The following is a 144,179-nucleotide window of genomic DNA, read 5'->3' as shown; positions in this document are numbered from 1 at the left end:
GACATCATTGAGGGCTGCCAGAAAATCAGAACAGAGAGTTCTTACTTTAACATGGAAGTTGTGCGTCAGAATAAAAAAGATGTCTAAGTAGTAAGAACTACTCCATCCAGCTAGCAACAGTTATCCAGACAGGTCTCTTGACCATCATTTCAGTATCAGTTTGGCCGCCTTTGAGGCTCAGTAGTTAGCCTGCCTTCAAAATCTGCATTGTGGTTTATGTATCACTGGTGCTACGCATCTCCTTTCTCATAAATATGACAAGTTTCTGTTGCTTATTTTTCATCTTTCGTACAGCAGACTTTTGCTAGCAGATAAGATTTCTTTTTCTGTAGTATGTAGCTTAAAAAAAAATCCATTGCTTTGCAAAGAAAAAGAGATACCGCCTTTTGGATTGCTGTCAAAATGGCACATACACATTTCCTATGCTCTTTGGTAGTGAAACAAGTAATTTCTCCAGTGCTCTTGGCTCAGTGTTGTTGACAATATTTGTGTGGAGAATGCCTGCATGTTTTCTCAACAAACTTAAAAACATAAAAAATGCAACAGAATTTCTAAGTTGCCAGAAGGAAAACCAGCCCAACTTTTTGTCCTAAAGCTATCAGATATGTTCGTGAGGGGAAACATTTGTGAAATACATTGATACATAAATGTAAAGTAGAAGAGCAGCTCCACAGTTTCTCACAGTGTGGCAGTACAGCTGGCACGGAATAGCTATTGCAGGCTATTCCTCAAGCCTGGCTTTACTCCTGGGCAAAGCAGGCAGGTGCCTAGGACAGCAGATAATGAGTGAGGGTCAAATCACAGGGGGTAAAACAAGAAACACAGGCTTTCTTCCCCAGTGGGTCAGAGCCCTGACATCAGGATAACCCCCAAGCAACTGTAAAGGGTACAGTGTCCATGCTCAGCTGTGATTGGCACTTGCTGTCATCCTTCCTCTTCCTCCTTGGAAGGAAAGGACAATTCCAGCAGTAGTGGTGAGAGGAAAGGTAGGAGTTACTGCATGATGTCATCATGGCCATGTGCATGCATTACAAATATTTTGTTCTTGAGATAAGAAAATTCAAATTTACTTGCACTGCCACAGCTGAACGGTGCTCTTGCTCCACAGAGATATATCCTACAAGGTTTTTACTGCAGAAAGTAGCTGTTAACCAGAAGCATTTGGTGATTGCACTAGGTATGTATTTGTCCCTGAGCAATGAGCTATGTTTGGAAGCCAGCTGTCCTCATTGCATGGGATTGCTTCACTGAGGGACTTGTGTCTCTAGCTTTAGGTGCTGGCTGGAATTGAACACTACTGTGTCTGGAGACTCCACTGCTCTTGTAAAAATGGTAATTTCATTTGGCCAATCATTTTTAGTTAGTGTTGTGGCTTAACCCCAGTTGGCAACTAAGCACCACACAGCCGCTTGCTCACCCTCCCCCCACCCTGGTGGGATGGGGGAGAGAATTGGAAGAGCAGAAGTAAGAAAACGTGTGGGTTGAGGTAAGAACAGTTTAATACTTGAAATAAAATAATAGTAACAACAACAATAAATCATAATGAAGAGGGGGGTGAGGAGGGGAGAGAGAAAGAGAGAAAGGGAGGGAGAGAGGGAGGGGAGGGGGAATGAGAGAGGAGGAGGGAGGGGGAATGAGAGAGGAGGAGGGAGGGAGAGAGGGGGAGGGAGGAACAAAACCCAGGAAAAACAAGTGATGCAACAACTCACCACCCGCTGAGTGACCTGAGCGGTGATCACTGCCCCCTGGCCAACTGCCCCCAGCTTATATATTGAACAGGATGTCATATGGTATGGAATACCCCTTTGGCCAGTTTGGGTCAGCTGTCCTCGCTGACCCTCCCAGCTTCTCGTGCACCTGGAAGAATTTGGGAAGCTGAAAAGTCCTTGAATATGTAAACACTACTTAGCAACAACTAAAACATCAGTGTGTTATCAACATTATTCTCATACTAAATCCAAACCACAGCACTATACCAGCTGCTAGGAAGAAAATTAACTCTATCCCAGCCGAAACTAGGACAGCTGGCTTCAGCGTTCTTCATGTTAGGAGTTGTCAGAGATGAAAACAGGGGAAGGGGCCTTTTCTGTTCTTTTGCCTTGGTCAGAGACTTGCTGCACAAGATTAGATAACTTGCTTTCACCTGCCAAATGTGGCTAACAGGGAAACTAAGGCTTTAAAATATTTCTGTTCGGTGGTATTGTCTAATGCTATATATCCTGAAAACGCTTGTGATTCTTTGATGGAAAGTTTTCTCGGAATGTATTTTCTTGAAGATAAGATCACCTCTAGTTCTATCCCATTGCACCAAGCTTTTGTAGACCTTCAGAATTTTGTAACTCTCAGCCATAACCCCACCCCTCAGAGACCAACCTTACTGTCACCCAACCTTCCCTTTGATAAAGGTCTCCCATGAGGCTGTGCAACTTTTCACACAGCTTTAACCACCTGTGCATCATTTAATTGAACATCTATCAAGATAATACTGACACTCTGCTTTAAACTCAAGGCATAAGCAACAAGGCATGGCTTCCGCAGCAACTGCAAAGACTAAGGATTTGCCCAGGCCCCTGGTTAGGCCCCTGGTATGGCGTGCCACTGGACAAAGCAGCAGTAAGAGATTCGATGCTGAATCTGGGCAGAACAGGAAAAACTCTTCTCACACATGACAGGAAGAGCAAGTTTTCCCATGGGATCTGCTAATGGAGTCTCGGTATCAGGTAACTGCAGCTTGATTTCGGCCACCCACCCCCACCATGGGTTGCTTAATGAGGCCCTGTAATATAGCATTTCTCAGAGCTGAGTCTCACAGCTGGAAGGAGCGCAGCCAGCAGCACCGTTTCGGCCCGCACGTCCAGCCGGCACCGACCCCAGAGATCACTCCCTGAAGCAGGGACCCCCGGGGTGCAAGGACAGGCACCGCCAGACCTCCCCCAACACAAAACAGTGAGGGCCCAGTGCGGCGGCCGGCGTGGCCAGGAGAAGGAGGAGCCGGCCCTCCCCGCCGCAGCACCTGCCTACCCGCCATCTTGGCTGGGCAGAAAGGCCTCGCACACCTCCATCCACCCCACCTCACCCCACTGCACCCCACCCCACGCCAAGGAGGTGGAAGATGCGTCTCCCGCTCTACAGGCCAGCACCAGAGGCGCTGATGCTGCAAACAGCACACCGGTGGGACAAAAACGAGGTGGGAGATGGCCCTTCACCCATTTCCACCCATGTGGCCAATTTGCACGTCGTCTGCAAGGAGGCCTTAGAAGGAGGATGACAAAATTCAGGCCAAGAGAGGAGGGGGAAAAACCCCACAAGGGAAAGGGCAGAGGCAAAAAAGGGTGTCTGCGGGTGGTCTCCCATCCCAGCAGTAACCGGGGCCACCCCTGCTTAGCTCCCCACACGAGGCCCCCCAGGAGCAGTGTGATGCCACACTGACCCCCACCAGCACTTCTGCCAGCGCTGCCCTTAGCCCTCCTGCCCCACCCCGCCCCGCCCCGCCCTGCTTGCCCCACCACCCACTTGCCCCCACGGCGGCTCCCTGCACAGCCTCCATGGACACCGCTGCCCCGGGCCACCAACGTGCAAAAAACAATACTATTCTATTATTGTTGTTGTTATCATTGTTACTGTTACTGTTCTACTTTGTTTTATTTGCATTATTAAACTGTTTTTATCTCAACTGGCGAATTTTCCTACTTGTGCCCTCCTGATTCTCTCCAGCGCGGTGGCTGCGTGGTGTTTAGGTTGTGGCTGGGGTCAAACCACGACAGTACTTCAAACGTGGATTCTGCTTTGCTTACCATCTTTTTTCAACTCTGCATTTCACACTAAGACATGAATAAAAAAAATTTGAACAAATGTTGTTATAAAGTAAATTAAAGGACTTGGAAATACCACTTAATATTTAACTAAACACTGTTTGCTAACTCAAATACAAACTTGTGACATGAAAGATGTCTTAAGCGGTTATGTACACTGCTCCTAATGTCATTATAAACATCAGTGATAAGAATCACGCTCATTTTCTAATCCCTTAATTTTGGATATAGAAAAAATGTGAATTTGCTATCTTGTATCAGTATTTTCCAACAAAGGTAGTAAGTATTGTACTGTGGAAACTTTTACTTTAGTTGGCTTTTGTATTAAAGAATAGGATATATCACCTTGTTTTTTCCTATGAAATAGTGTTAAGATTGTTTTCACATGGTGGAAGACTTCAGTGGAGTGCATCTAATAAAAATGTCTGAATGGAAATTCTGATGACACTTTCTCCTTCAGGAAGACCCATTTTTTTGGAGTGTGGTTAATGGTTTTAAATGTTTGGAAAAAACATTAGTGGAATATCAAGCATTTTTCAAAAATCTAACTACTTTTTACCTCAGAAAAGACTGAGCTTTTGGGGAAGAAGTTGAAGAAATATAAACTGTAACTTATCTTATATTCTAACCTCCCCCTTAGGCAAGACTTTGACTTTTTTGGAAAACAAAGGTGTGCAATAAGTTAGCATCCTCACATCTAGATGCAAAATGTGATGTGATATAGTACTCTTTGTGTATGTGATACATGGTGTGCGTATTGTTCTAATCAAGCCTGTGCCTCCAAATCAGAAGACAGTTTATGAAACTGATTGGTTAAAAGAAACTGTATAGATTTCAGTCCACAGGGCCTTGAAGCATTTTACAAACTAAGCGAAATAATTTTCAGATGCATCACTTCATTAATGACAAGATTTTCAGTAAATGGCAGCTGTCCATTCTAACAACATAGCTGCAATAAGTAAACAACTTTAAAATAGAAAGTGAATTTGATTGACAATGAATACTGCCAGGAGAAGACTGAAGATAAGAGTACGTTTAACTGTATTGGAATTTAATTAAAATAGCCTATAGCTGTATAGTTACATATATGGAAAATTATTAAGTATTTGGTTATGGTCAAGAAAAATGTTACAGAATCTTTTGGCATGAAATTCCAAGAATTTCTTTAGGATTCATCCAGAAAATGGATGATTGAATATTGTAGGAAATAATCTAGTTTGTTTAGAACTGCAAAATCATCAACAGGTAACAAATGATAATATTAGCCTGAAGGAATGGCTTCAACACTGTGATAAACTTGAGGAGTCTTTAAAAACATGGCAGTCACAGGTACACTTTAAGTCCTAAGCATAAATGAAACAGACAAATAAGAAGCATATTTTTTCTTCTCAGCAGTGATGTTTGACTGAAAAATTTAAGTTTGTCCAGTATTGTGACACGATGTTGATGTGCTGTCCTGGTTCCAGCTGGGACAGGGTTAACTTTCTTCCCAGTAGCCTGGGGGGTGTGCTGTGTTTTGGGTTCGGTGTGAAAGGAGCGTTGATGGCCCATTGATGCTTTGGCTGTTGCTGGGTGATGCTTGCACCGGGAGGGGGGAGCACAGCCGGGGTGGTGGACCCAGCTGGCCAATGGGGTATTCTATACCATGTGACATCATGCTCAGTATAAAAACCAGGTGTGGGGGGGGGGCTCGCCCCCCGTTCGTGACACGCGGTCGGCGGTCGGTGAGCGGTTCTGTTGTGCATTGCCCGCTTTGTGTATTCTGTTATTGTTGTTGTTCTCACTGTTATTATTACTGTTCTACTTAGTTTTATTTCAATTATTAAACTGTTTTTATCTCAACCCGGGAGCTTTCCTACTTGTGCCCTCCCAATTCTCTCCCCCATCCCACCGAGGGGGGGGGTGATCGAGCGGCTGCGTGGCGTTTATTTTTGCTGGCTGGGGTTAAACCACGACAGTCCTTTTTGGCGCCCAACGTGGGGCACGAAGGGTTGAGATAACGACAGATTATTTAGAACATATTAAGGAATTTATATCTGGTAACATATTCGTTTGTTCTGCACCATGCTCTTGTTTTTACTGTACCTGTTAAAAATTGGAGTTGGGTTTTGTAGTCTGTTGTGCTCTGCCGTGATTAATGATGTTTTGCCTGGGAGATTTGTTACTAAAACACTGGCATTGGGGGTTATTTGGTATTTGGGATTTGTAATGAAGCCGTTTCTGCATTTCGGGTACCACCTCATGGAGACCATTAGCAATTATACCTTTTCCTCCGAGAGATTTTTTATAGAGGAAATAGAGAATGGCACCCTCACTACCTTCATCTCCTTTGTTAAAATAACTTGCCAGTACCTTGAACATCCCTGGGTAGTTAAGATATATCTCTTGGTACTCCTTGGGAATATTGTTGCGGTTTTCTCCAAGGTTAGTAAGCAATTTAAGAATGTCATCCAGAGATCTGCCCCAAGGCTGGATAGTTATGAGTGGCAGGGCGAGTGGGATAGCATGGGCAAATGCCTAGGGCGATGGGCACCCCCAGTGTTCTGGAACTTTACCCCTGAACAAGTGAAGAACCCTGAAAAATTAGTAGAATATTTGGAAGAAGTATGCTGTCACCCTGGCCATTCCAGGGAGACGCAAATCACTACAATGTGCTGGGGCCTGGCCCACGCCTACCGAGCCCTGTTCAACACCACTCAGAACCCCCAAGGGGAAGGAAACGTCTCTGCAGCTGATGACAAAGCAACAGGCCCTGCGGCTACCCCACACCCCACGGCAAGCACAGCGGCTCCCTCACCCCCCAGGGCAAGCACAGCAGCTACTCCACCCCCTGCGACAGAGAACCAACCCACACCGGTATCAGTCGCCCCTATACAAAAAAGAAAATGCACAAGAAAATCAGCTCGTCTAGTAAGGGATGAAGATGAACCAGGGCCATCACGAAAACAGGAGGAGGAGGAGGCAGAACCCGTAAATGAGATGGTGACCACCCGATCCCTATCTCTGGGTGAGCTGCGAGATATGCGAAAAGACTTCAGCCGTCGTCCAGGGGAGCACATTGTCACCTGGCTGCTCCGATGCTGGGATAACGGGGCCAGTAGCCTGGAATTAGAGGGTAGGGAAGCCAAGCAGCTGGGATCCCTTTCTAGGGAAGGGGGCATTGACAAAGCAATTGGACAAGGGGCACAAGTCCTCAGCCTCTGGAGGCGACTCCTGTCAGGTGTGAAGGAAAGGTATCCCTTCAAGGAAGATGTTATATGCCACCCAGGCAAGTGGACCACCATGGAGAGAGGTATCCAGTACCTGAGAGAATTAGCCGTGCTGGAAGTGATTTATGATGACCTGAACAACGAGCAGTTATCCAAAGACCCAGATGAGGTCAAATGCACCCGACCCATGTGGCGGAAGTTTGTACGGAGCGCACCAGCGTCACATGCAAACTCATTGGCAGTAATGACCTGGAGAGATGGAGAGGAACAAACAGTGGATGAACTGGCTGGCCAACTCCGGCAATATGAAGAAAGTCTCTCTTCCTCCCTACGGGCCTGTGTCTCTGCTGTGGAGAAACTGTCTCAGGAGGTCCAGCAAATCAAAGAGGATATGTCCTGCTTCCCCCCTGCACGGGCCAGCGTCTCAGCCATTAGGAGCAAACGTCCCTCTGCTCAAGAGAGGAGACATCGTGGGTACACACCCCGGGGCACCCTGTGGTTTTACCTGCGTGACCACGGAGAGGACATGAGGAAGTGGGATGGAAAACCTACCTCAGTCCTACAGGCACGGGTACATGAGTTGCAAGGGAAAACAACCACAAAAGGGGGTTCTTCCAGGAAAACCGCTGCTCCGGTCTCCAGTGAGTTCCCCAGACAGAGTAGAAGGGCTGATTCCACTTCCGACCTTAACAAAGGGACTTCTGACTCATACTTACAAGAAGTAGATAGCGAATATGATGACCAGGACTAGAGGGGCCCTGCCTCCAGCCAGGTGGAGGAAAGGGACAACCGGGTTTACTGGACTGTGTGGATTCGATGGCCTGGCACATCAGATCCACAAGAATATAAGGCTCTCGTAGACACCGGTGCGCAGTGTACCCTGATGCCATCAGGCTATAAAGGGGCAGAACCCATTTGTATTTCTGGAGTGACAGGGGGATCCCAAGAGTTAACTGTGTTGGAGGCGGAAGTGAGCCTAACCGGGAAGGAGTGGCAGAAGCACCCCATTGTGACTGGCCCAGAAGCTCCGTGCATCCTTGGCATAGACTACCTCAGGAGAGGGTATTTCAAGGACCCAAAAGGGTACCGGTGGGCTTTTGGTATAGCTGCCCTGGAGACAGAGGAAATTAAACAGCTGTCCACCTTGCCCGGTCTTTCAGAGGATCCTTCTGTTGTGGGGTTGTTAAAGGTCCAAGAACAACAGGTGCCGATCGCTACCACAACAGTGCACCGGCGGCAATACCGCACCAACCGAGACTCCTTGATCCCCATCCATGTGCTGATTCGTCGACTGGAGAGCCAAGGAGTGATCAGCAAGACTCGCTCACCCTTTAACAGTCCCATATGGCCAGTGCGAAAGTCCAATGGAGAGTGGAGGCTAACAGTAGACTACCGTGGCCTGAACGAAGTGACGCCACCACTGAGTGCTGCCGTGCCGGACATGCTGGAACTTCAATACGAACTGGAGTCAAAGGCAGCCAAGTGGTACGCCACCATTGATATCGCTAATGCATTCTTCTCCATCCCTTTGGCGGCAGAGTGCAGGCCACAGTTTGCTTTCACTTGGAGGGGTGTCCAGTACACCTGGAACCGACTGCCCCAGGGGTGGAAACACAGCCCTACCATTTGCCATGGACTGATCCACACCGCACTGGAACAGGGTGAGGCTCCAGAACACCTGCAATACATTGATGACATCATCGTGTGGGGCAACACAGCAGAGGAAGTTTTCAAGAAAGGGGAGAGAATAGTCCAAATCCTTCTGAAGGCCGGCTTTGCAATAAAACGAAGTAAGGTCAAGGGACCTGCACAGGAGATCCAGTTTTTAGGAATAAAATGGCAAGATGGACGTCGTCAGATCCCAACAGATGTGATCAATAAAATAACAGCCATGTCTCCACCAACTAACAAAAAGGAAACGCAAGCTTTCTTAGGCGTTGTGGGCTTTTGGAGAATGCATATTCCAAATTACAGTCAGATCGTAAGCCCTCTCTATCACGTGACCAGGAAGAAGAACGACTTCAGATGGGGCCCTGAGCAACGACAAGCATTTGAGCAAATTAAACAGGAGATAGTTCATGCAGTAGCCCTTGGGCCAGTCCGGGCAGGACAAGATGTGAAGAATGTGCTCTACACCGCAGCCGGGGAGAATGGCCCTACCTGGAGCCTCTGGCAGAAAGCACCAGGGGAGACTCGAGGTCGACCCTTAGGGTTCTGGAGTCGGGGATACAGAGGATCCGAGGCCCGTTACACTCCAACTGAGAAGGAGATATTGGCAGCATATGAAGGGGTTCAAGCTGCTTCGGAAGTGGTTGGCACTGAAGCACAGCTCCTCCTGGCACCCCGACTGCCGGTGCTGGGCTGGATGTTCAAAGGGAGCGTCCCCTCTACACATCATGCAACCGATGCTACGTGGAGTAAGTGGGTTGCGCTGATCACACAACGGGCCCGAATAGGAAACCCCAGTCGCCCAGGAATCTTGGAGGTGATCACGAACTGGCCAGAAGGCAAAGATTTTGGAATATCCCCAGAGGAGGAGGTGATGCGTGCTGAAGAGGCCCCACCATATAACAAACTACCAGAAAACGAGAAGCAATATGTCCTGTTCACTGATGGGTCCTGTCGCCTTGTGGGAAAACATCGGAGATGGAAGGCTGCTGTATGGAGTCCTATACGCCAAGTTGCAGAAACTGCTGAAGGAGAAGGTGAATCGAGTCAGTTTGCAGAGGTGAAAGCCATCCAGCTGGCCTTGGGCATTGCCGAACGAGAAAAATGGCCAGTACTTTATCTCTATACTGACTCATGGATGGTGGCAAATGCCCTGTGGGGGTGGTTGCAGCAGTGGAAGCAGAACAACTGGCAGCGCAGAGGTAAACCCATCTGGGCTGCCGCATTGTGGCAAGATATTGCTGCCCAGGTAGAGAACCTGACTGTAAAAGTACGACACGTAGATGCTCACGTACCCAAGAGTCGGGCCAGTGAAGAGCACCAAAACAACCAGCAGGTGGATCAGGCTGCCAAGATCGAAGTAGCTCAGGTAGATCTGGACTGGCAACATAAAGGTGAATTATTTATAGCTCGGTGGGCCCATGACACTTCAGGCCACCAAGGGAGAGATGCAACATATAGATGGGCTCGTGATCGAGGGGTGGACTTAACCATGGACACTATTGCACAGGTTATCCACGAATGTGAAACATGCGCTGCAATCAAGCAAGCCAAACGAGTAAAGCCTCTTTGGTATGGAGGACGATGGTTGAAGTATAAATTTGGGGAGGCCTGGCAGATTGATTATATCACGCTCCCACAAACCCGACAGGGCAAGCGCTATGTGCTCACCATGGTGGAAGTAACCACAGGATGGCTGGAAACATACCCTGTGCCCCATGCCACCGCCCGGAACACCATCCTGGGCCTTGAAAAGCAAGTCCTGTGGCGACATGGCACCCCAGAAAGAATTGAGTCAGACAACGGGACTCACTTCCGAAACGCCCTTATAGACACCTGGGCCAAAGAGCATGGCATTGAGTGGGTATATCACATCCCCTACCATGCACCAGCCTCCGGGAAAATTGAACGATACAACGGGCTGTTAAAGACAACACTGAGGGCAATGGGTGGTGGGACATTCAAGCATTGGGACACACATTTAGCAAAGGCCACCTGGTTAGTGAACACTAGGGGATCTGTCACTCGAGTTGGCCCTGCCCAATCCAAACCCTTACGTGCTGTAGAGGGGGATAAAGTCCCTGTCGTGCATATGAGAAATATGCTGGGGAAGACAGTCTGGGTTGCTCCTGCCTCTGGCAAGGGAAAACCCATCCGTGGGATTGCTTTTGCTCAGGGACCTGGGTGCACTTGGTGGGTGATGAGAAAGGATGGGGAAGTCCGGTGTGTACCTCAGGGGGATTTAATTTTGGGTGAAAATAGCCAATGAACTGAATTGTACGATGTTAGTTATTACATAGTACTGTATGTCATCACTTTTATGGTTACCATATGCCATATTAACAGTATTACAGTAAGAATCACCCAGATTAATTTAGGATGAACGCCGATGAAACTGAGCAAGGTGCAACAATGATAGAACCAGACGAGCGCCCAGAACTGGCCTCCGCATGCAAGAGCCCGACACCACACACCATCTCTCCTGCCCTGCAAGACTGTTATGACAGGTGGAACCCGAAGTCATGGACTACATGAACTCAACGGACGTTTTAGAGGGATGGCCCATGGACTAAGGGAATGATATCTCTGTGTGCGTATATATCAAAAGGCAGGGAAAAGGAGCGGTGACTAATTGGAATGTATGGGAAAATGTGAGACCTGGGCATGATGTAGATGGTATAGAATAAGGGGTGGATATTGTCCTGGTTCCAGCTGGGACAGGGTTAACTTTCTTCCCAGTAGCCTGGGGGGTGTGCTGTGTTTTGGGTTCGGTGTGAAAGGAGCGTTGATGGCCCATTGATGCTTTGGCTGTTGCTGGGTGATGCTTGCACCGGGAGGGGGGAGCACAGCCGGGGTGGTGGACCCAGCTGGCCAATGGGGTATTCTATACCATGTGACATCATGCTCAGTATAAAAACCAGGTGTGGGGGGGGGGCTCGCCCCCCGTTCGTGACACGCGGTCGGCGGTCGGTGAGCGGTTCTGTTGTGCATTGCCCGCTTTGTGTATTCTGTTATTGTTGTTGTTCTCACTGTTATTATTACTGTTCTACTTAGTTTTATTTCAATTATTAAACTGTTTTTATCTCAACCCGGGAGCTTTCCTACTTGTGCCCTCCCAATTCTCTCCCCCATCCCACCGAGGGGGGGGGTGATCGAGCGGCTGCGTGGCGTTTATTTTTGCTGGCTGGGGTTAAACCACGACATGTGCTTTCTTTGCCAAGTCTGTTCAGTACTATGAAGCTGTGTGTCACTCTGCCTCTCTCAGTGTGTATTCACCTTGCTGACAAGACCTCTGCAGTGTTAGAATGACTAGGAGACAAAAGGCGTACTTGTCTGCTCTGGCTAAAAATGTGTCTAATGTTGTGAAAAGCAATTTATTCTAGCTCTCAGTAAGTAGGTATGTGGTAGAATGATTAGAGACAGTCAGGGATTTCATATGAAAAGTTGGAAATATTGAGGTAAGAGAGTGGGGCAAAGAGGCTTTGGGAAGGAAGAGGACAGATTTTTAGCAAAGGGGAAGCTGTTAACTTTAAAAAGTACAAGAATGCACAATCAGCGTTCAGAAAGATGTGCTATCAGTGGTGTTGCCAACATTTTTCTCTGCTTTGTTCCTTAAATAAGTGATAACATGCAAGGAAGCATGGGTGGGATTCTGGGGAAGAATAGTCTGCCCAGAAGCTGGCGCTGGACCCTGAGGCAGGCATTTAGGCATGCCAGCTGTTAGAAGGGGGCAGCAGACTGTTTGCATTTTGGGACTGTGGCTGGAGAACCAGAGATGGACCAGCACTCGGCATCTTTTCAGCGGTTTTAAAAATAAGGATATTCAACAGGCGATTCATCAGTCATATTTTGCAAAGTGTCAGCTTTGAAACAGAAAGTTTGCTTCCTCCATAACTTTCTTACAACCCTGCCACAACTTGGGTCACTGAGTTTGTTGCAGGGCTTTTCTTGGCTAGTTGGGATCTTACTCAGCATCTGTCTCTGCAGGTGTTCTGCTGTCGGTTTGCCCATGGTGAAACTGTCCTCTGCTGGGGTAGGTCGGATAAGAAGAGGGGACAGGGGGGCAGAAACTTCCTGTTCTGCTTCATGGCCTCTGCCATAGGCCAGAAGGCTGGAATATAATAAGCTGTAACAATCAGAGGAGACAACAGCCTTGTTTACTGTAGCATTGGTTTTAGAATTAAATCTGTGTAAACTCAGTATTTTAAGTAGTTCTGGGATAAATCAAATCTAAAGCAATGGGATTCTTCTATGGAAGGTAGGTATTTCTAAACTCATGTGAAGTGATACCTGGAGGGTTTTCCTAATAGAGACTTCTGTCAAGGAGATTGTAGATCAAGTGTTTTACAAAACAAACAAGCACAAATTCTTGCTGTGTTTTATATTTCTGCTGGAAATAGGTTCTCCTTTTTTTATCCATCTGGTGATGGTCAACAGGCCAACTGAAATTGGGCTATATGTTGCAACAGTATAGCTAATCAGGTGCTGTGTATGCCTGTCAACAACATGAAATTTAAGTCCTCGTTGAGGTGTGAATGATCCAGACCTACGCATTTCTTTTGAAAGCAGTGGTTAGAGAGGACAGTATTATACTGCTCAGTAGAAATACATCCTGCAGTAGAGGAAACTTGTGCATGTGCATAAACATCTTCTCCTCCTGTTGCCCTCCCCCATATTTTTGTTTAGAAGTAGCAGCTGAGGATATTAGGGCTGTCGCTGGGGGTGGAGGCTGGCTCCTGCAGTAGGGATGGAGGCCAGGCCAGACTGAGCAGGTGGGCTGCCAAGCAACATGTGAACATGAGGTGTCTGATGATGCTGACTGGCTTGTTGAAGTTGTGAAGGAGTATGGATGTACCCCAAAATACTCAAATAAGTATAAAGTCGTTTTTTCAGGTTTTAAAAGGAAGCTGGTTTAATCAAACCAAAATCTTTTAAATACTCTGTTTACCTACATAAAAGGTAGTGATAACCTGGTGGCATATGTATGGAAAGTTTCCACTGACATTTTGTAACAGCTCTCACAGGACTGAGCAGCTCATTTGATAAAGTGAATACCATTCTCCCCAGTGCAGCACATCTGTCCTTGTGATTTAAAAAAACCAAACCCTTTAACTCTGTACTTGTTTACACATTTCCTTTTTCACTGATGCATTTAGCAGTAGTTGCAAATTAGCCAATTCTTGTGTTGCAGGAGTTCTGTCTTTTCAGAAAAGCTAGTGTCTTTTGTATGTTATGGCCAAGCTCTTAAGCTTCTTAAGGCTTTCTAGCCTTTGAGCAACTTTATGCTGATTCAAACCAGTAACAGACACTTTGTGACAAGTTTGTAAGTTCTTGCTGAAACATCTCACTTTATTCCATCAAAAGGTTAACTTCAGGCATGTACAGATGGTCTTTCTATTAAATGCATAGTCCTCAGGCTGCTTCTTGTGTGCCTTCTCTAACTTTGCTGTGACCAGCTTTCTCTGCTCCCCTTTTCTCTGAAGTTTCCACTACTTTGCCTGTTTTTGTTTTGGTTGTTGTCCTCCTACCCATTATTTACTCCATTCAAACTAATCTCAACTTTCTATAAGTACATTATATTTACCAATCCAGGAGTAAAGCACAATAGGAATGTAGCATTTAGCTTTTGGCATCTGCCTCAGTCTCACCAGGAGCAAAAATGTGATGATTGAATGGCCCATTGAAGTCAATAAAGACCAAAGCTTTACATTGTAATAGCTTTGGATGAGGCTTTAGCAAAGCTCCAGAGAATGCATCTAACCTTCTCTCTCATTGATGGTAATTACACAGAATCTACTTTAAGCCAGGTCAACTCTTGCCTGTCAGCTTCTGGGTTAAAAAAAAACCACCCACAGGTGGTTGCCACCCTCTGGTATTTCTACATTTACATTTGGAATGTAAAGACCTTCTGTTTTCATGTGACAGCTTGAACTTTTCTCTGTTGGTAAAGTAGGTCATATGCTTTTGCTTCTTTTTCTTTACCAACAGAGAAAAGTTCAAGCTGTCACCAGAGGAAGTATTTATCTTCTAGGACCAGATCTAGATCATAAGTATAATAAAGGAGGACTCTTTTGAGGACTAAATCTAATCCATTAGTTCTCCAGGCCTACACACCATAAATGGATCAGGTAACGTAGGGTAACATTGTTCTTTGTGCTACTAGTCAATTTAGCTTTGGCTTACTTTTTGGTTCTTATGTCCCTGAGTAATGTTGTAGTAATCTACAATGTTGAAGGCAACAAATTACCTATATATTGGATTGGGAACTACATGTATGCTGCTGTTTTTGATCAGACCAGATGAAAAGTTAATATCCTAATAAATAACCATTTGGGATTGAAGTTTTCCCAGCTAGTTATGGCCATGATGTGGGGTTTTGGGGGGAGGGGGATGGTGGTGAGGTAGTGTGAGGTGTTGGTTTTGTTTGGTTTTGGTTTCGTTCGTTTGATTAGGTTTTTTAATTTGTGAGTGCAAATAAGATTTCACATTATGTTGCTAATAAAATATGTATGTAAAGTAAACATTTCCATCTAGTACAGAATTTTTCACTGAGAGTTTGTCCAAAGTAATCTGTTAAATGCTAGTTTTTTGTTTTTTTGGTTTTTTTTTGTTTTGCAGTAGTGAGTTGCCACCTTTTATGTGGAGCCAGGTGTACATGAATCCAAGCAAACTGACAATATACCTTTGCATCTATGATTAAGACTCAAGTTCTTTTTCATGAACAAGAAAATTTGTCCAATGAACTAGCAATTTATAAAAGTGGTGATAGTTTAAGCCAGTTTAGTGGGAAGAGGGAGGTGAAGAGGGCAGGGAGAAGTGGATGTACAGTTGGCTACATCTCATTTGCTAGGCAGGCTTAAGGTGAACTCTGTTGTTTGAGATTATGTTAACATAGCTGTATTTTGAAAGAGATGAGCTTGGGTTTGTTTGTTTTAGGAGCTTGTCTGCTTTTCTGTTCATTTATAATTTATGGCATTCTAGTTTGTGTAAAATATCTGGCAAAAATAGCTACTTATTCAGTAATTAAGAGTTGTTATATGGTCTGCCTTCTAGTAGATCTGCAGAGGAGTAAAAATTTGTGCTGAAATGAAATTTTGAAAGACAATCTTATATTACTTCTAAAAAGTATTAGAAACACCACTTGGTCTTAAATTATCTCATTAATGTTTAAATGAGATCAAGCTATGTCCCAAGAGAAGGTAGACAAGAAACTGAGAAGAGCAGAATGAGACACAGCTCAGCAAGAAAGCCATTGTCAAGTGCTGTTTGTGAGGTTGATGAGATAATGAGAAGGTGATAACGAGCATAAATTGTACATGGGACAAAATGCTGTGGTGCTGCTTTAAGGCAGACAAGGTTTACTTTAGTAAAAGAAGATTACATCCTTCGGGATGTCTGTGTCATGGCAATTAGCTAAATAGATCTCAAAATTAACACAGAATATCACTTCATGCTGGTGACAGTGCCTTGGAGCAGAGCCAGAATTTCAAATAATAGGAAACATTTTATACCAGTTTTTTATATTTTTTTATATATATTTATTGATATATTATACATATAATTATAGTTAAAGATATAACATATTTAAATTTAAATATAATACATATTTAAGATTTTTATGGGTTTTTAAAAATATTTTATATTTTATACTGCATCTGGTCCAGTGATTTCAACATGTGGAACCTACTCTCATTGGATAGATATCAATGTATGACTACAAGAATTTTTTCCACTAAGTAGTTTATAAGAAAAGTTTCTTTAAAAAGTTTGCTTTGAAGTAAAAGTTCAAACTAGTAGTACTAAAATAGACTAAAACCACCAAAATACTACTGAAAGGAAACTTGAAAAAAATAATTTAATTTAGCTGGGGAAATGAACAAAATTGGTTGCCTGAATTTTTTTAATTTACAGAACTTTGATTTCTACCAAGAATTAGCAGACATGCACATACCACAAGACTCAAGTTGAGCAATTTAACTGGAGCTATTATCAGTTAAGAAACACAATGAATCAACTTTTTCATAACAATATGGGCAACAACAGATGTTAGTAACATTGCAAAGAAGGCAGAGTTGTTTCATGAGGGTAGTGTTGATCAACACAGCCAGAAACACTCAGTACTTACAAAAACAAAGCCAGCACCACCAACAAAACCAAAACCAGTACCAACAGCCTGTCCCTGGCTGATGAGGATGAAGGGCTGTTAGTAGGAACACATACATGTATTCAACATGGTTCCCTCCAGACACTCTATCCAACAGCTAGCGCCTGGATCCCTCTTTTCCCCTGCTGCTGGCACCTGGACATGCAAGCTTATGAGGACCACAGCTACACTTCAGCTGCTGGTACAGTTCCCCCTCACCCCACCCTTGTGCATACCACACACACTGTGGATCCCTTGAGTAACTGGGCTTAGATATGCAGCCAGCTCAGTAACTGTTCCCTAGATTCTATCATCTCCAGTTGCCTCCTGCATAGAGACACACACCTTCAAGCCTTGTGGTCTCCCCAGTAGTTGGCTGGGACCACCTGGTCCCTCCAGTACGCTCTTCCAGTTGTCTCAGAGACATACACATATCTGACCCACTCTTATGGATGCTTTGGTAACTGGTGCTAAAGCCCGTTCGTCTACTTGCTGACTAGGTTCAGCTTGATATTTGCTAGCAGTCACATGGTGGTATACATCCCCTCACTTGATCCAGTTGCTGTCACCACAGGCACACGGTTCCTATTACCCATGGTCCCCACTCTAGTTGCTGGCACATAGAGCCTCACTCACTCTTAGTTCCTGGCACCACAGGTACCATTGGCTATTGTGACCCATTGTCTAACTCCAGTTTCTGGTAATTAGACCTTCATATGCACATATGCACACAGAATAGAGAATCCCCTCACCCAAGAAAATAGTCAGAAATGAAATTTAGTAAGACAGGACAGCTGGCACTTATGAGGTCCAGGGCATCGCCAAACAACTGTACAGACCAGGAACCAGCCCCTTATCCCTCTATTTTCCTGTGCTTGTTCCTCCCCAGACCACCTACCTCCCTGGCTTTGGTTCCTCCCATACATATCCCATAATGTTGTACAATCCCTAATTGCTCATGTGTGCATAGGCCTGTAGGTGGTAAGTAACCTGCCTTGATCTGTAAGGTGCTCTGGAGAGCCATTGACTCATCTCAATGTGTTTCACACCTGGACAGCGAGGCTGATGGCTTTTCTGTGACAGCCCCAGGAAGGGCTGTGACAGGGCCCCCTTCTCTGACTGAGTTATTTGGGTTCCCCCAGCTGCCATCATGCCTTTGTACTCCTTCGTGTTTGTGGGGACGAGCTTTTTAATCACAGAACGAATGCTAGAGTTGCTGGACAATGACTGGCTACAGTCATAGACAGTACGAAACCTGATCACTACTTAATCTGAAACCTTGGAAACAGCCCTTCTTTCTCCCAGCAGTACTGACCCTGCTGCTTTAGCTGTTCTAAATGGTGAATGAAAAAGAGGAAGTTTTCTTTCTCAGTTTACGATAAACTAGCATCCTGCGGGTTTGCTGTCACTGTAGCTAACAGCTTTCTCTTCAAATACCAACTTAAGTAACTGTCAATTACAGCTATCAGAACAATCCTGCCTGCACTTGGTTGTTTTTAGCATTCAAGTGCTAACAGGTAATCCATTTCAATGGCAACTGAAGTGAATCTTCTATACTGATATTATGTATGTTTCAAATCCAAGTTGAGGCCATTTTACAATAGACAAAAAATGGGCAAAAAAATGTGGGTAAAATACAAGTATTTGTAAAATGTTGACCAGAATACTACTCCTAATTTTCAACTGCTCTTCTCATTTTTTTTTAACTTCCTCAGCTTTCTTAATCTGAGAAAAATAAAGCAGAGACAGAAGGAAACAAAATTAACAGGATAAGTAAAATAAACAATTAAAAGGCATAGTGCACAGGTTGCTTCAGATAATGAAGAATGCCTTTACTGAAGGTGCTTCAATTCCCCTATCTGCCCAACCCTATTATCAGCAGAAAAAAAACTGATGCAATTTGTCTTCAGGAGTGGAGGGATGGTTATGGGCATGAATCCATCTTGAGCCAGTGAACTTATGAAGCTTAGCTAAATTATTCATGCAACAGTAAAAGTAGCAGTTCAAATAGATTTGATGCTGAATTATTTTCTAAATCCTGTTTGTTTAAAAACAGCTGTGGTATCTGAAGTTTAATAGTTCATTTTTAAATTGAGAGATTGTATTTAAATGTCAAGTAGATGGTCTATTTGTTTATGTTTTGTTTGAAAAAATCAGAATAATAAAAGATAAGTGTAATGCATGAAATTTCATTGACAATTTTGTGTGGAACTATAGAAATACTACAACTACTAAGCTGCTTTCAAATGATCCCAAACAAATACATCAGCATAATATATCTCATGTATTTTGTCTTGACTGGATGAGTTCAAAAGACCCACAAGCTCTACCTTGCTGAATTAGCTTTCAGGTTAAATACATGGCATTTTCTTAATAAGGGACTCACTGGTCAAATATATATTGGCATCCAATGGTCTTTTGTTTAAAAATAAATGTCAGTCTAGATATCTGGAGTTTATTCATGTTCCACCACACTGTGTGTAGAATTCCCAGCCCCCGCCTTTTTTTTTTTTTTTTGTTATTTAATAATGGCAATAATGGCAAATTCTCATTTTTCTGTGTGACCCTCAGTTAGACCCTCAGCTCCTCAGCTGGAATTCTTTCTTGGGTACAAACAACACTGCCTTGGATGAAGAGTGTAGTCTTATCCACTACTATAAAAGCACTTAGATGATCCCAGGTACAGAAGCTACTTAGCTGGCTGACTCAGAGAAAATATTCCATGCTAGCCAATTTCTGTTCTTCATACAAAATTCTCCTGGTATTACAGTGTTCACAGAACTCAAGTAAAAATGGGATTAAAACCTATATTTTATTTTCTGTAGTATCATCTAGTATCAGGGATTGTTACAGAAAAAATTGTCTTGTTGTCACAGTAATGATATAACAGATGGTAACAGTTTTTTGTTATCATTCCAGTGAGGGTGTAAAACTGCTGCTCCAGTTGACTAGCTTACCTGCCTCGAAGAGGGAAGGCACTCTTGCGCTAGCTGGTGGCAAAATCTATATGATTCATTCCAGCAGCCCCAGTTGGCTATTCTTTCCTACTATCCCTGCCATTTCTAATATTCCTGCATTCATTCCTGAAAACCCTTGCAGCCCTTGAGACCTTAAGTGGCCCATGGATGGTTGTGTAATCTCTTGAGTTCACAGTTTTGGCAATAAAGTGATGTAGACCTGGAATGAACTTCTGGTTGGAATGTGAACCAGAGCAGTGAATTTCAATGAGCCTGGGTTAGTTTATATTATTAATAAAGCAGTGTAGTAAGTTAAATAGGAAGCTGAGGAAATGAAAAAAGGCTAACTATAAGACTCAGATTTTATGAGTCCCCTGAAGACTCAGATTTGGCAGAGGTAGCTTTTTTTTTTTGCCTTTTTTCCCCCCTGCCTTTCTCCATGCAGTCCTGGCTGTGGTAGAACAGCTGGTAGAACCGGGAGAGATCAGCCCGCATTTGGCATATGGACATGAGAGCAGGAGACCTAACTGATGCTGATGTGAGTGGTCAGTTCTGAAAGCTTGGAACAGAAAGCCAGCAAGAGTTAGGTGGCACTCTGTCAGTCCCATCTCAATAGGACTACCTCTACATGTACAATCTGTGTGTAGTTATAACAACAGTAGCTACACATAGAGAAAAGCTAGCCCAAATAATTGTATTTCTGGAGTAAAGAGAACACATCCTAGCAGATGTTTTTTTATTTTTTATTTTAAAGTAAGTCATGATGCGTAAGTGGCGTGTGGGATTGAGTGGGCATTTCTAAAGGCTCTACAGGAAAATAATAAAAAATCCTCAACTCTTTTGAAAATACAGATCTTAGTGTCTTATATTTTCATAGGGCAAAAGACTACTATCTCCCCTTCCTTAAGGGTTTTTTGAGTGGAAAAAAAATCTTGATTTTTCCTTTAGTAATCCCTAAAGGTTCTGGTTCATTAGTTTTTTTACAGTTTCAGTAACCATACATGCTCAGAGATAAAAGGAGCTTTATCTGGCAGTCATACTACAAACAGTATATGGTCTCTATGCAGGAAGAAAAGCTATCTCAGGACACAACTGTATTAGATTTCACTTAAAAGGCATTTCTAAAGAAGGTTGTCTAGTGTGTGAGCACAGAGAACATCACTTCCAATTTGAAAACAGCTGGAGAAGAGACAGGGCAGCTGTAAGCTGTTTCCTTGTAGTTGCTAATCGAGTACCTCTCCATTTCTAGAGCAGTACTGCGCCTGGGTTATTGTCACATCATTCATTATGTTATTATGATGTTCTGAGTTTAATTAAATAACTTCAGTCTTCTGTTTCTTGAAAAATCATGGTATTATTGCTACTGGGAAGCTGAAGAATATTGTTATTTATGAATAAAAGGTCCATATTTGCTTTTGAATGTAACATCCTTAAAACAATGTTCCGTGTAGCAAATGACTTTCCTTGGAAGTAAAACATTTTCAACACCACTCAGAGAAGGTGAGAGAAGTAACTTAGGCTTTTGAGACTGAGGATCAATCTATGTTAAGTAGCTAGTTAAAAGAAATTGTTTCAGTTCTTCCACAAGTTCTTCCACAAGAGATCCCCATTTCTTGTTTCGTCCCTGACAGATCTCATTTGGTGGGTCACTATCATCACGGCTATTTAAGGATCATACTAGAGTTCTCAAAATGTTAATGGTCAGCTTTACTCATTATTAAAACTAGGAAAATAAATGGTAAAGAAGAAATATATTCTGCTCAGAACTAGAGCGCTGGTTTTTCAGAGAATATTTTGATGTAATTTATAAATTCATTAGCCATTTGCTTAACATCTAAACTGTAAAACAACTGTTGGTAATGAAGTTTATCAGCAAATACCATTTACTTCGAGAAATCCAGGAATTGATGTAGTAACACATTTATTGATCACTTTACCAACTAAAGATACAATTTTATACAGTCAGTCAACAGCAGTAACATACTTTATGAGAAGCTATGCTTTATAAAAAATGTGTTTACAATATGGATTTCACTACAACTTTTCAAGCCAAGCTCTTACACTGCTAATCAAACAACTGCTGTACTGGAACTTTTTCCCTAAAACATCAACAATCATGTTGTAGACAAAGTAGCTTTTCCATTGTTAATGTGGGTTTAGAATTTAACAAGACAACTTTAAAAGGTTTAAAACATCCATAACATTGTCATTACTTTAACATTCACACTGATAAAGTGATACATTTAATACTTTCTAGCATTAATAAACAGTGTAAAAATATATTGCATATATATATATATAAATTTGTTTCCTTTTCCTGAAAAAACTTAGTACAAACTAGTAGTATATGATCCCCCTTCAAGTTTCTTTTACTTATTTTAACGATTTGATAATAGTAGTTTTAAATTAACAGAAACAAAGATATGGAAATAGGGAATCACTGTTGTGCTCCCCCATAACCTCTTGTCACGGTTACTAAGCATATGAACCCCTTGGTAATGGTGGTTCCATTTTTGCTAACACCAGTTAGAAGTTTGGCACTGACTGCAGTGGGGATAAGATTTTGCCCAGTGTGCTTTGCACTGGATGATGCCAGGCTCCCTTCATCAAGTGGTTAAAAATCTTTGCTTAGGATATGGTTATTATAGTTAAGATTAAGAAATGCTATGCTCAAGCTGTTCATTTGCAATAATGAAAAAAGAGATTCAGTGTTAAATTAGTGAGAAAAAAAGTAAACTTGTAAGGTTAAATGATCATGTAAAATTTTTGCCGTGTTGAAAATTTCACAGTGAACACAGTAGGCTAGTTCAGCTGAATGTTAATGTTTGCGATGCCTGCAATTATAAATATTGCAGGTAATTAATAGCACACAGCAGCTTCCTGGTTTTCTGGACCAAGACGAAAGACAAATGAAAATAAGAACAAGAATAGTAAGATTCACTGAAGGTTTTTATCATGCTGTACAGTGCCCCAAGGAAGACTATGTCAAGACCTATCTCCATATCACAACTATTTAACAATTAAATTTTTATTAGTGCTCTCGGTAATCAAAGACAAAACAGTTTTGTCTCTACACTTTATGATCAGGTCCTGACAGCATGCATATCCAGATTTGTGGAAATAAAGAATCAAAACATCTAAACCAAATTAGAAATGGATGTTGGAACAGCATGGACAGATAAACAAGCTAGCAAAGGAATAAAGCATAATGTGGATAAATAAATGGTTCATGACTGAAGAAAACCAACCTCAACATTCAAAAATTATACTTCTGTATAAATATATATTTCTCCTATAATATTTAAATCTGTGAAACATAAAACCTTGCTAAGAATAAACCTCAATATACTTATCCAACATTGATCATTTCTCTGCTTTACACAATGTAAAGACAAATTACTTCGTATTATAAGCATTATACAAAACATTTTCTCAGCTGCAATAGTTTGCCAAAGCTGATATATTCTGAACACAGCACAAAGATAAACACAAACACACTTTTGTTGCATCCTATAACTTGTTTTTGTCTCTATGATCTTGCCATTTCATACACTACAGTGCTAACAAAAGTAGTTTGCCAACAGAGTTTGTAGGTTAACTGACCTTACACAAAGCCTTTGTAAAGAGCTAGTACGTATTTAGCATGAATATTACAGACATACAGCATTTCAGTTGCATTAATATAACCCTATTTAACAGAGCCCAGGCTGCATTATTTCACATTATTTAATTACTTTGTTTAAAAATAGCATTTGAGCAAATGCAAGCATACAGAAACTCATCTGATGTAAACTGGAGCTTAAAATAATTCACCATTGTGGGGATACAGATTGCCATCTTTTTCTTATTTTGCTGATCATCCATAATACAGCTCCTCATCAAAATGTAAAGTATGAGTGTATTTTTAGGGCTACATTTTTCATTAACGTGAATGCAACTTTATTCACGTTTGTGATCTGGTCTGAAAAATGTGCAAAGTAATAGAAAAATCTTGAATAAAGATAACTGAAGGTAAGGGCAAATTATCATGAGCATTATCTTTAAGACCTTTAAAAATGCTTCCAACAAAACTCACTTTGTACAGTGCCATAAGCTTTACAGTAACTCACAAAAAGAGATGCTGTTTAACTATATTTGAAAATTAATTCATTGGCTGTTTACCTGCAATGGAATATGGTAGGTGCTTAACATTTTTCCAAATCAAGTTAGTCAGTTGGGCATTTCAATGTCAATTCCAAATGTAAGGTATTTAAAAAAAAAAAAAAGCCTCCTCTGTAGTCTTGCCACTCATGAATATATATATATATATACACCCCAAAGTAGTGCATGTGTGCGTGGTGCATGCACATGTGTGCATGATTATGAAAGAGAATTTATTTTTAAAAAAATCATTTCAGACTACCAATATTGCAAATGTCTGTCAACAATTCCCAGCAAATAGGCTGGGTTTTTTTCCCATCATTTATTATCAGGCTTGCTCTTGCCAAAGTCTGCGTAGAGTGGATGATCAACTAGTTTGAATTAAACAAGCCAATTAAAATGTTTTCTGACAACAAAGTAAAGAGTTATATCTTAAACTTATTTTGAAATCCACCTTCTCCATATGGATTTTGAAGCAATACTGCCAAAGTAATATACCGAGAAACGTGAAGAAAATACCAAATATATTACAGTTATTTCTCCCTGCAAAAACAAATTACTTGGACAATTAAGATGTGGAGGTTCTATCTGCAATATTCTTTAGCTTCCCTAAGCACCATTCTTAGTTGGGACATCTTTCAAAGCATTGTTTTTGAGTTTAATGAGCAAGCATGAATGCAGCTAAAGGTCTCTCACTAGTTTTAGGATTGTGAAGACTTAAAAAGAACATCCCAGTCCATCATTTCCAGCTAATATTAGGTAAGCCAAATGGGCACTTGGGTGCACAAAACGAGTAACTGAATGTCTAAATGCTATTTTATGGGCAAGCACTCCACAAATACAGGAAGTACACATGTATCAAGTTGAGGCACTCCAGACTGTGAGAATTTCAACAAGTTTGAGATCTGTCATTATGCTTCAGGTATTTAATTTTATAAAGGTCTATGCAAGACTTCAAGTCCACAGGCATTGTATGACAGACAGTCCTGTTTCCTGTTCCCACCTCAGTGTACCATGACTTTGTACTTACTAACTGATGATGAACAACTGCATGTGTACATAATGAGTGTCAACTTGCTTCACAAAGTTGAGGCAAAAGAAAATATAGGGCTCATGCAGGGCGTAATTTTAAATGGTCTCTTGAGAGCACTCAGAGGAAATCTTGCCTTCACCCTGACTTTCTCTCTCCTACTTCCTCACTATGGAGAAACTCTTCTTGTCACACCAACTCTATGTTAGAATCATTGAAGAGTGATTTCCCCCAGAAATAGGAACAGGGTAGACATGTAAAAACATAAAAGCCTCCTTAGATCTTTACCTTCATGCTATGAAGAGAGAATGGCAGTGTCACCAACTGGCCAAGCTGAACAGCATTGGCTGCAGGACTAGAGTTTGGCCCTAATAAGATTTAAGGTTTGGATCAACATCTATATGGTTTAATTACTTAGCTGGATCCAAAGAGTATGTGTACACACACACAAACCTATACAAGTCTTGTGTATTACATTACTTATTACCAACTAGTAGACGAGCCAAGAACATAATATTCACACTGCAAACAACGTACACAAAGGTGTAGTTGTTTTGGCATGCATGCAAGGCTAACAGTCAGTTAAGAGGACACGTACTAGTGCAACACATTACATCTGCTCTATCATGAAGGTAAAAGGTTTGTTTCTTGGCCAGTGCAAACAGAGAATTCTCATTCATGGATGACAGGCACATGCTCCCAGAATACATGCATCACTGAAAGGCAGGGTTATGTTTTGAGTATCATATATGCAGGCACAAAGAATTAAAATATATTTTATAACTATGACAAGTCTTAAGGAAAAAACCTATCAATTACAACTTTAAAGTTTTGGTTTTGGAGAAAGATACACGAGGATTTTCTCTACAGATGGTTACAGATGGCTGGGATATATATCACTTGCAAGCCAAACCCATAGCAGTCATTTGCCTTTTAGTTCTGGCTAATTCCAGCTACCATAAAAAATAGTAATTGAGCCGACAGAGGGAAAATATGAGTGACTGAAATGCTAATTCATGAACAAAGCTTTCTATAATGCCAAAAAGTTGTCAGAGGAATTTTTAATTTAGGTAAGGTCAGTAAAATACATGGAAAATATCATACTTCAATCCAAAATCTTTGAAGGACAATCTCTATGCTGATGAAAAACACAAGCTGTGACACGTGAGTAGTTTTGAAATCTCCCTTTCCCTTCCCTAAAGCAAAAAAGAGATAAGAAATATTGTAAGTTTAAAAAAAAAAAGTGACTAGATCTTGGCCACTAACCAATGTTCAGTATTTCCTTTGGGATTCCAAATATTTGATTGCAATTAATAACAACTGTTCACACAGGACTGTTGAAACAATGTATGTCTTTTAATGTCTGCTTCTCAGTAACGCTATAGTGATAGCTTTGATAACCACAAAAAGCAGGACAATAATTTTTGTTTCTGATATTTCCATATTGATAAGATTGTTGCAAAACTCTCAACAAGTAACTAAAGCACAGAGAGTGACTAGAGGGAATTAGTACACAAACACTAATAAGAAAACCCATTTGACTTCTGCATATTTTATTTTAAAAATAGGTTATTTTTAGAAAATCATTTATAAGGACTATTCTTAAGTGAGTTTTTTTATTTCTTGTCCTCAATCTTGCAAAGGCTTTGATGGTCAGATTAAGCCTCACTGGAGATACAGGTAAGATCGTGTACTGCCATAGTATTTAAGGGTTTAATTTTAAATGAACAGTATAATTTGAGTTTGTTCTTTAAGGCAGTTATTGCTAAAAGCTACCGGAACTTTCTGGTCACATTTCTTTTGGTAGCATGTTCAGCGGTAATGAAAGCAAATATAATTAGGAACAACAGGGTTTTATAGAAGATGTCGCATAGAGGAGTGCTGCATAGTATAAGATGCTGAAAATCAGACTGGAAAGTTAGATGGAATGAGTTGAGATGCCCAAAAAAAGGAGATGAGTGTAAACCATACTTCAGACATGACATTTAGTTACAGTCTGGAATATGGTGCACAGGAAGAGCATATGCCCTACAACGCTTCAAGGGTTGAAAATGGGTCACCTCTTGCACCTCCTGAGCTATCCCTTCTCCTCATCTCTGAGGTACCAGCTGTACTTGCTGTCCTGAGAGTCAAGGGAATAGCAGATGAACAAGAAAATGTACTTTGCCTCATTCCCAAGCAGGCCTGGAACTTATGGCTAACATTCAAGTTCGTATTTAGGCTTTTAATTTCCTACAGATATTAGTGGAAAAGTAAGAGCTTGAGTAGGTGGCTGAACCCCTAATACACAGCTGCATATGGTGCTTTTATTCATAGCCCTTATCTCCCACACCAAGTGTAGTAAAAGGGGAAAATCTTTCCAAAGTACTATTTTTCCAGCCACAACTTCACTTTTTCACTGTGTATCAGAATTACTTCTTTTCATGCACCTGTTTGACTGAGTTTTAAAACTATCCAACTGTAGAAATGAAGAAGAAAAAAAAGAAGTGTGTTCCTCAAAATAAAATACTGCTATCTGAAGCATCTTCTAAGCCATTGAAAGTATTTCAAAGAACTTTGCATCAGGTCCATACAAAGTGTTTTGGTTCATGGCAGGGATTTTATACTGTGCAAGTAATGCAAAGTAAACTCTGGCAGAACCCCAGCTAGTTCCATCAGCGTCTTCTACACAAACAGAGTAGCTCAATTTCTAGTCAGTGTCAGCTTGGATCTGTCCGCATTCTCAGTTCCTTTGCATGCCTTCTATCTTATGAGTGTGTTGGTCTCTCTCACACTGTGATCTAGCAACTTAAAGCTTAATTATACCTTAAAACCTTCCTAACCAATCACTCCTCCTGTGTAGCAACAGTCTGCCATTACTGACACTCAGTAGTTGGGTACTTGAGAAAGCCTGTCACTTGTGCACCTCAAGTATCGCCTGATATGCCAGACAAGGCGGCTAGCTAGCAACAAATAGCCAGATCAACAGTGTGCTGAAAGGGCTCTGCAGTAGACTGGACTTCACCCTTCATTTGGGCTGGGTCCAGATCTTTTCAGTTACCAGTGAGTTATGAGTCAAGTCTTAAAGTCAGTGGGAAGAACAGGGACACTGGTTTTGCCTGTAACTTAGCTGAAGGACTTATCAAGGGTTAGAGGCTTAGCCTTTTTATTCATAAAAAACAGGACTATCCTGGAGCCTTCTTCAGGTGCACAGACACCAGTGACGTAGAAGAAGGTTCTCTGTATTTAGACAGTTCACTACCATGCTGGAATAATTTAGCCATTGTTGGTATCACAGTATGCTATTTTCATTCCTTCATTCCATGGAAATTTTTCTTCAAGAACAATGGGTAACTCTTGGAAAGGCTTCAGAAAGCTGGATGCTTCTCATCCTGAGCATCCTTACATACATCAAAAATCTTCCCAGGTAACCAGAGCCAACCATGGGAAAAGCCATTTAAATCTTTACAAGAACATGTGCTGAGTTTTGGTAAACTTCCTTCCCTCTTTAAAAAAAAACCCAAAATAAATTATAACCAAATAAAAAGATCTCCAAGCTCACAAGGAAGTCTTTGCCTTTGTTTGCTAGTGTTGTTTTGGTTTCAGGCTGATGTATGGGCTCAAAGAGTCAGTGGAGGCAAAGTTACAAGAAAGGCTACCATTCAACGTCACAAAAACAAAACATGAACAGTTTAAGGGCTGAAAACCAGTGCTCTGTTTCTGGACATTGGCCAAATACAGACTGTTGACCTGCACATGACAGCACACACTGTTCACTAAATTTTATGTACTCTGAGTGGGATGCCGATACTGGTGTGGGGAGAGCAATAAATTTATTAACCTTTATTCAGAGTCGAACATGAAAATCAGTGCATGAGCTCTTTTTGAAAGAAAGCAAAGCAGAACTGCTAGCAGCTGTTTTTGAATACTGAAAATCTTATCTTTCATGATTTTAGAGAAGCAGAGTAATACATTAGGGTACTTGTTCAGCTCTTGCAGAAAATTGGACCAGCCTTTTCTCTCCTTTTTAACCGATATAAAAAAATGAATTATTTTTATTCCTATTAAGCTGTTTTGGCATTCTGGGCGCCAGGCAGGTCACACTCAGCTGCCTTAAGCCTGTGGAATTGGTTCTCCTTCTATAGCAGTTGAAAGCCATTCCCATCAATACTATTACTCCCAAGTTAGGCAGCAAAAGTGAACAGAGAATCAAATCCCTTGGCTTCAAACAAATTTAACATAAAATGTAGCCCAGTTATAATAGTATATTTTTGAGGGCAAATTGCACCTAATTACATGAATATTAAATGTCCTTATTCCAAGGGGCCGTAAACTTTCCTTACGTATGTTATAGCTCAAAGGGAATATGTGGCAATGTACGTGCAAAATACCATTCACTTAATAGTAGTCTGACTGGCAGTCCTAATCAGTACTTTAAAGCATTATTAGCTTAATGCCCCCTTCATTTCAAATGTGAGGCAGTGCAAACCTGAAAACAGACTGCAAAAAGTCTTAATAGACTTTCTTAGCAATGTCTTGTTCCTCACCTCTCAGGTTAGTACAATAGCTCCATCCAAATCCAGCCAGTCAGAACCATGCTACAGTACACAGAGTAACAAGCACAAAGTGTAGACAGGAGGAAAGTAGGGGCTGGTATTTTCTACCTCTTTCTGTTGACATAAAATACTTTAGAACCCATATTGTCCTAGAAATAGCTTTTTTTTCAGTTTTTCATGAGTGGCGTAGGACATTTCCAGGCTAGCACCTTGTATATTACAACCACTTACTCCCCAATAGTATTTTGTTGAATGTGTTAAGGAAAGTGCCAGATCCCATATAAGACATTTTAAAAAAGCCCCAGAACAGTAGTCAAATCAAACTGCATAAATAATGGGATATTATTCAGAAAGACTGCTATGAAAGACCGTCTTTTCAAGAGGTTCTCTTCAACATCCTCAGGGCAACTGGACATTTAGGAATGTTTGAGATCTTTTGCTTGAATTGACAAAGTGTGGTATAATTGCTCTTGACTTCAGTGGTTTTTTTTGTCTAAAGCTCAACAAAATGACGTATTTTTTGTACCGATATATTTATTTTTGCCAATATACACATGAGGAATGTAATGAAGTGGTGTTGTGCTGCAAGTAGCTCAGCAGATGTTGAAATCAGTTCCAGTTCCTGAAAACAACTTCTTGACAACATAGTCTTAGCATTCACAATAACCAAAACATGTGGGATTCATCTACATCATTCTTACAAATATATTCTCTTTCCCCCTCTCTTTCTCGCTCTGTGTTGTAAACCCTCAGCCTTACTTGCTTCCTTGTACTTTATGATCGTATGTGCCTGCATGCTTATAGCCGGATACATATCCTGAAGCATCCACCAGATCTTCTCGGCCGGCTTTGCCTTTTCCTTTCCCACTGGGATCAAACCTCTCTTTGTGAGAACCCGTGAATTTTGATGTATCTGTAAGGCGTGATACCGTTGGAGATGAAATGGCTTTCTATTGAAAGAAAGAAAAGAAGCAAAAAAACCACATCAGAAGTCAATTTTTCTTAATACAGACATTTGTACATGCTACCGACATTTAAATCTTTGCTAATGATGGAGACTCTGTAAATATCTACTCACTTCCAGCAAAAGGATACAAAAAATGTTTGTTTCTTGCCATTACATACAATGACAATAATCATATAGCCAAGAATAAAATAGTGCAAGTTATGTCAAAATCTTTTGGAAGATACTTCTGATTAATCATCAAGTTCTAAGCACCAAAGATATGAAGAAGTCATAGGGAACAGCCACTTTCAAAATCCATCACATCAACATCCAAGCATAAAAGCCAGGCTCTGCCAATATAGAAAAAGCAAACCAATACAGCTAGAATTCATTGCTTCAAGAGACAAATTTATGCTGAACTCTAGGATTCATGAGAGAACTAGGAGGACTGAAAGCTATTTTCAGTGTTAGCAAATTAGTAGGCATTGAGCAAAGAGTTTCCTCTACATTGCTTCCACTGAGTCATATCAGGTTACTTAAAAAATCAAAGTTTTGCTGTCATTGAGACAAAGAAAATTTGACTACACAAACACAAAGAAAAAGATATTTCACAGAACAATATAGCAGCATGCTAACCTGTGTGCTTGGACAGGGAACAGTCTCTTTGATCCTTAAGTTTACATTTACATAAAATTTACATTTAAGTTTACATTACATAAATCAGAAGAGAAAGGGCACTAAAGGAGAAGGGAAAACACAAAAGATTTTTGCACAGTAGTGAAAATGGAGCTAAGATGAACAAAGACTGATAAAATTTGGGTATCTTTCTTAAATGCACCACCCTGCTAAGGTGCATTTTAGAGACAAAAGTGACATGGGCTTCACTGCAGTGAAGTAAATGCTCTGGGAAACTTATCTTTCATCAAAAACCTCATTCACCCTCTACCCATCCCTCAGCCCAAATAAATGCTCATTAATGAGACCTAACAAACAGGCTTTCAAAGTAACACATAGTTTCTCCATAGGACAACATACATCAAATATCTTTTAATGCTGAACATTAAAAGACCAGAGACTTGGAAAAGATGCTTGAATCTGTACCAAGAGGAACAGGATACTTGGATTCAGCTAGACTGGGAATGAATACTATAACTTGTACACCATGGAAGCCACATGTCCTCCACACCATTTAAATAAAAGCTGTTTTGAGGGAATTTGTCCACATACATAACTACTTAATGAGAATCTCAGGTTGTAAACTTCTGCTTTTCTCCATCCAAACATACCCAACACATGACACATACAATACTGCACTGCTCTGCAGCGTTTCTCTCACATAAGGCCCTGAGGGGAAAAGTGGTGTGGAGGTGTGACTTCTGTCACTATCTGAAAGAAAACGACCACTGAAGCATTCATTTCTCAAAATAGCATTGCTGAATGACCTTTAGGGACTTTTGCCTTGCAGTCTCAGAGTACTATTTGCAGAAGTGGTTATTTTTCTATATTGAAAACCAGAAATGAAGACAATGTTTAGGAAGAAGTATTGCTTCTTAATACATATAGTTTTCTTGTCCACATTGGCCTGCTAGCACCTTATAACCAGGAAACCTGTATTCAGAGTAGCGCTAATTAAAAAAAAAAATACACCCTGTGATCCGTAATTGTGTTAGCAGCCCAGCTAGATAAAATGAAAATGCAATAAAAATGTATAAGCTGAGACATCAAAAGCAGCAAAGTAAAAACTCCCGGCCTGGTGCCCAGCTGAGAATTTATTCTTTCTGTTCCTCAGGGTATTAGTAAATTGAACAGGTTGTACACACAGTCACACAACAGAACCAAAGGATTGTTTGGCCACTGGAAATTACTCTGAAAACTCGGGGAAAACAAATACACACACTTCTGTAAGAGTGCATAACCTGTTTAGCCCTAGGAATTCTGTGCTATTTTAAGCCTTATGAATCACGGTTTTGTTTGGTAAGCGAAAGGAAACATGGGGCTTGTACCTTGAACAAAAATTCTGGCACAAACCAGTAGGAATAAGCTTTTATATGGTGTAGAGTTTCCTGTCATGCAGTGTTCATGAGCAAGAACCCAGGCACTACTTGAAGACAAACTGTCACACTGCTTGACTGAACAAAGTCTTCCACCAACCACCATTTTCAACCATGAAGCATTTATAGCAAAGGGCAGTACCTGTGTCTCAACCAACTTATACAAATACACGAGCTCCCCATTTCATTTTCATTTTAAAACCCCCGCAGGTCATAACAGCTGCAGGAGCATACTAATAAAGGCTTACTCTAGGACAGAATACATATGGGGAAGTTTCTTATGTTTAAGTTATTACTAGATCATTCTCCCTCCAAAAGAACATATGATGCTTCTTACTAAAGGCATTTTCTTAACTATTAGCACACTTCTTGTGTGTTCTTAACAAACTTACTAAGAAAATTAAGATCCCATCTGTGACTGTCCCCATGTAAGCCAGCAAGGAAAAAGTTAAGGCACGATACTTGCCAAAGTATCTTTCATTGTCCCTAACACCAGAAGAAGCTGCTATAGAAGATGCAAGAAAGCTTATCATATAATCAAACGACTAAACTTTGCTCTGTGTTTACTTATATAACACTATTGCTGAAAGCCACAGGATGCTACCAGTGACAAAAGCTGTTTGTACTGTAAACAAGGAAATACTCCAAACACAAGACAGGAGCAATATTCAGTATAAAGTTAATTAAACTTAACACATATTTACTTCCGTTGTATTTCATCGCCACTACTTTACGAAAAATCAGTTTTCTCTAAATGTGCATACACTCTGCATTCTCACATGCAGGGAAAAGTCTCAGAAACTCCAGTTGACTGCCTTTTCCTTTACCAAATTCATTCTCAGGACAGACTGCTATGCTGAGAATTTGTAATGGTAAGTTTAATCACTATTTGGAAAAAGAAGGACTACAGCTTCTGCTCCTCTGTTTCAAAGGGGTGGCGTGATCAGTATGAAATTTGCCTCAATACCCAAATTACAATAAAAATAAAGAAGAATTTTGGTACAGTAACATAATTGTAACAGATATACTAAGACTTGTACGAGTGCAATATGAAAAGAAATGCATGTATATTAACACGCAAGAAGAAACAGTAAAATAAGGATTAACAGATGGCCTATGTCAATAACGAAGGATGTTCCCAGGAAACTACTCCCAAGACATCATTCCCAGTGGCAGACTTGAGGAATGTGTTGTTTATTTCAAGACAGCCTGCACCCTGATAAGACCACAACACAGATGACTTATCAGAAAAGAAAGGTGCATCCTAACAAGATGATAGCAACAAGGTTGCAGCATGCCACATGAGCTTTTGCTTTTCCTATTAGTCTACTGGGAAAACAGTGACACATTTCAAACCAACAAGGAAAACAGAGGATGGGCAACAGCTTGACCTACAATTTACAGAGGCTGAACTAAGATCCTGAAGCAAAGGACCAGTCTGCAACAACTATTGACTCTTGAAGGTCATGAAACATCTATCCAAAAACTAGTTGGTCATTGTCAATCATGAAGAACTCAGGAGACATAGCGATACCTCAGTAGTGAGCATTCCTTGTCCTCTGTGTTCCACACACAGAGGGGACGCAATGTGTGTGCCAATTTGGCGCACACATCTTCATGCTTGACTGTGAGAGTGTGAGTGAATGAAATCTATTAGAAAATAGGTACATGTGAATAAGAATCAGCTTACTAGAGACTTTGTAAATAAATTTTACCCTCACCTTCTGTAGGATCTTGCGTCGAGTGGGGTTTTTGGGTTTTGTTTGTTTTTTTTGTTTTCCCCCACTGATTTCCCTTGATACTTCTCCATTTGGAATTTATCAGTCATCTGTCTACAGATTTCACATCCACTACTTCCTGCTGGTGTCTCTTTCATAACACTGTTATGTCCTCTGGTGAAGACTTGTCCTAGGACTAACATGAAAACATTCTTTTATAACTCATTCTTCATCTGCTAGAGTAAAGTGTGTTCCCAGTGCAACAGCAATACAGCAAATGGTTGAAATACAAAAAAATAGCTCTGTGGTTTAGCACCCCTTTGACATATCTCAAAAAAAAAATCACACTTATTTAGCAGACAACTTGGGACAATGGTTCAGATCTTTGGCTATCTATTAATAGAAAGTTGATATGTGTATGTGCAGGGAGAAAGAAACATCAACATTTTAAGTAAAGGTAAATTAACACCACAGATTAAAAAAATACAATCTTTTTGTCCTGAAAAACAGTTAAACAAAACCTAAAGCCCCAGCACAATGAACATCACAAAACCAGAGCAAGAACAGCAGCGATCCCACATCCTGTGTTCTTTCAGCCCAGGATGGATCAGGCGGCTTCCTGCATCACAGGAGTCACAACATGTGAAATGAACATAAAGTCAGTAGCTGCAAGGCAAACATTCTTTCTCCAAATTGTTTTTAACTGATTAAGAGCTGCAGCCTTTTCACAGTGCATGTGAAGTCACTGGTGCACCCCTTCCCACATGTGACAGAATATTACAATTGAAAGATGGCAATCCCTATTGGTTTCCTGTTGGCGCAATTTCTATGAAATGGGAGGTTCACTTTGTTTCCAAGAGTAGAAAATTAAAGCAATTTTAATGCCTTGTACAATATGCTCTCACTCCCTGAACTGATCCATCCATATAAAAGATCAGAGATAATGAGATGCCACCATAAAGCTATGCAGAACACCCCATTTCTCCTTTTTCTTCTCCTTTTATGTTTCTTATGATGAATGCGTATCCATTAAAAAGAAAATACTACTTCCTCTTTAAGATCGAGTAAACATTACACAGAAGGGCCAGGTGCAATCTAAGCATCCTGCTAAGGTGCTTTCTTTCAAAAAAGCTTTTGTAAATACAGAGTAGAATACACAAGGACTTCACGTCTGTCTTGGACTCCTCAACCAGAAGCAGCTAGTCGTACCATGTATCACCAAATCATAGAAGGGTTGAGGTTGGAAGATACCTCTGGAGGTCATCTGCTCCAACCCCCATCCCCTCACCTACAGACAGTTGTCCAGGATCATGTCCAGATGGCTTTTGAATATCTCCAAGGATGGAGACACAACAACCTCCCTGGGCAACCTGTGATAGTGCTTGGTGACCCTGACAGTGAAAAAGTGTTTCTGGATGTTCAGATGGAACCTCCCATGTTTCAGTTTGTGCCCATTGTCTTTTGTCATGTCAGTAGTGAGCATGGGCACTACTGAAAAGAGCCTGGCTTCATCCTCTTTGCACTCTCCCTTCAGGTATTTATACATATACGTATACATATACATGGATGAGACTCCCTCTTGAGCCTTCTCTTCTCCAGGCTAACCAGTTCCAGCTCTCTCAGCCCTCCTCATAGGAGAAACGCTCCAATCCCTTAATCATCTTAATGGCTCTTCACTGGACTCTCTCCAGTAGCTCCATATCAGTCTTCTACTGGCTAGCCCAGAGCTGAACACAGCACTCCAGATGTGACCTCACCAGCGCTGAGCAAAGAAGAAGGAGCACCTCCCTCGGTCCACTTGGCAATACTTTGCCTAATGCGGCCCAGGATACCAGTAGCCTTCCATGCGGAAAGGGCACATTGCTGGCTCATTTTCAACATGCTGTCCACCAGGATCTTCAGGTCCTTTTCTGCCAAGCTGCATTCCAGCTGGGTGGCCCACAGCATACTGGTGCTTGGGGTTGTTCCTTGCCAGGTGCAGGACTTTGCACTTCTCCTTGCTGAACTTTCTGAGGTTCCTGTCAGCCCATTCCTCCAGCCTGTTGAGGTTCCTCTGAATAGCAGCATCTGGATGACCTATCAGTCACTCCTCCCAACTTTGTGTCATCAGAAAACTTGCTGAGAGTACACTTTGCCCATTCATGCAGATCACTAATGAAGATGTTGAACAGGACTGGACCTCTTCTGCACCCCCAGCCTACTCGCTGGTGCGGTGGTGTGAGAAGCAGCAGAGGTCTTGACTCTGTGTAAGCACTGCTCAGCAGCAACTAAAACATCCCTGTGTTATCAACACTGTTTCCAGCACAAATCCAAAACATAGCCCCATACTAGCCACTATGATGAAAATTGACTCTATCCCAGCCAAAACCAGCACAACTGCACCATTACTACGCCCCCAGCCTTTTTTTTTTTTAAAAAAACAATCATCTTTTCTCAACTCACATGCTAAATTAAATCAACAACATTAACACTCTGATGGGAGAGCTGCAAAAATTGGTGCTGGCTATTCAGCATACAATGCTGCTCTTCAAAATAACCAGTAACTCAGTAACCGTACTTCTGTGTAGAAAAGCAGCAGTGTGCTGGGAGTGCTTGCACTGCCAAAAATGCTAGTGATGGGCAGTAGGTAAGGTGCTAATATTACTCCTTACCAGAAGGGTATACATTTTAGCCACGGACTTCCTGGCTACACTCTGTCAACTGTAATCATCCTTCCTCAATTCCTCACTGAAACTGAACGGCTTTCTGTAATGGCTCCTTCAACCATAAAACTGCAGTATCTAATAGCACTTCTTCCTAGAAAAGGTTGCCAGAGAGATTTGTTTATGTAATTAAAATGTTCTGGGAGCCTTCAGAATCAGCACCAAGATTAGCAATCTTAGCGAATAAATAATTTTAAAAACCTTGCTGATAACATCCAGAACCTTTGTAAAGAATGAGAACCTAAAACTGACTATGAAATGAGAAAAAAAAAATTCTCAAAGGGAAAGTTTTTCCTTTTTTGAGGATTATACCAGGACTCCATACCAAAATGATTTAAAAAAAAATAATTCATGGGAATACATGCATATGCATTAAAAAAACCTGCAGAAAGTTAGGAACAGAGGTCAAGCTTCAAAGAAAAATTTGGATTTCATTCATGTTTCTTCAGTTTAGCACGCACACAGACACACACACAAAAGAAAACAATAAGCAACTCCACTTCAATAAAGCCAGAAAGTAGTAAGTAACGCTATTTTAATTAATGAGGGTGATGACTTTCAAAGGAGCGGTTTCCAGTAACACCACTTGGGTGTTTTAACACTGCAAGTCCTAACTCTATGTGTAGCACCTAAAACTTCTCACCAACTAGTAGTCCGGCTAGAGCTAGACCAAAATACATTAAGAAGGTGACATCACTTCCAGGAACAATTTCAAATTAATAAGTTAAACCTGCCTGGCCCAGATCTAACTCCATCAAGATAAGACCATGTAGTGCCCAGCCTTAAGGTGGGCAGATCAGGTGTTGCACACTTTGCATTTACAAGTGACCCTTTCTTTTCCTCCTCTGTGGTATTAGCCCCAGACTCCAGCTCCCAAGCATTTCAAGACTCCAAGCAACTACAAATCATGGGATCTAGTAGCCTGATTAACATGGTCTTCCACAAAGTTGAAAACAATGTGCCAACACTTCTCTGAGGAAGAGTTTTACATTCCTATTGGTGGTGAAGACGAAGCAGAATAGGGAAGATAGTACAGACTCACGGGGTTTTTTAAGCTGGGGTGTTGGTGAACCCTTCTTCAACTTAATGTTATAACCAGTCTTTAACGAGACTTGTTCCAATTCAGTTGTGAAATAGTCCTCTTAAACTTCTAGATAATGGGAAGAACCCAAGAACTGGGGTCTCCCAAGTCAACCCATTGGGTTTTTTTTTTTTTTTAAAAAAAAAAAAAAGGTTGAAGGAAGATGAAAAACTGCATCAAATGCACCATGCTTCCACTTACCAGCATCACATCCTAAGCGTGCCACATCTTAATTCTTTTAGTAGCTTTATATACATAGGCAGATTAAATATAGCTTAATTACAACATCTATGGTATATTAATCTTCTTTACTAGATGGATGATTTCTAGCTCACATCAAACAACGTACATACATACACACACGCTTTGTTCCTATAAAATTTCCGCTCTAACTTCAGAACAGCAAGTTAATTTCTACTGTCTATACAGGAACATAAAGAAACCTGTATTTTTTTTTCCTGCCACAGTCGTCATATACCATAACCAGCCCCCAACCATGTTGGTGGCCCTGCACTGGGCTTGTTCCAGCGTATCAATCTCTTTCTTGCACAGGGAAGCCCCAGACTGGGCACAGCACTCCAGATACAGTCTCACAAGCACCAAACAGAAGGGAAGGATCACTTCCCCGGACCTGCCTGCTATACATTTACTCACGCAGCCCAGGATGCGGCTACCCTTCCTTGCTGCCACAACTCACTCACTGCAAGGACTGCTGCTGACTCACATTCAACTGGTCCATCACGACCTCCAGAGCTGCTTCCTAGACTGTTGGCCCACTACCCAGCCCATACCTCACCAATTTGGTGATCATGCGACTGGGGCCAAGGCCTTGCCATAATCAAGGTATACTACACCTCTTTGCCCACAGTGCCAGTCATTTCATCGTAGAAAGTAATGAGGTCGATCAGGCATGATTTGCCCTTGGCAAATCCACGCTGGCTGCTCCAAATCACCTTCTTGTCCGTCGTGTGTTGAGAAAGGGCTTCCAAGAGGATTTGCTTCACAACCTCCACAGGGACTGAGGTTATGCTGACTGGCCTGTAGTTACCTGGATCCTCCTTCTTGCCCTTCTTGAGGATGTGTGTGATGTTCACCTTTTTCCAGTCCCTGGGAACCTCCCCCAGCTGCCATGGCCTTTTGAAGATGATAGGGAGCAGCTTTGACATTGCCCAGCTCCTTCAGCACCTTTGGATGCATCCTACCTGGTCCCACGGACCAGTGTATGTCTGATTGGCTCAAGTGATTCTTAACTCCCTCTTTCTTTACTGTGGGTACTGCTTCATGCCCACAGACTCTGCTAGCAGGCTCAGAGACCTGGGAACCCTGAGGGCAAGATCTACCGGTTGAAAAGGGAGGCAAAAAAATGCATTGAGTATCTCTGCCTTTTCCATGTCCCTTGTCACTAGGTCCCCTGCCACACCGAGCAGTCGGCCCACGCTTTTGGCTAGCAGGGTACTTACAGAAACCTCTCATGCTGTCTCTTCACCTCCCTCGCTAGTCTTAACTCCAGCTGAACTTGGGTTTTCCTCACTCTGTTCCTTCACGCACGGGCTACATTCCTACCACACAGCCTCTCCCTGCTTCCACCTCCTGTGTACTTCCTTTTCATGTCTGAGCTCAGTCAGAAGCTCCATGTTCATCCATGCTGGCCTGTTGCCATGCTTGCTCGACTTCCTGCACGTGGGAATGGACCATTCTTGTGCTCTGAGGAAGCTGTCTTGAAGATCAACCAGCTCTCCTGGGCCCCTCTGCCCTCCAGGGCAGTTTCCTGTGGGAAAATGAACAGGCCAAGATCTGTCCTTCTGAAGTCCAGGTTTGTAATTCAGTTATTCATCTTGCTCACTCCTCTCAGGAGTGAGATTGCAAGTTTTTTTCCAACTGCCTAAAGAAGGCTTTATCTATCTCCTCTTCTTGATTGGTAGGTCTGTAGTAGATGCCTACTACAACATCATCTATGCTGGTCTGTACTCTTCTCCTTACCTGCAAGTTCTCTACTCGCTTACCAGCTGCCCCAAGGCAAAGCTAGATGCAGTCAAGCTAAGCCTCTACATAGATTACAATCCCTCTTCCTCATTTTCCCCACTGTATTTCCTGAAGAGCTTCTATCCATCCATTGCAGCACTCCAGTCAGGAGAGCTGTCCCACCGCGACTCCATAATCCCAGTGAGGTCACAGCTCTGCAACTAATTTGTCCTGCTTGTTCCCCATGCTATGTGCTTTTGCGTACAGACATTTGAGATAGGCCCCTGCTGCATTTACAGAAGGGTGAGAGCCTCCCTTGTCAAGCTTGTCACCTAGACACATTTGCTCTGCGCCTTATGACCTTTCCTCTTCAGGTTATGGTAACCTTCCATACCCAGTTTAATACTCTCCTCAGTAGATTAGCAAGCCTAGTTTACAAAGACACTCTTGCTCCACTTCGTTAGATTTATTCCATCCCTGCTCAGTAGCCCTCATTCCTCTGGTCACAGAAGCCAAAGCCCTGTCTGCAACACAAGCCAGGCGTAGTCCACTTCTACCCAAGCTTACCTCCTCCCTGTAAGGATTGGGAAGGCAAGACCAGAGCTCCATGCCCTTCACTCTCACCCCCAGACTTCTGTAGTCTCTCTTGATATGCTCCAGGATACCTCTGGAGCAGTACTGTTGGTACCCACAAGGAAGAGGAGGAAGAAGGCTGTTAGAAGGCTGAACAAATCTTGGCAGTGCATCTGCAATAATCCCAGATCCTGGCACCTACCAAACAACAAAACTCCCGAGACAATAGGTGGGGTCAGAAGATACATGCCTCAATCGTCCACAAGAGGAATGAATCTCCAGTAACTATCTGTGACTGGTAGCCATTGCTCCTGACACCTGGTACAGCACTGTTGCCCGGGTATGGTGACACCCATTATGGAACAGGGAAGCGTAATAGCATGAGATATTCTGGATGGCAAAAGCCGTGATCCATCAGTGGTCAGGGATGCCTCCTGTGACTGTTCACTCAACTCGTGCTCAGATTTTGGCTAACACACAGCTCATGCTAAGGCCTGATGTATGCTGGGAGCCGCATCATTAGGTCAAAGTAAGGGTAACATGTAGGCAGGACACAATGGACAGGAAGAGATAAAGATCATTATGCACCCATTATCACCTGCAGCTTGCTGTCTCCTGCAGCCAAAATTCTTGCACACTGATTGTCTGGCAGCCTCTTCAGAATCCACTAACTTATGGAAATTGTATAGACCAAACCCCCAAACTGGGAGGTATAAATACATCAGCTTATCCAAAAGGTTTTTGAAGCTGATCCAACAGCAGACAGACTGCTAAGGCTTTCCGTGCTTCCTGGTGCGATACAGAGGCTGGTGTGATACAGGGGACGCTCACACCGTGACAGAAGAGGAAAGGGGGAGCACCCTCCCTGTGGGCTAGAGTACTGTGACACTCCCTCCGTGACACTCCCTCTCGTTATTCTTCGTTATTATCTTCTGAGGATTGAATGAGTGACTCATGTACTCAAGTCAGAGTCCAGATTATGATTATTCTATTGCACACTGATTATTAAGTATTTGACCTGATCTGCAGAGGGTCCAGGTGACTGAAAAGTATGGGTAATTGCAATTTTAGGTAATAGGAAAGCTATCCTAATTGCTAGAAATTCTGTGTAACGATAAGCTACTCTAATTACTAAAATCTTTCTACAATAATAAAGCTCTAATTGTAACTACAAACCTGTGGCCCATTGTCATTCTACCAAGGATCCTTAAAAAGAACTTGCCTGTCCCCATTGCGTCAGGTAGTGTTGGGTGACACTATCACTCATTTTTCCCTTTTGTGTGGACACTAAGTTCAGGCTCAGCTGACTCTGATGGGTCTTGTTGATCCTTACCAGTGCCCAGAGTACTATACCTATTCTGAAGTTGGAGATCTGTAGGTGGAACAGATATGCGACTTCTTCTTGCTGCCAGAAGTCACAAGCTTCCAGCCTTCTCCATCTTGATAGTGTCTGTCCACTTGGTCTCCAGCTGTTGCTCCTTCCTCACCTTGTGTGGCTTAGGTTTTCCACAAATACCATGTCAGTCTCCTCTTCATCTTCCCCAATAATCTGGAACCTCAGGGCCTTGACCATAGCACATCTCCTACAAGAGAGGGCACCACTGCCCTGACCTCCAGGGAGAGGCAGGAGCACTCTGCAGCACAGGACCTGGATAGAGGGCTCCTCCCTCTGGAGCCAAGGACTCTGATGTGCTAATGGTAGTCCTGTGGACTAATACTACACCTTAATGGATGTCCATGTGCTGGACAGTATGTCCTGCAGCATGTTGAGACCACCATTGTACAGTCTTCAAGCAGATCCACATAGTCTTGAGTGGAATTTCTGAGCTTCTTTGCACTCCTGCTGCAACAACTGCTATGTCTCATTTGCTGCGCTCTGTGGGCTGCACTCTGGCTTCCTTGCCCTTTCCCTAACAGGTCTCTTTTTGTGAGGATATAATCCTGCCCACATCACCATCACCTTGAGCACCCATCACCTAGCTTTTAAAGTGCTGTCGCTGCTGTACTGCCCTGCCACCCACACCACCCTCACAGCAAATTTGGTTGGACTGGGCCCTGAGCAACCTGATCTAGCTTTGAAGTTAACCCTCCTGTGAGCAGAAGGTTGAATGAGATCATCCCAGGTCCCTTCCAATTGAAATTATTCTACATTTCTATGTCAGGGACCCTGCTGAATATACACTGAGGTTCAACTGGTTTCATTTTAAGAGGTAGCAATGACCAAAGCAAGTATCTGTTCCACAGGAGGTGTAGAAATGCATTCAACATAGTTACAGCACACAGCTTTTGGTACAGGAAAAGAAAGAACCTCAGTCTTGCTCTTGCAGCCTTTGTGAGGACAACTAAAAGTCCCTAGACTTCGTTTACATGTCTGATTGTAAACTCTCAAAGATATATGACCTGCGCGGTATATTCTATTGCCAGATCACTACCAAATAAGCTAATAAAGCTATGGCTTAATTAACCCCTATCACTTGCCTGTTGTTTTTCTTCCTGTGTGACCAAGCCAACCATACACCTTCCGTTGCAGATTAGAAAGCAGCCCAAAATTTCACTCAGTTTCAATGTCTGGCTGCTGAGCCTTCTCAACCACATCAACCACAAGCAGGGATTTTTGTAATTCTACAACATTCTGAAGAAGAAGAAAAAATAAACAGAAAAAGAAAAAAATCTTCTATCACAACATACACTAAAATCCTCATTGTCTGATATGAAACTAAACTTTCCAACCATGCTGTCGAAGCAGTGGTTTCCCCGGGCTGCCATTCAGTACAGACATATTGCCCTGCCCTGCCCTGCCCTCCCCCCCACTCCCCGAAAACAGAGAGCACAAAACATAAGAAGTTAAGACACAAAAATCTCCAAATGCTGCTGAAGTATACTCATCCACAAGCCTCACTTGATCATGCTTTCAACTCCCTCCCTAATATGTTTAGATTAATGTGTCGGTAGTCACACTGAAGTTTTCTGGTTGAAACCTGAACCAAATCTACACGACGTACAGCAGAGCTATACAGAGCAGGGCACACACTACATGGCATGACTGAGTTATCCTAGAACAGTTTAAGAAAAGCTTCATATAACTCTGTCTAACCACATAGAAAGCAGTCCAACTTAAAATTTCCAGGACATAGACTTCCCAAAGTAAACAAAGCATTAGAATGCTTTTATATAGATTTCATGTCTGCATTCCCGCGTTGCTCGGGGGAGAGTGGCCGTGTATTTATTTATTTTAATATCCAAGTGTTTGGGTCATTTTTACCACCCAGGAATTATAAAACAAACATAAAATTTGGGTTTCCCCCCCCACACACACTCCCAGCCTGCAATCTCCCTCCCTTTAAGCTCTGCCTCCTGCTCCTTACTTTGCCAGCAAGCAGGAGAGAATATTGTGATCCCCCGCCCTCGCATTATTTCTTCAGTTCTTCTCCAGCTCTCCGCAGGACTGCACATACAATAGGAGTACAGGCAAGCCTCACGCTGCTGGCTCATATTCCCCCTCCATTCCTCTCCCCCTGCTGCTGGCACATTCGTATACCTCTGCAGCACCAACATGATACTACCCTACATCTGCAAAAATCTCTCATCACCCTGTCATCCACGCAGAAAGAGGCTCTTCCCTTACTAGCTGCTATTGATCATTTCAATATCTGACTGCTGAAATACCGAAAATGGAATCAGGTATGAGGCCTAGAAGAAAGTGCACAATTCAAAGGGAGATAGATGAACAAGATGATAGATGATAGATTCCCTAGATAGATGAACAAGTTATTCAAACTCAATAAAATGAGTGAAGGACAAAAAGAAAGGGTCATTATTTTAAGTCTGTATCAAAACTACCACTTGTTTCAAATGAGAATTACAAGAGTAATAAAATAAAATCTTGTAAAAATCTGACAAATTGTATAACTCAAAAGAGATCTCTCCACTTGACATTTCCACTGTTCATTGTGCAGAACCAATTTCTAGAAAGATTATTTACAGTTAGATTTTCATTCACAGCTCTACAGCCAAAATTCAGGAGGATCACAAATTTTAAGCGGATGAACTAAATTGACTATTCAAGTTGATGGTAAACACTCCAGTATCTCCTAAAGTACAGGGTAAAAGCTTGCCTAACCTGAGCATTTAAAAGGACAACCAAACTTATGTACACTAGGCTTTATAACTTCCTTTTCATATATAAAGCTTAATGCCAATATTTAAAAAAGAAAAAAAAAAAGAAGAAGAAAGAACATTATAGTTTTGATAGACTTGGAACAAACAAAAAACAAAGACCAGACCACATGATAATTATTCCCAAATTTCCAGTGTTCTGGGATTCACATGGTGTATTAAATGTATTTTAAGATGTCTTTGCTTTAGTCTTTTTGGTATTTCACACATCATCTTAGAACTGTTTAATGAGGTTCTAAATTTAATTCCCTTCTACTCCTTTTGATTTGGATACACTACTCTTCATGAACATTTCTATGTTCTAACCATAGACAAGAGCTCTCCTTGAATTTTCTTGACCATGCTGCTAGGTGGTACCTAGCAGAAGCAACGACAGTGCCACACAAGAATACACACTAGTGCAATACTCAGCTGTTGCATAATCTTTGCTCCCATTCAGTTCAGCACAGTTGTTGCCTTCAGGCCCACGGAGGCACGCTGCTTGGATTTGTGGATCATAAAGGGAAGCAGGTGAAGATAACAACACTGCAGCAGTGCAAAGGACAGCATTAGATCAGTTACATACCGTTACTCCAGATATAATCGGGGCTTTTCCTTCAATTAGTTTATATATTTCTTGAACTGCTTCCTCATCGCTCTTGTCTTTAAATCGCTTCTTGGAGAGTTCTTGAAGAGCTTCCTTAAACTGCTCAAAAGTGATAGTTCTGGAAGACTTTCCCCTGTTGAAACACACAGAAATTGAAAGAAATTACAAGAAAGCAGAATAAGCATTCCAAGAATAGCAGAATGCTTTCAGTTTACCACAGTGAACAACAGAAAACTGCAACAGAACAGGAAGACCTGTGCAGCCCATTTATGGTGTCAAATAAAACATATCCCAGGAACATCACTTTCTTTATGTACATCAGTAGGATAGCACTTTAGAAAGTTCCCCTGATGAACGTTCGAAAATAAAAAGGAAATAAAGGGACTGGCCTGCTGTCAGAATGCCTGCAGCTCATCAAATCAAATATAGTCTCATTTGGTTGACCACTTGTAAAGCCTGCATGCATAGAAGACAAGAACTGAAGCATCTTAGGTGAGTTTTGTTATTTAATATGTTTTATTCCTCTTTGAATAACTGGTTATGACATATTATTCATAGGTCACTATTCACGTATTCACAAGTAAATTAAGAATAATGCTGTTGTGTAAAGCAAACTATTGAAAAGCATTTAAAAACTTGAAATTCCTCCTCTATTAAAGACTGACAAATTTTAAAGTGATGCATTTAAATTCAATACCTGTTTTCTTTCTTAGACCATCACCTTCATAAAACATTCACAGGTTCATGGAAAACACAATATAGCAGTCTGATAAGCTCATAAACCTCCCCTCCCCCTCTCCCAAATTAAAAGCTGAAGACTTGCTGTTGTTTTCACTAATGGGAAGCCCGTATTTCCACACTAGTAAATTACTTGCTTAGGTTTACTTTTAGTGGAGAAGATTTTGCTATAGCAGTGTACAATGCAAAATCTGAAAAGTAGAGTGGGAAATCCACACTTTACAAACATCTATTTATACAGTCACTCCTGCAGATCTTTTATACCCATCAGGCCAAAGGATTCAATTGATAAAACTCTTACAAAGAAACTCAGCATTCACTAGAGGGATGTGTTTAACCAAAAGGGGATTAATGCAAGTCTGTTTTCTAGCATTTTAAGATATTCAGTTTAGGCAGGAGATAATGTAGTGGAGTACACACTGTTCCTTTCTTTTCCCTAATACGAAACTATTTAGTGTTCCTCATTTTAAAATTCAGGTATGAGGCCACAGCATTAGTGAGATTACTCACCATCTAAAAAAAAATTTTTTTCTTGTCTGTGAATCGTATCACACACAAAAACCACCTTCTCCTGTATTATTAAATTACAGATTCCCTGATCTTTAGAACAAGAACTTACACACCAAAATTTAGCCATACGATTTAAGCTGAAATTTAATAGATCAAATAAAAAAATTTTCAAAAAGATGTTCTGATACTTACGCTGATATAACCTTAAATAGTACTATCTTAAATAGCAGAGGATGTTTTCAATTGCTTAGAATATTATGAAACCCTCAAAGTCAAAGAAATATTTGAGAGTCCATGTTGCTGGGAAACGTGCTACTACACGAGTTTTGTTTGCTGCTTAAGCATTTCTTTTTATGCCAATTTAGAGAGCATTGCAAGCAAATCAGAAAAACCAAACCAAAACAAAACACAACCAACCACCACACAACTCCGCCCAGTCCTTTCAACAGTCACAGCTGTTTGTACAGGAATAAATGATGGATGCAAGGATAGAGAAAGTGTGCACTGGCAACAGAAATCTCAGGCTAGAAAAACTATGCATAGAAATCTAATTTTAATTCAAGCGCCATAAGAGCCACTGTAAAGAGCAATGCATCTATCATCGATTTATCTTTGATCTTCTCTTAGACACCCTCAGAGGTCAAATCCCCCTCAGCTGGAGGGTGCCTCCACTAATGAAAGGGGGAAGTGGGATTTCTCAGTTCTAGACACCAGCAGTTAGGAAGTGACTCCTACTTCAATTAATTAAACACAATATGAAATTTTATCCCAGGCTTTTAAAACAAGGAGAAATTAGTATTTCACAACAAAATTCAACACGAACGCAACCCTTCACATACCGTTCATTACTAGTATCCCTTATTTCCAACACAGCCCAACACGTAGCAAATCCCTACACCCCTCACACTCCCTATTTTAGCCAGAAATAAACTTTATGTGTTTTTTGACCAAACTTTGCTGTTTGAAACTACTTGTCTGCTTTAGGTGAAGCATATGCTGAAGTATCTCATGGAATTAGCTAGTAAAAGAACATCATGACAGTGGAAAAGACGAATATAAACCAGTATTTCATTAATCAGAAAGACATATGGAATAAATTGCAATTGATTACTTGGAATCTGTGCAGGATTCTCATTAATAGGATTAACATCCCTCTTCTGACGAAACATGTCCAAGAACTTTTAACTAGCTCAAGAGGTCAAGACTTCATTTTGTTTTGCCTCTCACTTAGAAAAAGACGGCATTGGCAATCACTGCAAAGCTTCAGCATAACGCCACACTTAAGGCCCTTGTTCACTACAGACTCACAGCCAAGTCTAACATACAGACCTTTCAAATGCAATTTTCTGTAGCGCATAGGTTACCTGGAAGTCTCCAATCAGGATTGCTACAGTTTAGCTTGGATCATCAGTCAGGATCATCACAATGGGAAAGGGAATGACTACTTTCAGCAAAAACTGCTGAAATTCATGTTGACTCTTTTTATTTTTATTAACAACACATGTAGAATTTTTAGTTCCACACTTAACAAATAGAAGAGCACAACATTTTTTTTTTTCCCCTGTATTAAAAGGGAAAATACATAAACACAGGTGCCTAGAGGAACAAAGAACATCTCCTTCTGGTCAAAGACATAACCATTCCTACCTCTCACATTTGGTCTTTTCCCTGTCACACTAACATGGGGAAAGGAAATGAGGGTTTTTTCCCTCCAACTTAAGGTGTAACCACAAATCGGATACATATATGAGCAATGTAGTATTGCTGCTGGATCCAAAGGAAAAAGAAGTGTGCATCATGGCAGATGTTCTTTATCAGCAAAAAACATTAATTGGAGTAACAGTAAAAACAGGATTGTGAGTAAAGAAATTTTTGGAACTATACCCCCAGTAAAAGTTTCCTAAATAAAGTAGCTTTAACTTTGAAATTCATTATCTTTTTCTATGCTCCAAAAACATCCTCTCTCCCTTTCCTATCTATTACAATATTATCAAACCCATTTGAAAAGGATCATAATTAACTCAAAAATTCTACAGTTGCAAGGTACGCCAAGTCTTGTGGAAAACCCTAAGACATAACTCTTGATTAACTCAGGATGTGTTTCTGGCACTTTTGGTATGCCATGTGTGGTACATGTATGCCATGTACCATAGCATCTAAATTAACAAGTAGCAATGCTACAACCCCTCCTGTCCCTAGAGGCAGGTCTCAAAGAGCTCTGTGCAGCTGCTGTCATCACTGTTACTCTGCAGGACAGCATGCTCCTACCCTTTCTTCTACTCGTACAGACATGGGTTGAATGCAGAGGAGAAAACAGACTGAGTAGGTAGAAATGACAGAGGCAAAGTCTCTCAATAAACCTACATAGCTCTTCGATTTACACACTCTTAAGCCACAGGATCAGCCCCCTCCAGGTCCACAAAAATGCCCTGCAGAGAAGGACTTGGGGGTACTGGTGGATGAAAAATTGGACATGAGCTGGCAATGTGCCCTCACAGCACAGAAAGCCAACTGTACCCTGGGCTGTGTAAAAAATAATGTGGCCAGCAGGTCTAGGGAAGTAATTCTGCCCCATCTACTCTGTCCTGGTGAGAACCCACCTGGAGTACTGTGTGCAGCTTTGGAGCCCTCAGCACAAGAAAGACATGGACCTGTTGGAGCGGGTCCAGAGGAGGGCCACAAAAATGGTCAGAGAACTGTAACATCTCTCCTATGAAGAAAGGCTGAGAGAGTTGGGGTGGTTCAGCCTGGAGAAGAGAAGGCTCCAGGGAACCTTATTGTGGCTTTTCAGTACTTAAAAGGGCCTTATAAGAAAGATGGAGACAGACTTTTTAGTAGGGCCTGTAGCAATAGGACAAGGGGGAATGGTTTTAAACTAAAAGAGAGTAGATTTAGACTAGATATAAGGAACAAATCTTTTATGATGAGGGTGGTGAAACACCGGAACAAGTTGCCCAGAGAGGTTGTAGATGCCCCATCCCTGGAAACATTCAAGGTCAGGTTGGACGGGCTCTGAGCAACCTGATCTAGTTGAAGATGTCCCTGCCCACAGCAGGGGGGTTGGACTAGATGACCTTTAAAGGTCCCTTCCAATCCAAACTATTCTATGATTCTGTGAAAATTAATAATACTATGAACACTGCATGACACACAGGGCAGTTATACTCTCAGTTTATTTCCACCATTTTTAATGCCCTGTTCACATTCAGGAAGCCCCTTCCTGACACCATCTTTTCAGAGGTCATGAAGTTAAACTAAAAAAAAACAACTAAAAAACCCCAAACAAACCAGTTTCTTTCTATTAAGCAATTGCTACAAAGAATCAGCTTCTTTGTGTATATTCGTAGCTTGTTTTTAGAAGCTCATTATAAATATCTTGTGTCCATGGGAATAACAAAACAAATATATTAACTTTCATTTTCCAAGTGTTACAAGTTCAAACAACTTGTCTACAATTACGTATGCCAAGGGCGATCTCTCAGCTATTAACACTCTTCTTTTAGGTTTAGCACTTCAAAGAGTTAATAGAGATCTAGAAAGAAGAAAAAATACTGTACATTTAAAAAGAAAAGAAAAAAAAGAAAAAAAAAGAAAAAAAGAAGATGAATGGAATAGAAGGTATGTGTGAATAGCTACAGAAACACGACACACTCAGACACTGGAAATGCAAATTAAAACTATCTGACCAGAAAATGAGATAAAATGGAAAATAGTAACAATAGAGGGAAGGTGGGGAAAAAAAGGCTTTTATGAAAACAGACCTCATAAGGTTGGCCACCTCAATGAAAAGAACAAAATATATATGAAGGACATTAGTAATATAAACTTTTAAAGCCCTGTACTTTATTATGACACAAAGAAACCTTTATGTTTAGGAAGGATACATTCTTACATGCCATTCTATTTTAAGCTCTGCTTCTTACAGCAAAGGGAATTACTCTAATGCATCATCCTTTGGTGAAGGAAACTGTATTCATGGTAGACTCATGAAAGTTGCTTGTATCTATGCCTACCTTTGGGAACAGACTGAACATACTCAGAAGAATTTTAGGGAGCTTCACATCACTTCCCCTTCCTCGATGGGTCTCTCTACATGTAACCACTACGAATGGGGAGATTCTGAACTAAAGCTTGAATTCCTCAGTTTGCTCTTGGGAGCCCGAGTTCACATATGCAAAAGCACCAGTTCTGAGCCTGGACACCAGCATAGTGAACATAAAGTGTAAAAGATCAAACATTGGCCCAAAGTAGACTGCAATAGCAAGTGATGCAGTTTTCATCTGCAAATATTACTACTAGCAGTGTCCTGTGTTCACAAGATCAGAACAATGCAGCATGAAAACATACTGTTGCAATTTAATACTTCTATGTTATTTGGACTTGAATACTATTTGGATTAACGGTTGTCTACAATTTTAGCTGAAAAGAAAAGCAAAGCTATACAAATATACTCTACATACCCAATACACAAAATCCTTGACCAACATTAGAAATCTTTATCTCCATAGCGCTATTACAGTTCAGTGTTAATACAGCAAAGTCTCAAACTTAATAGTTTTCTGTCTTAATCCCTGAGCTACCAAAAGTCATCCCATACTCCCATCCCAAAAGGTCACTTTTCCTTTCAATTTTCTTAGATTGAAGAGTGGAAAGATGATGTAAAAATACTCAAAGAAGCTTCTATTCTTGCTAGCATGTCAGAGAGGATTACAGCAGGATATACTAACCAGGACTGTTTTGCCGTGGAAGTATTCATCTACCCACAAAGGTCTAAGGAGTATAGAAAGTCTGACAAGGGTCTGAAGACAGCATAACTAGAGGTGGGAGCCTAACAAACGTTTTTGAATAAACTCTTGTACAAGGAGTTTTGTTTGTAAGGTTTATTTAGAGTCTAAATTCACCATGGACTTGGGTGTCTCAGTCAACCGAGCAGTCAAGCAAAACTCAACAGTGTCATCCCTCGTAAATCAGAACAAATAGGATTTGGGGTACTCCCTATATTATCCTCTTCCCAAGGCAGTCTCATTCATTCAGAAGACAGAACGAAGGATTGCGCTGGCAACAGCATGCCTGAGTGGCTTATTTGTCACAGTTTCTGACTTACTGGCACAATAAGTTTAATCAGGCAATTTCTGATTTGCCACTACTGCTCCCAAATCCATGTAGGTAATTGCTAACCAAATAATAAGAAACACTCCTGAATTACCAGAATTAATCATTTAAATTATTCAAATTAATCATATAAAGGTGACATGACAACATTGAGAACAGACCATAAGTCAGACATTTTACCCCAAACCCTAACAAAGGCATATTTCCTAATGACATTCAGACCAGACTTTGAACTTTAGCTGTTTCTACTTTATCTTAACAAACAAACAAAAAAGGGAAATGGGAAGTGTTTCTTCTAAAACATGTTTCTTTTTGTTTTTTTGTTTTGTTTTGTTTTGTTTTGTTTTTTTTAAGTTAAGAGAAATAATAGATGGATCTTGTTCAACTTGTCCAGAATTTTTTGCTTTTTTCCCAAGAGCAACCTGCCATACTAAAAACTTACTACAGCAGAAACTCCCTGATTTTCATACAAATAGATTCTTCTAATTTACCACTTTACAGCAGCAACTTTATGATTATTACTTTGGTATTTCCCAAAGCATTTAGTCCTGTTCCTTTAGTAGAAATGACATTTATTCTTTTCTTGCTACTTGGATAACACACCAAGTCTTCCTGATGTAGTCTATAAACATAATGTACATTAATAGCAATGGTTAGTGGTATTTGTACTGTACATGTTGACAGTAGAAAGGCACCACAGACAAATTCCTTGAAGCAAAAATGGTTTGTACTGGTCTCTGCAAAACAAATCACTCATCTAACAGATATATTCCTTTTTCCAAGAATGTCTGCTGTAAAGTTACCAGCACAAAGTCCAAGGCTAATCTGTTTAACCAAGAAGCAGATTATGCCACGGGGCTGGTAATTTTTTTTTTCCTTTTGTGGTTTACAGTTTTCACTTTCTGCTCTCTTTGGGCTACACAGCTCAGCATTTTTACTGGCCATCAGCCCCACAACTCACAGTCAAAAAAAAGCCCCAAACTAAAGCTAGGTCCCTAGGTAGGCTAACCAGGCTGCTAGAACCTTGCAATCTAATGGCGTATTTAACATATCCTGTGAAGATCTGTTTCTTGCTATATATCAGTCAAGAACAAAATTACAAAATTTAGATATACAATGCAAAAAACTTACATACGAAAAAGGGAACACAGTTTCTTGGATAATACATTCTTGAACAATGTATGACTAACCCAAAGCAGAGACTTGTATAAAAATTTGACAAATATAGCTGAAGGGAGAAGGGGTGGGGGGGAAGGAAACATACTGTAATACAATTCTATCAGGTTCTTTGCACTGCACTATCTAATAACTCTAAAGAAAGGTAGTTGTAAAACAACCAATTAAGAAAACAAAACTTGAGGTATCACCTTGCATCAGAGACTTCTTCCCAATTAATGGGTAGAACTGGGACACTGAAATTAGACATCTGGATGTTGATGCAAGCAGGAGTAAATTGGCAAATTGTTAGGAAAGAAGATATCCTTCCAGAAGATATCCTCAGAAAAATGATCCTAGGAAGAAGATACAACAGAGATCTTCAGCTAAGGTAGTGGTCACTTCTAGAATACAGGCACCTTTGAGTGCATAGCTATTTACCAGAAGTGGATTCCCTTGAGGGAAAGATTAGGACTGACAAAGGACATCCAGATGACCTTCACAATTACTCTATAAATATAGAGTAGCATCTTGGCCAAGTCAGACATAAGGAGTTGGACTGAATGGCTTCATATACCTCACAATCACGAGGTAATTGCATCATCAGTTTTCTCATCATTCCAGGAGAGCAAAGCAACAAGAGAGGCATAACGCAAAATGCAGTGCAAAATGCTCTCTCTATATCAAGCAATAGTCACAACTTGCAGAGTCAGGGAGTGGGCAGCAAGGGCAGAAGAACATGCATCATTCACTCAGAACTGAACCTGTGCCAGTTTCCCTCCAGGTCTCATTACTGAGCAAGGGTAAAGCAGAGTGCACCTAGTTCATTCTAAGTATCTGAAACTGTGACAGCTTGTGAACTGCCATGCTTTGAAAATCTGAAGCAAGAGGACTTCAGCAGCTCACTAAACCAGCAGTCGATATCTTTATCAGGCTTTATTTTAACCTAAATATTTTAGGCTTCTCTCATGAAAACTCTCTTCTCCTATGTTTGAAGTTAACCTTTTTCTCCTCTTGGCTTTATTTTTGTAGCATTTCCTTCCTATGTGAAAATTCGTTTCCATTAAAATAAAACCTGAAGAAAGGAAAAAAAAAAAAGGCAAACCCAAAACCTATGAGTCTATCAGATAAAATAGTATTGGGAAGGGAATGAAGATGGGGACTGGAGAAAGAAAATGACCTGGCAAAAACACATAGTAGGTAAAAGCTTCCAAAGGAAAGCAAACCCCAGAATGAGTTAAAGAGGTTAATGGGACTTAAGAAGGATAAGGAAAAGAAAATGTCCAAGCAGAAAGTAGGTCTGATGGTTATATAGGGCTTAGAGGAAGAGATGAAATTAGCTTAAAAGAGTAGCAGGATCTACTTGTTTGGGGTTTGTTTGTTTTTTTTTTTCAGTTTAAGAGAACAAAAATAATGTTATATCTGGATATTTAGGAATAAAGATCCATGTAATGGTTAGCTACTGATAAAAAGCTGCAAAGGAAGTATTTGGAAAACTCTGAAGCCAGAAGAAAGCTCATGCCCCAACTTACATCAAAGCAGTTTGCAAATGCATTTCTCATGACAGGCGTGTACCTGAGTTTGAAAGAGATGGAAACACGCGCTACCAAGTAGTCTGGGAGGACTTCAACTTTTCCTTGTTAACTGGTATCATACAAAGAAGAGAGATGTTCTGGCTGTCAATCCCCTGGACTCTACACAAAGAATGTAATAACTGTACACACACAATGGAAGAAAGATAGTAATTTTATCACAAGCATATTGCTTTTATCCTTAGAATGCTGTCTACTTCTGTGAAAGAATCCAGTAAATGACATGCAACTTACAGAACATGTTGTTCAGTAACATAGAAATCTATCTTTTGGGTACATGAAGGACTGGCACTATTTGTCAGTACAACTTGGATGGAAGTTAGACATTAAAGGACATGGCAGGGGTGAGAGACAGCAGCAGGGAAGTTAGCCAAAGTACAGAAAGATGTAAGAAATGGACAGCAAAAAAAGAGAGGCTGCAGACAAGTCTTAGACCCAAATGGTAGGGACAAACTAGTGCTGAAGCAGGAAGACGGTGCCTCAGAATCAGGCTTCTGCAGATATGCTGGTTTCTTCTCCAGAGGGCTCAACTTATTTGCCGTTCTCTTTGGTTCTTGTCATCTTAAGCATATGCGCTAGGCTGGGCACACACACACAGATCATAGGGGAAGGGAGCATAAACTGTTAACCACAGTATAACAGTTCACAGCTGCCAGAGACACTGCTGAGCACATCCAAAATATGAAAATCCAAGAGGGTGATGTCATAGTGCTCATTAAGTCAGCCTCATACCAATAAATGAAAGCAGTTAAGGGTAGATGAAGACATACTAACAGTTCTCAATAGCTAATCATTTCATCTGTCAGTCTTCCCCAGGCTGTGATGAACTTACCACACAAACTAGTGATAAGAAACTATTTTCTTATAATAATACTTAGCATTTTATCTTTCAGAGGGCTGAAGAAGCTGATACAGCCGCTACAGTTTCAAAAGTTCTTTCTGCTGTTAAAGTGCAGAGGCTTATGGCAAAGGCATTACAGCTGAGAGGACAGGGCAAAGAACCAATATCACCTGTACTTTCTCTGCCAGTTAAAGCAGTGCACATGAACTCATTGCTTGATAACCCAGGGAAGGAAAAGTAGGAAACACAGATAAGGCATCCTTCTAGAGCTCACCAGCGATCCCATATGAGCTGACACATCTCATTCATGTCCAAGGAAAAAAAAAAAACAGCAGCTACGTTTAGTCTACATACAATGAAACAATGTCCAACTGTTGAAAGGAAGCTGGAATACTGTCACATGCTGTGACTGTGGGCAAGGCCAATGCTGCATGGTCAAACGTCCTTTAAGCAAAAGTGAATATATTTGATCCCAAGCAGTTAATCCATAGAAATGATATCAAATTGTTCATAAGTATAAAAAGAAAAAGATTCTCAAGGACAGCTTTCAGATTATTAGCTATTTTGCAGGACTTCTGTTATATTATTAACCTGAATTTGTATAAACCTTGCCACCAAGGACAAGGATAAGGCTGAGGTACTTAACGACTTCTTTGCCTCAGTCTTTAATAGTCAGACCAGTTATCCTCAGGCTACTCAGCCCCCTGAGCTGGAAGACAGGGACGACGAGCAGGGTAAACCCCCCATAATCCAAGAGGAAGAAGTTAACGACCTGCTACGCCACCTGGACGCTCAGAAGTCTGTGGGGCTGGATGGGATCCACCCAAGGGTACTGAGGGAGCTGGTGGAGGAGCTTGCCAAGCCACTCTCCATCATTTACCAGCAGTCCTGGTTAACTGGGGAGGTCCCAGATGACTGGAGGCTTGCCGATGTGATGCCCATCTACAAGAAGGGCCAGAAGGATGATCCGGGGAACTACAGGCCGGTCAGCCTGACCTCGGTGCTGGGGAAGATTATGGAGCGGTTCATTTTGAGGGCGCTCACAAGCCATGTCCGGGACAACCAGGGGATCAGGCCCAGCTAACATGGGTTCATGGAAGGCAGGTCCTGCTTGATCAACCTGATCTCCTTCTATGACCAGGTGACCCGCCTAGTGGATGAGGGAAAGGCTGTGGATGTGGTCCACCTGGACTTCAGTAAAGCCTTTGACACTGTCTCCCACAGCATTCTCCTAGAGAAGCTGGCGGCTCACGACTTAGACAGGTGCACTCTTCGCTGGGTAAAAAACTGGCTGGACGGCCGAGCCCAGAGAGTTGTGGTGAACGGAGATAAATCCAGTTGGTGGCCGGTCACGAGCGGTGTTCCCCAGGGCTCAGTACTGGGGCCGGTCCTGTTCAATATCTTTATCAACGATCTGGACGAGGGGATTGAGTGCTCCCTCAGCAAGGTTGCAGACGACACCAAGCTGGGCGGGAGTGTTGACCTGCTCGAGGGTAGGAAGGCTCTGCAGAGGGACCTGGACAGGCTGGATCAATGGGCTGAGGCCAATTATATGAGGTTTAACAAGGCCAAGTGCCTGGTCCTGCAGTTGGGCCACAACAACCCCATGCAACGCTACAGGCTTGGGGAAGAGTGGCTGGAAAGCTGCCCAATGGAAAAGGACCTGGGGGTGCTGGTTGACAGCCGGCTGAACATGAGCCGGCAGTGTGCCCAGGTGGCCAAGAAGGCCAATGGCATCCTGGCCTGTATCAGAAAAAGTGTGGCCAGCAGGAGCAGGGAGGTGATCGTGCCCCTGTACTCGGCACTGGTGAGGCCACACCTCGAATACTGTGTTCAGTTTTGGGCCCCTCACTACAAGAAGGACATGGAGGTGCTGGAGCGTGTCCAGAGAAGGGCAATGAAGCTGGTGAAGGGCCTGGAGCACAAGCCTTATGAGGAGCGGCTGAGGGAACTGGGGTTGTTTAGTCTGGAGAAGAGGAGGCTGAGGGGAGACCTCATCACTCTCTACAACTACCTGAAAGGAGGTTGTAGCAAGGTAGGTGTTGGTCTCTTCTCCCAAGTAACTAGTGATAGGACGAGAGGAAAGGCCTCAAGTTGCGCCAAGGGAGGTTTAGATTGGACATTAGGAGAAATTTCTTTACTGAAAGAGTGGTCAGGCCTTGGAACAGGCTGCCCAGGGAAGTGGTTGAGTCACCATCCCTGGAAGTATTTAAAAGACGTGTAGATGAGGCGCTTAGGGACATGGTGTAGTGGGCATGGTGGTGTTGGGTTGACGGTTGGACTCGATGATCTTAGAGGTCTTTTCCAACCTTAATGATTCTATGAAACACATGACAATCAGAGATAGGAAAAGAGACATAACCCAATGAACTTTCGCGTTAGCACCCGGTCCCCTCAGGCTTTTGATAGTCAGTAACCTCACTTACTGCTTTCTCTCCACATCTATGTTTTGGCTGTGTTGAAATTCAGGGAAGACAAGTTACCTCTTTTGATGAGACAAGTCAACCAAGAACAGGATGTGGCATTTGATAGAGGAAAGAAAAATGAAATCTCCACAGTAGAGATCAAGCAGTTACATAAGACAGTGCTATTTTTATTAATGAGGCTCAGAACAGAAAAGCTCAGTATCTCACTAAGGACTAGATATTATATGATTATATGATTCGACATCTTACTTGATTCAGGTAAAATTCAAACACAACTACAGGAGATCAAAGAACAATGGCATTATTAAATAGGACTTGACACAGTAAGATCTTAACTCATTAAGTCTCAAGATATTAGAGCTTAAATTATGCTTTCAATATGAACTGAATTGGACCTTGAAAGTAAACCATTGCACAAAGAACATAATAACAACTGAATCCAACTCACTATTATACAACAGCAGTGAAGATCCAAGCTTCTTTCTAGCAACATATCATCCAAAAGTTTTTCTCCTCTCAGTTTTTCCTTAAAATTACATTAAAAAAAAAATTATGTGCTGCTAGATTTCCTAGAATTTCTTTCTGTTTTCCTCCTAGGATTTTGTGATGTTTCAGCAAAAAGCGTAGCTCCATATCTTTACAATGTCTAATATTTCGGGGTTTTTTTAATTCCCAGGCAGGATCTTTATAGCTACCAAAATGGCCATTTCACCTACGTTGGACCAATCCACACCAGAATGGCATGAAAAGAACAATGCAAGATGGTGGCAAGGCAAAAAGTGTGTATTGTGGCGACGTTTTTAAATCACTATGAAGCTCAAGTAAAACTACAAGTGTAATTTGAACGTTTTATTGCTTGTTCCTACAGGGAAAGATGTCTGGAACACTGTTCCAGTGAGGTCTCTGACAAAACTCCCATCCTAATTCAGAAGTTACACTCTTCAGTATAAAGAAAAAAAGTCACTGACTGAAGACAAGAAAAATGAAGGGAAAGGGATGGGAAAAGCAACCTTTAATTCACATAGAGCATATTCACTCTATTATTCAGGCACTGTAGCTGTTTGTTAATGTCCATACTGCCAAGACACACAAGTTTACTCATATTTCGTGGCCAAGAAATTTAGAAAGCACTAGCTGATAGCTGAGGTACCCAGCTCCCCTCCAGCTCCAGGGCATTCCCCCCTACCCTCCAAGTAAGTATTTCCAGTTACAGACTGGTTTGGGGTTTTTTTTTGAAAAAAAAGTAATACCATTTAATACTATACATAGTAAGTGTCTTTGCACAGCTATTTCTGAAAGGTAATTTAAACATTAAGTGACACAGCTTGATGTATTTGGGGACTGTGACAGCAGCTCATTGCTTCCAAAAATGCTACTATGGAAGCCAGAGCATCAGTCTCATCTAATTCAAGGCAGGACTTTCCTTTAGAGTTTACTGAATTGAAAACCAACAGATTTTTATCAGACTGTCCCAAAAAAAAAAATCATTGTCAGATGGTTTTACAACAGCAACATTCCAGTTTTTCAAAGGATTTCACAGAGTTGGAATTTTTTCCATGTCAGATCACATATAAGCATGAAAGCAATTTCTGAACCCAGTGACAGCTCAATGATAGTGAACTCTCCTGAAAGGTCAGATATATTCATGTAAGTAAAAAAGCGTGGGAAAAGTTGTTCTAGTGATCCTGAAGACAGGGAGAAAACACGGATGTATGTATATCCGCTAAGATTTTCTGCTGGCAATATGAGAAGGTAGCAGCATTAAAAACAGACAGCTGGCGTTAACTGAGAGTGCAAGCTCAGTCTATGGGAATCATTGACCATGGATGGAGATAGAAAGGTGTGAAATCAAGTACGACACACCAAGTGAAAGAAGAAAAATTAACTACAATGGCAGTCCATATCCAGAGGTCAGATGCACGGAAACCCACAAGAGATCTGTTTGTCATAATTAACAGCCAAGGACCAAATCAAAACCTTCAAGAAAGGAGACCCCAGACTGCAGGTACGCACACAGCAAAAATATCACAATTTCTCTTTCAAGCAAAAAAAGACATATAACCTAAATAACGAAGAAACTGCACATGCCTCCCCTTCTGGAAGATTGCCTTCCCACATGAAAGGGAAAATTGGATGGTCACAGGAAAGCTCTAAATATGCAGATGGTCTCCAATCTTCCCATTCTATGTGTGTTCCTTGTATGCGAGATTTAAATCGGTGTTAAAACTCCAACATTCACAACAACGTCCTGTTCCCCATACCCCTCTTACCTTCATGTCTTCTGAAACAGCAGTTAGAGACTTAAAATTACTAATGCAATTGCATTGCCAGCAATCATTCCCATTTTACAAAACAAAAAGCAAGATAGAAAAACAGGCAGACTGTGGCCAAAACAGTCTCTCCCACAGTTTACAATGAGACTAGGAGAATATTTGAAGAGATACCCACCTGAAGAGAACTGTACTATTTAAAAAAGGAAAACAGGAAACCTATAGTTGTTTGATGTGCACAATATTCCTCCTAATTTTTGCCCACAAGTACAAAAAGCACACACAGAGAAAAAAAAATTGCACATATTTGAGATGTAGAAAATTGACATTTCAACACTTTAAATCATGTTCTTCCTTTGGGTACACCATTGTGCAATCAGCTACAAACTTGCAGAAACATCAAGTTACTTCAACCAGGAACCAAGCTACTTAGTCCATTCAAAAACTGAATGCACACAAAAATTTGTGGAAAAAGTATTTTCCTATCATTCGGGAAAAAATGGTGGGGAAAAAAAAACAGGAGATGGGAAACAAAACAGGAAATCTATGAGTCCAAGCTAATTCTTGCTAATATAAAAAGTTAGGAAGTAAGCTGAACTTAAACAATTATTTTAAGAATTTTTTTTTAAATATCCAGTCTTGCATTTTTTAAATGTTCCTCACATGACAAAACAAACTAAAGCCAAAGGTACTCCAGATACCAAATCCAAGTTTCAGAAATATCTCTAAATTTGCTTATGTTCTTATCTGGTAGACATCATGCTTTCTAGTTCAGATTATATACAAGTCACCTAGAACACTAAGTATGTAAATGAAGGTTCTTAAGCAACAAAGAGTTTTAATTGGTCAACATGGTATTTTTGAAAACCACACATGCAAAATTGTAATCCACTCAGAAATCATGTTGAAAATTAATTCTCTAAGGTGGGGTGTTCAAGAGAATGTCAGAAGACAAATTCTACATCAAGAACACCGTTTTGCTCAGTTCACCTTTCGCAATAGCTTCGATATGTCCTTACTGCAGTGAATGAATAGGGGAACACCAAACACTGAATTCTTCTCATGGCACATAATAAAATGCTTTCAAGTTAACCTGAAACTGAAGCATAGTGAAAAACAGCTCAACAAAAACAAATAGGCCAACATTTTTCAGAGAGCTGATGCTGCAATCAGGTGACAAGAAACCAAAAAACCCAGCAAACCAAAACCATAAATAATCATAAACCAAGGCTGCTTCCATTCAGACCAAAGAATAAATATAAGACAATTGTCATGTCAACAGGATCCTTATTTAAGCACAGTGCTTTAATTTTTTGTATGGATCCAAAGAAGCTTATTTGGCTTTGAGTGATCTGACTTCATACGTATCCTGCATTCTTGGAAAAAGCTCTGCTGCAAGATCACCATAAAGTAATGATGCACATATCTATTACTGAAGTTACTTCTATCTGCTCACTCAAGCATCAATGTCATTTCCAGAAAAATCTTACTGTTCTTTTGCAGAACAGGCACTGAAATACTTCCATGAGAACGTACAGAGTGACGAGCAGTTTCTAACTACTGGAAAGTGCAAGATTTTTCATGTAGAAGCTGAAAAGGCTCACGTTCTGCTAATACTTGTAGCCGGTCCCAAAACATTATTGCTCATGTGGGCCATAGAGATATACATAAATTGAGAGATAAATACTTGCTTTTCTGTTATCCATACCTTCTAGTCAAATACCAGTTCTGGACTGTTTCCCTCCTTATTAATTTCTCTGGTAGCAAATTTCTCTTTCCTGCAGAAAGAGAATTGGGGCTAGGGGTAGCTGTCAATGCAGATGGGAAGCCTTCAGGCTAAATTATACAGCAGCAAAAGCTATATAACACTTGCATATGAGAAAGGTGGAGCCTCATTTCTTCTACAGATCCACAAGTCTAAAGACAATTCCATATGCATGCTACTGCCAATACGGAGAATATTCTTTAATAAGTTCCTCTGCTATGCCTCTATCATCTCTCCTTACCATATTTTGTGGAGGCATGTACCTTCGCACAGCTTAGGGAAAAAATAGCTAATGCATCTGGCTACTTACTTATTTTGTATTCCTCAAGAGCCATCTCTATGCACTTCCCATCCCAACATAAACTTGCAGTAATTGACAAGGCAACCATCAATCTGAATGAAGATTCCGCTACTAATCATATCAAGGAACATCTGCAGGAAGAACAATATATCTTGCAAGCAGTAAATGCAGGTCCTTGAGCTCTGAGACCTAAACAATTCAATGTAGGCAAAGCAGAGATTGAAGAGAAAAAAATAGAGGGTTTGCAAACCCCAGAGTTCTATCCATTTCCTGATAAAAATCCTAAGCTAAAGTTAAAAATCCTAAGATTACCAGAGAAAGGCTCCCAAACAAGTAGTTACAATAAAGTGACATCCAGCTTCAGAAATAAACCATTTTGATTCTGAGGCAGTCCTCCTTAGGGTGAGAGAGACCGATTATCTCTCTGTGTCCAAAGAGGGAAACATATTTTACTAATGGAATTCTCAGTTGTACCACAGAATCTGCAGAACAGTCCATGCCAATGATGTCTTGGCACTCTGTGGAAGCTATAAACAGACAGTGACCAAATTCTCTGTGGGAATCTATCTCCTCCCCTGGATTAAAGGTTTGTTTATCAGTCTTTATGGTGCTGACTCATGTGCATCTGAAACCAATCCAAAAGAAATGCAGAAAATTATGACAGTTAACACCAATACAGATACTCTCTCATTTACATCACCCTTCTCCCAATTCAAAGCACCAGCTGTATTTAAAAGATCCAAAAGTTTACAATAAACTGAGGTTTACCCACATAGTTTTCTATCTAGCAGACATCATCATCATGAACCAAAATGACAAGGAACAATTAGGAAGTCTCCCAAAATGTTGGAATGAATTGTGAAAGCAGAGAGAAGACTATGAAAGAACAAGTGTACATTCTTTTGGAAATCTGTGACTTATTTAGATCAACAGCTACTGAAGGAAGGTATCAAGCCAGCGCTGGGAAAGATTCCGACAATTTTGGAGATGTCTAACATAACTTCAGTGACTGAACTAAGTAAGCAGCTAGAATTACTGAACTATTAGGGGAAATTTCTGTCAAATTTATCCTGTCTCTTACATCTGCTGCAAAATCTATCGGGGCACAGGACCCCCCTGCATGCCAGGATGAAACTGAAGCTGTCCTTAGATGAGTCCAGTTGAACAACGTTGCTATGATCAGATACCACTGAATAGTTAATAGCATTTCATAAGCTCAAAATAGCTTAGAAGCTTTTCCTTCCAAAATGTTGTTGTTTAACCCTAGCCAGCAATTAAACACCACACAGCTGTTCACTCTCCCCTCACCTCCGGTAGGATGGGGGAGAGAATTGGGAGGGCACAAGCAGGAAAACTCACGGGTTGAGATAAGAACAGTTTAATAACTGAAATATAACAAAGTAAAACAGTAGCAATAATAATAATAACAACAATAATAGACTATACAAAGCAGACAATGCATAATGCAACCACCCACCTCCCGATGCCCAGCCCGTCCCTGAGCCACAATTCCCCCTTCCCGGACCATGGCTCCTAGTTTACATGCTGAGCATGATGTCATATGGTATGGAATACCCCGTTGGCCAGTTGGGTTAGCTGTCTTGGCTGTGCTCCCTCCCAGCTTCTTGTGCACCCTGTAGAGCATGGAAAGCCAAAAAGTCCTTGACCAGTGGAAGCGCTACTTAGCAACAACAAAAGCATCCATGTGCCATCAACATACTTCTCATACCAAACCCAAAACACAGCACCACACCAGCTACTAGAAAGAAAATTAACTCTATCTCAGCCGAAACCAGGACAGTATCCAGCCCTTATTCTATTCCATCTACGTCATGCCCAGGACTCACATTTTCCAATACATTCCAATTAGTCATCACCACTTTTCCTGCCTTTTGATATATACACACAGATATAATTTCCCTTAGTCTATGGGCCATCCCTCTAAAATGTCCATTGAGTTCATTTAGTCCACGACTTTGGGTTCCATCTGTCATAACAGTCTCTCAGGGCAGGAGAGATGGTGTGTGGTGTTGGACTGTTGCATGCTGAGGCCAGTTCTGGTTCCATTATCACTGCGCTCGTCCGGTTCTACCATCGTTGCACTTTGCTCGGTTTCATCAGAGTTCCTTCTTCATTAATCTGGGTGATTATTAGTGCAATAACGTTGATATGACATATAGCAACCATAGCAGTGATGACATACAGTATTATATAGCAATTAACATCATACAATTCAAATCATTGGCTATTTTCACCCCAAATCAAATCCTCTTGAGGTACACACCGGATTTCCCCATCATTTCACATTACCCACCAAGTGCACCCAGGTCCTTGAACAAAAGCAATCCCACGAATGGGTTTTCCCTTGCCAGAGGCAGGAGTAACCCAGACAGTCTTCCCCAGCATATTTTTTATGTGCGCTACAGGGACTTCATTCCCCTCTACATAAGGGTTTTGATTGGGCAGGGTCAGCTCAGGTGACAGATCCCCTAGTCTGTCACCTAGTTGGTGTTGACTAGCCAGGTGGCTTTTGCTAAATGTGTATCCCAGTGCTTGAATGTCCCACCACCCATTGTCCTCAGTGTAGTCTTTAACAGTGCATTGTATCGTTTGATTTTCCTGGAGGCTAGTGCATGATAGGGGATGTGATATACCCACTCAATGCCATGCTCTTTGGCCCAGGTGTCTATGAGGGTGTTTTGGAAATAAATCCCGTTGTCTGACTCAATTCTTTCTGAGGTGCCATGTCACCATAAGACTTGCTTTTCAAGGCCTAGGATGGTATTCCGGGTGGTGGCATGGGGCACAGGGTATGTTTCCAGCCATCCCGTGGTTGCTTCCACCATGGTGAGCACATAGCGCTTGCCTTGTCAGGTCTGTGGGAGTGTGATGTAATCAATCTGCCAGGCCGCCCCATATTTATATTTCAACCATCGTCCTCCATACCAAAGAGGCTTTACTCGCTTGGCTTGCTTGATTGCAGCGCATGTCTCGCATTCATGGATAACCTGTGCAATAGTGTCCATGGTCAAGTCCACCCCTCGATCACAAGCCCATCTATATATTGCATCTCTTCTTTGATGGCCCGAGGCATCATGGGCCCAGCAAGCTATAAATAATTCACCCTTATGTTGCCAGTCCAGATCCACCTAAGCCACTTCAGTCTTAGCAGTCTGGTCCACCTGCTGGTTGTTTTGATGTTCTTCAGTGGCCCAACCCTTGGGTACGTAAGCATCTATGTGATGTACTTTTACAACCAAGTTCTCTACTCGGGCAGCAATATCTTGCCACAATGCGGCAGCCCAGATGGGTTTACCTCTGTGCTGTCAGTTGCTCTACTTCCACTGCTGCAACCATCCCCCATTTGCCACCATCCATGAGTCAGTATAAAGATAAAGCACTGGCCATTTTTCTCGTTCAGCAATGTCCAAGGCCAGCTGGATGGCTTTCACCTCTGCAAACTGGCTTGACTCACCTTCTCCTTCAGCAGTTTCTGCAACTTGGCGTATAGGACTCCATACAGCAGCCTTCCACCTCTAATGCTTCCCCACAAGACGACAGGACCCATCAGTGAACAGGGCATATTGCTTCTCATTTTCTGGTAGTTTATTATACAGTGGGGCCTCTTGAGCATGTGTCACCTCCTCCTCTGGGGATATTCCAAAATCTTTGCCTTCTGGCCAGTTCGTGATCACTTCCAAGATTCCTGGGCGACTGGGGTGTCCTATTCGGGCCCATTGTGTGATCAGTGCGACCCACTTATTCCACGTAGCATTGGTTGCATGATGTGTTCCCTTTGAACATCCAGCCCAGCACCGGCAGTCGGGGTGCCAGGAGGAGCTGTGCTTCAGTACCAACCACTTCCGAAGCAGCTCGAACCCCTTCACATGCTGCCAATAGTTCCTTCTCAGTTGGAGTATAGCGGGCCTCGGATCCTCTGTATCCCCGACTCCAGAACCCTAAGGGTCGACCTCGAGTCTCCCCTGGTGCTTTCTGCCAGAGGCTCCAGGTAGGGCCATTCTCTCCGGCTGCGGTGTAGAGCACATTCTTCACATCTTGTCCTGCCCAGACTGGCCCAAGGGCTACTGCATGAACTATCTCCCGTTTAATTTGTTCAAAGGCTTGTCGTTGCTCAGGGCCCCATTTGAAATCGTTCTTCTTCCTGGTCACTTGATAGAGAGGGCTTACAATCAGGCTATGCATTCTCCAAAAGCCCACAATGCCTAAGAAGGCTTGTGTTTCCTTTTTGCTAGTTGGTGGGGACATGGCTGTTATGTTGTTGATCACATCTATTGGGATCTGACGACGTCCATCTTGCCATTTTATTCCAAAAAACTGGATCTCCTGTGCAGGTCCCTTGACCTTACTTTGTTTTAGGGCAAAACCCGCGTTCAGAAGGATTTGGACTATTCTCTCCCCTTTCTCAAAAACTTCTTCTGCTGTGTTGCCCCACACAATGATGTCATCAAAGTACTGCAGGTGTTCCGGAGCCTCACCCTGTTCCAGTGCGGTGTGGATCAGTCCATGGCAAATGGTAGGGCTGTGTTTCCACCCCTGGGGCAGTCGGTTCCAGGTGTACTGGACATGCCTCCAAGTGAAAGCAAACTGTGGCCTGCACTCCGCCACCAAAGGGATTGAGAAGAACGCATTAGTGATATCAGTTGTGGCGTACCACTTGGCTGCTTTGGATTCCAGTTCGTATTGGAGTTCTAGCATGTCTGGCATGGCAGCACTCCACGGCGGCGTGACTTCATTCAAGCCACGGTAGTCTACTGTTAGTCTCCACTCTCCATTGGACTTTTGCACTGGCCATATGGGACTGTTAAAGGGTGAGCGAGTCTTGCTGATCACTCCTTGGCTCTCCAGTCGACGAATCAGCTCATGGATGGGAATCAGGGAATCTCGGTTGGTGCGATATTGCCGCTGGTGCACCGTTGTGGTAGCGATTGGTACCTGCTGTTCTTCAACCCTCAGCAACCCAACAGAAGGGTCCTTTGAGAGACCAGGCAAGGTAGACAGCTGTTTAATTTCTTCCGTCTCCAAGGTAGCTATACCAAAAGCCCACCGGTACCATTTTGGGTCCTTGAAATACCCTCTCCTGAGGTAGTCTATGCCAAGGATGCATGGAGCCTCCGGGCCAGTCCCAATGGGGTGCTTTTGCCACTCATTCCCAGTTAGGCTCACTTGGGCCTCCAATACAGTAAACTCTGGGGATCCCCCTGTCACTCCAGAAATACAGATGGGTTCTGCCCCTTTATAGCTTGATGGCATCAGGGTACACTGTGCACCGGTGTCTATGAGAGCCTTATACTCCTGTGGGTCTGATGTGCCAGGCCATCGAATCCACACAGTCCAGTAAACCCGGTTGTCCCTTTCCTCCACCTGGCCAGAGGCAGGGCCCCTCTAATCCTGGTCGTCATATTCGCTATCCACTTCTTGTAAGTATGAATCAGAAGTCCCTTTATCAAGATCGGAAGTGAAATCAGCCCTTCTACTCTCTGGGGAACTGCTCACTGGAGACCGGAGCAGCAGTTTTCCTGGAAGAACCCCCTTCTGTGATTGTTTTTCCTTGCAACTCACATACCCATGCCTCTGGGGTCGAGGTAGATTTTCCATCCCACTTCCTCATGTCCTCTGCGTGGTCACACCACAGGGTGCTCCGGGGTGTGTACCCATGATTTCTTCTCTCTTGAGCAGAGGGATGCTTATTCCTAATCTCTGAGATACTGGCTCATGCAGGTGGGGAGTAGGACATATCCTCTTTGAGTTGCTGGAACTCCCAAGACAGTTTCTCCACAGCAGAGACACAGGCCCGTAGGGAGGAAGAGAGACTTTCTTCGTATTGCCGGAGTTGGCCAGCCAATTCACCCACTGTTTGCTCCTCTCCATCTTTCCAGGTCATTATTGCCAATGAGTTTGCATGTGACGCTGGTGCACGCTATACAAACTTCCGCCACATGGATCGGGTGCATTTGACTTCATCGGGATCTTTGGGTAACTGCTCATTGTTCAGGTCATCATAAATCACTTCCAGCATGACTAATCCCTCAGGTACTGGATACCTCTCTCCATGGTAGTCCATTTGCCTGGGTGACATATAACATCTTCCTTGAAGGCATACCTTTCCTTCACCCCTGACAGGAGTCACCTCCAGAGGCTGAGGACTTGTGCCCCTTTTCCAATCGCTTTGTCAATGCCTCCTTCCCTAGAAAGGGATCCCAGCTGCGTGGCTTCCCTATCCTCTAATTCCAGGCTACTGGCCCCATTATCCCAGCATCAGAGCAGCCAGGTGACAATGTGCTCGCCTGGACGATGACTGAAATCTTTTCCCATATCTTGCAGCTCACTCAGGGATAGGGAACGGGTGGTTACCATCTCATTTATGGGTTCTTCCTCTTCCTCCTCCCCTCCTCGTTATGGCCCTGGTTCATGCTCATCCCTTACTAAACGAGCTGATTTTCTGGTGTATTTTCTTTTTGTATAGGGGCGACTGATACTGGCACGGGTTGGTTCTGTTGCAGGGGTTGGAGTGGCCGCAGTGCTTGCCGTGGGGGGTGGGGTAGCCACAGGGCCTGTTGTTTTGTCATCAGATGCAGAGACCTTTTCTTCCCCTTGAGGGTTCTGAATAGTGTTAAACAGGGCTCGGTAGGCATGGGCCAGGCCCCAGCACATTGCAGTGATTTGTGTCTCCCTAGAATAGCCAGAGTGACAGCATACTTTTTCCAAATATTCTACTAATTTTTCACGATCCTGCACTTGTTCAGGGGTGAAGTTCCAAAACACTGGAGGTGCCCATCGTCCTAGGCATTTGCTCATGCTGTCCCACACACCCTGCCACTCATAACTATTCAGCCATGGAGCAGACCTCTGGATGACATTCTTAAATTGCTTATTAACGTTAGACAAAACCGAAACAATATTCCCAAGAAATACCAATAGATATATCTTAACTACCCAAGGATGTTCAAGATACTGACAGGTTATTGTAACGAAGGAGAAAACATCATAGAGGAAGGTAGTGAAGGTGCCATCCTGTATTTCCTCCATAAAAAACCTCTCAGAGGAAGAAGTATAATTGCCAATTGTGTCCATGAGGTGGTACCCGACGTACAGTAACGGCTTCAGTACAAATCCCAAATACCAAACAACACCCAATGCCAGTGTTTTAATAACAAATCTCCCAGGCAAAACATCACTAATCATTGCAGAGCACAGCAGACTGCAAAACCCAACATCAATCTTTAACATGTATGGCAAAAACAAGAGCATGGTGCAGATCAGATAAACTAATATCAAGAACAGATGAATCAATATTGTGACTGGCAACTGTTAACAGACATAAATTCCTTAATACGCTCTAGTTAATCTGTTGTTATCTCAACCCTTCATGCCCCACGTTGGGTGCCAAAAAGGACTGTCGTGGTTTAACCCCAGCCAGCAACTAAACACCAGACAGCTGCTCGCTCATCCCCCTCGTCCGATAGGAAGGGGGCGAGAATCAGGAGGGCACAAGTAGGAAAACTTGCGTGTTGAAATAAAACCAGTTTAATAATTGAAATAAAACAAAGTAGAACAGTAATAATAACAATGATAACGATGACAATAATGGAATACACAAAGCAGGCGATGCACAATACAACTGCTCACCACCCACCGACTGATGCCCTGTATGTCCTGAACCATAAGAGCCCCCCTTTCCCAGACCACACCTCCTAATTATATAAGGAGCATGATGTCACATGGTATGGAATATCCCACTGGCCAGCTGGGTCAGCCGCCCCGGCTATGCTTCCCCCTGCTCCAGCTTCTCATGCACCTGGCAGAGCATGGGAAGCCAAAAAGTCCCCTGTGCAAGTGCCACGTGGCAACAACCAAAACATCAATGGGCCACCAACATTCCTCTCATACCAAACCCAAAACACAGCTGGGAAGAAAGTTAACTCTGTCCCAGCTGGAACCAGGACAGCCATCCCTTCAGCATAATGTAAAACTCTCCCATAACTCTCATCCGAGGTGAAGAGATGAAAGAAAAGCAACCTGTCTGGAAGAGGAAACCACAGTTCCAGCTTTTCTGTAAAAGTAAGGAAATAATTTCTATTTATTTTTACTATAAAAGCTGAGAAAACCAATCAAGCTATTTGTGCTATCTTAATAAAGGATGAGCTGCTGGAACACATAGCAAATGTATTGGTCCTCTCAAGGAATTACTAAACTGAATACTCTTCACCGTTCATTTTAAACCAGTACCAGGACTCACTGGGAGCAAAAAATGTTTAGTTAGATTATAGTCATTACTCTCAGATTTGCATTCACATCACTCATTATCTTTAATTATTAGCATAAAAAATGTCCTGAACTCAAATCACAGACCTTTCACCACCATTTTCATCCGACACCTATTTCCAATACAATGCTTGAAAAGTATCAAAATTCTTTATATTTTGGATGTACACAAGAATATCACCTAATAGAGCGGCTATCTGCTACCATATGGGGTATACGTTTCCTTTCATCATAGCTACCTTTCAGTACCTTCTCCTATTGTTTTCTTATATTTGAAACCTCTCTCAACTTACAAAGCACTTCAGATAAAAAATGTAAGACCCTATAAATGCCAAATCACTCTCTTTTTCTTCCTTTTTCTATCTATAGGCTCTTTTAAGAATACCAACTCACCATTTCTTTTGGGGGGGAAAAAAAAAAGAAAAACACCAAAACACCAAAAAAACCCACTTAAAACCTTCTCCCTAGATACCCTCTTGTAGAGCTGTAAACACTAATCAATGCATACTGCTCACAAACCTCGAAACCTTCCATTGACACCATGCCAAATGAGAATAGTATGACACATGCTATTTTACCCACAAGAGGACACCGATCTCCGCTTGGATTACAAGTGCCCTAGGCATCTGTTTCCATACAGCATCTGTCACAGGAAGAAAATGTAAATAGCTTAAATTTGGAAGCAAGGTTACCACCTGTTTCAAATTGAGACACAGGAAGACTGAGCATAAGGAGTATCAAAATAGCATTCATTATGTTCCCCTAGTGCCACAAACTAGCTTGGCGTGCAGCAGTAGTAGCTGCTATACACAGGGAAGTGATTGGACAGGATGGTAAACAGTGCAGTCACCATTTTTCATCTATCCCATACGACAGAGCCTCATTCTTGCAGAATTGAACACACAACACCTTTCTGTGAAAAACAGACTGCACAGGATGATCAGTAAGAGCTGCCTACCCTCTCTATGATCCTCTCATCAGTAGCCTCTTGTATTATTCCCACACCGCTCTGGGTCAGACAAACTCTCCGTTCTCAGCACTGTCAGTTCCATTCAGAAGCTTAACAAACACCACCCCACACTGAATAACAAACACCTCAAACACCACGAAGCAGATAAATCCAGGGTTAATTGGTACTGCTCTGGGAATTATACTGAGTATATCTGGAGATCTTGTATAACTGAATTAGACTGCAAAAAATAAGCACAGACCCATCTTGTTTTCTCATACTGATTCTTCAATTGTGGTGTAATGAACTACTAGCATCTTAAAATATCACTGCATATCTGTTGTTAGCTGAAAGAAAAACAATTTATCCTCGTACACAGTTTTATTATGATACAAAAATTATCAGTTGTATCTTTTACATAGCATAAAAAACCACAGCCACTAATAGCACAACAACTGCTCCTCTCATTAGCTTACTTTCTTTTTTTAAAGGGCATAGAATAAAGACCCAAGACATCTGGGCAATGAAGCAAGTGCTGTCATGTGTCATGAGAGTCACAGCCTGATGCCAAAGATCACCACTGTTCTGCAGCTGCTGGTGCCCATGATCACAAATGGCACTAAGTGGTACAATGCTCTGCTGTACCAGCAGAGACAAAGAGATGAACAGGTCTACAGCACAAAATCCTTCTCACTAGATGACGGTGGCTTATGCTTTTCTTTAGAGTCTTGTACATTTATGTCTGCTGAAGGAGCACTCCAGAAAGCTTTTTGCTTTTCCAAGCATCCTATGAAGCTTGTGCCACTAAAAGATTCCCCACACTTTCAGGACTCTTCCTTTCAGAACAAAGTTGAAGCAAAGAAGTAGGAAGACAAATCAGTGCTGCTAAGGTCGTGTTCTTCATTTTCTGTCAGCACTCATTACTATCCTTTTTACGAAACACACCATTTAAAACACCAAGCTAATGCCCAGAAAGCTGAAGCATTCACCTGGCACAATGCGACAGGCTGGACAACCAGATAAGTGCAGCACCACACAGTGGTAGCTGCATTGCTTCCATTTCTGCAGCTAGCGCAGTCCGTGACAAGCTCTTGTTAGCTGTGTGCCATGCGGCTTTGCACAGAACATGGCACTGTTCCCAAAAAGGATCTCCAGAACCAATTACTGAGAAGTAAACGCAACAAGAAAAGCTATTGGACTTCAGGAATATCATACATTTAAAACAGACGTGAAGTGCAGTGGTTTTTACAATGAACCCGTCTCCACTGAAACAACTTGCCTGAAGGTATTTTCCACTGCTTGCCATCGCTGACAAAGATTCAGGTTTGATTTAAATCTGTTCCACAGCTTAAGCAGAAACTTACTGGCTTGATGCAAAAAACTTCAGTAAGGTTTCTGGGTTTTTTTGCCTGAATTACAAATGTCCAGATAGTACAGAAACATTCCCTTTTTGCCTTAGGTATTGTGTCTTTTTACTAACCAGTGGATCAAACAAAGTATTGGAGACAAACATTACCTAACAAAATGGCAGACTGCTGTCGTGGTTTAACCCCAGCCAGCAACTAAGCACACACAGCCACTTGCTCGCTCCCCCCAGGTGGAATGGGGGGAGAGAATCGGAAGAGTAAAAGTGAGAAAACTTGTGGGTTGAGATAAAGACAGTTTAATAAGTAAAGCAAAAGCCGCGTGTGCAAGCAAAGCAAAACAAGGAATTCATTCACTGCTTCCCATCAGGAGGCAGGTGTTCAGCCATCTCCAGGAACACAGGGCTCCATCACACGTAACGGTTACTTGACAAGACAAACACCATAACTATGAACGTCCTCCCCTTCCTTCTTCTTCTCCCAGCTTTATGTGCTGAGCATGACGTCATATGGTATGGAATAACCCTTTGGTCAACTGGGGTCAGCTGTCCTGGCTGCGTCCCCTCCCAACTTCTTCTGCACCCCCAGCCCACTCGCTGGTGGGGTGGTGTGAGAAGCAGCAGAGGTCTTGACTCTGTGTAAGCACTGCTCAGCAGCAACTAAAACATCCCTGTGTTATCAACACTGTTTCCAGCACAAATCCAAAACATAGCCCCATACTAGCCACTATGATGAAAATTGACTCTATCCCAGCCAAAACCAGCACAACTGCACCATTACTACCCCCCCAGCCTTTTTTTTTTTTTTAAAAACAATCATCTTTTCTCAACTCACATGCTAAATTAAATCAACAACATTAACACTCTGATGGGAGAGCTGCAAAAATTGGTGCTGGCTATTCAGCATACAATGCTGCTCTTCAAAATAACCAGTAACTCAGTAACCGTACTTCTGTGTAGAAAAGCAGCAGTGTGCTGGGAGTGCTTGCACTGCCAAAAATGCTAGTGATAGGCAGTAGGTAAGGTGCTAATATTACTCCTTACCAGAAGGGTATACATTTTAGCCACGGACTTCCTGGCTACACTCTGTCAACTGTAATCATCCTTCCTCAATTCCTCACTGAAACTGAACGGCTTTCTGTAATGGCTCCTTCAACCATAAAACTGCAGTATCTAATAGCACTTCTTCCTAGAAAAGGTTGCCAGAGAGATTTGTTTATGTAATTAAAATGTTCTGGGAGCCTTCAGAATCAGCACCAAGATTAGCAATCTTAGCGAATAAATAATTTTAAAAACCTTGCTGATAACATCCAGAACCTTTGTAAAGAATGAGAACCTAAAACTGACTATGAAATGAGAAAAAAAAAATTCTCAAAGGGAAAGTTTTTCCTTTTTTGAGGATTATACCAGGACTCCATACCAAAATGATTTAAAAAAAAATAATTCATGGGAATACATGCATATGCATTAAAAAAACCTGCAGAAAGTTAGGAACAGAGGTCAAGCTTCAAAGAAAAATTTGGATTTCATTCATGTTTCTTCAGTTTAGCACGCACACAGACACACACACAAAAGAAAACAATAAGCAACTCCACTTCAATAAAGCCAGAAAGTAGTAAGTAACGCTATTTTAATTAATGAGGGTGATGACTTTCAAAGGAGCGGTTTCCAGTAACACCACTTGGGTGTTTTAACACTGCAAGTCCTAACTCTATGTGTAGCACCTAAAACTTCTCACCAACTAGTAGTCCGGCTAGAGCTAGACCAAAATACATTAAGAAGGTGACATCACTTCCAGGAACAATTTCAAATTAATAAGTTAAACCTGCCTGGCCCAGATCTAACTCCATCAAGATAAGACCATGTAGTGCCCAGCCTTAAGGTGGGCAGATCAGGTGTTGCACACTTTGCATTTACAAGTGACCCTTTCTTTTCCTCCTCTGTGGTATTAGCCCCAGACTCCAGCTCCCAAGCATTTCAAGACTCCAAGCAACTACAAATCATGGGATCTAGTAGCCTGATTAACATGGTCTTCCACAAAGTTGAAAACAATGTGCCAACACTTCTCTGAGGAAGAGTTTTACATTCCTATTGGTGGTGAAGACGAAGCAGAATAGGGAAGATAGTACAGACTCACGGGGTTTTTTAAGCTGGGGTGTTGGTGAACCCTTCTTCAACTTAATGTTATAACCAGTCTTTAACGAGACTTGTTCCAATTCAGTTGTGAAATAGTCCTCTTAAACTTCTAGATAATGGGAAGAACCCAAGAACTGGGGTCTCCCAAGTCAACCCATTGGGGTTTTTTTTTTTTTAAAAAAAAAAAAAAAGGTTGAAGGAAGATGAAAAACTGCATCAAATGCACCATGCTTCCACTTACCAGCATCACATCCTAAGCGTGCCACATCTTAATTCTTTTAGTAGCTTTATATACATAGGCAGATTAAATATAGCTTAATTACAACATCTATGGTATATTAATCTTCTTTACTAGATGGATGATTTCTAGCTCACATCAAACAACGTACATACATACACACACGCTTTGTTCCTATAAAATTTCCGCTCTAACTTCAGAACAGCAAGTTAATTTCTACTGTCTATACAGGAACATAAAGAAACCTGTATTTTTTTTTCCTGCCACAGTCGTCATATACCATAACCAGCCCCCAACCATGTTGGTGGCCCTGCACTGGGCTTGTTCCAGCGTATCAATCTCTTTCTTGCACAGGGAAGCCCCAGACTGGGCACAGCACTCCAGATACAGTCTCACAAGCACCAAACAGAAGGGAAGGATCACTTCCCCGGACCTGCCTGCTATACATTTACTCACGCAGCCCAGGATGCGGCTACCCTTCCTTGCTGCCACAACTCACTCACTGCAAGGACTGCTGCTGACTCACATTCAACTGGTTGTCCATCACGACCTCCAGAGCTGCTTCCTAGACTGTTGGCCCACTACCCAGCCCATACCTCACCAATTTGGTGATCATGCGACTGGGGCCAAGGCCTTGCCATAATCAAGGTATACTACACCTCTTTGCCCACAGTGCCAGTCATTTCATCGTAGAAAGTAATGAGGTCGATCAGGCATGATTTGCCCTTGGCAAATCCACGCTGGCTGCTCCAAATCACCTTCTTGTCCGTCGTGTGTTGAGAAAGGGCTTCCAAGAGGATTTGCTTCACAACCTCCACAGGGACTGAGGTTATGCTGACTGGCCTGTAGTTACCTGGATCCTCCTTCTTGCCCTTCTTGAGGATGTGTGTGATGTTCACCTTTTTCCAGTCCCTGGGAACCTCCCCCAGCTGCCATGGCCTTTTGAAGATGATAGGGAGCAGCTTTGACATTGCCCAGCTCCTTCAGCACCTTTGGATGCATCCTACCTGGTCCCACGGACCAGTGTATGTCTGATTGGCTCAAGTGATTCTTAACTCCCTCTTTCTTTACTGTGGGTACTGCTTCATGCCCACAGACTCTGCTAGCAGGCTCAGAGACCTGGGAACCCTGAGGGCAAGATCTACCGGTTGAAAAGGGAGGCAAAAAAATGCATTGAGTATCTCTGCCTTTTCCATGTCCCTTGTCACTAGGTTCCCTGCCACACCGAGCAGTCGGCCCACACTTTTGGCTAGCAGGGTACTTACAGAAACCTCTCATGCTGTCTCTTCACCTCCCTCGCTAGTCTTAACTCCAGCTGAACTTGGGTTTTCCTCACTCTGTTCCTTCACGCACGGGCTACATTCCTACCACACAGCCTCTCCCTGCTTCCACCTCCTGTGTACTTCCTTTTCATGTCTGAGCTCAGTCAGAAGCTCCATGTTCATCCATGCTGGCCTGTTGCCATGCTTGCTCGACTTCCTGCACGTGGGAATGGACCGTTCTTGTGCTCTGAGGAAGCCGTCTTGAAGATCAACCAGCTCTCCTGGGCCCCTCTGCCCTCCAGGGCAGTTTCCTGTGGGAAAATGAACAGGCCAAGATCTGTCCTTCTGAAGTCCAGGTTTGTAATTCAGTTATTCATCTTGCTCACTCCTCTCAGGATCTTAAACTTTACAGTCACCTGGTTCCTGCAGCCAAGGCTGCCTCATCCTTTAATCTTAATCATCTTCTACTTCAATCCATGGAAAGTGAGAGACAAAGTCCACGTTGATGTTTAACAGTCTAGAAAATGCTTGCTAATCAGTAAAATGAGGTAATTTTGTAACTAACACAGATTTCACATAACTGCTTTTATAAATGAAAAACAGGCAATTTTAAATGATGGTGCAATATGATGAAATTAGTCTGGCTTGGGGGGTGGGGGGGAGGGGCGGAAGGCAAAAAACTCTCTAAAAACCCACGAGACAAGATCTCATACCAGAGCCTTACTTCTACTCTAAACCAGTAGAAGTCCTTGTAGTCCACAAGCAGCATATGCCACAAAGTGTAGCAAATACCAAGCAAGCTGCTATACAGTACTGTGTATGATATCATGCAGCATTCTGCTGGGAAATGAATCACCCGTTGATGTATCTGTAGCTTTTCATGTGATGTCTACTCACACAAAAAGGTGTTTTTAAAACCATAATCAGCATACATCATTAGGGGTACACAACTTACCCGTTTCACATGCACAAAACAAGCCTGCATAACAGCAAGTGAATCTAAATCCACCTTTCTTCTCATATGTGACCACTGTTTTACTTTTAGAATTTATGCCTCTTGGCAGCAGGGGGAGAAGAGTTGCTTTGTTCTTTTAAATAAAAAGCCTTTCAAGGATAAAGTGCAAAAGGCAACATTACATTTGGCTTCTTGGACAAGAAAGGAAATTGGATTAATTTCAATTAAAATAAAGTATAGATGATGTGGTAAAGAACACTTTCTCTAACTTACCTACATTTCTATCTATAACTGCACTACTTCACAATTTGCCTGGAAGGGAGAGATTTATTAGCACAGATTATGCTCTGCATACCATTCTATATCCACTTAAAACTTACTTCCTGATGCAGACATATTAAAGCACACAAGTTAACTGTTATGCCTACTTCATGCATAAAGTAGGATTACACAAATCAGATTCTATGTCACTATTAAAAGAATCTCTCCAATAGGGAAGTAAAACACAATTTACAACTACTATGTGCTTCATTTATATATAAAGACCACTTCACACCTATTTACGTATTCAAAAAATTTAAGAGAGGCTTCAGCAAAATCTCTGTTAAATACAAATTACTTCAGTGAAATCTCATGGAGAGATATTTGTTTTGAATGAGTGCAAGTGTCAAAGTACTACTCCTTTCAAATATATTGAGAAAGCAAGAAGTATCATTATTATTCAATACAAAGAAAAGACAACGATTATGTTATAGTTGACAAATGGGGAAAGTATGTACTCATTCTTGCCAAGAGTTATCTTGCTAGCTGCTTAGAGCAAACATTATCCATTTTAATTTTTCCACAGTCTTGCAGCAATGGTGAGCTACTGCTGAATTAAGACCCAGCTGGTCTCAGGTGGAAGCACTCCTGTAGAGACCTGGCTGATCCAGACTGTGGGAACTAGGCTAAGCAGCTGACTATGCAAGATGTACTAAGGATAGAGTATGGGTGGGACTGCTCAAAAGTCAGGGCACAATAAAGCGTGTTGTGAAGATTCTCCATGGGAACAAAACCTTCCTTTCTCAAAAAGATGGAGGAGAGTTTTCTGGTCTTTAGAACACGTCTTCCTCAGCAACAAGAAAACATGTCAAAGCAACATAAGAAACTATTAATGGAATTTGAGAGGATAATTATGCTTTCACTTGATCTTTTACCAAAAATATTTTAGAGGGCGGGGAGTAAGGTATATTTACAAAGCTTCTGTAGATTAACTAGTCTTCAATAACAATCCAGTATGGAACCACAAAAATTTGTTTAAAGTTTAACACATAGTAACATCAAAACAAACAAATGTTTCCATGGAGACAACTACCTAAATAAATGCTCACAATGGATCCAAGGCATGACGTCACCCAGGCCTGCCTGCAACCATAGTAACATGCCAGTGTAAACAGAAATATTTTTATTTTTCTATCTAATAATGTCATATAATTAGCAGTTTTATGGCAGTGCTTAAACCATATTCTTGCAGTGCTGAGTGGTAACACCTATAAAATAAGAGCAGAGGTATTTGTATCAGGGCTATTGCTATTACCATATTAACTACATACAACGAGTGGAGTATTTTATGGCATAGCTAACATATCAAATTTCCCAGTGCAGTTGTTGACCCCAATAAACAAAGAAATTTAAGTTCCTAAGGCAACATGCCAGAATGCTGGTCAGAGATCAGTGACATCTATTCTTCTTGGGTATTCTGCTTTCCTTAATACAAAAACCCTCAAGTTCTTAAACTGTTGTGTCTCACTGTCTTGCTGGATTAAGAAGAAGAATGCAGCCACATGCTGCTTTTCATACCAAATGCAGAACACTTCTGTGCCCTTCTCCTGTGTCACCAATGAGCTTGCTTTCTGCAAGGCAACAAGATTCACTAAACCCGTATTTGCACTCTGGAAGCACAATACAAGACACACAGCCCACAAACTTTTGCAACTCTAGAAGAGTAACATAAAAGAAAGTCAGTTAATGAGGAAAATTTCCAAGAAGGAAGGCAATCGTTTCAGCTACTAAAAAGATACCCATGGAATTCCCATTCTCATGAAAACCATCCATTTTCAAATGCTATTTCATGTCTGCAAGTTGTATGTCTCTAAACTCAGCAGACCCAGATTGCATTATCACTCTTAATTTGCGAAATATAAAAGAAAGATGTCTATATAAGGTTCAGATAGTATGTGAAAAATGAATGCTTAGAATGATCTAGTATTACTAAGATATTTATACTAAAACCCTACATTGTAGCAGAAGCCTGAGATAAAGGGAAATTGAAGTTATTATCATTACAAAAATGGTGAAATACTATTTTTGGTCCTGTCATGAAAATTTCACATAGAGTAATTTATGAAAACTTTCCTTCTCATAGAATATGATTGTGACTTATCCTTGTCTTCAAGTATGGCAGTGAATTTAGGGACCAGTTAAAAAAAATTATTCCCAGAAAGTATTTTCAGGCTTCTTTGTTTTAAAAAAATTATATAAGCAGGTTTTTCAGAGAAGGGGTTGCTTCATTTTTGCCATTTAAAGAGAAAAGGCTATGCTGATACCAATTAGCAAAAGAGACTTCTACGTAACTTTAAGCAAGGAGCTAGCTTTGAAATGAAAATTTACACTGCAACCATAGTCTTACTATTGTATGCAGAGCAATGAACATATGAAGAAAAGAGTCCAACATTTCAAGTTTTGTTTGTGAAACTATAAAATACAGTAAGGAAAGCTTACTACCTAATTGCATTTACACTTATGTACACTTTTGTTGGTTTTGCTGTACACTTTTGTTGGTTTTGCTGCATTTTTAATAGATTTCATTCCATAAGATATTGTAAAACTTTGTAATTCACTCTTCACAATTTCTTTTGCTTTTCCAGGTGCAACATGCACAGAAAGAGAACGATATCATATAAGATGTCTTTATTGTATGTTTTTATAACCTAAAAAAAAAAAAAATTACTTTGCTACTTATTATAGAAATAGCAGTCTATCCCAGCTGTATAAATGCAATCCAGGTATTTGGCATAAATGTAGGTTGTTCTCCTCTGATCTCTAGAGATGCAACTTATAAATATTCATACACCTGGCTACTCTCAACAAGTGGGCTTTGGCTTTTCATTTCAAGTAAGTCCATTGCAAAATTAATTGCTGCTTAATTTCTTGTATTTCTGAGCTGACAATAGAAAGCTTTAAAAATAGAAAAGAAAAAAAAGGCAGAAAAAGACATCTATTAAATCAATTTTTAACATACAACAACTTATATTACAATCCACCAAATTGGAAGGATTTGTGAGACCCTTAAAAACGTACAAATTACTGTTAAACAAAAATACTTGGGAAGGGGGGAGGGAAGGGAAAGATCACCCAATTTACATCTTTTCTTACCAAACAATGCAATTCTAGCAATTCTTCTTTCATTTCTACTACTGTGCATTCTTTGCATGAGACCATTCCTTGTTCTTATCCTAAAGTACATACGAATGTTGTGCACACATGAAGGACTTCAGTGGACCTTTTATGCAAGATAAATAGACAAATTACACTTCAGTCTGACCTGACACTCTCATGCAGAAGAAAAACAGCATTCTACACTTATTTTCTTATTTGTAACAAAGGTTCAACAGAATTTCCTCAACCTTAAACTTAACCTTAAATGATCTAATCTCTGAAAGACAGACACAGTCCCAGCTTTGAAGAAGTATCACAGACTATTCAAAACTTTCAGAAGTTTTGTTCACCGAGTTTGGCGGAGGTGGGGAGGGGTGTGTTGAGTCTACATAAATGTTCATTACTTCTCAGGATTGAACTGATAAAATCTCTTCTGCAGCAGAGAAAGCTACTAATCAGAGAATGAAACACTATCTTTCAGTAGCTCTTAGGTAAACATATGTGTTACTAATTTTCCTATTACTTCACCCTGACTATCAGCAATGCATAGTTCCTACCTATTTTGCCAGTATCTGTAGCAGAACACTAAATGAAGCCTGGAAAAGTTAGCAAGATGACAAACATGGGCTTTATACATAGACATAGTAATTCATAAATCCAAAGAACAATTCTACTAGATTAATTATTTTCTAGTGTTTGAACAACATGTGCCATTGCCATAAACTGTAAGTGTAGCTGGCTAGAAAACAAACCCTGCTAAACACAGTGGCTTCCCCATAATAGACCCAACAGAAAACCTGTTTGGAAGCTCTACCACAATGCTAGATGGCAATTGTAGTTGGGTATGATAAACATCTCTTCTTATCTTTGGGTGTGTTCCCTGGCCAGACTACAACTGCCAAGATCCACCAGCCACATCTCACTGAACCACTATGGCTGACCCTAAGAATCCCAGGCCAAAGTCCATCCTGTGAGACGCAGTCTAGCTGAAGAACCTAAAAACAACAGTGAAGTACAGAGCCTTCTGATACCCATAGGCATAACTCTTATTGTGGCATGGAAGCAGTACTCTGCACTTTCCAGGGCACTGGAGATTTTTTTATAGTGTTCTTCATTCAACACAGATGGGGAAAAACGGGTTGTCAAAGAACCTTACTGCTCTGCTGGGAAAAAGCTGCTTGTAAAGTGGAAATGAGTAAGAGTTTATTTTGTGATTATGCCTGTTTTGATGCATCACCAAATCTATCGTTATCCTTTAGCTTAGGGTTAAATATGAAGCAAAAGAGAAAGCAAGGAAAAGCAGTTGTCTGAACTGCTCAAGAAACCATGTATACTCAGTCTATGCAGAAGCCTCCTAAGTTACAGCATTGAGTAACTACATTGAGTAACTACAGCCATTAAATCTTCCCTTGTTAAAACTTAAAATATTATATGTGAAATAAATGTGATCTAGACTAAAAAGAATTGCTGACATATGCTCTCAAGAATAAAAATGTAAAAAAAAACCCCAACACGTAAGAAAATGTGGAAGTACACCTACTGAAAGCACGCCCATGAAAAAACAGACCTTCCTAATACAGATAGCAAGTCTCAGCTGTTGTAAATTTCCCTATCTGCCACTTAAGCAATATTAATTTAAAAAAAAAAATTTTAAAAGAGAAGAATATATAAAATACACATTATATGTACGTGTAAAGGTGAGGAATGAGCAAGTAATTAATAAAATTAAGATATAAATGCTTTTGCATTTGATGCAGTTATCTTCAAACTATTAAATACTAGACAGAGAGAAGAAAAGATGGCGTGCTTCTTCCAAGAGAAATGACAACACTTCACAGCAGTCATGGGAGAAAGGTCTGAGAAACTGCTGAACAGGCACCTCCCCACAGAGGCAGAGAGAAGAACCCCCGAGCTGAGCTGAGACTGCTGAACACTGCAAGGGGATATGCTGACATTCGCCTTGAGCCTCAGGTCCCCACCACCTCACAACTCATTCCTGCACAACACGACTGGATTCCTTCTACCCCAGTAGGCACCAAAACTGATACTTCTTTATATCTGCTAATGTTGCACAACTGTTTATGCCATATCATGGGGTTGTCCTATCACTAACTTGCCCAGATACTTACATGAGAAAGTAGCGCTAAGATTTATTATTTCCGGTAATGATAGACACAGAGAAATTTTTAAGTCGATGAAAGCCAAAGAAAATCTGAAAATAAATGCCCGCATTGTCTATCATAGATCAAGAAAGAAACGAACAACCCTACAGCCTAAACATCCACTTCAAGTAAGCTAGTTCGCTGATAGTATACCTAATTCTGGCAACACAACTTCCAAAAAATACAAGTAGGGACTCAAAGAGAAAGTGGACTGATACAAGAACAAGGGTTGGAGTGTGCATATATAGTGTTTTCAATTGCCTAGATAAGATGCCCAAGGAGAAAAGCAGCAAAGAAAGAAAGAAAGCAAATAAGTAATGTCATTCTACCTGTGCATGTTACACTGGACAACCTTTCAAGATCAAGGGCCTTTTCTTCTCTGTCTTTCTATTCTTTGATACACTCTAAAGAGTCAGTACTTGTAGCAAGTTTACCCAACTACCCTTGTAAGCAACTCAGTTTGCATGTCCTCCCCAGCATTACACCACAGTAGTTGAGAGTACAAGCCAAATAAATGTTCCTACAAGCTATAAGTACAGTTAAGGGACCTTCCTTAAAGCATGTCCCTCAACACAATGAGGTGAGACAATTTAAACAGTTACTGTAGTAATAAAAAGCAGAAAAGACAAGGCTATCAGATCAGATACCAGGGGGAGGGGGAAGGTGAAAATGATCCAATTCTACACATAAAGCGAAAACAAAAAAACTATTTGGGGCTTCATACAGAATATGCCGGAACAGTTGAATGTCTTCCCTTGGATTTGATAAGTTTCTGGATCAAGCCTGCCTAGGTTTTCAATTTGGGGAGAAAGTTTCACTAAAGCTCCAGTCTGTTCACAAGAATAAGCTAGGACCACTGAGATAATCCTAACCAATTAATCACAGCCATGGGTCTGCATCACAAATTCACCATCAGTTCGGCGTGGCCCTACGCTTTAAACTTGAGTAGGTGTTGCGCTGGACATCACGACTGTTGTTAGAATAATGGCTTTTAGTACATATTCCACCTTAGCCTCAGTCCTCTGAGACTGAGTTTTGGCAAGATGTAAAACTATATCCTGACTTCATTCAGATATCCATCAGGAAATATTCACATCATTTATTGCAGTCAAAAAACTTATGTTTCTTGGAATAGCCTGCATTTGCCCTCACTACAACATACCTCTTTGTACAGCATAACACCTGTGACACTGAAGTCAGTTTAAGATAGCAGGACAGAAGCTGAAAGCTGTATCTTCAGCAAAGCAACACAGTTTTATACAGAACATGAAAGAGATCGATTGTGACAAAGACATATAGTGCCTCACAACATCTGTAAGCAACAGAAGATAAATTTAGATGATATCTACAAAACATGCTGGGGAGACAAAGAAATGATGGCAGAAAGGAACTTACTTGATTTTACTGAAGACAATGTCAACATCTGTGATTGTCACGTTCTTCCCATCTATCACATGACAGTCTTTACACAGCTTTGACCAGTTCTTCCCATGCATTTCTTTTCCTGTGGCTCTTGTATCACCATGGATGGCAAATTTTCTAAAGGCCTCTTCCAAAGCACTTATTTCTCCTGCCATAGCTCCCTCATGGGAGCTATTTGAATCATAGGATAATCGTTTTGCTGCTCGGTCCTTTGCTGGATCTGAAGGAGACTTTGGAGGAGTCTTATTCACAGGTTTGGTCGACTTTGCTTTATTGTCAGCCATTGTGCTACAAAGAAGAGGAGGGTAAACTCATTACATTAATTTGCACTAGTTTACTTTCTGTTAAGCTACAGGCTACAGTCCATATCACAATGTATGAAGAATAAGTGGTGTATAAGGTTAGCAAGAACTCAGTGCCCTCCACCATCAAACAACATTCTATACATAGAACTATGTAACTCTCTGCCCATCTAGAAAAAAATTCTAGCATATTTAAAAAAAAAAAAAAGTCAGGGAAAGAATATTCCAAAATAGGGCATAAACCTAATTTCACTGTCATTACATCAGCCAACAAGAGAACACTTTGTGTTAGTTTCTTTTTTTTTTTTTAAATGGCAATCACCACAGTCACTCTACTGATTTAAAAGTATGCCCTTTACATTATGGGCATTACTACCTACTTTTGTTTCTGAAGGAAAAATAAACAGCCCTCTATTTTCTGGAGTGTGGCTTTTTAACTATTTTTTATTGAAAAATGATATATTTTGCAAGTGCAGCAAAAACATTAATGTTATAATCCTTATGTTATATTATATAAGGGCTAACAAGTAAGGAAACCTCAGAAATGCTTAGACAAGTCTCTCCTGTTAACCAAATCATTCATTTCTCAAGTTTATGCCCAAAGAACTGTAGCTGTGGAATTAATTTGGAATGAACACATCCATGATGTAGGAGCACTGAGAAAGGATGTCATTACTGCAGAAAACAACTTTCAGATTACACTATGTTCATGTGGGATACGTTTGCCTTTTAAAAGAAACCTTAAACAGAGCAACAAAACACTAAAGTTATTTTCAGGTGTCTTCATAAAGTAAAAACCCCTAACATGCCAGAAGCATGCCACAGAAGCCTTTGCCTTCTGCCCATCCACTCTTAGCTTGGCAGAAGTAAAGAGGCACTGAAAAGCCTAGGCATAGGATCCACTGTGTGCCTCTCCCAACAGCTACATGCAGACTGTTGCCCAGACTCACATCTGTGGTGCTGCTACAAATTTTAACCCATAAAGAGGTGTTTCAGGTATCAGAAGTTTGGCAAATACTGGATGAGGACTGGAAAGCCCACCATACTTACCTCGTCCATTCTTCTAAAGTCACAGCTGTACATGGTATCTGACTAACATATGCAAAGATTGGTATGTATTTCCAGTTAAGGTCTTATTTCGGCATCAGACAGAAAGTTCTTTTGGCATTTATACTGTACTTCAATACAAACCCCTCAGCAATGGAAACAATTTAAAATTCTACCTCTTCCGACATTGCTTAACCTCTGTCACTGGAAAAAACAAGGCATACCCTTCACTGCACGCTGCAACAGAACTAACTGTAACTACCTGCTATGCAGCAGTTATTGTTAAGCTTCATGATTAGAAACAACCTTTTAATAAAAACTATACTAAAAGACCTTTGTCCTTTACACTTGAGCAAATGCAGCATGGCCAAAGCACTACTGTCTATTTTGAAAACATTCAAGTAAATGCGTAAAAATCTTGTTATATCTTAAGCCTGGTGATCCTTCTGTTTTGTTTACACTGTCAGCACAAGTTTTGGCCAACAAACCAAAATGTGAAATTAAAATTAATATGACAGGAATTTACTAACTGTAGCCTGAGAGTTATATGTGCCCTATGAAATAAAAACAAAAGCACAGAGGGGGAAAAAAGTTGAAAATTTAAAGTTCATTAAAAAGTTAAAAATTTAACCAATTCCCATTTCTATTTCCTTTGTGCCCTGCCTGCTCTCCAAAGAACAGCAATTTTACCTCAATAAACTTTTCTGAAAATCTCCCAACACTGAAACTCTAAAACAAGCACCCACAGTAAGTTGTAAGCCACTACAAGTATTACAGATGCATACTTTTTTACCAAAATAGTGTCTAGATCAGTCTAAACTGTCTGAATCATCAGGCTACACATATTCTTTTGCTACCAAAACAGTGGTGAGAGAATGTAAGAAGAAAACAAAAACACTGCTGACACAATTTATGCAAAAGAGAATTACATTAAAAATCAAATCAGGAACATCTATGAGCTACCTCCACCTTCGAGGAAGCTTGACTTCCAAAAGCAGAAGTCTCTTCCAGGCATGCACGATTTCAAATCCACTGGAGCTGGAAACTAGAACCAGAAATTTTCCAAGCTAATACTAACTGTTGTTGCCAAAAATTGTCATGGATACTCCTTTTCTTGTTGAACCATAATTACAGTTTACTTGTTAAAATCCCACATAATAGCATGAAATTTACTAAAAAGAAGCTACCTGGTTTATGAAAATACTGACCTACCCTCAACTTAAAATTTTGTTTCTTAGCACTACAAGCAACACACTCTGAAGAGAAATATATTCATTAATATACTATATAAGAAGGTAAAGAATTGCACAACACAGGATATGAAATCACATTTTTAATGGGGTCCTTTAACTTTTTTTAGTGATTAGAGACGAGGAAGGAGATCATGCCATGTTGAAGAAATGATCTCTCAGAGAGAAATACAGAATAACCTGTTGCCAAAAATTCAAAGATCAAATGCAGTTTTGAGCCTTCCTTACACTTTTTTCCCTGGACAAAGGGATCAGAAGATGCTTGCTAGCTTCTGCTAGAAGTAAAGATTAGCAGTAATTTGGGGAGGGGCCACAGCAGGGTGATAGGTGGAAGTAACAAAAGGAAGTGACTACTCTAAAATACCAATTCTAAAATTCGGTAAAACAAAATTAAGCCACTGTTTAAAAGCATGAGCTGTGTAGATGCCAACTATAACAATTACAGCTAACCAAAGAAATGCCTTTCATCACCATCGAAAGGTGGATAGATAATACTACAGCTAGATAATAATACTATAGCTAGATAATACTACATTTCCAGAGCCAGCAGAGGGAAGGAAGGTGGGACTAGCCACTGATCCCATCCTCTCCAAACACTGCTGGCTCCAACCTAGCAGGTCCACATCACCAAAAGCAGCCATGTAAGACATTACGAGAGAGGTATAAGCAGATGCTAGAGTTCAGAAGGCTTTGTGAAAGAACAACTGTCCCAAAAAACGAGTTCCAGAAATCCACAGAATATTTAGACAACTAGGTGTTGTGTTATGAACTCCTATAGTCTGTGTCATGTAATACTCTCTTAGTATCATGAAAAAAACAGTTCTTGTCCCTTCTCTCACTCTGCAATAAGCAAATAATACAGCACATTATACAGACAAAGATATCTATACAGACAGAGATTAAGTTAGGGATCAAACTGACTGAGGTCATGACTAACTCATGCTAAAATAGACTGAAAGTGCAGATCTGTGTTCTCAGCACATGCCTAACCCATTAGAAAAAGTTTTCTCATATCATCAAACTTCCTTTCAGCCAGAGACTATTACAATACATACTCATCTGCAGACAGACAGCTGGGAGAACTACCCTAGATAAAGTCACGTATTAATCTGGATTCTTCCAAAAATGAGGGGAAAAGCAGCTATTGTTTCTGTGAATTCCCGTTGCCGGTTCTCTATAGCTGCATGAATACCAGGTACATATAAATAAGCCCAAAGCCTCAGTACTGACCAATCGTCAGCTCTACTGAAAGGTTTATATTATTAATTTACACTCTTTCACTTATCCACATTCTCTCCTGGTGTCAACATATTGCAGGAATTCTGGTATGGCTTTGATTTAGATTTGGGGGAATTGCTCTTAGAAGTAATCCATCTCTCAGCACCAACAAGAAAGACCTGAAAACTTACTAAAATGCAGAGTATTTTTGCCAACAATTTCAGCAGCTTATGCAATTCTACGGTATATGCATGTATCCTACCTGGTCAGAATTCACTGCGGCACCTTCCCTGCCCTGTCCCTGAGAACTAATGCACAGCTAATCTGCTCAGGAAGTGCAGACAGCTTAGTATTTGTAACAGAAGTTAGCATCATTGCCATGTCACAGACAGGGAAACCAAAGCAGAGGGATGAAGAAATGTCTGTTCTGCTGCCAGAGTTCAGAACATAATGAGGACCCTGGGCTCCGTACCCTACACTGCTTTAATTACTAGGCCACATAAAGCAGGTGCATGATTGTATGGAGTGCTATGAAGAACCAACGTTCTCTGACTCTATGGAGGAAATAATATAGTTTCACTAGCTGCAAATATATTAACCGAGTTTCCAATCTACACACCAAAAAATGCTTTTCCAAAGAAAATCAACAGGAAACTATCTAAAGTGTGAATGCCTAGCTTTTTGGGCTATACCATGTACTTTCTCATCTGCTTTGTCTAGCTTGCCTCTAGCATGCTAAGAATATTCTGTCCCAATATAAGTTGAATTGCTTTCATTTGCAGCAAGTATTACAAAAACAGTTTTTAATGGAAGTCTTCTTGCAGCATTAACTGCCATGGAAATGAATAAGAGTGTATTTGTCTAAGAGAGTACAGAAGACTAGAACACTACAGTAGATACTTATTACAGCCTCAGATACAATCCAGTTAATAGAAAAGGCAGCTTATTTGAAAACCGTTTGTTCTTTAGAATATTTACCAACCAAGAATTGGCTAAAATGAGGTTAAAAGTCCTGTGAACTAAGGAAAACTTTCAGTTCAAACTTTTTAATGGCAGAAAGCATTCAAGCATCAAGCAGACCTCTGTTCAGGAGACTGCTGAGATTGATGAATTTGGAGAAAAGACTCAATAGCACAATGGCATAGTTGCAATGCAATGACGGTATTACTAACATCTACTCTTTCCTATGCTCGCCTTTGCATATGCCAACCTTATTTCTCACACGCAGCACCTAGCTCCATTGCAACTTGCAACACAACTCCACAAGACCCCAAAGTTATGTTTACACTGAGCATCAGGGTCATCCTCTAGCTAAAATCCAAAATCTGCAGTGCAAATTCCTCATCTTGAGCCCAAAGACAGTAACTTCAATAAAATAGCCCTAAAAATGCAGTATCTGCTCAAATTCTCAATCTTAGCCCTGATCCCTCCCCAAGTTCTTAATCCCTTCTACCATATGCTCCAGACAACCAAGCAGCAAAAATTACAAATTCTGTCCTTGGCTTCCTTCTGTTCTGCAATTCTTTTTGCTGTTGTTTTTACGCAAAGTCCAAGGTTCTGCTTTGCTTACAGTCACACCATAGAGCTTTGGCCACAAGGTAGAGTGGAGATGGTACCGTATCTGTACCCTAAATATCCACCAAGATATAATCCAAAACAGAGACTCCCCAGTCTTTCTGCAACCTCCTTGCCACCCGGCAATTCTGTTGTACATTTTCTCTCCATGATCTGTTAAGCGAGAAGGGCGAGTAGGTAATCCACAGCACAGACTTATAAGCAAAGATACTGGTCTACTATCTGCAAAATGTCACCAGCAAGTTAAAAAAAAAAAAATCATTCCATTTTTGCTAGTCCTTAAGCCAAATATGAGTACGCAGGCTTTCCAACACTCCTGCTCTTTGTAATGGGTATTCAGACCAAAAAATTCCCTACCTCATGGGCGAATTTCATCCAACTGATCTTCCTTGCATCCTCACCTTCCAAAGGGGGAAAAATATAACAGATTAATCTGCAAAAGCATCCATACATCTCTTTAGTTGGCCAAGAAAAATAGGATTCTACATTCAGTCAGATAGCATCTCTCATGCATGTGATCACATCAGACATTTGAATGAATGCTCAAGAAAACAGTAGCCAGGAATCTACCAATTTTATTGAGAACTAGAAATAGAGTAGGGGGAAAGGAGAGAGATGTGGACCCCTTGCAATGCAGTTAACACAACCAGCAAGTTGAGGAAAGTCTGGTACTACATAAAGATTTGAAGAACCATATGTTGTTAGCATTAACAATTTTACTTCTGTTTTAACCTCACAATAAGCTTCCTTTTTCTGCACCATTCCATTATAAATGCATCAGCCTTAACCCCTCCACACCTACATTCTCAGCTCCTCAGCCTAGCCAAACTACCAGCCTTCCTAAAGATATTTCTTAGATGGTCTTAAACCTGAAAGGTCATTGGCTTTTAGAAAATAGGCATACTACAAAGAATTCTGCCCACAGGCACACAACCTAGTAGTTTTGTGTTAATTGTTACCTGTTTTTACCTCCCATTCTCCTGCTAATCCTTCCTGTACATCAAGTGTTAGTAAGCATGCAAGTGCTTAAGGTGTAATTTTTATCAGAATCTGTTTCTGCACTGTTCGTAAAACTTATCCACTGCACCACAAATAGTTGCCATCCAAAATTTCTTAGGACCTTCCAGCCAATCCAAGCAAAAAAGAAAGCAACTTTTCAAGGAGCATGAGGTGCTATTTTTACAAGTGAATTGGACTCATAACATTGTCAAACTGTGCAAGGCATTTGAATTTGTCTGACTACATCTGTTTTATTTTAGTACTCGATCTATCTTCCCCATGTTTTAAAAATGTTACAGAACTGCAGTTAAAGGGAATTCTCATTTATTTTCTGTCTGTAATTATTTATGCCAAATAAAAACAGTAGAGACAAAGCACAGCAAATGGAATCTTTTCCCCACATTTCTGCATAAACATTCAAACTGAGGGAAGGGATAAACAGCTGGAGAAATGCAACATCCTCCTAATAAAATGCAGTGCTTTAGACAATGCTCTTAAAGCTTCCCTTAAACTTCCTTCACATCTATCAGTAGGAACCAGAGTTAAGGCACTTCTCTGGGCGTATTTCTCCACATGTGATGCTCAAGTGAATGAGAGCCATCCATTTTCCCTAGCATATAACACAGAAGGAAAATGAGCAGAGAACACTACAGACCAAGCAAAGCTAACACAACTCTATCTGCATTTAAACCCATCTTTACTTAAAGAAAATTAAATCCTTTCACAGGCTTTATGAGCAACTGCATGGCTGAACCTCGAGTTCTCTTAACAATATACGAGTACCTAGCACTATGGACAAAGGTAAGGCTGGCAGGATCATACAGCTACATTATGACCTTCGGCAGGACACACACAGTAACAAGACAGGTGGTTACTCAAGTTGTCCAATGTTTCTCCTTAGCAAAACAGTATTTCAGACTATGATGAAGTTACATATGCCATTAAAGGAACAACCTTAGAAAACTCATTATCAAGCACAGAGATTATTTTGACTGCTAACAAATGACTGTTACGGTTCTATTTCTAAAAACTATTGCTATCTGCCTACATAGTTACTGCTACAATATCACTTATATACAAAACTAAGTTTAGTTCTTCATAAATTACATTCCTCCATTCTAAAGAACCACTTCATAAAATATCACGTTTTTATATATGCATAAATGAATCACCTATACACAGCTTTATCAGCCATAGTTCTATTAGAACTTTTTTCTTTTAAAATACACATGTTCACCTAACAACACTTAAAACTACACAAGAACTCTTTATCTAACTAAAATAACTCTTAACTAGCTCTACAATATACTGTAATACACTTACACAAGGTTTCAAGTATGAAGGCAAAAGCATAAATACAGACATCCACCACACATTTATGTACTGATGAACTCTTGCATTTTTTTCCATTATGCAATTATCCCATTTGAGGATTCCACTTAGTAAGTATTCATCCTGAGCTCTACTGGGCTGCTATTATTAGCAGATAAAGAAATAATCTGGACACAAATATTCTGCAATTCCACACACAGAAAAGGATACAAGCCAGTGTCTAGAACAGCCTTCACAGAAGAAAGTGAATACGACACTGATTAAAGCACAAAAGAGGAGCCTCAACTGTTTAGATGAGGTATTTTTTTATGGTGTATCAAAAAAAGATTTGGGAATCACAGATTCAAAAAGACTGGAAGACAACAGCTGCTCTCCACAGTAGTTAGTCATACAATCAATTTACAGCTCCAAATAACATGCTGGACCTATCATCACTTTAGGATTAGTTGCGTACAGGTTGTAATGGTTGTAATTAGTTGCGGACAGGTTGTCTCTCCCTAAGGAAGTCCTATTTCTAATTTGCATTGGCGTAGCCTGAATTTTCAGCTGTTAAGTTTTTGATATCTTTGACAGTAAAGAGCCATTTAGTATGTGATGCAGTTTCTCTACAAAGGTATTTGGATACCTCACTCGAGTGACTTCAACCACCTGAAAAATCACATTGGTGGAATTCTTTAAGTCTCTCATGGTAAAACATCTTGTCTCGTGATTTTGTAGCTCTTATACCATCTCCAGTTCCTTGATCAGAAGTGATGCTTTCTGACTATTAAATCTTACAGTGCTTTTAAGGCCTGTAAGTCTCTGTTAGCTCAATTTTTCTTTAATATAATTCTACCCCTGTCAATAGCATCAACTTCGTTCTCTTGATATTTTTACCTATAGGTGGTGTGGTACACAAAGCCCCCCGACTTACTGGTGTTTGAAGTGATCTCCTTGCCGTGCAATCTCTGATCTCCCTTCACGGAGTGGATCTTCATTACTCAGGGCTTTTGCAGAAATAGTTTGAAAGGGTTCTATGGAAGTTCAGATTAATAGTCTGCTCTGGGTGGGGGTGGCGGGAGGGGACAATATATAGTGTGTGAAGAAATGAGGCTAAGCAAATTCTACCATTGTAATGTTACAAGTCAACCATTGGAAATACTAAAGGTAATTTTCAAGAATAGCTGCAAATACTTCACATCCTGATGTCTGCACATTAGACTTCATTTAATACAGAAGATACACTTAGCCAAGCATCTCTGAAAGACAGACTTTTATCAAATGTACGTTACTGGTCTCGGATAACTAACTGAAAATAACTGATACCTGAGTCAGATTAGATTGTCTAAAGATCCTTTATGTTCTTAAAGTCTACTGCTTCCATTTTGTCTGAATCCAAAAAAATAAACTAACCTTTAAGTACAGATTTTTTTCAACTACCCACAGCTCACTACAAAATAGAAGGGCAATACTTCCCTTGCTAAATCATCAGTAAGTTCTTGCAGATCTATAAGCTCCTTAAGATGAACTTTTTGGGTACTGGTCCTTCCGACAATGAAATCGGATGAGACAGGCAGATGCAGATTTGTTTTTAATTTAAGAATAAGCAGTCATCAACAATGAAAAAATGCTTTTGTGAGCAAGACCTCTCAGCATTTGAATTTCCATCACAAGAATTTCCTTAGCACTGATCCAACAGAACACCATTCCCCGACTGTGCATTTAAGAACTTGTTTGAACTAGGACTGCATCCCTCAGAGATTCAAGCAAAAACTGTTACATCCTTGATTATTTTTTTTTTAAGTTTCTCTGTGCTCATTTTGCCAAAGGCTCCAATATTTGGACACTGACACACTAACATATTCTTGAGATTAGCCAAGAATTAACTCCATAAGATTATTTAAGACAGTTGTACTGCAGATTCATTTTTGTCTTTTCATCTGCCACATAATGCATTGAAGCTTTGGTCTGTATACTCTGGGTTTCTAGCTCTTGGTTTTCTATCCAGACAAGCTAAGTTCGTATCACACCCTCAGGACACTATGAGGCAGGGGAAAGACAAGGAGGAAAAGAAAAAGAAGAGGGAACCTTAAGACAACTGGCAAGAGTAAGAACCTAGGCTTCTCCACATCTGCCTTAGAGTCCTGCCACAGTTAAGATTCCCGCTTAGCAGAGGCAAACTGAATTGCCCACCCACTACGCTTAACAACTAATAGGGAAAAACTTCCCATCTGTTTTGATGGACATACCACTGTGAGACAAGAAAACTGACCAGTTCAAAATCAGTCTGTTCTGCTCCGTCAGCACTTGAGATAAACACCGAGTCAGAAAAAGTGTCCTGAAACCTGAACAGGCTATGTGTACTTGTCCTGTACCACATGTACAGGTCCTGTGTACTTAAAGATGATATTTATATTGGGGTATTTTTCCAATAACATCCTCTCAATGTACAATTACTTTCATTACTATTTCAAAGTATTCCAATAACCAGACTACATTGCAATGGGAAATTCTTGCAGTACTACTATGTATGGGCAACTCGGGATGGGCAGGGTGATGCATTCACGAAGAAATCTCTTTCTGCTGAAGGTGTATTTGTTACGACGTATTTTTTGTGGATTTGGGCACATAAGGGAGATGAGAGGAAGAAAGAGCTAAAACAGCTTATAGAAAACATTGGGGAAAAGGCAAAGCAATGTGATTTTTCTTGTATAACGCTTTGATTTTGAAATGAAAACTCTGTTTCAAAATTTTAAAAACTGACCTTAAATTTAAAGAATGGTAAAAATTAAGTAGCCTGAAAATAAAATGTTTCATATTGGGTTGATGTAGATTTTTTTCATTTTATTTCAACTTTCAGCATTTAGTGAAGTTAAATACATTTAAAAATCCCCCAAAACCAAGCCATTATTCACGTGTGCCAAGAACGCTCTTCGATACAAGAACTTCCCTCAGAGAGCTATGACAGTGTTACATTAAGTTCTACAATTCCCTTTGCTCTAACATATGAGAAAGAGAAAATACATAGCTGGATAATGCATACACACGTACCAATGTATCCTTCTTAACAACAGCTACATTCCCTTTTTTGTACCACTTACAGTGCCTTGTTCTGTAAATTGGATCATCATATTTTGGGGGCCAGGCCCAAGTTTTTGTTCCATAGTTATATTGTACCTAACACATCAGTTAAGGTCCCCAACCACAACTCCCAGACACTATGACAATACAAACAGTAAGCAAAATTTTTTCTTCTCAAATAACTGGCAGAGGCACCTAAAAGCACTTATGCCCATAGTAGTCATGCCAGTATGGCCAAGAAACACTAGGAGTGAAAATTATATACCTGCATTTAATTTCAGCTACACATGGCATAAGAATGCTTTTCAGAGGGAGAAAAAAAAAACCTGTTTGTTGCTTGCTGAAAAGAGTCCATTTCATTTATGCAAGGGCTACAAGCAGTATGCATGTACAAATAGAAAGGACATGACATCATCGAGTGACTACACCACAGGAAAGACTGTTCTTGTTATAAGTTTTTCTTCATACAGTAATACAGACTTGTGAATATAGTCACATTCTCACACTGAAGACTTACATAATCAAAGTATGTAAAGCAAGAAAAATACCTGATATTATTTTAACTTGCATCTTAGCTTATCATCTGAGAACAAGTAATCAAGTTTAAACATTGTAAGGCTTATTCTCTAAAGCATTCTGAGATATATTAAGTACAATTAATTGCCTCTACCTAAAATCAGAATACACTAATCTTACATAAATTGACATAACTGCCTGCCTGCCTCCCTCCTTAAAAGAGCCTTCTTTTTTTTTTTTTTAAATTAACCTCAAGGTACAAGAAGTAAAAATAACTTCTATCATACAGCTGTCTACAGAAAGTAACTGGAATGAATATATCTACTATAAAAATTAAATAAAAAGACATTATTTTTCACCACAATCAACCACAGTTTAAATTGGGCACAGAAACAACTACTTGCTGGATGTATATTTCCATTTATAAAGATCTTTTCTTACATTTACAGGGGTCAAGTGCAAGCACTGCCGGAGATTCCTATGTGAACTTTACCTGCAATTTGATCCTTGCATGGCATAGTGTCTAAGCATTACACTGTACTATGATTTAATACTGGACATACACTTCGGCAGTTACAAATGGTGGACTATTTAAAGGCATATGACTGTGACCCAGAGAGGTACAAAAGCATTCGAAACAGCACTTTATTTTGATTTTGGGAGGGGTGAGGTTGAGATGAGGTAGGGCCTGTAAAAAATGTAATTTGAAAAAGAAGTGGCTCATCGCTAAAGGATTAAAAAAACGGCCATTGACATTTTAAAAATAAATAAATTGTATACATTCTACAAACAGTCATGCTATTTTAAGCCTGAGACTAAGAAAGCGTATAGGTATCTCTCTGTTTTTCCCCCAAATTTTCACAGCACTAGAGGAAAAGAAACTCCAAACCTTAATGTTTCATTATCATGCTAACACTTGCCAACCTTCTAAAGCACGCTATTTAATCATGCTAGTTGAGAAAACAGTGCGAAGGCTCAGTAAAAGTCAGTGAAAACAGTCTCATATCACGTGTTTCTTTTCAGGCTGGGGGTTGGTTTTGCCCCTCCTTTTCTCTTCTTTTTAAATAAACATAAGCAGTCATGCAATCCTCTGTAAAATCTGAAAGAATTTTTACCCCTAAACCTGCTCATGTAGACCCTGCAAAATATGAATAGGGAAATTGCTTGTCAGCAGTATCTACTGCAAGGTTCAAAGCTGTCAACGTTTAAGACACACACTTTTCACGTGTGTGTTCAGCACCTTGTGGCACACATCCAACTTCCCCGTGATAAAATTTCACCCAGGTAAAAGAGCTTTTACCCAGGATTGAAGAAATACTTGCAACCGCTGCTGATTTGGGGTGGGGTGGGTGTATTTGTTTTCAAACTAGCTAGCTGGGGTCACATATTAATTCACAAGATTTTGTCTTGTCCTGTTTTTCACCCTGGAGTACTGTACTTGGCTTTACACCTGCGGGTGTTACACTGCAGTCCCAAAATAGTCTCCCACACCTGATGCTGGTTTTCATGGAGGACGCCATATAGGAGCGGTTCTCGGAGACAAAGCCCCTTCAGCTAACACTTGCGCATTTAAAAAAAAGAAAAGGCAAATCGTCTTTACCCATCAAGCTCCATAAAAGGGGACTGCTTGCTCTGCACAAGAACACGAAGAAGCAGCTGCAGCGGCCGAGGCTTTGCTGTCGTCTCTAGAGAACAGCCAACAGCAGAACATTTGGTGTGTGCGCAAGGTGGATCTTTCCCCCAGCTCCTTCGGGAGACGCCCGCAGGCAGAGCCGGGCCTGCCAGCCGCCCACAGCCAGCCACTGGCATCACCCATCCACCGACCTGTGGCCGCAGTGCCGCCAGGGGCCGGGAAACAGCCCCCCCCTCGCCCCTCACAGGTTGCAGCCCCGCGTCGCCTCCCCGATGGCGGCGGGAGATGCGGCTGCCGGGGCCGATCCCGATGGGCAGGCAAAGGAGAACAGCTCCGCACCGAGTCCCTCTCCCCGCTGGTCCCTTCCCCGGGGCTCTCGCGGGAGAGCAGGAGGAGCGCAGAAGAATGGGGGGGACAGCGAGGGGTTAATCCTGCGGAGGAAAGCTGCTGCTGCTGCTGCCGCCGCCGCCGCCGCAGCCTCGCCCGCAGCCCCCCGCGGGCGTTACATAACGGCAGCGCGCGGCAGGGCAGAGCGCCGCGCGCCCCTCCGGTGGTGGTGGTGGTGGTGGTGGTGGTGGGCCGCCAGCCAGGGGCAGCTCCGCCAACGCGCCCGCTCCCTCCCCTTGCGTCTTCATTAACCCAATAGAAATCAATTAGCCAACGCGCTAAAAAGGGGGGAGAGGGCAAGAAAAACATACACCACACACAGCCACCCCCCACACACACCCCCCGCCAATAAAGAGGGGCTTGTCTCGCCAGCCCCGCAAGAGATGCCCACTCACCGCCGGCTCTCGAGGGACGACAGGTCCCTCCAGCCCAACCTGACACTCGGCCGGGCTCCGGCGCTATTGGCAGCCCGTGTCAAGCCGGCGCGGCGGCTCCGGCAGGCACCGCCTTCGCTGCCCGGGCATTGGCGAGCGCCCGGCGCCGCCTGCCCGCCCCTCCGCCGCTCGCCCCCATAGGCTGGGCGGGCTGTCCGGCGGGCGACCGCTCCCGCCCCCTGCAGAGCTTGAGGTAATGAATTAGCGCAGGGGCAGCAGCTGCCTTTGCTGCCTTAAATGGCTGGTTACGGCTGGCGGAGCCTCTGCTCGCTCCTCCCTGCTTGCTGCCCGGTGCTCGGCAGCAGGTGGGCAGGGGCAGGGGCAGGGGAGGCCGGGAGGTGGTGGCTCCCTGACCACTCCCCCCGCCAGGAGCTGGGGTCGACGCGGGGCGGGACAGTGACCCTCCGCTCCAGCTAGCGCGGGAGTCGAGGCCAGGTCCAGCAGCTTCCGCCATCTCGAGCATCCTATTCCCCCTTCCCGAGGGAAAAGCAGGGACCAAGGGGCGGCAGCCCTCTGCGTCCTGCCGGGCTCTGGCAGGTTTGGGTCCGCATTGCTGCTCGGTTGTGCTTTAAGCTGTGGCTGTTGACATAAAGCAAATAAAAATCATGTAAAAGACTGGGCTGTGCGGTGCAGTTCCTCAGCTTGCCACTTGCCTAGGAGCAGGCCTAGGGTTGGCACAGCGGAGGGGTGCAGGCACTAACCTAATCTAGAGCAATCCCATCCAAAATCTTAGAGCGCAGAGACAGTTCAGGAGAAATATAGTGAACTGTTGTGCATCCTCATTCATGAATTTATAACCAGACTCCAATGACCCAGCAGAGCTTGGTGGACCATAACTTGATAGCTGCTGTGCTGGAATCAAGTTAAAACAATCTACCTGCAGAGGTGAAGGAGAAAAGCAAAAAGATCCAGTTAATGTGCAGTGGAGTCTCAATTTTTCAAATGCAGGATAGATACATAGCTAACTTTTAAAAATAGTCATGTACCTATACTTGCCTTAAGATGCACAATAATAGTTTATAAACTACTATAGTTTATAAACACTTATTTCAGTATCTTAAGGCAATTATTGAAATGGCCCAGAATGTCATAAATGCTCTGAGGCCCCTTCATATTAGGGTTGAGTTTGGCTGCACTACCGATGAAGGTTTTGTGGTAGAGTACAGCAAATGCCTTGTGATCTCTCATGAGATCATATCTACAATATCATATTGTATTTTTTTCCAAGTCTTCTCCTTCACCATGCGGACAAAGGCAACCTACATTTTATGAAGCTTGAACTGGCTTGAAGCTCAAAAAGAGCCCCTACCATGCAGCTGAAAAACAGATTAAGACAGGTACAATTTTAAATCAGAGCCTAGTTTTGAAGGCAAAAATTAATGCAATATAGATTAACCTGAAACAAGGTATGGTAAATAGTCCAGTGGAGACTATTCTCCTAATGTTTATGGGGCTGGTCCTACATTATTTTCAATTATTTCCCCCATTCCACACAGTTTAGAATATAATTTTCTGTTTCTCTAATAGAATTTTCTGTCACAAACCATGCCATCAATCTTAGAAAACATGCAGAATCAGAATTACACAAATTTGATTCTGTGATAGAATTCAGACAAACTTCACAATTTATTTGTGCTTCGTTTAAGGAGAAAAAAAAAAAGAGAAAGAAGCAAACTTCATAGAATCATAGAATGGTTTGGGTAGGAAGGGACCTTTAAAGGTCATCTAGTCCAACCCCCCTGCAATGAGCAGGGACATCTTCAACTAGATCAGGTTGCTCAGAGCCCCGTCCAACCCAACCTTGAATGTTTCCAGGGGCATCTACCACCTCTCTGGGCAACCTGTTCCAGTGTTTCACCATCCTCATCGCAAAAAATTTGTTCCTTATATCTAGTCTAAATCTACCCTCTTTTAGTTTAAAACCATTCCCCCTTGTCCTATTGCTACAGGCCCTGCTAAAAAGTCTGTCCCCTTCTTCTTATAAGGCCCCTTTTAAGTATTGAAAGGCCACAATAAGGTCTCCCTGAAGCCTTCTCTTCTCCAGGCTGAACAACCCCCAACTCTCTCAGCCATTCCTTATAGGAGAGATGTTCCATCACTCTGATCATCTTTGTGGCCCTCCTCTGGACCCGGTCCAACAGGTCCATGTCTTTCCTGTGCTGAGGGCTCCAGAGCTGGATGCAGTACTCCAGGTGGGGTCTCACCACAGTGGAGCAGAGGAGCAGAATCACCTCCCTCAACCTGCTGACCACGCTTCTTTTGATGCAGCCCAGGATACGATTGGCTTTCTGTGCTGTGAGCGCACATTGCCAGCTCATGTTCAATTTTTCATCCACCAGTACCCCCAAGTCCTTTTCGTCAGGGCTGCTCTCAATCCCTTCATCACCCAGCCTGTATTGATACCAGGGGTTGCCCCGGTCCAGGTGCAGGACTTTCCACTTGGCCTTGTTGAACCTCATGAGGTTCACATGGGCCCACTTCTGGAGCTTGTCCAGGTTCCTCTGAATAGTGTCCCATCCCTCAGGTGTGTCAGCAGCACCACTCAGCTTGGTGTCATCTGCAAATTTGCTGATGGTGCACTTGATCCCACTGTCTACGTCATTGATGAAGATATTAAACAGTACTGGTCCCAATACGGATCCCTGCGGGACACCCTTGTCACTGATCTCCATCTAGACCTTGAGCCGTTGACGACTACTCTCTGGATGCAGCCATCCAGCCAATTCCTTACACACTCAATAGTCCATCCATCAAATCCTCCAATTTAGAGAGAAGGATGTGGTGGGGGACCATGTCAAAGGCCTTACAGAAGTCCAGATGGATAACATCAGTAGCTCTTCCCTTGTCCACTGATGTAGTCACTCCATCACTAGAAGACCACTAGGTTGGTCAGGCAAGACTTGCCCTTGGTGAAGCCATGCTGACTGTCTTGAATCACTTCCCTGTCCTCCATGTGCCTTAGGATAGCTTCTAGGAGGATCTGTTCCATGATCTTCCCAGGCACAAAGATGAGGCTGACAGGTCGGTACTTCCCAGGGTCCTCCTTTCTACCCTTTTTAAAAACGGGTGTGATGTTTCCCTTTTTCCAGTCACCTGGGACTTCACCTGACTGCCATGACTTTTCAAATATCATGGAGAGTGGCTTGGCAACTACATCAGCCAATTCTCTCAGGACTCTGGGATGCATCTCGTCAGGTCCCATAGACTTATGTATGTTCAGGTTCCTCAGGTGGTCTCGAACCTGATCTTCTCTTACAGTGGGAGGGACTTTGCTCCTCCAGTCCCTGCCTTGAGGTCCACCCACTCAAGCGGTGTGGGAAGAGAGATTGCCAGCGAAGACTGAGGCAAAAAAATTGTTGAGTACCTCAGCCTTCTCCTCATCTGTTGTTACCAGTGTGCCAGTCATGTTGTTCATCAGGAGAGTACACTTTCTTTGACCTTCCTCTTCTGGCTGACATACCTATAGAAGCTCTTCTTATTATTCTTTGTGTCCCTTGCCAAGTTCAACTCCAGCTGCACCTTGGCCTTCCTGACCCCATCCCTACACAACCGGGCAGTGTCCCTAAACTCTTCCCAGGATACCTGTCCCTACTTCCACTGCCTGTGCATTTCCTTCTTGCTCTTTAGTTTGACCAGCAAGTCTTGACTCATCCATGCCAGTCTCTTGCCTTCCTTTCCTGATTTCTTACACCTGGGGATCGAGAGCTCTTGTGCCCTATGGAAAGAGTCCTTAAAGATCTGCCAGCTCTGTTCTGCTCCCTTGTCCCTGAGGGCAGTTTCCCAGGGGGTCCTATTGACTAACTCCTTGAACAGCTAGAATTTTGCTTTCCTAAAATTCAGGGTCCAGACTTTACTCTTCGCCTGTCCCATATCCCTCAGGACTGCGAACTCCACCAGTGCATGATCACTGCAGCCCCAGCTGCCTCCAATCTTGACACCTCCGATTAGCTCACTTGCGTTGGTGACCAACAGGTCCAGTAACACATCCCCTCTGGTAGGGCTGTCTATTACCTGGCTTAAGAAGTTGTCCTCAATGCACTCCAGGAGTCTCCTAGATTGCCTACAGCTCACTGTGCTACTTTTCCAGCAGATGTCAGAGTAGTTGAAGTCTCCCAGCAGGATGAGAGCCTGCGAGCGCAATGCCTCCTGTAGCTAGAGTAAGAAGGCTTCATCAATAAACTCCCCTCGATCAGACAGCTTGTAGTAGACACCAACCACAAGGTTCCCTTTGTTTCCTCGGTCTCTAATTCTTACCCATAAGCTTTCAACCTGCTTGTGGCTATTCTTCAGAGACAGCTCTTCACACTCTATCCATTTCTTGACATAGAAGACCAACCCCTCCTTCCCTCGTTCCTCGCCAGGAAGGCTGTTCCTTCTGAACAGCCTGTAGCCATCAACAGCCGCACTCCAGTCATGGGACTCATCCCATGTCCTGGTTTCGGCTGGGATAGAGTTAATTCTCTTTCTAGTAGCTGGTGTGGCTGCTGTGTTTTGGGTTTGGTATGAGAGGAATGTTGGTGGCACATTGATGCTTTAGTTGTTGTTAAGTAGTGCTTACTGGTCAAGGACTTTTTGTCTTCCCATGCTCTGCGGGGTGCATGAGAAGCTGTGAGGAAGCATAGCCAGGACAGCTAACCCAACTGGCCAACGGGGTATTCCATACCATATGACATCATGATCAGTATATAAACTAGGAGCCGTGGTCTGGGAAGGTGGATCACGGCTGGGGGGGACTGGCTGGGCATCGGTCGGCGGGTGATAAGCAATTGTATCGTGCATCACTTGCTTTGTATATTCTATTATTGTTGTTGTTGTTATTATTATTATTATTACTGTTCTACTTCATTTTATTTCAATTAGTAAACTGTTTTTATCTCAACCAATGAGTTTTTCTCACTTTTACCCTCCCAATTCTCTGCCCCATCCCACCGGAGGAGGGAGGGTTAGCGAGTGGCTGTGAGGTGTTTAGTTACTGGCTAGGGTTAAACCGCAACAACCCACCAAGTTTCAGTAACAGCAACTAGGTCATAGCTTTCTAGCAGCACAGTAGCTTCCAACTCCTCCTGTTGGTTGCCCATGCTGCATGCATTGGTGTAGAGGCATTTCAAGTGGGCTGTCAGCCATGTCACCTTTTTAGAGGAACACACCTTAATTCCTTTGAGGTATTTCACTGGTGTTTCCCTCTTGGTTACTATTACTTCAGGAGCCCCTGGCTCATCTCCTTAAGACTTCAGGTGTGCTCCAGTGTACCCAGCATGTCTTACAGCAACAGGCTGAGGGCCCTCGCTAGCACCCTGTCCCTCAAACCTTGGCGTGTCGTCCCATGGCTTGTCACAGGCAAGCCTGATGTTATCCCCTTCCCCCTTCAAGTCTAGTTTAAAGCTCTGTCAATCAGCCCCGCTAGCTCGTGAGCAAAGACACTCTTGCCCCTTTGAGAAAGATGAATCCCATCCGATGCCAGCAGGCCTGGTGTCATGTAGACCATCCCATTATCGAAAAACCCAAAATTCTGGCGGTGACATCAGTCACGAAGCCGTGTATTAATAGACTGGGTCTGTCTGTTTCTTTCAATATTGCTGCCTGCAACTGGAAGGATGGAGTCAAAAATTACCCGTGCTCCGGATTCCCTTACTAACCATCCCAAGGCCCTGAAGTCTCTTTTGATTGCCTTGGACTACGTGTTGCAGCTTTATCGCCACCCACATGGGAAAGCAATAATGGGTAATAGTCGGAGGGCTGTAGCAGGCTAGGAAGTTTCCTAGTGATCTCTTTAACCCGGGCCCCAGGGAAGCAGCAGACCTCCCTAAGAGGAGGGTCTGTCTGGCATATTGGACCTTCTGTTCCCCTCAGAAGGGAGTCACCTACTACTGTAACGCGTCTTTTCTTCCTTGTGGTGGTGGTCATGATATGGGGGGTAGGCCATTCTGACCTTGGCCACACCTCTCATGTAGATGGACCATCAGCCACATCATCAGTTGACTGACCTTCCAAATCCAGAGCATCATACCTGTTGTACAGAGGCTCCTGGGAAGGCAAGGTAGGCAAGGAGGGGGTTTGCCTGCCGCCCTGAGTGTAGACTTGCCTCCATTCACTCCTTTCCTTTAAGTTACTGCCTTCTGCGTGGTGAGGGGAGCATACAGGATCCCCTTGATTGTGTTTTTTTTTCTGGTGGATATTCCTATTTCTGTCTCAGGGCGGGCAGAGCATGGTTCCAAACTTGTTAGAGTTTGTCAGATCCTGTGGTCTGATAGAAGCAAGGCTGCTGCAGCTCCATGCCTCCACCTCCAAGCAGTAGTGAGACTAAACATGTATTCCCAGTAGGCACATAGATAAAAACACATCTGCAACACATACACACATGGACAGCTGCACAGATCAGTACAGACAGAAACACTCAGCACTCACACAAACACAAACAGCACCAATAGCCTCATCTTGTTCCCCTTTGGCTGATCAGGATGAAGGTCCATTAGTACAAAATATATACATATATATAATGCGGATTCCTCCGGTAGCTGAGCTTAGATATCAGTCTATCTCTGGATCCCCTATCTTCCCCACTGCTGTACCATGGACATATGAGCCCCCAAGACCTGCAGTCCCACTCCAGTTGCTGGTACAGACCTCACTCACAGACACACGCACTATGGATCTGCTGGTACCTGGATCCCTGATCTCCCCTGCTGCTGTACCCTAGACATATGAGCCCCCAAGGCTGGTAACCCCACTCCAATTGCTGGTACAGACCTCCTCACTCACAAACACATGCACTATGGATCTCTCGGTAGCTAGGCTTAGACACAGAGTCCATCCAGTAACTGGCCGTGGATCCCAGGTCTCCCCAGTTGCTGACATCTGGGTATGCTAGTTCCCAGACCCCACAGTCCCACTCCAGATGCTGGTACAGATTTCCTTGCACACAAGCAGCACACAAACATGCACACTGTGGATCCCTCCAGTAACTGGGCACACACCAATAGCTTAGACATGCAGTCCATCCAGCCTAGATCCTTGTTCTCCCCCGTTGCCTCCTGCACAGAAACACAAACACACATGCAGTCTCTCAGTTGACCTTCAGATCTTACAGCCTCTCCATCATTTGGCAGGGACCTCCTGGTCCCTTTGGAAGCCAGCTTCTCCCATTGCCTCACTCCCAGAGACACACCTTGTTCCCAAGCATCTTAACCTCCTTTCCACCTAATTTGGCTTGATATTTGTACTCTTGCTTCATCCAATTGCTTGCACCACAGACACATATGACCCCTGATCCGCACTACAGTTGTTGGCACTTGTTTTTACTCACTCCAGTCTCTCCATTTGATGAAACTGCTGAAAAGCAGGCCCTATAATCCATGGTCTGACTCCAGTTGCTGACACTTAGACTTCCATACGATCACATCCACACAGTACAGAGAGTCCCCTCATCCAGGAAAATAGTTAGAAATGGCATTTAAGAAGAAGGCAGGACAGCAGGTGATGACCAGGTGCAGGGCATGGCCAGAGAAGCATACTGACCAGCAACCTGTTTACACATGAGGGACCCCTTTTGTCTTCTTAGCCCTCTATTTACCCACACTTGTTCCTCTGCAAGCCACCATGATCCCTCCCTTTCTCTGCCTTTGGTTTGTCCCCTAAACATGTCATAAGAAGTCTTATGCAATCCCAAGATTCCCTGAATGTCAGGGGAGGTTCAGACTTGATATTAAGAAACATTTGTTTACTGAGAGGGTGGTCAAACCCTGGAACAGCCTTACTAGAGGGGTGGTTGATGGCCCATGCCTGTCAGTGTTTAAGAGGCATTTGGACAATGCCCTTAATAACGTGCTTTAACTTTTGGTCAGCCCTGTAGTGGTCAGGCAGTTGGACTAAATGATCGTTGAAGGTCCCTTCCAACTATTCTATTCTATTCTATTCTATTCTATTCTATTCTATTCTATTCTATTCTATTCTATTCTATTCTATTCTATTCTATTCTATTCCCCTGCATCCCATAATGTGTCCTTATACCCTCTAGGCAGTAGCCCCCCACTTCAGTCCATAAGTTGCTCTGGAGAGCCTTTCCAGACTCATATGGTAGGTTTCAAACATGGACAATGGGTGTCAGGTCTCTTTTGTGACAGTCCTGAGGGGCATTGGGGCAGGGGATCTGTTTCTCTGAATTGCCCATAAAGATGGAGGTTCCCCTGCTTGCCATTGCCATTGTTGCTCTGTGCTACATTTAGAGTGTGGAAATAAGCTTTTTATCAAATAACCTAACAACACTTAATTTCTGGTTGCACTTTGAAGACCCCCTGTCCTCAAATAGAGAGGGATTTAGAGGTTTAATTTAGCAATTTATTTAACTAAATTTATGAATTTATTTCCTAGTCCTGAATGGACACTGTTGAAAATGTGCCATCATCCAGTTTTGGTAAGACACATGAGTCATGAAAATAAATCAAGGATACCTCAGGGCAAGCATGTTCTGCCAACCTAATACTCGCTGGCCTCCATTCCGTCCTTCGGTTCACAGTCTGCCAGGTAGCTCACCCTCCAGGGGCCAGGGTGGGGATGAGAAAAAAGGTTAGTTTCTTTATTTCATTCTTCAACTGATGTTTGTTGTTCAAGACGCTTGTCTTTTATACCTCCCAAACTAATTTTTATTAAAATGTAGTATAAATTCACAAAAGCCCATTTTAGGGTTATCTGTATTTGGTTTACGTGGCAGTGTTTTGGTATTGGGGGGGCTACAGGAGTGGCTTCTGTAAGAAGATGCCAGAAGCTGCCCCAATTTCAGACAGAGCTAGTTCCAGCTGGCTCCAAGATGGACCCGCTGCTGGCTGAAGCTAAGCCCGGTGGTAGCACACTGTGATAGCATATTTAAGAAGGGGTAAAAAACGCTGCACAACAGCAGCAGCCGGGAGAGAGGAGTGAGAATATGTGAGAGAGAGAACTACTCAGACACCAAGATCAGTGAAGAAGGAGCGGAAGGAGGCGCTCCAGGCCCTGGAGCAGAGATTCTCCTGCAGCCTGTGGTGAAGACCGTGGTGATGCAGGTTGTCCCCTTGCAGCCCACGGAGGTCCCTGGAGCAGATATCCACCCTGCAACCTGTGGAGGACCCCACACTGGAGCAGGTGGATGCTCCCTGAAGGAGGCTGTGACCCCATGAAGAGCCCGTGCTGGAGCAGCCTCCTGGAAGGAACTGCAGCCCCATGGAGAGGAGCCCATGCTGGAGCAGGGCAGGAGGCTGTGACCCCATCAGGGGACCCATGATAGAGCAGTCTGTTCCTAAAGGACCACACCCTGTGGAAAAGACCCACACTGGAGCAGTTCGTAAAGAACTGCAGCTCGGGGGAAGGACCCATGTTAGAGAAGTTTGTGAAGGGACTGTATCCTGTGGGAGGGACCCCACGCTGGAGCAGGGAAGAGTGTGAAGAGGAAGGATTGGCAGAGACAAAGCATTATGAACTGAGCGCAACCCCCCATTCCCTGTCCCCCTGCACTGCGGGGGGGGGAGGTGGAGAACTTGGGAGTGAAGTTGAGCCCGGGGAAGAAAGGAGGAGGGGAGGGAAGGTGTTTTTAGGTTTGTTCTTATTTCTCACTACCCTACTCTGTTTAATTGGTAATAAATTAAATTAATTTCCCCAAGTCAAGTCTGTTTTGCCCGTGACGGCAATTGGTGAGTGATGTCCCTGTCCTTATCTTGACCCATGAGCCTTTTGTCGTATCTCCTATTGAGGAAGGGAAGTGATAGAGTGGCTTGGTGGGCACCTGGCAGCTAGCAAGGTCAACCCACCATATTATCACAGTACCTTAATAAAGTAATGTAACTTTGGATTAATTTTAATCCTGTGTGCAAATTAACTCCTTCCATATTTTAAAGAGGGAGATCAGGCAGCTCTTCTTTTTCTGCATTTATTTTCATTTTTAACTCAAGAATGCTATCATCAAGTGCTATGTGTGCCTTGGACATTTACTCAAAAAATAAAATAATGTGAATACCAACATGCATCTATGTTGTGGATTTTTGCAACACTCCGTACACTTACTTTACATGATACAATTACACTGTTACAATGAATTCCCTAGAGCTCCCAGAAGTCTTCTTTCATGCCTGCACAAAGAATGTTTTTTCTCAGTCCAGAAAATAGTCTATTCAGTTTTACACTGATAAGACAGCAATGCTCTGCCATAGAACAGGGCCTCACAGCAAATCCTGAGAGTAGTCCAACTTGTGATTAGCTAAATCTCCTCTGGAAGTCCATTCCCTCACAAGAAAAAAAGACCCTTGACAATGACCTTGAGAGCTCACTATCTTATCCTAAGATTAGCTGCATTTCCCCAAGAGGTTAGTACAGCTGTGTTTGTAGGCTGTAGCTGTGGCTGAAGAATACCATCTTTTCTTCTAGGCACAAAGCACTGTGTAAGTTCATATGCGACCTGACCTGATGATCTGTCAGTGTGACCTAGCATTTTAAATTCTCTTTTGCTCTTCTAAATAAACATTTGAAAATATGATTGATCAAATGTCATTCTCTCTGACACACTCTTGTTAGACATTTCCAAGCCACTGCAGCAGGAGTACATTTCCTTAGAATACAGGAATGGAGCAGAGTGCAGGCACTGGCCATACCCTGGGTCCCGCAGGGACTGTCAGAATGCAAAATTCCTACAAACCGCAGTTTAAAGATGAACTTTCTTGCCTCTGGGCTGATGGCAACAGAGAGTAGAAAAAATGGCCCTACAGTTTCCCTTTTAGGAGCTTCACAATAAGAAAAGCACAACCAGATTTCATGCTGAATTCCGGAACATTACTGATTTTAATTACTATGAGAAGTACACAGATTATTCAAAATAAAACTGTACATATTTCCCTCTTCATTCTCTCCATCAACTAACTTTCCAGTTCTTCTTTCATTTCAAGACAAACTCTTCTGGGAGGGACACAGATCTGCTTCCTGCAGTTGACACAGCTTCTTTTCAAGTTGCTATACTTACTGCCTGTCCCTGTTATTTCTGTAATGTTTACCCTCATATAAATTTTGTTCAAAGTTTTTGTTATTTTAAATAATTTTTTGCTTTTTCCTTCTTTCTTTCCTAGTTCTCTACAAGACAGGGAATTCTTTCCTGCTTAGGCATCTCCTTCGCTAATGCATTAAGCCAGTTCCACCAGAGTTGGAAAACTTTGTGGCCAACATAAGTTCCTGGACTGAAAAAGATGAGATGCAACACTGACAAAATGATAGATTACATAAACACTGGGTGTTCAGTGAATCAGCAGTTACATTGTATCTTGAGCCAGAACTATTAAACAGTAAATAAAAAGATTTTTCAAGTCATCAGGCCTGGATAGGAAAATGTATCGCCAAGATCGCATTATTATTATAAAAGGTCACTTCAGTTTGTTGTATTTTTCAAACATGATAAGTTTTAATCAGAATATTTGTGTGAATCAAAGAGTATTAGTTTGGTTACAACTTTGGTCAAAATGATGGAATAATTTTTAAATGCCAGGTAGTCACTCCATTTAGAAAAATAGGGGGTCTTCTGTTGTTGTTGCTTTTTTTTAACCACTTCTTCAAATGGTTACAGAAACTAAAAATCAATCAAGTCTACTCCAGCCTTTCATATGGTGAAAATCAAGTACAATTTTCCAAGTTATACAAATAGTCGTAAATATGTTGTCATCTGTATATGTATGTGTAACATACATATTGTCAATATGTCATACTACATTACACATAGTCAATTTATATACAGCTATGTCTATAGCCTCAGTCATTTACAGGAGGGCAAAACTAGCTATGTGCCAGGCCCCCACTAGCAGTACAAATACATGTTTTATATATAAAATTGCAAGAAATATTTAATTGTATAAACAATGTGGCAGAATATCAAATAGGTAGACAAGCATAAAGGGCCATTCTCATGCACAAAATACATTTTGTGTTTTGCAATGTGCTGTCCTGTAACTTTGTATAGAAACTAATCCAGTTACGTTTATGGAATCAGTGCTGCTCATCAATTTTACTGAAATATAAATTAATAATAAAATAACGCAAATATAGAAGCCAGAGTTCAGGAGATGTGCACATGTATTAATGAAATATCTTGATCGCACTAACAGTACAGAGCACAGTCCTGCAAATGCCTGACCATGATAAAATTCCTTTTTTATTTTTATTTGCCAAAGCTCCCATCAAAAAACAACATTGATGAGAAGTTGAGCTTGAAAGAGTGCACATAGAGCTTCAGAAGCTATAAAGTTAAAAACAGCCTATATCTCACTCACTCTTCTCTGTTGCACACAGACCCTTTCTGGGATTACCTTACCACATGCTCTTTCTTTCAGATGGAATGCTATTCTAACCTGTATTATATTCTCTTCCCCAACCCTCTACCAAAAAGTGAAAAGGAACAAAGTAGGACAATGCAGAACAGCTCTAGAAAAGGATAAACTTCTGCAGCACATCCAATAATTTGGATCAAGGTTTAAGAAACCTGGATTCCAGTAGTGTATTTTGTACAGGCTTTCCATAGAGCAGCTAGCAACATGCTCAGTCTCCCTCTGCAACTGTTTTGCCAACATAAATTGGGGATAATCCATTTTACAGTAAGGATATCTGAGAAGCATAGAGATATTGTAACACAAAGCCATTACATAAAAGGAAGAAAAGAGTCTTTATTAGGGAAGCATTCAGTGATGTGAAGGTTATGACAAGAGGCAGTTCTTTAAAAAAAAAGCTTTTTAAGGCAGGTCCTTTATTCACTGAATATCTTACCTCTATGTGAAGTGACTTTGTAGATAAAGCCACTGACTTTGTAGTTAAAGATGGCACATTCAAAAGCCCACAGCACTTAAACACTTCTAAATATCTATATTCTGTATCATTTCATACAATGGAGAAAGACTAAAGTAGTTGCTGCAGCCTTATTCATTTTCTGATTTCTTTTTCCCTCAGTTAACTGTTGAAAAACGTTTTGTTGTCCCTTTTTGGTAGTTTATTCAATTTATCACCTATAGTCCCAAATTCACTCTGTTTTTGTTAGCTCAGCATTTGTTCAGAGCCCTAAAATACTCTCAGTAGAAGATATAAATCACACTTTTCTTTTTGACAGGAGGGGAAATGGCCAGGAGGTGAACTTCAGAATTGCAGAGAGGGTAAGCATCAGTGAAGTGGAATACCAAAGATTCAGCATTGCAGTTAAGACAGTAAACAAAACCTGATGGCATTTATATGGAAATGGCCATCCCAAGCTATTTCCTTAGTGCAAGACTTTTTTCAGCACTGTTCTGCCTCTGGTGACCTACCTTCTCAAATGCTTCAGGGAGAGCTGGGGAAGTCAAAATGAAAGATAAAAACTTTACCAGGACTGCCCACAGAACAGAAGAAGCCCTTCAGGTACTCGCAGCAATTAGCTGCTAGAATCTGAGAAGCTGGGTACTTTTTTGTTCAATTTAGCTTAAATTACTTCATGTCAGCAGATATGAAAACATATGAAGCATTTCTTAAACTCACCCATTTGTTCATCTCAAGTGTCTTTGAGTGCCCCTGGCACCAATTTACACAACTATTTTCTTTGTGTAAAAGCAAGAATTCTTTTACTGTGACATTTTATAACAGACTACTGTTAACAAGTGTTCATTGATTAGGAAATGAAGTGATAAGAGATGTAGATTTGTGTTAAAACTAAGTGATTGTTATCCAAGCAGCTACCACATGTCATCTTTTTTCTTGGCTAGAGGCAATAATATAAGCCTATCCAACAGTCTTAGTTGTGATACTTTATTTTTCTAGTGCTGTTAAGACAAACAGAGCTTTGTCAGAGCTCATCCCATCAGCGTGAATATACGCTGGTACTACATATGGACTTATTGTAATTCAGCCTAGAATGAACATGTAAAGTTCTAGCCCCACTAAAACTAAGAGTTTTACCATTAACATAAAATGATTTAGCATTTCATTTGCAATTCCCTTACTTTGTCACATACTGTTACTAAGTAAAGCCATAGAAAAGTTGGTTTTAAAACAAAACAAAACAAAACTAAACTAAACTCAACTCAACTCAACTCAACTAAACTAAACTGAATCTGTTCTGTACTGCTTAGGGAGCATGTGGTTCAAAATGACAAGAAGCAAAGGGACAAATACAAAAAAGGTTCTCATATTCTGTGTTGTTATTTGATTTAGGTCTAATGTCATATTTTGCCACTTAGTGCTTATTCCTTAGAAGTATTTGAATAGCTGAATCCCACTCTTAATTTAGGCCTTCATCTATTACAAACAAAAGCCAAGCAACTACAAAATACAAAGCAAACAGTCAACTAGAGTAAAATCAGAGTATTTTCTGGTCAATGAGAGCTAATACAAGAATCCTTTTTGCTACCTAATGGAGGTGAAGACTGTTCTTTTCACACTAAAAGGCCCAGACATACTCTCTGTCAAATTTTGCTGAATCTGATCAAGATATCCTTGTCTTCAGATGTTTAGATTAGACTTCTTCCACTTTTATCATCACTGTAGCAGGATGTCCGACTGGAATATTTGTCCACATCTCAAACAGTCAATTTCATACTCTAATGTGTCAGAGTACTGCTACAGGTAGGTTACTTTGTGTCAGACTATGAATGGGAGTACTGAGACATGGAAACATGCTCTGCTCCTTCAGCTCTAGAAGTGTAAAACTCCTGCAGTAAACAAGAGCAAGTAGGTATAAGGAGGAAAAGAAATCAGGCATTAAACTGAGATTTAATCAGGCATGAATTGCTAGAGGATATTCAAAGCCTCAAATCTGGAGGTTTGCTATGTTCTTGCTCTTCCTCTCGCGCTCTCTGTCTTTTTTTTTTTTTTTTTTTTTTTTTTTTTTGGGCACATGGAGCAGCCAACCAAGTCATGTCTGACAAACAACAAGGCTACACTGTTTGCATTACCAGACCCCAGCATGGGATCAGGCTAGTCTCAGATCACATTTAAATGCTCATGGTTAAATGATCACTTGAGTTGAGTTACCTAGAGCAAACAGTACATAGTTTGCCAGCTTTGTGCTTTTATCTTGGATCTATATCCTATTTAGGAGAAGAATAATAACTAGTGCTCTGATTGCATCACAGAGATGCAGAGGGATAATACTTGATGTGCTGGGGAAAAAAAAACCCAAAACAAAAAAGCAAAAAACCAACAACAACAAAAAAACCCCATGTTAGTACTAAATTATCAAACAAAAAAAAAAGTCTCAACATTAGAAATTATGCTCCCACACTCTTTTATTACAGCAGCAGAACTAATGTGAGCCAGAAGAATGAATTTGTCTCATAAGGCAGAGAGATGTGAGAATAACTGGAATCAGAGGGGCAACTTCTTCAGGTTTCTAAGGACATCAAAGTCCTTATGGCAGTTGACTGCAATGTAGTCAAAGCTGTGATTTAGCAGCTACCATCTCAACTGAGCTATATAGCTCAGTTTCAAAAGCTCTGGCTCTGTGAATTGTTATATTCCCATGTAAGCCAATGATTCATTGATTATTGGCTTAAAATAATATTACTTTTGTTTATTAAGTACAAGTGGAAAATATTTTTTAAAAGCACTATTGGTCTACCAGTTGGGTAAAGCAGAAAAGCGCTAAGCAAAAAACCAAAATTAAATATAAGGGTTAAAAAAAAGCATCATGAATTATAGAGAGAAATCTCCGTGAAAAGTATTTGGCAAAGTTTTACAATGTGCAACACAGACTGCTTTTTTCCCAACAAAATAAGTCAGCAATAAAGCCACTAAATTTTGCCCTGACATTCTTTATATATTGAACTACACCCAGGAGCATCTAAAAAAATTCAGGTTACATAATGACTGTCTGAGAACACTTCTGCAAGTTATTCATGACCAGAATAGTTTTTTGTGTAATAAATCAGAGCACTGTGTTTCATGGCTACCAGTCTGATAATCCACTCTTGTGCTGCTTCTGATGGCAAGAGGGAAAGATGGGGTACACTGATTGATGCAGTTCTGTATTTTGGATTTTAGTGAATTTTAATTTAAAAGAGATCTAGTTTTACAAATAGGTATTTTTTCAAGTAAAACCTTTCAGAGGCTAAACTCATTATCTCATATCTTTTTTGAGTTGATGGGAAGAAAAACACTGAGTGAAAGAGAGAGAATTGCACACTATACTTCCTAAAGCAGCGTAGAAATGTAGTATTGCAGAGAAACAGAAGCATCAAGACTGGTACGAATCAAGCATGAATGGAAATGTATAAGTGTGAAAGCAGAGGGGAAAAACAAACTGCAAGTGCTGATAACACCTAGATCAGCTGGTATATTGATCCTGACTGGAATACTGCTGTACGTGGAGGAGCTCGCGTGAGCAGGCGCAGGCGTCCAGCTGTGCACGTCCAGTGTGGCCTTCAGGCTGTGCTGTGCTGCGCGTGTCCTGTGGCCGCAGGGTCACCTCAGCCAGCTGGTTGCAGCAGAGGAGCCCGCGGGCAGCTCCCGCTCCGCACCACCCACTGCACCACCTGTGCATCCTTGCCTGTGTCTAACAGTGCAGCCAAAAGTTCTTACGTCAACAACCTTTAGGAGTAGAGTTGTCTTTGTGTAAGAAAATTTTTTATTATCTCGAAGAACCAAAAAGGAGGAACCTCTTTCCACAGATGGTATCTGCACAGTGTACCATGGCAAAATCCATCCAGGGTCCATCTGATGCTGCACGCATGTGTGCTGCTCAGCATCTGAAGGGACAAAAGGTTTATTTGCTATCTATATTCCCCGTTTTATTCTGTCTTATTTATTCTGTCTTATTAAAGCAGCTATTTTATTAAGCCATTTGTTGTCAGGCCTTTCTTATTGATCTGCAGAAAGACACCTGCACCGTACCTCTCACCTCACCCACATCCCAGACCCTGGTGCAGAACAGCAGGTCAGCACAATCTCAGCACATAAACATGCAGCTTTCTGAGATACCTAGTTTAGGGAAACAAAGGACAGACTATTCTCAGAGTAGGAGGCAAAAAGATAATTAGTAAATTAGTGATGTTGCCTAATGACTCTTAGAGGTAGGACATGATGAAAAAGCAAAAAATGACAATCACTGTGAACTTACAAAGGTATAAAAGGTATGCCCAGAGAACCAGGATGCGGTTACTGATCAAGAATAATCCAGGAGGTGTGATGAGGACTTAGTAACCAGTGCTCCTTTTTCTGTCACCAGAAGTAATCCTTGCCAGACCACTTGGATACACACACCTTGGTGCTTCTGAATATGTGAGTATGAAAGAACAGGTCTGAAAGAATGGGTAACATATAAGAAGTGAGCATAAGTGAGTTGAGCTTTAAAATAAAAACCACCATCCCTTCCTGTATGGTCTTGCGTAGAGTTTTCTTACATTACATACCACATCAATTGGTCCTGCACTGAACTTCGCTAATTTAGACACAACAATCTATAATAAAAAGTGCATATAACCCCAGCCAGGTGTCTGCACTCTTTCCTGGTCTGGTTTAATATAGGAGGACAGGTCTAACTGTGCTATACATGGGGGAGTGTCACAGTTAAAAAAAACCAGTTTCAAGTCATGGAACTTTACCTAATGTAGTTAACTGGCAATTAACAAAGTTAATTATTGATTCCAATATTCAGAAATAATGACAAACAAACAAACACTCAGCGAAAACACCCCAGCTTCCCTCCAGACACCTCTCCCCACCCTGCTTCTGGTCTCCAGTCTCCTTGCCGCAAGTTGCATTCGGTCCCATTGGTGAGCATGCTCAGTGCAGGAGGCTGGGGTCAGTGCATTGTCATTCCTTTTCTTTTGCTGCTACTTGTTTCTTACTCAGCTGCTCCGGCATGGGCTCCTCCACTGGCCACAGGACTTTGGAGTCATACCTCTCCCTGGGTCTCCTCTCTGTCTTTTATCAGTGGCTCTTTGCTCCAGGCCTGTTTTGGGTAACAGACAGTTACGTGTTTTAGCACTGCCCTGGCATCTCTCCTTGTGCACCCATCTTGTCCAGCCCTGTTCTGTCCCTCTCCACTCCCTTGTCTCTCTCTTTTTCTTCAGCATCCCTCCTGCTTGGCATCTCTCTCCTATGTCTCCTAGTGGTTACCCTTTCTTAAATATGGTTCTGCAGAGGTGCCATAAACTGGCTTCTTGTCCATTGCTGAGCAGCTGTGACCAGCACAGGGCTGTACCTGACCTCCTCCTACATGGGTCACCCCTGCAGCCCTGCCACTACCAAGACCTTGACAGTCATGCTCAGTGCAGGGAACTATGTGCAGCCAAGAATATCTGAACAGCCAAATCCGGGTCATTTCTGTGATGAGTATCATCACTGAAATGATGCCAGCCTCCCAGGATATAGTAATCTGTGCCTGAACTTTTTCATACAGCCATAGCTTTCTTTCAGTTGTTCTTGCCTTTTTTTTTTTCCAAATTTCCTAGACGTAGAAGCACATTAAAAGAAGAGGGTAGGTCTTATATTAAACATACAGAATAAAGAGAGAAAGGAAAAAAAGAGAGATAAAATTATTTCTTCAAGATCATACAGCAAAACAAAACATTGTATTTCCTGCTCCATGCCATAACTAGAGGGATGTTAAAGGTTGTGTTCCTTAAAGGGCCTGGGTATTTGGTTTAACATCTGGGCCTTTGGTTTAACATGTTCCTTAATTGATGCCCAAGAAATGGGAATGCTCATATAAAGCAACATAGCTGGGAGACACAGTCAGTTTAGAGGAGGAAGATATCAAACAATAAAACTGAGAACTGTAGCAACACCTTACAAGTGGACAGTATAAAATATGAAAACTTGGGCACTAACTGAAGAAAAACTGAAAATTAATTGGAAACTAAACATAAGGACATGTATTAGCTATCAGTAAACCAAAAACATAGTGAGATTATTGAAAAGGCAAACTCATTCTAAAGTAGTGTTAAAGAGTGTTTTCCATAAGACTGGAAAGTATTCATGGCTATTCAGGCTTATTAGTGAAACAAAAGGTGAATTCAAGTAGCACAGAGAGAAAGAAGGGCTACTACAATGTTCAGGTGAATGGGTAACTTGTCTTACAAGAGAATAATACAAAAAGATGACTAGGTTTCAATAGATTAACCTATTGAAACAGCTGTCTGACTGTTTCCCTCTACACAAAGAAGAGCTCTTTAAGGTGGCACACTGGCAGATCAGGCATACACTGATTGTGAAAAAATTTATGCGGTTATTAGAAAACGGTTCCCAACCAGACAGCTGAGACCTGGGCACATCTTTCTGATGGAAGCAGAGAGGATGTGCCCTGCCCACAACAGCATGCCACTGGCTAGAGGCTAGTGGGTTTGCCTCTATTAATACAGATGGTATTAAAAGGGCTAGGAGGAGCAGGGCAAACATACATGTGGCTCCACAAGGTTTATTTGGCTTGGTAAATGCTGAGCCTCATGCTTTCAGTGCTCACCGCTCTGGCACTATACTGGGCTCAGGCTGGCTATTCACTTTCATGTGGTGCCGTGCCTGACAACAATCTTGTTCCCACACTGGGAAGATACATCTCAGCACTTCTGCTCTCACTCAGGTGAACATACACACTCTTGCACATCTGTTCTCTGCTTTCCCTTCACTTCCTTCTGCAAGGCCACCAAGCCCAGTTCTACTTTTTCAAATGAACTAAAGAAAGCAGCACTGGTAAAGGTCTGCCCTCTTTTGACCCACAGACCTGTTCTTGTGGGCCCCGTATCACAGCACCATGTTACACTTCCCTGACATTTCACTACAGCACTGAAATGTAGGGCTTGTGGACAACTGCACATAACTGCTTGCCCATAACTGCCATAATAGAGGAAGTGTGCGCACTACTGGCAACACTACTTAGCTCCCCTCCCTTCCCTATTCCTATCTACTAGGTGATATCACAGACTCACAGAATGGGTGAGGTTGGTAGGGAACTCTGAAGGTCATCTGGTCCAACACCCCTGCTCAAACAGGGCCACTTAGAGCCAGTTGCCCAGGACCATGTCCAGATGGCTTTTGAATATCTCCAAGGATGGAGACTCCACAACCCCTTTGGGCAACCTGTGCCAGTGCTCGGTCACCCTCACAGTGAAAAAATGTTTCCTGATGGTCAGGCAGCACCTCCTGGGTTTCAGTTTGGGCTTCTGGTCTTGTCACTGGGCAACACTGAAAAGAGCCAGGCTCTGCCCTCTTTGTACCCTCCCTTCAGGTGTTTATAGGCTTTAACAAGATTCCTCCCTGAGCTTGCTCCAGTCCCTTAATCATCTTCGTGGCCCTTTGCTGGACTCACTCCAGTAGCCCTATATATCGGTCTTCTGACTGGACACAGTACTCCAGGTGTGTCAGCAGTGCTGAGCAGAGGGGAAGGAGCACCTCCCTCAATCTGTGAGCAGCACTCCTCCTACTGCAGCCAAGGATGACATTAGCCTTCTTTGTAGCAAGGCCACATTGCTTGTTTATGTTCAACCTGGTGTCCACCAGGACCCCCAGGTCCTTTTCTGCCAAGCTGCTTTCTAGCTGGATGGTCCCCGACATATACTGGTGCATGGGATTTTTCCTCGCCAGGTGTAGGACTTTGCACTTTCCTTCACTGAACTTCACAAGGTTCCTGTCAGCCCATTTCTCCAGCCTGTCCAGGTCTCTCTGGATGGCAGCACGCCCCTCTGGCCTATCAGCCACTCCTCCCAATTTTGTGTCATCTGCAAACTTGCCGAGGGAACAGTCTGCTCCATCATGCAGATCATTAATGAAGACGTTAAACAGGACTGGACCCAGTATGCACCTTGCCCCCCAGGGAGGGTACACTGCTTGATACTGGCCTCCAAATAGCTGATTTGGATCAGTCTGATTTGGGTACACTGCTGATCATCACCCTTGGGGCCCAGCCATTCAGCCAGTTTTCAATCCACCTCACTCTCTGCTCATCCAGCCCCTACAGCAACAGCTTGTCTATGAGACTGTTATGGGAGACAGTCTTACTGAAGAGTAGGCAGACACAATCCATTGCTCCAAGTACTTTCTACAGTTTATCAGGATTAGAATGGCAGATTAAGTACTCTCCACCAGCTTTTTCACAGAGAATAATTCAAGTTACTGGTTTTTTGGTAACATCTACTAAGTAGGCACAATGACATAGAATGGGTGCAGAGCCAAATAGCTTTGTTTAAAATTTCCCATCTAAAAAAGAAAAAAGATAGTTTCCAGGGGCTAGTTTTAGAACCTATCTACCAGTGAGAACACTTGCTTTCTTGCAGAATTCCCTTTTTCTTCCCCTACATGAACACTCCCGCCTCAGTCACCACCCATCCCCAGCACCAAAGATTACAGGACTCTGCTGACAGCAGCTTACTTCTCTACACTTTTGTGGTCCTTCATGCTATTAGGAGTTTGGTTCTGACTCCTGAATCAAGAGAGGAGTCCATACACATATAACCCATCGCACTGCAGAAGAACTACATGCTACCTCTGGAATCTTCAATTCTTCCCAAGTTTCATTGCCTTTCTACTAGTTACAACTCTGTATTCAAGTCAGTTAAACTTCCCTGTCCCATAGCACCAGGGTGCCAATGAAAAGAGAGGAGGGAGAACTGAAAAGTCTCCATACACTGGCAATTAGCACAGCAGGATTCCAAGCCATCAGAGAGAGGCCAGTTCAGCCCCTATAGCCCATGAACATCTTCCAGTGTCTGAACTTGTAGAAACAGATGTCTCATCACTGGGCAAATGTCTTCTAGCACGAACAAAACATATTACTCTAGTATCTGGAAATTTCCTCTTCTTTTCCATTTCCCCAAACAACAAAGTACTGATGAATGCAGTCTTCCAAAGAAAAAAAACTATAAAATGTGTAATATGGGCAAGTGATCCTCTCTCCTTTAAACTGTGGAAGAGCCAAATTCTTTTGCTAGGTTCCCCCTGTGAAGGATTTTTATTAGTGGCTGAAGCACGTCTCATGCAACATTTCAGTCTAAATTATTTCAAAGTTACAAGCTACTGGAAACTTAGTCTTGTTATGAACAGCACTGTGCAGTTTATAGTTGCTGCTTATTGCAGCTAAGGCACATGTAACTTCTTCACAGTCATAAAATGGAATGGCAAATAGACCCCACATCTTCTGGGCATAGTCCCTTAAGAGAAAAGGTAAGAATATGGTCAAAATAAGATTTTCTAATTAGCAATACAAGATTGGCTAATTCTCCCCTTTTGATTTTTTTAGCTGTGCACACATGTGCAGTACATTATATTTTTCTTCATAATGCATAAATGCAGGTTCTTCCACTGGATATTTACAGTGAACATAGGACATATTGGGGGGTGGTCTGCCTCTTACTGTTTCCATCCCAGTTCACTCCTGTGAGGCAAGCTCCTACACAGGAAGTTAAAAATCTTCACCTAGCAAAGCCTAGCACGTAACTTCTTCCAAACAAAGAATACCAAGCAAATAAAGAAATCAGAAAAAAGAAGGTGAAGAAATGAAGAAATGCCTAGAGGTTAAACTGCACTATTTGAGAAATAATATTATATTACATTCTATTTGTAGCAGACAAAAAGAAATCTCTCCTGACAGTCCTGGTAATCTGTTAAGCAAGTGCCTGTTTTGCATGTATCTAGAACAGACCTTATGGTTCAGTTCCTTTAGTGCAACTTGTTCTTCCTCATGTAAGCCACTATGAACGAGATCCTCAAAAGCTTTTGGTCATTTTGCCACAGGAGAATTTCTTATGCATATCCTATATGTCTCTGGCCACCCAGTTAACTATTACAGAATAAAAACAAACACTGATACAAAATGGCCAAAAGCTATGGAAAAATTATCAGATTTAGACCAGCCTGTTCTGAGCATACAGAACAGTAATACTTTGTACACTCTCCAGGAAGTTCAATTGCTTGGAAGAAACTCTGAATTATTGGATTTTCCCTCTTTCTAATTTCGTATGTCTATCCTTCAAATTCTTCAGCAGAGTAGTACAAATTAAAACCGGTATAAAGCTTTGAGTTTTGACATTCTTCATCTAGTTCTTTCAATTAGTCATTACAGCCTTTGTTAAAATAGTCCAGTTTTCCACAAGACTAAATGCTAAAACTGTAGAAAGCTGGATTAAGGAAAGCTTTAAAATCAAAATAATTGTATTTAAATTAAAATTAATTTTAAAGAATTAAAATTAAAATTTATTCTGCTGCATTTTTTTCATTAAATACCAAACAACAAGGCAATTATAAATACCGGCAGCAAAAAACACAGCATCTAGCACACGTTATGGAATATCAAAGCCTGTACCTAGAAGATGGACTTTAAAATCTGAAAAGAACTAATGCATAAATGGTAAGGTGGATGAATGTGTTTGGATATATTGTTTAAAGGTTCTGGACAGAAAATCGGTACTCAGTTTTGATATATATTACATTTTATTCAGGAATATCACTAGCAGCAAACAAACAGATCGTAAATATTGTCAAGTAGTTCCAACCACTAAGTAATTGTTTGGATACATGCCTTTTCACTTGTATCCTCTCAGTATTACATTACATAACTTGTTCTTCTCCTCAAATTATATAGTATTCACACACAAAAGCCAAAACATTTTATACATGTTTGTGGGAAGATAGTTAACAAAAGCTATGCTGTTCAAAGAAGATAGATTAAACTTCTCCAGCTATAATCTCAACACACACACAAAATTGTTAACATATAAAAGAAATGGAAAACATTTTTCAGGTGCATACACATTTCAGGTGTTATTAAAGACTGAAAGAAACCCAACCATTCACAATAAGCCTTAGGAAAGCTGAAACGTGTTTTCCATGGTATGGGTCCTTACCATCTCTAATTTGTTCAGAATGCTAGTTAATAAAATAAATACATAACTTTATTAAGCAACAGAAGACATGCACTGGAATACAGAAATAAGGATAATATTTAAAAGAATATTTCCCCAAGTACAGCTTTCATTTCCATAAAGGCTATTTAAAATATACACCTTAATCAGCATGTTAAAAAGATATAAAATAGAATAGTGAAATATTTCTCAAGATCACATGGAGCAGATAACTCAACTGGTACAAGAGGGATAAGAATTGCTACTAATTACCAAATGGAATTCTTAAGAATATAAAATTCCAATATTCCATTTCATATACGCAAGCTCATTGAACAGGTAGGAAAATGAAAAAGGTTTAAAATAAATTTGGTCAGGTCCCTTGCTCTCTTACATGCTAACAAACATTTTGAAAATAAAAAAAGACTTCTGAGCAATGGTGAAAGAAATTCAGTTTCACCACTGACTCACTTTGCAATTAATACCAGTCCATCCATTTCAATTCTTTGCATCTTTAAATGGTAACTTTTTCAGAGGTCAATTGAGAAGTCTGCTAAAAAAATTGTTACCAATAATACAAATTAAATTTCCCTTGAGAAACATTGTAGGGTGTATTCAGATCAATCGTAAAATAATTTAGTCTGGAAGGGACTTCTTGAGGTCATCTGATTCCACACTTATGGCAAAAGCAGGGCTAAGCTCAGTGCTCAGGGTTTTATTCAGCCAAGTTCTCCGCTATCTCCTAAGACAGACCTCCCTCTGGAACCTGTTGCAGGGCTTAGCTGCTCTGACTCCTACTAATTTCTCTGCGAAACCATTCAGTTTGGAAGGTTGTCTATACAACTTTATATTCAGGACCTGGAATGCAAAAGTGCACATTCCTAGAACTTAAACAAACCTAACCACAAACACAGGAAGTCAAAACATTCTTAAAGCTTTGTATTCAGACTGGGAATCCACAAGATAGATTACTGAAATAAAAAATGACACTTATAAAGTTAAATATAATTACAACTAGTACTTTGTCGAACAATGAAAAGCTTTAAAGGAAGGTCAGGATGAAATTTCACTATGGAGAACCCTAAACAGTCATCAAAAGACAGCAGTGATGCCTACACCATTCCCTGCTGGCCAGGAATACATGCCTGGCAATTCTAGCGAACAGGGCTAGATGGGAAATCCCAGGCAGTCTTACATGATATCACCTACAGTGCCTTCACAGTTCTGCTTGAACAAGGAACCTAAATGTCTTACTTGAGCCATTTCGAATTTACTTCTCTTTTAAATGCATAAAAAAAACCTGATAACAACAAGGAAGAACTGCATTTACATGAGGCCAGAGCCTGCCTGGTGTGTCTGACCAAATTCACTCTCTCATCTCATCTACTACTGAATTTCATTTCTGCTATAGCCAGTCAGCCTCCCCACCACCTCCCACTAGTTCCCTCCTTTGGATCGAATGGGAATGCAGTAGGATACAAAACAGTGCCATAGCTTTGAGTTGAACTTCAGAGGGAAATCAAAGCTGCAATCAGCACACCAAGGCCATGGAGTACCAGAAATCATGGCCTGAAATGAGAATGGAAAATCTCATGGACATTAGCACTTCTCCAAGAGCTTTTTAACTTCATGGGAGAACACAGAATGGCTAAGAGCTCCCTTCTTGAAAACACTGCTTCCCAATGCAGTATTATCTGCTTTTAGAAAAATCTATGCTACTTTCTCCTAGGAGGTTATATTTAGCTAATCAAACAAAAGGTTAAAATATACAGTCAAAGCTTAGCAATAAAGTTGAAAGCTATTTTACAGAAGAATCAGCAAAATGCAAAGCACCACCCAGGCATTTCTCATAGGAGCTTGATTTCCACAACAGTTTCACTTTTAAAGTCACAAGGAATCCATTTACAGATACTGTGTTAGTAGTTGATCCATTATTTGCAAAGGAATTAAATAATTTCTAGTACAGTTTTTCAGTTGCTAAAATTATTCACAAGACTAAGCTTATAAATAAAATGGTGAGAACAGACAGGGTTACAGGGCCTGTCCTAGAGCCAGTGCCAAAGTGCACTTGACATTGGAAGTGGAATCCTCTCTTTAAATGTTTTTATACTAACTGGAAAGAAAACGCCATGGTCCCATTCATATTAGGTGCACAGGCCAGAGCCCCTCAGCAGCCTGACAGGCAGGCAAATCCTCTCTCAAAGGAACGCTGTGGTCAATCCTTTGTTTTTTTCCTTTGACCCAACCTAGAAGTGATTCAAAAGCACATTATGTCATACTGTAAAGCTGCTGTTCCAACGAACTGCTTGGCTGCCAGTCTGTGACAGCCTGAGTCCTTCCCAAAGGCAACAAAGCAGAGAATATAATCTGCTTCATCATGCCCTCGGCATACTAATGTTCAGTAATAAAATAAACATACAAATGCATGTTTATTACTTCCCCATAGAACTCATTTTAAGCTAAAATACTGAAAAAAGACCCAAACCCAAAAGGACAACACTGACTGCAAAAAGAAGGCAACACTTTTCTCCCACATAATGATTTGAAGGGGGTTGACAGAGCTCAATGAAGTTTTTCTGTCATTGCTAAGAAAAAGAATGTGCAGTGTGGCACAGATTCATGACACTCCTGTCAAAGGCAGTGTAAGCACAGATTTTAAGTAAAAAGGGGAGGCAGGGAAGGGAAGAAGTATCTCACATGCGGTAAAAAAATTGAATGTGCTTTTGCACAAAGATATTTCTTCAGTTAAGCCTACTTTAGGGCTTCGGAAGCTTCTACATGATTTATACAGTTCCTTATAGAGCATCCCTTTATCAGTGGACATTAATGATGAAGTAGTTCTTACAGAAGTCTGCATGCTCTTCCCAACCTGTCCTAGAAGGATGGCCATGAATATGTCTGGAAGATCCTTAAAAAACAAGGCAGCAGGTAGGGGGTAGGAGAAAAGAAAGTGAGTTTCCATTTTTAGGATTGCCAGATTTTCACCTCAAGAAAACAGCAAAATTAATGTGATACGCTCACTTTTCAACCTGGTACAAATTCTCACCTTGTTTAGTTGGATAAATGTTGGTGTGAAATAAGTCCCACTTCTTCCCCTTTAAAATACAGACAGCTAAAACTTTGGACATCATTTGAAGAAAGACATCTTGCTTTTTTACATGCTATTTTAGAGCTGTGAGTTTGTTCCAAGATGAAGTACACAGGCCCTGTTTTATAATTTTCTTGCTAGAAATTAGGAAAAACATCAGGACAAGCTTCCCCTAGGAGGGTTTTGTAGCCCTGGAACAGGTTGCCAAAGAGATTTGATATGTCCAGCCCGGGAAGTTTTCAAGATTCAGCTAGGCAAAGCTGCAGCTGACCAAGGTGGTCAGACTAGCTAACAGATCCAGTATTTCTATCACCCTTTGTAAACAGAAAAATGTTACAAACAACAATGAAGCAAGGAAGAAAATTACAGTACAGGCATGGGAAAAGAAAATCAACTGACAAACCAGGGAATTTCACAGAACTCTCATGTTGGCACCCACGAGCCTCCAGGAACAGATGCGAATTCTCTCACATCTAGGGTTTAGTTAGTTTGACAAACAAATTCCTGATAAGAGTAAGAACTGGTAATGTCAGCTATTTTTAGCCACATCTGTAAGACAGGATCTCTTTTGGAATTGAACTTGGTAACTTAACACCTCTCTTACCATATGATTTGATACAGGACTGCTCTTAAGGAATTGGACCATTTTAAGTTTAAGGATTTTAAGGAAACTACAGGAACTTAAATCTTCAGTACCCTTCTTGCAGAACTGCTTTTTTTCTGATGGTGGTTCTCAGAAGAGTATTTTTAAGAGAGTCATACATATTGGAACATTAGGAGTGGTTAGAGTATCTTTCTGGTAGAATACTCATTTTAGTGTTCCTTGATACTCCAATTAATTCCTGTCAAACCAGACAATGATTCTCCTGGACTAATATTCCGCCTCCTTAGCACTGGTCATTTACATTTTAAATTTACCTTCATATTGCAATATGGTTATAATTCACATAAAGCTAAGTGAATGTTTGAAGCTCATTTACAGACATTTTATGTTTATCTAAAACAGAAGTCTGATAAGTTACTGATAGCAGTGGAAGTTGGACCCTGTACTTGTCCATTAAATAGCTTTCCTTTCAAGTCCCTACTGAAATGGGGACCATGCTGTTTGGTCACTCATATGTAGGTCACATTATGACTCTAGCCGGTAATTCTTGTAATTCTTCTTTCCATATAGTTTAGTTGCCTAAGCAAATGGAATAGATGAATGAATAAGGATCAATGGTGCTCTCAATATGACAGATTTACAACTACAAACTTTATTAACAGTTTCGTACTAGCTGCCCTTTATACTGACCATACGGGGCAGCTTAGCTACCTTAATTCAAGTGAAGAAAGTCACTTCCTGAAAGCAGAGCAGGTGACCAGTTGCATCTTAATTTTTCATTCCTGCCCTCATGCTTGGACATGAGCAGAAAAAGAGAAAGCAGAGCCAAGGAGGCGTAACAACCAAATTATTCTTAACAGCCATTTCTAGAACAATTACTACTCATGTAAAATAAGAATAACCCTGAAATTGCTTTATCACAAACCAGGACTTTGGGGCCAATATGCCTCCCAAACAGAGGAGCCATGGCAAGGTAACTGAAAAGTGTTCGTCAGAATCTCCATTTTAAGATAGTATCGTTCAAAGAAGGCCAATTTATTGATGAAAATTCTTTATCTTAATGCCAATGCATTAATGCAATGAAAAATTGAGAAACACACTAAAGCATTTTTAATCAAAATTTCCTATTTAGCTTATTTTAAAAAAGCCTATTGCATGTATTTTCTCAACTTTATAAAAGCCACAGTCTTGACACTTCAAGATTTCAAGTACTGTGCAGTGAGTGCCAGTAACAAGCCAGTGGATTTACAGCCCAGACTAACAGCAGTTAGATTTCTTTGGGACTTTAAAGCCCTGTGAGCTCTTCTGGTCCTGACTGCTGGTAGAAAAAGAAAGAACAGCATGTCAAATGCAACTAAGCAGCCGCGTAGCTCAGAATATAGCCAACAGCTAGACTAATGAGGTCAGGAGAGGATTGATTCAGATCATGAACAAACAAGGTTTACCATTGAAGACATGGGATCATAATTATGAAGTAGAGAAAAATAAAAGCCCAAAAGAGCATTTTGGTAACTTGTGAACACTAATAAACTTTTGCCATCTCCTCTAACCTCTGCTTTCTTTTCCTCCAGCCTCAGGTGTTAGTGTGTTACCTTCTTCCTTTTTCTTGTTTTAGTCTTGTTTCAAGCACAGAGCATATGGATTTTTCAAGAAAAAACTCTTGCTTGCTTGCTTGCTTTGTTCAGCTCCTAGGACACATTTTGACACTGGCTAATCAGTACCAAGGAGATGTTTGAGATAACTGAGAAGGGGCAGTCTTCTGCAATCTACAAACACAGATGAGGGCAATGAGATGTATGATCTGGTTGTCCAGTGACTACATGGTTAAATGGCAGTTTCTTTTAATGCAAGAAGCAAGCAGCCAGCCTTGTTCTAAAGAGTAAAAGCTTCCCTTTCCTACACACACATTGTGCCTATAGCAGCAAGTTATCACATCGAAGGACATGTTTCCCTTAATTAGGGTCAATAAAATGAATGCAAGCAAGGCACGTTTTCATGTCCACCCCTCCAATGAGTCATTCGCAGGTTTAACAGTTCATTAATGAAATCCAACATCCTGATGGTTACATGGGCTGCGTGAGATTTTTTTCCCTTAGCATTAATTTTCTGAGCCAGTTCTAATCAGATAAGTGATGAGGGTATAGTCTTTAACCTTGTTGTCAGGAAAAGCAAAGATATGCAAACCGTAACCATGGGACAAGCTTAGACTTTGAGATATCAAGCACCCTAGCAACTGGGATCTACAAACAGCAGCTGGAAAACACATTCTCCTTATTATTTCACTGAATGATTGTTTTTACACTGACACTACTGCATTCATTTACAGGGATTTTTCTCCTTCTCTCCCCCATGTAAACAAGTCTCATTACAAAGCTCAAAAGACAAATATTTCAAATATAGATGAACAATTTGGACTTGGAGAGCTGCCTTGTAACGATGCAACAGAACACAATACCTTATCTCTGTTGGATAAGGAATGATGTCAACAGTAGCTATGTTAACAAAGAGGTCAATAATGACTAGTAAACATAACCCAAACAATTGAGTAAGTGAAGGGTAAGGGGTTGGTGCAGAAGAGAGACTAATGCTTTTACAAGGCCTTTAAAAAAAATTCTTCATTGCTTTGTATTGGGAACACACAAAGCAGGAACAGACAGTTAGCTGGACTCTTTTTTTTTAATCATCATAGAGAAATCATCATTCTCTTTACATATATTCCACAGCAATCCACTTCCAGACACTGCTAACTCCCAACCACTTAGCAGAAAAGATGGTCAGACTGGTATCTTGGATGTACAAATATCCCCAGCAGCATTTTGTGAGAGACAGTATGTGTGTACACAAGAGAAAATTAGCATTTCTACTGAGCCAGCGGAGAAGGCCAGCTATGTAGAAACACATCATGATCTCAACAGGTCACAATACAGTGCAACAATAAACAGTTCATTAAAAAAAAAAAAAAAAAACAACCTAAAACCCACAAGCAACTTTTTCTTTATTCTCTGATCTCCCTTGGACAATTCTTGAAAAAATTTGTTGGCTCACTAATTTTACTTCATGCTCTTGATAAATAATTCTTCCTTCTAAGCACCTTGCCCATACCGATGGTCCCAGAGGGTTCTGGGCAGAGGCTACTTTTAAGAACAATGCTAAGAAAAACGTCAAGGTAAATGCTCCTCATTACTGTTCTGCCTTGCAGACTCCATCTGAAGGCTATGAGAACTATTCATACCAAACAACTGTATCTTCTCTGATCAGTCTCTGTTTAAACAAGTATCAATAAATATTGCAACTGAAAATAACACATCTTCATTTTCCGGTTTACTTTGTCTTCTTTAAGGGCTTTGCCAATCATACTGTACAGTACTGCACCTGCCAGGTGCCTTTCCCTATGAACAAAAAATAAACTCTAACAGTTGCCTCACAAAGGTCTTATGACATCCGAGTGATACATACCTTCAAACTGCTGAACACACCTTACCTCAGCTCTTCAATGGGTGGCTGGAGTTTAAACTTCTCCTCTAACTCCTTCTGGAATGATAAAATCTACATTTCAGTGCCTCCACATTTTTTGAAAAACCATTCTGCTTTTACCTAGTTTGCAGGCAATATTTGTGAAGTCCAAGTAAGTATGCTAAGACAAGAACGCTAAGAATCAGCTAAAACAAAAAAACAGCCTTTAAAACCAATATCTACTCCATCAGGATTTTTCACCAAAATTCTATAAAAGTGCTTATTTGCTTCTTTGTTTGTAGGAAATATGGGTGCTATCAGTTGAACAACAAACAGATGATTCCATGATGTATTTATTTGAGATACTGCCAGAAATCCACACCTTGCACTAACAGATCTGACTCAGGGCACACAGTGCTTGGGGGAAAAAAAATCAAACAACAAGAAGAAATGCATGAAAAAAACCTCACCAAACAAAATTTCATTCTAGAGCCAACATTGAAAAGAAAGACATAGGGAATTCCTATAAAAGTAATTAAAGGAAAAAGACATCAGAAAACAAAGAAAGTTACACTGTTTTTTCCTGGGTTTTGGTTTGGTTTTTTTTTTTAAAAGGTCTTTCCAGTGTAAACTGTGTCCCTAATCTCAGCAGATACTACATGAAATGCTACAGTTAGCCAATTATCACAGGTGTTTACAACAAATACTTGCATAATTAAACAACCATTGACAGCAATTTTCAATTCAGTGAATATTCCAGCCACTTAGACCTTGGCAGAAAGCCCTGTCAAAACAGATACAAAGACTACAAAAAGCAGGGCAACACAGAAAGTACATTTCATGCTCTTAATGGTGTAAATGTCTAAATAGACATCTAAAGAGTGAAGAAATTAATTAAGCTCCTGACACTTACCCAATCAAAGTAGCTTGAACAGAGAATGCTCAAAGCAATCTTTTACTGTCTGTAAAAATTCTGCTGACAAATTTGTTGCACTTTACCAGTGCACAAAGCGTGCAAGTGACTTCTGCACTATTTGTTCCTCAAAATAGCATTTAACTAGGATTAATCAGGACTTGCAGCCCCTTGCAGATCTTACCAGCTTTAGAAAGGCAGTTGAACATCAAGGAATGAAATGTAAAGGAAAGACCCTGCAAACTAACCTGGAAAATCACAAAATATACCAGTGTTTTTCCTGCAGTGCTGCCACTGTTTTTTCCACTAAGAATAACGTGAAATTTAATCTAGATTTTGAACACACTTTTCTGAATTTTGTTCCTACTCTCTTTTGCCTGGGTGCAAGAATGCTTTTGTATAGTTTTTACATTTTTCCCTCTACTCCCTGCCCTGCAATTATTTAGACAACCATCTTTCCAAGTATTACTGCCCACAAGTCCAGTGCTCTGCATCAAGGCAGCCAAGAAGAATATTTATACCTGTGTCAAACTATTTCAGTACTGTAGCTACAGGGGAAAAAGAAAGCAGCAGACTAGTGTCGCTTAATTTAGTGAATGATATGTTTAACTTCAAATTCTCTGAAGATGGATTTACATCTTTCTAACATTTCTGCTAATATCCAGATTATTTTCCATGTTACCAGAGGCTGTTTAACTAAATATAACGAATATAGTTCGACAGTTTCAAACCTGGTTTTTAACACAGAAAATGACCGGACATTATGTCTATAGGTTTCCTTTGCAGCTGTAGACTTCTGGGAATTATTCCTCAAGCAATACATAACCCTTCTGAAAACAAACGTGTTCTTTTCACCAAAATATGGGTATGTCTCATATAAAAATAAACCAAAATAATTCTCAGTTTATCATAGAACCAGTAACACAAAAAACTGCCCGTCCATGATGTCAGTCCTATTACTGTGTCCTCATTTAATTGCCTCCAAACTGGCTTGAAATTTCTCAATGGCACAGGCAAGACTGAATGCAACTGTTCTAAGGATGAGCGGGATGGGTCCGAATTGCTTTTGCAACAGCAAAAGAAGATGGCCTAATATGAGGCAAACATGTGGCTAGGACCTGGAAGGGTTGGCTTAGTTTTCCTGCTGCTGTTTAGGAGCAAGGAAGCTAGGAGAAGTGGAAACAACTTGCTTCTTCCCCACCCTTTCCTTGCCGTACTGTCTTCCTATGCCCCTGACCTCAGTCATTCTCTCAGCTGCAGGCAAACTCCCACCCAGGAGTCTGCCATAAAACAAAGCAAGAAAACAGAAGCATGACCATGCTCTTGCTGCTAGCCTCTGTCAGTGCTCTGGAGCAGCCCCTGAGTTGTATGACTTTCACTTCACAATTCCCAATTCACAGTTCTCACACATCAGTAGGATTGGTGGACATGCTTAAGTGTGAAATCTGATTGTGTACCAAGTGGGAGGTTTTCATCATTCAGGACTTGCAGTTGTTCGTGCAAATTTCAAAGCCTCCCAGAGCCTTAAAAATAAAATAAAAAAAAAAACCAAACAAAAAAAACCCGGACATATCCCCGAAGACCAGAAGACTTATCCAAAGAAAGAGATGAGGAATGAAAATAAGGTCGGTAATTTTCATCAGGAGAAGATATTCAGAGCGGCACAGCGCATTTTTCTCTAACAACCTGTTGATGAAGAGTATAATTGTCTCCTGCCTTTTTAACATGAGTGACTGCTTTAAATATGTCAAAACCATTTACCCACTAACTTTCTCTGTTGTGAAACTGGAAGTAGTTTTGGTGAGTTAAAAGATTTGAATACTTTCCCCCCAAATACACTTACCTGCTCTCTCACCTTTAGACGAGAAGCTGAAGCATTCTAGGCACTAGAACAAGGAAAGGTTGCTAATTTACTAAGACATGAATGCTGAATGATAACAATCCAGGACGTCATGTCCAGTCTGTAGGAGGCTTTTGTTCTGATTTTTGGATTGCTTCCATGGCAGGAAGTTGCTTCAGTTGTTGCTTTAGAGTTTTGTCAGAATCACGATAGCAACAGAAAAAAAAACCCTAGAGCAATTAAGGTTTCTGGTCTTATTAAAATTATTCATTGCTTTATTGTTTTGTGCAATTATCACAAAGTTATTATGAGATCATGCACATGTTTCCTACTAGGTTCATTTCAAAATGCTGCATCAATTTAAGGAAAGAAAATACAGATTGCTTGTTTCTCTATGCTATGTAAGTTTTTCCTCTAGCACATAGTTTAAAGCAAAAACCAAAGCTAAACTTCATAACTTTTGTCAAGTGTTGAGAATAATCCTTTTCTTCCTCAAACCTGCTGTAGATCTTATTTACAAAACCAGCGTGCTAGATTCTGGAAATGATAAAAATCATCACTTCAAAAAATTCTGCCATTCCTATCAGGGAAAAAAATGTTTTCTCCATCTCTGGTTTCAGGAAAATTCCAGGTTGTCTCAAACTTAAACCTTGGAAAATCTGAGAATTTGATGGGATGAAAGAGGGAGTATATTTGCTTTTAAGAGTGGAATTTCATTCATTCATTTCATTTCCATTCATTAATGGAAAAGGGAGTACCGGAACAATTAATAGAATCTGAACTTTGCTTTAAATTTACATTTCTATTTAAATATCAACAGCAAACTTTAATGTAACCTAAATCAAAACTAAATATTTTTCGTTTAAGTCAAATAGCATAGCAAGGTTGATCTACAGTTATATTGATCTACAGTTATGGTTGATCTAAGATCTTGTTTTTTCCACTTTCCAGAGAAAATTTGAAATAAAACCTCCCTAAACCCCATGGTTTTAATAGTTTTTAAAACTTCCTCTTTCCCTTTCATTTTGAAATTTCATGTATCAATTAGTGAAACATTGAGTTAATAAGTTAAAAACAATCCTATGCTAATTTATTACCAGCTATAGCTCTTCTTGTTAAAAATGCTATTTTAAAGTACACATTTATATGCTATTTATCCACACATTTGTATTACATTCTTAGCTTACATCTTGACTTTTGCCATCGAGTTTGATTGTTGAGTTTTAGTGTTTTGCTATGCTGCAGCTGAGGATTTTCCTGAGAATTCGACTTTACCAGCCCCAGATATAGCTAGCAGTTCAGCAAGGAAGCCTTAAAGAGCCTTCAATGCTCCTGTACCTCAAAATCAAAATGCACTGATGATCTCCATCAGTTCTGTCAGCACTCAGGAGCTCTAAAACTCTGATTTCTAGAAGGAAATGCAAATTGACAAGGGGTGGTTTTTTATTGACAAAAAAAAATCTAGAACTGATGACAGGAAATCCTTACAACACAGAGAAGATCATAACAAGCAGATTAAAAAATAATTTTTATATTAATAAGTTAAACCTGGAAAACAAATTCTTACAGTTAAAAAAGTCATGCCTTTACAGTTTCATGATTTGTTTTCTTCATGTCCTCAACTGAATATTTTACTACAAAAAGTTCTTGTTAGTTCTGATTTGGTTTAAAAATGTGACAAAACATCTTGCTTTCAGGTGAGCTTTCATACAAGTGTGTGGGAGTCGACATATGTAAATATAATGTTGAATACATTATTTTGTGTCTTCCTCTTCATTCTCTCCCTCCCCTCCCCCCCATTTAAAAAAAAAAAAAAGCATGGTCTAAGCTGAAGCTTTTTCTTCATGTTCATAGATCAGGAATTGAACAAATTAAATGAATTTGATTCTGTTTGCGATCAAACATAAGTTGATGTCAACTCATAGAATCTATTAATCAGCCAGTGAAACTCCCCATTTTGTGGAAATGTTAGCAATGCTTAGTCAGTTTCAAACATCCCCATATCCCACATCTAAAAGACATTTTGTTGCATATTTTCAAATAGAATTTTTTTCCTAATTTGGAATATACAAAAACATAGGAATTCAGAGAAGTTTTAAAAGTAAACAAAAATAAGATAAAAATGTAAAATAAACTACTAAAGAGAGTAAATTGCTCAGAATATAACAAAAGAGATCTGGCAGAAGCGCAGCAAAATGTCATGGGACAGGAGGCCAATATATGACAGCCTGCAGCTGCAACTTTCAAGATATGTATCTGTAGGTTGAAGAATTTTATTTCACTTGAATCTTAATGAAAATTAACTTATCTATCCTCAAGTCCTGACATTTTACTCAGTGGATGACTATTCTTCCTTACAACTTAGTTACTCTGATCCTGAACCACTGTAACCGACCAACACACCCCCACAATGGAAGAAGGCTCAGAAGAGATGACCAAAAGAATAATTATCTCAGGAAGAATATAAAGAATGACCACCAATTGTTGTAAAAAAAGCTGAACTTACCTCAACACAAGGGGGACTGGAGGGTAATCCTTGTTTTAGATACATGAGTGTACCAGTGGTCATTGGGTTGTATAAACAGTCTTCCTTGAGATGACTAGTGGAGAGTAATGTCCTCCTGAGCTAGCCAGACCACCATGGGGGAAGTGGATATGTGGTTCAGCCCAACAGAGAGTATCAAAACTGAGCAACCGATAAAATGTGTTTTAACTTGTGCCCATTTTCTCTTGTCCTGTCAGTAGGCACTACTGAGAAGAATCTGGCTCCCTCTTCTTGACTCCCTCGCGTCAGGTATTTGTACGCATTCATGAGATCGCTCCTGAGCCTCCTCCAGGCTCAAGAGTCCCAGCTCTCTCAGCCTCTCCCTTATATGAGAGATGCTCCAATCCCCTCATCATCCTTGTTAGCCTGTGCTAGAATTGCTCCAGTAAGTCCATATCTCACCTGTACTGGGGAGCCCGGAACTGGACACAGCTCTCCAGATGTGTCTCACCAGTACTGATCAGAGACAAAGGATCACCTCCCTCGACCTGCTGGCAAAGCTGTGCTGTATGCAGCCCAGAACACGGATGGCCACCTTAGATGCGAGGGTGCATTGCTGGCTCGTGGAGAACTTGTAGTCCACCAAGGATGCCAATGACCCTCTCTGCAGAGCTGCTTTCCAGCCAGTGGGCTCCAGCATGTACTGGTGCATGGGGTCATTCCTCCCCAGGTGCAGGACTTTGCATTTCCCCTTGTTGAACTTCATGAGGTTCCTCTCTGCCCAGTTCTCCAGCCTGTCGAGGTCCCTCTGAATGGCAGCACATCCATCTGGTCCATCACCCACTCCTCATAGTTTTGTATCATCTGCAACATTGCTGAGCTCCTCACTCTGCCCTGTCATCCAGATCATTAATGATGATGTTAAACAGGACTGGACCCAGTATCGACCCCTGGGGTACACCGCTAACAACTTGCCTTCAACTGCACTTTGTGCCACTGATCACAACCTTCTGCGTGGGCCCGGCCCTTCAGCCAGTTCTCAATCCACCTTGCCGTCCACTTATTTTGTCCATACTTTGTCAGCTTGTCTACAAGGATGTTATGGGAGGCAGCGTCAAGAGACTTCCTACAGTCAAGGTAAACAACATCCACTGCTCTCCCCTCATCCACCAAGCTGGTCACCTCATTGTAAAAGGCTATCAGGTTGGTTAAGCATGATTTCCCCTTTGTAAATCCATGTTGACTACTCTTGATCATCTTCTTGTCCTTAAGTAGTTTGGAAAAGGTTTCCAGGAGGATTTTATCCATCACTTTCCCAGGGATTGAGGTGAGGCTGACCAGCCTGTAGTGCCCTGGATCTTCCTTCTTGCCCCTCTTGAAGAAAGGAATGGCGTTTGCCTTCTTACAGTCTTCAGGAACCTCTCCCTGTTGCCATAATCATTCAAAGATTATTGAGAGGGTCCTCACAGTGGTACTGGCCAGCTCCCTCTGGTCTCATGGGCCTGGGATTCCTGAAGGCTGGTCTTACCTGTTGAGGCAAAGAAGGCATTGAGTACTTCAGCCTTTTCTGCGTCATTTGTCACCAGGCACCTTGCTGCACTCAGCACTGGGCCCAAATTTTCTCTAGTCTTTCTTTTGCTGCTTGTGTACTTGTAGAACCCTTTCTTGTTGCTCTTCACATTCCCAGATTCAGCTTCAAGTGGGCCCCCAGCTTTCCTAACCCCATCCCTGCATGATCAGCCAGTATCTCTATGCTCTTCCTGCGTCACTTGCCCCTGCTTCCTTTTTATCTGAGTTCAGTCAGAAGCTCCTTGCTCATCCATGCAGGCCTTCTGCTACCCTTACTTGATTTTGTACTTGCCAGGATGGGCCATTCTTGAGTTTGGAGGAGGTGATCCTTGAATATCAACCAGCTCTCCTGGACCCCGCTTTTCTCTAGGGCCATATCTCATGGGATTCTTCCAAGGTTATCTCTGAAGAAGCCTGTGATCTCTGAAGAGGCCTGTTCTCCTGAAATCCAGGTCTGTTGGTCCTGCTTGTTGCCCCACTACCTCCTCTTAGTGTCCTGAACTCCACCATCTCATGTTCAGTGCAGCCAAAGCTGACCCCACCTTGCAGATGAGGAAGAACTGGTTGGGGGGGTGGAAGTACCAGGTCCAGCAGAGCACCTTTCCTTGTTAGCCCCTCGATCACCTATGTCAGGAAGTTGTTGTCAATACACCAGAAATCTCCTAGATTGCTTGTGCCCTGCTGTGTTGTTCTTCTAACTCACTAGGAGTGATGAAAATAACTGTCGTATCTTTCTGATAATTTGCAATGTTTTAATTTTCGGATCCAAAACTATTCCTTGTAATCACAAAAAATCCATTGAACGTACAAATGGATTTTTTTTTTTGGTGTTTAGCTACCATAAATACACCTTAGCAATAAATGTGATATACAAGGATGTAGTATATACAAGTGCATCTCTCCTCTAGTACTTGCTACTCCATCTCATATTGCCTGGTCCAAAGATGTAACTGTGGCAGCTGCTTCTTTTGAGACAGCAAAGACAAACTTGCGCTGAAACTTAAATTCCAAGCAAAATAATGTTATGCACATAAAAGAATCATGTCAACACAGATATTCAAGCTTGGCAAAATCCTTAATGAAGTGAGTACAAATCCACCGAAGTCAGAAATGCTCCATGCTTAACATGGCCTTTCAAATCTTTATTCTGAAAATGGTTGGGACATGTTATCTCTAGCCCTCCCTACTCACAATGTTAGAATATTTTCAAGCTTCTTAAAATTCAAGAAGTTAAATATGAAAGCAAGGGTTTTTTTTTTCATAAAAAGAGCAAAAATTTCTTGCACACAGTAAGATCTGCCTGCTATCTCAGTGGAGGTAGAGGACAGAAATCCATGTGGCAGCAAAGGCACAAGGCTTATTGATGTGTTAGCAACCATGGAAGCGCCTGAGAACAGTCACATAGGAATTAGGGCTTCTCCCCCAAAAAAGGTGGTGGGATCAATAGCCCAACTGAAGTACATCTACACTAATGCATGCAGCATGGGCAACAAACAGGAGTTGGAAGCTATTGTGCAGCTGGAAAACTACAATTTAGTTGCAATCATGGAAACATCGTGGGACTCACAACTGCAGTGCTGCAATGGATGGCTGTAAACTCTTCAGAAATGATAGGCAAGGAAGGAGAGGCAGTAGGGTAGCCCTGTATGTTAGGAAGGGTTTTGACTGTCTAGAGCTTGATGATGGTGATGAAAGAGTCGAGTCTTTATGGGTAAGAATCAGGGGAAAGACCAACAAGGCAGATATCATGGTGGGAGTCTGTTATAGACCACCCAACCAGGATGAAGAGACAGATGAAATATTCTATAAGCAGCTGGCAGAAGTCTCACAATCGCCAGCCCTTGTTCTTGTGGGGGACTTCCAATTCCCAGATGTCTGCTGGAAATATAATACAGTGGAGTGGAAACAGTGTAGGAGGTTCCTGGAATGTGTGGAGGATAACTTCTTGACACAGCTGGTGAGTGAGCCAACTAAGGAAGGTGCCCCGCTGGACCTGTGTTTGTGAACAGAGAAGGACTTGTGGGTGATGTGATGGTTGGAGGCCATCTTGGGCATAGCAATCACGAAATGATAGAGTTTTTGGTTCACGGAGAAGTAAAGAGGAATGTTAGCAGAATTGTGACCTTGGACTTCCGGAAGGCAGACTTTGACCTGTTTAGGGGCCTGGTTGATAGAGTCCCTTGGGAGGCAGTCCTGAAGGGCAAAGGAGTGCAGGAGGGCTGGACATTCTTCAAGAAGAAAATCTTAAAGGCGTAGGAGCAGACCATCCCCATGGGCCAAAAGATGAGCCGGTGGGGAAGACCAGCCTGGCTGAACAGAGAGATTTGGCTGGTACTCAGGGAAAAAAAGAGAGTTTATGACCTTTGGAAGAAAGGGCAGGCAACTCAGGAGGACTACAAAGATGTCATGAGGTTATGCAGAGAGAAAATCAGAAGGGCCAAAGCCTAACTAGAACTTAATCTGGCTACTGCCGTAAAAGACAATAGAAAATGTTTCTATAAATACATTAACAACAAAAGGAGGGCGAAGGAGAATCTCCATCCTTTATTGGATGCAGAGGGAAGCATAGTGACAAAGGTTGAGGAAAAGGCTGAGATACTTAATGCCTTTTTTGCTTCAGTCTTTAATAGTAAAACCAGTTGTTCTCAGGGTACCCAGTCCCCCTGAGCTGGAAGAGAGGGACAGGGAGCAGAATGAAGCTCGCATAATCCAAGGGGAAATAGTTAGCAAACTGCTACACCACTTAGACACACACAAGTCTATGGGGCTGGATGGGATCCACCCAAGGGTACTGAGGGAGCTGGTGGAAGTGCTCACTAAGCCACTTTCAATCAGTTATCAGCAGTCCTGGCTAACCGGGGAGGTTCCCTGGAGGTTAGCAGATGTGACGCCCATCTACAAGAAGGGCCGGAAGGCGGATCTGGGGAACTACAGGCCTGTCAGTCTGACCTCAGTGCCAGGGAAGGTCATGGAGCAGATAATTTTTATTGCCATCAGATGGCATGTACATGGCAACCAGGTGACCAGGCCCAGTCAGCATGGGTTTATGAAAGGCAGGCCCTGCTTGACTAACCTGACCCCCTTCTATGACAAGATGACCCACTTAGTGGATGAGGGAAAGGCTTTGGACATTGTTTACCTGGGCTTTAGTAAAGCCTTTGACACCATTTCCCACAGTATTCTCCTGGAGAAACTGACTGCTTATGGCTGGACAGGCGTACTCTTCGCTGGGTAAAAAAATGGCTGGATAGCCGGGCCCAAAGAATTGTGGTGAATGGAGTTAAATCCAGTTGGTGGCCGGTCTCAGGTGGTGTTCCCCAGGGCTCAGTATTGGGGCCAGTTCTGTTTAATATCTTTACCAATGATCTGGACAAGGGGATCAAGTGTAGCCTCAGTAAGTTTGCAGATGACACCAAATTGGGCAGGAGTGTTGATCTGTTTGAGATCTGCTTGAGGGTAGGAAGGCTCTGCAGAGGGATCTGGACAGGCTGGATCGATGGGCCGAGGTCAATTGTATGAAATTCAACAAGGCCAAGTGCCGGGTCCTGCACTTGGGTCACAACAACCCCATGCAATGCTACGGGCTTGGGGAAGGGTGGCTGGAAAGCTGCCCAGTGGAAAAGGACCTGGCGGTGCTGATTGACAACCAGCTGAGCGTGAGCCGGCAGTGTGCCCAGGTGGCCAAGAAGACCAATAGCATCCTGGCCTGTATCAGAAATAGTGTGGCCAGCAGGGCTAGTGAAGTGATCTTTCCCCTTTACTCGGCACTGGTGAGGCCGGACCTCGAATAGTGTGTTTAGTTTTGGGCCCCTCACTACAAGAAAGACATTGAGGTGCTGGAGTGCGTCCAAAGAAAGGCAACGAAGCTGATGAAGGGTCTAGAGCACAAATCTTATGAGGAGTGGCTGAGGGAACTGGGACTGTTTAGTCTGGAGAAGGGGAGGCTGAGGGGAGACCTTACCGCTCTCTACAGTTGTAGCGAGGTGGGTGTTGGTCTCTTCTGCCAAGTAACTAGCAATAGGAGGAGAGGAAATGGCCTCAAGATGCACCAGGGGAGGTTAGATTAGATATTAGGAAAAATTTATTCACCGAAAGGGTTATCAAGCATTGGAACAGGCTGCCCAGGGAAGTGATTGAGTCACCACCCCTGGAGGTATTTAAAAGATGTGTAGATGTGGCACTTAGGGACATGGTTTAGTGGTGGTAGTGTTAGGTTTACAGTTGGACTCTATGATCTTAAAGGTCTTTTCCAACCTAAATGATTCTATGATTCTATATCTTGCTTTAATTACGCTATACAAAATTAACAATTTTGATTGAAGGCCAAAAAATTACCATAGTGCAGGCTTGTTCTTAGCTTAATAAAGCTCAGAGCTGATGAATTTTTATGATTTAATCTCATAATTAATTGTTAATAAAATGCAGCAATTCTGCGTATAAATACTACCTGAGTCCATTACCTGAGGACTTGGAGAGGAACTGGTAAAGGAACCAATGACATTTGGTACAGCTGACACTTGATCTTCTGTTGGGAACTGGCTTGATTCTTGAATCCTTGAAGCACTATAACAGAACATTAGGAATTTCCAAGAAACATCACCTTTCAGCCTGATTTCATACAATACCCCTAATGGCAGATTGGTTTCCCTTAGCTTTCTGCTTAAGACTACGAGATTGCTTTTCTAGGTGGAAAATATTTTTACATAGAAACTACGATAGTATTATTTTTTGAGTGAGGAGTGGTCCCAGTTTAGTAATAACTAAACTATTTGCATAGGCAGTCCAGATTTATGACATGTAGCAACACAAGAGTGAGCAAATGCCTTTGAAAGACACAACAACCTTTCTTGATTTTCTAATCATGATTTAGGGGCTCTGGTCTGCAGGTAGAAAACTGAACATTTGTCTGTTCGCTTTGCTGCAATCACCATGATCTGCACTGCAGTGGTTATACTCTCAAGAGACACTAACTAATGAAATTTGTAGGGTCAGCAAACATTAGACATGCCAACAAAAGAAAAAAAAGGTTATACTTACCAGAATACTGGTAAGAGTTTCTAAATCGGAGCTGCAGAGCATGAACTGAAATCTAGTTAAAAACCTGCACTAGCTTTTTTGACTTTCAGATGTTCAGAATACCAGAAGTGTCAGCTAAGGACAGTAACATGAGGCTGCTTGACAATTTGCAAAAGCCCAAAGTAGTTGGGCCTCCAGAAATACCTAAAGTAGACAGACAAGACTGAGTGATCTATAATTAAATACTATCAGGTGGAAAAAGGTCAGACACTAGGAAACTTTTGTTGTGTTTGCTAGTATTCCCATCCTTGCCTTCACTTTATAAATGGGTAGAGCAGTCAACATAATCAGTGCTAGAGCTCGCGTACAGAAGTACCAACCCACTACTTGAGAGGAAAAAAAAAAGAGCTTTCCTACAAGCTCTTGTACAATAAGTTGTATTAATCACAATTCTACCTTAGTTACAATTCTACTTTACCTACAATTCTACCATATGTTGGTAAGTACTAGCTGTAAAATTGTTCTGCTGGCTTCCTGTCAGAATTATCCTAGCAACTGTTTAACAGAAAACTACAATTCATCATACCATTCAGAAAAAGAGATGTTGCATATTATCTGGCAGAACTGTATACTGCAAATGAGATAAGTCTCTGTGTTACCATAACAATTTTTTTTCACATCTGCTGCAGTTTTTACAACTCCTGCAGGTTTTTTAGTGCAATAGAGATTGCTTGAGTGCATAACAGTGCAAATCTATTTTAAGTTAGTGCAGATGGTGTTTAATTTTTAAGGGGAATTCACAGTGAATACTCCAAGAAAACACAACTCAAGCTTATCAACATACTGATATCTACCTCCTGGGTATAGGAGTTTTTTTACTAGAAAAATTAAAAAAACCCTCCTGGGTTTTTCATTAGAAAATAAAATGTGTTTCTCTGATCAATCTATAAGCCATACCAAGAAAGTATGGCTATATTTTTCCACCAATTAAAAAAGCATTAATGGAAATTATAGACATATCTAGTTTCTTTTAAAAAAAAAACCAAAAATCACAAAGAAGAGAATCAAAAGAAGAACTTTAAAATGGAGAATTATTGCAACATATTTGCATTATTCTTTGTCTGAAGTACATAGATGTATTACAAATACTGACATAAGATCCACTCCCACACATGCCTCTGCAGGGCTTCAGGTAACAGCAAGTCCATGATGATCTGCTAACTTAGACTGCTAGAAAATTATGTCGAAAGCATTATAATTTGGTACAGATATCAACAAGCATTTCCATGTTCATCACAGCCACAATGTTATGATTTTATCAATTCACTTCATTCTTAAACCAAGTTACAAGACCATCCTGAATTACAACAGGATTATTACTGAAAAGCATCATAAGTCACTGTAACCGGTTTGTTTAGCAGTAAACTTCAAAAATATTCTAGTCCCTGTACACAATGGGCTAGGAGATTATTTGTTCTGAAGCCTTCCATAGCATTTCTGGCAGCAAAGTAGTGGGTAAGAACAGAATGCTAGAGATAACCTCCTATGTTATCTTGGTTGCTAAGCTATTGCTTGAGTCAGTTAACAATTCAAAGGCCAGTATAAATATTTATATTTTATTAATATTGGCCAAACCCTAAGACAAAAGAAACACCTTAAAACAGAGGACCTAAAGGTGCAACTAATTTGAAACAGAAGCTACACATTACTGGTTAAGAAAGCCTGTGCACACAAATTAGACTGTTAATTCATTCATTGTCATGACCGAGAGGATTTTTTTTAAAAGAAGCAATGAAATGTTAATCCTCCAAAAAATTATGCAGTAATTTCATTCATGAGGAATATTACAAGCTTTCTGTGTGTCTTATGTCAGAAGCAGTTTAACCCATATTGCATGAGTTCAATGGGACAGGTTTCACATCGTAGTTTAATGACCAGAAGATAAGAAAACAAAACCCTCAGAACTCTGGTTCCAGAGGTGGCAGAAAAAGAACAACAAGGTGGAAAAGAACAACAAAACAAAACCTCTAAAAATATTACAAACTTCAGATTGTTCTCAAAGCACAAAAGAATAACCTTTGTTAGCACTTCATTTAGTATATAATGGTATTAAAATGTATTAATTGGAAGATCTGTCACTACTTCCAAAAGGTAGAAACCTGTTTGCAGCTGATAAACAGAGTGCACTGTTTGTTGTCCAGAGATTTAAAAATGCAACCCTATGTATACCGACTCAAGGGTGCGGATATTTAACTTCAGAGCCATTTACATGGATTAACCAAAATGACAAAGCAAACAGGTGACCTAGAAATGGAACCAGCTTTCTCTAACACTGTGTGGTGCCAACTCAGTTTGGCTAAATGTACAATATGCAACAAAAGGCACACTACCCAGTGGGCAGAGGTCCAAACATGTCCAAGGAAATATACAAATCCACAAGATCTCAAACAAATTTGAGGAACTGCTGTTTCACTCCCAAGTGTCAAAATGGAGGGATCTTGAAAACTCCAATAAAATAGTCTCAGCTCTGCCTTTGTACAGCATGGCAGAAAAGGGAGATTGTCCACTTTACCAAAATATTTACTTTTTTCCTCCTCTCTCTCCCTCCTACATTTTTTATAACAGCATCATTCACTTTCCACAGCCTTACTGATCTACACAACTCATTGTTTGAATTTTTCAAATATTAATTCTTTAAATAATATTCAACCTACAGATTTTTATTACTTTAGGCAACTGCTGCTCTCCTTAGATAGAGGCCAGGCAGTGAGGAAGAAATGCCATCTGGTTGCTCACAAGAAAAATGAGTCAGACTTAATGTGAAGACCAAGGCACATCCTGCCCTGTTTTCCCTATCGCAGGCTCCTGATACAACATCTTGTCCTCCTCTCTCTTTTAGCTAGTTTCAAATTCTTTTGACCAGCGTCCTCTTACTGTTCATAGTTTGGCAATAGATAGGACAGAAAAGAGAATTCTAGATATCTGCTGGAAATTTTGCCTCTACTTAAGTCAAATCATCTTCACTGTGATCAGGATTTTGTCCACAGTGTTAGCAGAAAAAAGATCGAGCAACATACAGAATCCGTAAGATACTAACATTTCAACTGTTTTGCAATTCTTGCCAGTGGACATTTGACAGAATATTATATTTTTTCTTTATTAAACTAGCACTCTTCAGTTAAGTGAAAAAAAGACAAACTCTGATCTTCAAGAAAATATCTGCATAATAGATATAATAGATATTTCAGTAGGCTTAATATTTTAAAGAATGAGCCCTGTACATATAAATTTTGAGATTTGCTATCATGCACACTAAAAGAATAGAATATAGAATATTTTCCATCTTTTCTTTATATAAACAAAATATATACATAAAATTACAAGCAGTTGGTTTTAGCTTTGTTATATTACATCCATTCAACACTCAGCTTACCTAAACATAGAAGTTAGAATCATAGAATCATAGTATCATTAAGGTTGGAA

General features: G+C 41.4%; 1 protein-coding gene across 2 annotated transcripts; it reads right to left on the bottom strand.

Moving 5' to 3' along the window:
- Positions 1-29,670: 29,670 nt before the first annotated feature.
- Positions 29,671-98,021, bottom strand: TPPP (tubulin polymerization promoting protein). 2 transcript variants are annotated; one of them, XM_075140721.1, is made up of 5 exons: positions 97,901-98,000; positions 97,086-97,170; positions 84,160-84,474; positions 45,269-45,422; positions 29,671-30,444 (listed from the first exon to the last, which is right to left on the bottom strand). In XM_075140721.1, the coding sequence occupies exons 2-5, from the start codon at positions 97,097-97,099 to the stop codon at positions 30,250-30,252; spliced, it is 678 nt and encodes a 225-aa protein (XP_074996822.1). In that variant the 5' UTR covers positions 97,100-97,170; positions 97,901-98,000; the 3' UTR covers positions 29,671-30,249. The 2 variants fall into 2 exon arrangements, with proteins under 2 accessions (XP_074996822.1, XP_074996823.1); XM_075140722.1 differs by lacking the exon at positions 97,086-97,170 and having other exon boundaries at positions 97,901-98,021.
- Between the last annotated feature and the right edge of the window lie 46,158 nt (positions 98,022-144,179).

The sequence above is a fragment of the Calonectris borealis genome, chromosome 2 (genome assembly GCF_964195595.1).
Source record: "Calonectris borealis chromosome 2, bCalBor7.hap1.2, whole genome shotgun sequence".
Lineage (NCBI taxonomy): Eukaryota > Metazoa > Chordata > Aves > Procellariiformes > Procellariidae > Calonectris > Calonectris borealis.
The sequence above is the reverse complement of the archived record's forward strand: the minus strand, read 5'-3'. Positions and strand labels throughout refer to the sequence as shown.

Excerpts from the sequence above, each read along its gene's own strand:
- TPPP (XM_075140721.1), bottom strand. Across the intron at positions 45,423-84,159 it reads ATTGTCTTCAGTAAAATCAA|GGGAAAGTCTTCCAGAACTA; the intron begins GTAAGTTCCTTT and ends GTGTTTCAACAG. Across the intron at positions 30,445-45,268 it reads CGATTATATCTGGAGTAACG|AAAGCCATTTCATCTCCAAC; the intron begins GTATGTAACTGA and ends TTCTTTCAATAG.